At 46.2% G+C, this 144,179-nt stretch overlaps 1 protein-coding gene across 1 annotated transcript; it reads left to right on the top strand.

The window, feature by feature from the left end:
* The first annotated feature begins 50,542 nt into the window (after nt 1-50,542).
* Nucleotides 50,543-129,160, top strand: LOC142574735 (uncharacterized). Its single transcript, XM_075683758.1, has 6 exons — nt 50,543-50,755; nt 87,672-87,959; nt 96,081-96,218; nt 104,425-104,604; nt 126,149-126,302; nt 129,135-129,160. The coding sequence occupies exons 1-6, from the start codon at nt 50,543-50,545 to the stop codon at nt 129,158-129,160; spliced, it is 999 nt and encodes a 332-aa protein (XP_075539873.1).
* The last annotated feature ends 15,019 nt before the right edge of the window (nt 129,161-144,179 follow it).

Genomic DNA, 144,179 nt, shown 5'->3' with positions numbered 1-144,179 from the left:
ACAATCTAGTCAGAGAGCGAACAACAGCTGAGGCGCATCAATAAGCACCTAACTTCCACACGAATGTGACAGGTGGCTAAATCTACCACTGATTCTGCTGAGACATCCTCCCAGCCTGACGCGGAGACGGCGCTGCAACAATCAGATGCCCTTCGTAGAAGTAGTCGCGTCCGTAGAGCACTACACCGTTATTAATTGCCAGAAAGAACGCAGTTATAGTGCCTGCACACTTGAATTTGACTTCTTACCTTCTTTTGTGTTTGTATGTATAATTTCTCTTCGAAAAAAAAAAAGGAAGACGTAACTAGGTGCTTCATGATGCGCACACGCCTCTAGGTGGCACCTACTGCGCGCGTCCCGCTTTTCACATGCCCTTTATAAACAGGGCCGTATCTGACAGTAAACGTTCTTGCATACGCTGCTCACTAACCGACACAATACAGATCTTTTATAAAAATGCTATGACCGTAAGGCACCTCTCTCCTTCGCACATGCCCTGTACGGCGAGGCAAAAATGGTTCTACACTGCCAAAGTTGTTCTGAAAATGCTAATTAGCGAAACTTGATTAAGTAACTTTTTGTGTTGCTACCTTATGGCCAACTAGAAGAAAGGGGGTTAACCGAGGGGCCCGATTTCTATTAGTCATATCATAAGAAGCCGACAAACACTGACACCAAGGACAACATAGGGGAAATTACTTGTGCTTAATAAATGAAGTAATAAAACGATAAAAACGGCAAGTTGTTTTTTCATCCACTTTAATTTCAATTAATTTATTGTTTCAGTACTTCATTTATTAAGCACAAGTAATTTCCCCTTTGTTGTCCTTGGTGTCAGTGTTTGTTGGCTTCTTATGATATGACTAATAAAAATCGGGCCCCTCGGTTAACCCCCTTTCTTCTCGTTGATTACATAACGAGGGTCCCGAATCCGGCAACATTGATGCCTTTAGGTAGCATATGTGGGTTTATTGACCAGTTGCCTTCACCCAAAAAGATCACGTTCTCGTGACGCCTGCGGCATGAAGGACGTTCCACGTCCGCCGCCAAGGTCTGTGAGTGGCGGCGCTGGCTAACACTCCCAGGGTTCTACTAGGACACATAAATACCCAAGAAAATGGATGGGAAAACAGCGCCGCGGTAGCTCAATTGGTGGAGCATCGCACGCGAAATGCGAAGGTTGTGGGTTCGGCTCCCACCTGCCGCATGTTGTTTTTCCATCCACTTTAATTTCCATTAGTTTATCGTTTTATTACATCATTTATTAAGCATAAGTAATTTCCCCTATGTTGTCCTTGGTGTCAGTGTTTGTTGGCTTCTTATGATATACCTTATGGCCTTATGTTTTTTAGGTTACGTATTTCAAGGCAGTCGGATTCAATGCGCGGTAATTTTTTCAGAGATCTTGAAAATTGCACCCGATTCAATATACTTACAACCAAATTTAACGGTAAATCCACGTCATTTCGAAACCGGGCGCTGTGGGAGTGAAGCACAGGTGGCCCCGCTATCATATCAGAGCCAAACGCCGTGTGACGACTAGAGCGAGGAATACTCAAACTGAACGCCTCGGCCAGTTGCGACAGCTAAGTTTACGGCTCCCATTACCTGGCAAGCATCTGCCGCTGTGTGTCAAATTAGAGTTTGCCCTGGCATACTATTATTCAGGCATCGCGTATTTGGCTTTCATTTTCGATGATGAATATCTGAAATGACGTGCAGTATTAATAATTGCAAAAAATGGGCATGCCATAAGTGGTGGCGCCCTACCAATTTTCTGTGTAAATCGCCCTTAATTTATTGTTAAGAAAGAGAATACACAAATTTTCATTAATTATACTATTGAGACTAACATAGGCAGCGGCAAAGAGCTTCAGCGCAGAGCTTCTTTGCGAAGACGACAGCTGTGTCACAGTGAAATATTTTTTAATGAAACACCTACATTGTGCACAAAGAAGTGCCGTGCAGATATGAAGGAAATGGCTGTTCTTGCACGCCTATGCCCATGTTTGTGCCGGCTACATTCATGTTACTAACTTATACCTACTACATGGTAGGCAAGCTATGTGCACTTAAAATGTTCCCTGGAGAATAATTTGCCGCCACTGATCACGGCAAGGTAAAAAACAAAAGATGAAATGGAGCCAAAGAGAAAAAGAAAAGACCATGAGGATCTGCTCGTCACATTTGGTCAGACAAAAACCGCTTGTCGGTTTTATGGTGGGCTACGATGTAGTGTCATGGCACTTTTTTCATTGTCATAGCAATTTTGAACTCAGAAACGTTGCACGAACACTGCAATACGTCCCTAACAAATCTAACCACCGAAGGAGACGCCACTAATATTCGCTCCTTCGATTCGTGACATGCATTACAGCAGCGCAAAACTACAAATCCAAGCCGTGATTTCTCATCTGAGCTGTAAGAAATTATGAGCAGTGGTGAAAAGGAAAAGCGCACATGGTATTTATGATATTGAAATGAATGTTTATACAGCGGCTAAAAAGATTATCTGATAATTCTTCCACTGCTCTCTGAAATATTAAACACATATTTATTGTACGCGCCATTGCCTCTCCTCTCTGTACAAGTTTGTAACCATTGTCACACCAACTCGTCTCACTGTGCAGTCCATGGTGTGAGGGACAGAGCTCAGGGCTGTTGTCCTGAGGGAACGAGCTTCAAAACTAACAGTCTGAGCAGTTTAGGTGATTGATTACTCAAAGCTGCGTCGGTACTCCTCTGCAATAAACCTCGCTCACCCCAACTTAGTTCATTGGTTACATTCCACCGGATATGCGCCGCTCTTTAGCGACAGGAAAAGTTCGTGAAACTTCCTCTGGTTAGGTGTATAGTCCAACCAGCGTCAGGTACAGTTCCGTCATTTTTAAATTTTATTGAATCTTTAAAATGGCTGGTTGCAGATAACGCAATTCCAGTCCTTGAGCTGTAGTATTCCAAGAGGTGGACATTGCTGTCACGAGAAATGGAAACGCATATTGAAGTAACTTCTGAAAATTCCGAGTTATCTTCTGAACTAATAACTACGCAGAACATACTGCATCTTATGAAGTGTATACGATGAGTTTGCAAGGCGTATCCAATTGGAATAAATTTCCGGTATGGCGCCGCTTTCGAGATAATTGCCGCGAAACTTGCCGTAAAAATGCAATGTTTCTCCACTTACAGTTTCGTGAAAACGATCTTTTACGCCATAAGCGCCGACTACGGGGGTAGGCCGGGGTTTCCTGGTGCGAGCCCCTCCGGAATATTCCGGCATGGGCTCAGCTCCCCACAGCGATGTCACACCTGACCCCCCCCCTACCTAAGGTGTTAATGATGGAGCTTTGTCACCCGCATTATTTGAGGTTTCTTTTGACTTTCCTCAACTTTTTCTCTTAAAATTATGTGCTAAAAGCTTGCTGCAATACTGCTGGCGCAGAAATACACGGATTTTAATTCATTGTCCCGCTTTATTTCTGCAAATCCTGACAATAGGAGGACAAGCGCATAAGAACCACTAGCGGTGACTGCCTCCTCCGTATTTTCACACTTCACCATTGTTTTGGATTTCCACTGTAAACATATGCACATACCCAATACATTTAAATACATACACAGGAAAACAATTATATTTTTGAAAGAGAAGGAGGTAGCCGATTAACAATTATTTCTAAAGGCATGGTAGCCTGGTGTACAGAATGAATATATTGCTGTATGTTCACCTCACTTCAAGCTGCTTTGCGGGCTGTGTTTGTCATTGAACAATATCTGTAGACTTCAGTGACCCTTTTGGCACCGTCTTTTATGAACGACGTGTGAAATGCGCGTGAATAGTATGTGTCTCACTATTGTTTCTATTTCCAGTAAGCAATGCTAACGACCCATTAAAACCACATTTAATAATTTACAAGTCTTATTAGGGATGTAAACATCGTTACACACACACACAGGTATATAATTTCAGGACGTCCTAATGAACAATCATTCACCAAGATTTAAAAAAAAGTGTCAATGCTTTGCTCGAAGCATACCTAGTGCATATTGTTTCCAGCACAGTGGAGTAGCTGCCAGTAATCTTTCCTTTACTGAGATTTAAGAAGAAATTCTAATTTACTATCAAACTCTGGACGTATTATCCTAATTACCAATGTGCCAATCAGGCATTTGTAGACGCAGTCAAGGGGCTTTTCACTTTGGTAATTTTAGCGACGTACTAATTGCGTACTAATTTTTTCCAACTCATAAGTAAGCCCCGCAGAAATATGGAGAATACGATGTGACTGCGCTGCGACCCGCATCATAAGGTAGCACCCTGGAACAGTAACACATCACGGTTGGTGTTAGAAGCAAGCTCTGATAGCTGTTGTTTCAGAATAGGTAAAGTGCAGGGATGTTTCTTATTTGAAACGAAACCTATAATCGCAAGAATGAATTGAAAAAATCAGTGCAAATGTTGAAATGTGCATTTTGTTTCGTCTCAGTTGCCATGTCTTTCTCAAATGAACAGAAGGTAAACATGATTCGTGGTTTTGGAGCTGCAAATGACAAGAGGAACACCAGAAATATTTACCAGCCATGGAAGTGTGATAGTAGACCAAGCGCATCGACTTTTATCGGAAATTCAGAAAACCTAAGACAATCTAGTAACTTGCAGAAACAGCGGTGGAAGACTCCATCTTTGAGCACTAGCCTACGCGCGTATGTTCTAGCATTTATGGACTCAAACCCTCATGCTAGCGTGCGGGACGTGGCCGCCCAGGTATCAGTTTTCAAGTAATCAGTTTGGAGAATTCGAAATGACAGCCTTTCAACCAAGCCACCTTAACCAGCACCTACGCCTGGAAGATAGGGACTTGTAGAATCGTCTAGATTTCACAAATTGGGTCCTCACAGAAGCTGATGAGTCTCCGGACTTTTCGAACAGCATCATGTGCACAGATGCCGCCAATTTTCGCTAAAACGCCCAGAAAAATTTTCATAATGCACACATTGGATTGAATACAAGCGACACTGTATAAAGCGCACTCGGCACCAGTACCAGTAGTCGTTGGACGTGCGTTTCGGAATTTGCACTGGTGCTATAATCGGTCCCATCTTCGATGACACGCTGACTGGACAGCGTTACGTGGACGAAATCCTTGAAGGAGTGGTGGATGAGTTATACAGCGAAGTCCGGCTGCCACGTCTTCCACTTCTGTGGTCTTAGCAAGATGCCAACAGCGGCAGCCGAACACGAAACTGGCTGGATGCGACTTTTCATGCGCTATAGATTGGAAGGCACGGGCCGGTAAATTGGCCGGCTAAGTCACCTGACCTCTCTCTACTCGATTTATCTCACTGGGGTTATGTGGAAAATCGTGCTTACGGGATCGAGGTGGACGTCAGATGAGCTCAAGGAAAGAATAATGGATGTCTGATTTAGAATGCAAGCGTCGGTCTTCAAGAAAGCCACTGATGTGATAAAGCGGACCCAGTACTGCGTAGCTGCTGAAGGAGGCCTATTCGAACACGTCCTCAATTCAGCAGCGACACATATAACGGCGCTTACGAATTCATAGATAAGGGCATACTTAAATCTGATGTTCTTTTTTTTTTGTGTGTAGGCGTTCCGAGTGCCAATTCGGCTCATTTGGAACTGGTATATTTACTTCCTTGAACACAACGGTTTTGCGTTTTCTGTACACATGGGTCGCCTCCCGGCCTGTTTATTTCACTTTTATTTTTTGCACGAAGCTGTTCTTGCAGCACGTATACACTCTCATAAACAATAAGACTGTCCCTTTAGTTTGGCTTTGGTTCGAAGCAAGTTTCTGGCGCGAAATATAGCTGCGCATGCACTCTTTCGATGCGGTGCGAGCAAAGCCAAGATTCTGAAACATTATATGCCTATGAGAGAGAGAGGGCCCTTTATTAGAAAAACAGAGAATTTTGCCGGCGCGTATATAACCGCTGACATGCTACTCTGTATAGGGATGGAGAATGGGATTAAAAGATTCCAGATGAGAGTGAGAGAAAAAGAGAATAAAAATAAATATGAGATATTGAAGTGGACCTGATACTAATATTTACAGGTGACATGGCGGGTAAATTTAGCCTTTTGTATATGTAGTGTGCAAACTTTAAAGCTTTCCTGTTAGACAAATTTCTGACAGGTATTTGAACAATAAATACGAAACCCGCCGCTGATTTGAAGGGCTGGACATTGGACATAAGATGCTCGCTAATGTTAGCGGTTCGTGGCGGATCATGTTCATTTGTTGCTAAAGAAATTGTGTCTCGTCGCGGTACGCGGGTCATTCTAGTAATATGTGCTCTATTGTCTGAAAGTTGTGAGTGACAGTTATCACAGTATGGGTTAGTGGTCAGCCCTATGCGGTACAGATGATTGTTCGTGTATGCCACGTTCAGTCGAAGACGATGGTACAATGTCTCTAAGTGTCGAGGAAGTGGTAGTGAAATTTTCGGTCTCATTTCTAGGTCAATGTAACGCAGGAAGTAATCTTGATGAAGCGGCAGATTCCAGATGCGGTCTTTTTCTTGATGGGCATATTTTTTTGCCATGTTTGAAGCGTCTGCTTTTGTAAAAATGTTCTTTTGAATTTGCGGTATTGGAGTACTTTTCTGGCAGCTTCATCAGCTGTTTCATTTCCAGAAATGCCGGCATGGCAAGGTATCCACTGGAACTAGATGTAATGCCCAGAAATATTAGCCTTCTGGTGAAGATAAGCAATGTAAAATGCGGCAGGTTGATTATTGGAACGTATCTGCCTGTTCTACATACTTTGTAGGGCTGCTGTTGAATCCGTGAAAGTCACCCATGTCTTTCGCGGCTGCTGTCGAAGTACATACACAAGGGCCTCCTTAGTGCCGCATAGCTCGGCTGAAGTAGATGAGGTCGCTTGCTCTAGACGAAACGAGAATCACCGCCCTGTAGAGGGAACAAAGAGTCGACACGATGAGCGATGTGGAGTTGTAGAGCCATCTGTGAAATTGTGCGTTGCGGCTGCATATTCTTTGTGCATATATTCCAAAGCTATCTGATAAGTCGCTGCTTGAGACGTTTTCTTTTTCGCACTGGTTCCAGGAATATATGGCACATTTCCAGTGGGGACAGTGTCCATGGTGAAATGTTTCGTGGCATAGTTTGGGACGGGGCCTGAGCAGGAATCGAAATAGATATGCTTCCGACGGCCAGCCCAAAGCTAGATGTAGCACGGGTTCTAGAAACATAACTTAAAAAGTGAGTCTTCGTATGAATAACGTGGCGGAGTTGAATTCGAAGTGTCTCCTCAAAAGATAGCACTTCAAGAGGCAGACATCCAGCTTCTGCTACAGTTCCTGAGCGGAACGACCCCTTCGGCAGGCCAAGACATACGTGAATGCAGTTGTTCCGTGCTGTCTCAAGTTTTTTCTTGCTTGTGGGAGACATATTGTGCAGGATCGGGAGCTAATACCGTAGTGTTCCGTCGACGTAGGGCTTATGGATGAGCACCATTGATCGACAGTTGCTGATCCGGCTAAAAATCGGAATACGTGCGATGCCGAGAAAATCTTCTCACACAGTTACGACCACCCAACACTAGTGGTTATTTTTTCATACACCTCCGCGTGAAAGCCATGGCAACGCTTTTTCGGGAGGACAATTACAGACTCCTTGAATTTAGGTAGGCCGATATATTTGTTAGCGCTCGCTAGAGACGTTGTTGGGTGGTACTGCGGGAACGCGCCGCGCTCCAAATGCAGATGTCGTCCGCCTACAGTGTGATCTTGACGCCACGGGGCAGGTTTCTTCTCAGATGGATGAGGAATAAATTAAATAATACCGGGCTTAACACTGCCCCTTGTGGCACTCCCTTCTCGACGGCATAAAGCGCCGTGGGGTCCTTCGAGGTACACATGAAAAGTTGGCGTCCTTGAAGATACTCTTGAATCCGTGCATGAAGTCGTCCTACAAGACCAAGGGTTTCCAAAGCGTCAAGTATTGCTTTATGATAGACCAAATCATATGCTGCCTTAAGGTCCAAAAATAATGCAGTAGGTGTGTTTCCACAGACCAATTCCTCTTCAATTACTGAGACCTAGGCTATGACATTATCAATTGCAAATCTATTTTGCCAGAAGCCATTCATGTCCTCCGGGTAAACTTTTGTAGTTTCCAGGAACAAATTTAGTCGTTTGTAGATCATTTTTTCACATAGCTTCCCTACGCAGCTGAGCAGAGATATGGGTCTGAAAGAGGTGTAATTTGTTGGCTGCGTCCCTGCCTTGAATATAGGAATAACTTTCGCAACCTTCCATTCCGTAGAAGCCTTCCCAGTTATCCATCAGGCGTTGTAGTACTCCACAAGGCGTAGGCAAGTTGTGTGGCATAAATTTACGAGCGCTTCATAACTCACACCGTCATGGCCAGGTGATGATCGCTTGTGTACGTCGCCGATTGCTGCCGTGAGCTCTTCGATGGTGAATGGTAATTCTATGTCAGGAAGGGTAGCTCGGGATTGACTAGGCTTATGACTTGCAATTTGCCGAGAAAGTTGTGCCCCCTGTTGGAAAGGAGCCTGCAGTACTGCTCTGCCACCTCTTTCAGGGATGCGCGCTCATGTAATGAGATGGCGATAAGAGGATAAAACTGTTGCGGCTCTTTGCGAATGCCTCTGACGACTGGCCAGATTTTGCTCAGCCGTTGTCGTATGTCTAGTGACCCACAAAAATCCCTCCACCTTTTTCGTTTCAGTTTGCTGAGGTAACGTCGTATATGTCTTTGTGCCCGTCGACAAGTTCTCAGGTCTTCGATATTCTTAGTACGTAGAGCCTTCCTTTCGGCACGCCTTCGAATGGCACATAAACTTTCTAATTCCTCGTCGTTAGTTGCTACATTACAATGCTTAGCGGCAGAGCGGGTACTTTGTTTAAGGCAATGAGCTATTGTCGGTATTAATTCTGCATTCGTAGTCGAGGCTGTGATCCCTTTGTATACGGCAGCTGTGTAAGCTTCCCAGTCTACCAACTTCACTGTCACTTTTCTGGACGACGTCGGAAAATGAAGGGCAGAGACTAGGATCGGGTAGTGATCACTACCTCGAGTCTCGTAATCTGTACACCATCCGAACATAGGTGCCACTTGACTTGATACGAATGTGACGTCAATGCAGCTAACAGTCTTCGGATTTTCCAGGTATGTTATGCTTCCATCGTTCAAGGGCTCTATATTGTATTCTTCAAGAAGCTTCCCCAGCTTAGCACCCCGAGCCCATGTATGTGAACTGCCCCAGATCTCGTTAGGTGCGTTAAAATCGCCACAAATAATATGTGGAGATTGAATGTTTGTCAACATGTCTTCCAATCTTGTCACGTCACAAGGTGATCCTGGTTCCAAGTAGGCGCCAATCAGGGTAAATACTTTAGATGCAATCATTGTGGTTGCGCAAATATATTCATTCTTGTCATGTGGTGCAACGTGAATCGCAGAGGCAGGCATGTCGTTGCGAAATCCAACAAGCAGTCGCGTAACTCCGTTTTGTCGCATTCATTGATGAAAATAATAACCATTTATCCTAAACTGCTCGTCGACGCGTGACTCGGAAATGACCTTAAAAGGGAATCCGTACACTCGCGCAAGATGCTTAAAGTCTGCTGACTTCGAGCGCAAGCCGCGACCGTTCCACTGGAATATAGTATATGTACGGAAGTGTTTATTGGTGGACACTGCTTATGATACGATTGCTGGCGAAGCCATCGTTGCTACTGTGAAGAATCACGGCGTTGCGCCGTGAAAGAAGAAGACACCAGCGGTTCCAAAGCCAGTACGGCCTCTACCTCAGGGATGCTTTTAAACGATGGGCTGGCACGGAGAATAGCCTTGATTGTTGTGAGCATCATGGGAATCAGCATACTTGATATCTCATTTACAGTGCTACCATCTAACAGCTTTTCTTGGTTCATCCTGCTCTTCTGCTGCGACCATGGGGACACTTGTTGTTGTGGGCTTGCGGTTATATCACTTGAGGGCTTTTATTGACTATTTGTAGTTGAAGGCCTTTGCTGGTTTTATGTCACTACTGAGGCGAAGGACTTTTTCGAAGTCGTGTCGCGGCGCTCCACCGTGGCGTGTTGCTTTTGGTTTGTAGATCTAATATCACATCAAGATACGGTGGTGGTTCTCGCCGTTTCCACACTTTTCCTTGGATTTGCTCCATCGTCCGTGCAAGAATGGTTGATTTCTTTTTAGGACACCCTCCGTATGATGCAGCTTGCTCAGCTTGCACTCCGAGGCTGGGAACGTGACGTATACTCCTTATGCGTATGTGCACCAGCGCATAACTTGCAGCGGATGGGGCCTTCAAAATTTTCGCTATATGCCCATGTCTTGGACATCTCAAACATTGAGTACCAGACCACATGTATTCCGTCACAGGATATCTGCAGAATCCAAGCGACAATCGGTTTGGTAAAGGGGCGTCCTTAGAAAATTCCAGGATGACCGAGCGTCTTCAGGTTTTCGTTACTACGCCATCTTCGTTAGGGACGTGCAAAACTTGCCTTTTAGCATATATGACTCCTTGTTCGCTCAAATATTCCTTGAGGTCGTCATTCGAGTACTCAAAAGGAACGTCCTGTATCCTCCCGTACGTGGCAGAGTAGGAGTATGGAACTCGAGCTTCTACAGGAAGCCCCGATAGATCTGTCATTGTGAGGAGGCGATTGGCTGGAGGAAGTCGAGACACTGTCACAATGAGGCTGCCATCCTGGTTGAGACGGTGGCTGAGTGTCTTTTCTGGGGCTGTTGTCACGACTGCAGAAGCCAGAAGTTTGGGTTTACTTTACATAAGCTGCTGTCAGGCTGAGTTGGCTTGAATATAACAGGAACACCTGCGGCTCTTTTCTTTTTGTAAGAGACGATAGTGAAAGCTGTCTGGTCCATGTCTTCGTTATCTACTGTAGATTGCCGTGTGTCGATCTCATGTCCACGCAGCCTTTTCCTTGCTTGCTCATCTTCTCTGTGGTCTACAGAAGCAACACGCTGACCTGATTGCTGATTGCTTGCGACGGATGCCATCAGAGCATCACGAAAGGCGGCCGACGGCAGAGGCTCGCCGTGCTGCTTCGGTCCGCTGCGCTTCGGGAGCCGCTTGCTGTGCTTATCTCCCAGAACGGTGACCCCCAGATGGGCGTTCTGTGAGAGAGAGGGGCAGACAGAGTAAAAATGAACTCTGCACTTGCTAAAAAGGACTTAAAATTACAGACGGGTGCTCGGAAGCGAGCCTATCGCTCGTCGTCTTTTTCTTTGTCTCCTTATGTGCCTATTCCATTGCTTCTCACGTTCCGTGCGTCAGCAGAGCGGTACGTGGGCCGCGTTATCAAGGCGCTCTTATTATTATTGTAATCAGTTGGTCTTCAAAGAGAGATAATAAATGCGACGTAGAAATGAGACAGAGGAATAGCTGCGAAGCCTGTTATTGGTGCTCCTGCCGTACCATTATCAAGGGGATGCGTTCTGTCTTCGAGTTTGCCAGAGGCAATGCAGTTGCTTTCAGTGAGCTTATCTGAGGGAGCTGCTTTATGACGACGGTGGGAGAGCAGTCACGAGGTTTCCTTCATATTTCGTTACGTTTGTTTGCCAGGCGGAAGAAATTGTACCCAATTAGTACATCGTTGAAAACACCGCAGTTACATGTCATTTTGGGGTGCCTACAGATGCCTCATTAAAACTTTCAAATTAGGACAGTACTTCTCGAGTTAGATATTTCATTTCAATTACCGAATTAATTCTAAGTAACGAAAGAATTAATGGCGGCTACTCCACTTTACTGGAGACAATATGCACTAGGCTTCCTTCGAGTAACGCAACTGCTCTTTTCTCCAGTCTTTGTGTCTGATAATTGTGGAACCCTGTATAATTCACTCAGTGATCGAAATGAGGCCAACCCGGAGTCACTAGAAAACAGAATCAGCAGCAGTCATACACCACAGCGCTTATACTCAGACTCACAGAAAAAGAAAGAGCGCGAGACAGAGGCAGCAGTTTCTCCGGAAAGGCGAAGCAGTATTAGTGATAGCGAAGTATGCGATAATTACATGAAGGAAGAGTGCACCACTGAGAGAGGATAGATTCTTGATGGTGTGAGAAGGCTCAGGCTGTGAAATAGAATTCTTTCCTGCTATAAGGTCTTCTAAATTCTCAAATAAGGCCGTCGTTTCTGTGAACAATTCTTCGAGGTCACACCAAGCTTCTTCAGGTGCGAGAAAAAGAAATATAAATATATATATATATATATATATAGATATGTATATATATATATATATATATATATATATATAGATATGTATATATATATATATATATATATTTGTGTGTGTGTGTGTGTGTGTGTGTGTGTGTGTGTGTGTGTGTGTGTGTGTGTGTGTGTGTGTGAGGTTCGGAAAGCTGGTCGGGCTCCAGCTCCCCCCTCCTCGGAAAAATGAAAACTTTCCACCTATGTGTTACGCAATCAGTCACAAAAATACCTGGATCGCCCACGTATTTCATCAGACGAACTTCAGTTTGGCCTAGTTGGTGTTTACCGCGTGTCATATTGCGTGTCGATTGCTGTTCCAGCACGCAATAGCTGCCGAGCCGGTAGCTATCAGTGATGGTTATACTGTGATGGTGATACTAAATGGTTAAAGGGGCGATCACATGGTCAGTGTGCGCGGCAACGCAGACGATGACGACGCAAAACTGGAAAAGGAGGCTTAAAAAAAAGCAATCTCTTAAAAAATGAACTCTGCTAGCACATGATGGTGCCATTTGTTACGGTCATAACGCTGTTACAGATGGCATCAACGTTACAGGTAGGGAGCTAATCCAACTTTGCAAATTTTCAGGGAAGATCTATGCAGAATAAACAGGCTACTTGCGCAGACATTATGCAGCAAATCAAACTTTACAGCGCATTTATTAAAGTCATAGAATGCGCTTTCAGTTTCCAACTGCCCATGTGGAAACAAGAAAACATTTGTTTAAGTAAACTGAATAAATGTGACTACGTCGCAGGGTTAAAATGCTTGGAAGTTTAAGCATACGTTCCCCAAAACTACCTAGAATAAGTAAATTAAAATGTCTTTAAATATAAATCCTGATTTACATTGTCTGTGGGATCTTAGAATATGACAGGTAATTGTTTGTTTCTGTCATTTCATTCGTTCTTTGTTTCTTATCTTCTTCTGTTCGCATTTCTTTCTTTACACTTTAACAAGGAACAGGGTTCTATCTTTTACTACAATGCTAAGTTACGGAACTTCACAGCAAAATATTTTTGCTGCAATGTTAGAATTTCATGACTAAGCGGAGGATTTCGGAATCAGATATTTTATTTGTTTTCGCCATGCCGCAGAACCATACCCTGATGCACTCCCGGACCGACTTTTCCCTATGTGGATCAAGGCTCTCTCTCTCTGGTTCCACTACGTTTGGACCGACCAGACGTCATGGCTGTACGACGAGACGGACTTAGCTGCCTTCTATAATTACAACTTCAGTACTCTTGTCCTGTCGAGAGGCACGTTACTGCGACCCTTCTTCTATACGGAGAGACCACTCGGTCTGAATTATGGTGGCGTCGGAATGGTAAGCATGCAGATATGTTGTCAGGCTGTACAGAAACCGCACTTCTGGAAGATTTCTAACTTCTTTGTTGCTCTTAGAACCGCCAGTAAAAAATGAAAATAATTGTCATCAACATCATTTTCCTTCCAATATTTGTGCACGTTGCTCAACGAACCTCTCTCCTAGCGATCTCCATTACCCCTGCCTCGCGCTAGCTTATTTTATGGTGTCCCAGCGAACCTCCCGACTTCATCGCACCGTCTAATTTTCGGAAGTCGACGTATCCGCTTTCCTTCCATTCGCCCATATCATCTAGATCAGGAGCGTTATAACGTCAAGCTATTCGAAACTTTTCTATTCCAATTCTGGAATCAGCCCTCCGCAATGGGTCAAAAACATTTTGGACCGCCCCCACTCAGCCTGGCAGTCACCTGACGTCACGCAAACCGCGACAGCTCCCCACCTGATATGACGTCTACACACTTATTATGCATGAGTAGGCCGAACAGAAGAAAAATGGTTATTTCCAATTGGACGCCTTTTCGCCATTAGCCCTCGGTTATTGGTCAAAAGTTTTCGGGCTGAATCCACTTCACCTGGCTGTAACGCGACGTCATAAAACCGCGAAAATCAACGCGTCAAAGTGACATGTACTCGTTATAAATGCATTATTGCGCCGAAAAAAAACTGAATTTTTCTCTGAATATCCTTAGGCTGCCCTTTCCAAAAGGAATAAAAGATGGCTGCCACCAATCGTTCGGACACTGGCTACTCGCACCTGACGGAGAGAATGGGTTTATTTGCGTAGAATTAAACTTTTGCGCGGCTGTGTAGCGTTTTCGAGCACTTATGACACGTTTACGACCTTGCTCTGCCAACTGTTCTTTGCTGAGGATCCATTTAAGCGACATTCTTAATATTCCGTTGCATGCCGCCGCTTTTTCGGCCAGCCACCGCAATCAAAATAAGGGAAAGTGGACCAATCGCCGATGCCAGCAGCGCCCTCTCCATCCGGTTATCGATTTTCAGTGCACTTGCTCGGCCCCATCGAATCCCTCTCCACTTGAGCCTGCTGCTCGCCACTTGCCATTTTAGGTAAGACAAGCCACTCAGTGCAGGCATTGATATTCGTTTTTAATGCAAACAAAACTGACCTCCTAATAACGAGGAGAGCGTTTGAGTGGTCTGTTTAGACAACCCTGCGGGTCAGGCACTGCCTGATGCTTGCGTCGGCGGTTACGGAAATTTGACATCAGGGGATTGGAATAAAAATATATTGGAATAGTTTACATTAGAGGGTCCCAGGTGCATGGTAAAGAACCCCAGGTTGTCCAAATATCCGGAGTCCCCGAGTACGGCGTGCCTCTTAATCTGATATTGGTTTTGGCACGTAAAACCATATAATTTCATATTTTTTATTGTGTAGATCCAATTTAACATCGGTTCTCTGCCGTACGTATAACAAGGTCTAGAAAGCTGTATTCCGTTGTATTAATCTCAAGAAGAATATGACTACCCTTCTTTCCTGTCTAATTCACATCGCAAACTATTACCCCGCTGTGCGCCCGCGAAAACACCTGAAATTTCAAACCAAGCGCCGGACGCTCTTCTTTCTGAGGAAGCCCCCTCTCAGTAGCGGTGGGTCGACGTCAGACGCACAAGTGCGCCGGCGCAATTTGTATAGCTGAATCGTAATTCGCCGTGACGCGTGATATCGCGAATTGATATAGCTACCTGCAGTTACGTGTTTGACCCGTTGCTTCACTAGGCGATATAACGTTGCTGGATCACACACCATGTACTCGTGCGCGCAGAAAGCGAAACTACGTCTAAATGTGCTTCTACGGCCAGATTCATTTCAATATAGTGCACAAGCAGGCAAACATCAACGCAGGCCTTCTCGTGCACAGCGCGAAGCCAGACAAACGCAACAGCACGCGCACGAGACAGTGATCGGATGTGTTCTACCCACGAGTAACGCGAAAGGAAATAAACAATGCGGGACCCAAGATTCATACGTGACGCGTGATCCTCCTGCTTCAGTATGGGTTAGAGCAGGGAAGCAATTTCGCTTCGGAAGGGTAGAAAGAGCAAGTGTAGAGAGCGTATATGTTTGCGGTGAAGATTACCTCCTGACATCATGATTTCGTGTCACTTGAAGTATTTTAAAGCAAAAGCTTTACAAACCTCGTCGAGCCGAGATTCGCCACCGCCACGACGTCGACTTTGATTTGGCCGCCGCTGCGCCGTAGTCTTGGCTACGCATTACGTGACTCGCCGCGCCGAGCTCCGGCGCCGCCGCGTGCTTTAGCCGCCGCCTGACCACGTGAGTCCTCGCGCGCCTGACTAAGAGGAGCGCCGGGCTCGCCTAGTCAGTACGTGCTGGGCCGTGGATGACAGGGAGGCAGGGTCGTCTTCTCTGAGCGTTGTGCGGCAGCGGGAGGCTTTGAGCTGTCGTCGCCATGCGGTGTCTGAACACCCTGCGGATATCGCCCGGCGAGCTGCCTTAATGGAGAAGGTCCCGAATGCAGGAAGCGTCGCACCGTCAAGATAAACGTAGCGACCGCGTTCGCACCCTCTCCGCTCGTACTTCTACGCTGCGCATGTTCGCGGTGTCTCTTTGCATGTCTAGCACTTGCGCTTTCCGTGTGGCACAACAGGCTTCGCACTGTCGAATGATGCATGTCTACCCAAGCGTAATCACTGTCATGTCTAGCCACCAACCTAGGCACAGCCGTCACACCTGGCTTAACCATGATTGTATACCTAAGTATAATAATTACAGCTAAATGAAAGGTTAACCAAATGAAGCCAACACTAAAGTAGGCTAAACCAAGCTTTCGCTTCGCATATCCAGAGTTAGTTGAGCTAAGCCACAGCCAAATTTTTATATCTGTTAATAGCAACCAAAATATGTATCACTGTTGCGCACGAAAGGCGAAGCATCGATTGCGATATTAAATTATTACACAGTTGTACGAAGTAAGGATCGTAGTTTCATCGGCTGCGTAGTCTTGTACACATTCGCCTACTAAAGAAATTAACAAGCATGATGTCAAGCGCGCAAAGAAAATCAAACACACCTTACCCAATTACCGCGGAGACTCACTGTCAGAACGTTGCCGTGCGAATGAGCGGTAGCACATACTGGGGCGAACTGCACTTAATTTCGCCTCTGGTTTCAACGCGGAGTAAGTGGCGAGAACACAGAAATCTGTTCTGCTTGTTTACAGGCCCTATATGAAAGGTATAGAAAGTTTCTGTCGGGTCCTGAGGGAACCAATTGCCACAGCGGCAATTATATTTGGAGAAGAAGGTAGACTCGTTATGAGTTATGCCCATCGAACGTAGAAATCTCTCATATTACCTCGTGCTATTACAAGTGATTCCTATATACTGAATTTCTTGTAGTTCTTGAAACCAATATACCGGATGTCTCACTGAACACTTTCAAATGAAAAAAAAGTTGCATGTGGCCGCACTATTCTAGTCCAAGAGCTCGTCTAATCGAAGGGGCGTACATATCTTTCAGAAACAAGTGAAATACATGATCGTATAAGGAAAATAAATAATTATGCTTTTAACTAATCACCTTATGGCACATATTGCAATTTACAAATTCTAACCGAGGAGCTCGCGAGGCGGATCCACTTGGAACGAATTCTCAAAATGACACCAGTTTCAAGATAATAATTGCCCAACTTTGCAGAGAAATGCATTCGCGTCCCAGTTACTTTTGTGCTTCAATGTATAAAATGACATCTTGATAGAAAGTAAGTGGAGCTGCGTTAAACAGCGCATATTTCATAAATGGTGTCATATGCACAATTCATTTAAAGTGGATATGCCCTGCAGTCCCACCTGGTAGAACGTTAAATATTTGTTAATTAGCCGATCATGCATATCAGTTTTTGGTGCAAATATAATGTCCGCTTCTTCATTTAGGCTAGCTCATAGAATAGAATTGCGTTATCTGCTACATGCAATGCTTAATTTTTTTTTTAATTGCTCGCTGAAACACCGTGTATATGGCTTAAAAACAGAGTTAAAGATCCGCCTCTTAACAACAGCCTCTACAATAAAATGCTTATGCAAACGTGAGAGAGCTTGATACGAGTGTTATACCCAATACTTCCAGGTATGCTCAGAGAACGGCATGCACCATAGAGGTCACGTTTGTTAGACATTGTGAACATGTGTCAATATATAGCAAAGGCGCCATGGGTTAGAAGATTTGCAGAGGGTCACTTCATGCTCGTCCTGTGCACGTATTCGGACGACATCAGCAGGAGGTTTCCGTGGTGAACTAACCGTTCAATTTTGTATGTTATTTATGAACGAAAAGAAAAGGCGGAAGTGTGTGGGCTAGATACAACCTTCACACGTAATGCCTACTGAGGTTCATGAAAGCGTTATGAAGCATAGCCCTGAGAGAGATAAATTTCATTGCGATGTATCATCTTGTGGCAATTCGTATTAGATCACGAGCAATGTCCAGAGTGCCGGAGAAATGGTCAGCTAATAAGCAGCAATACAACCACGAAAATTACATTGGTGTTGCAGATCGTGCACGATGGGTCTTCGGCCTACTGCGTGGCCACAAGCGAGCTGGGACTTTTCAAGGTCGATAGACGAGATGCGCTGAGGCTAGGCCACATTATTGCAGCCAATGTTGAACCGAGGGCTTTTATTCACAGCGATGAATGGGTCGCCTACAACTGTATCCTAGATATAATGAATGATAACTGGGCGAGCCTCAATCTGCATTCGGAGACATTCAACCACAACGAGAACTTTGTGGACCCCATCATGGGCACACGCATGCGAGAGAATAGACGATTTAGAGAGTTTTAGAACTGAAGACCCAAGCGGCTCTGCGACCCAAAAAAGTTGCAGGCCCCAAGTGCGCTGGCTCAGAATCCAAGCCAGTCTTGGATTCTTGCGTTCGCGTTGACCCGAGACCCAAACATTTAAAACTAGCCTCGGTTCCCGAACACACTTGGCTCTTAAAGCAGGGTACTCAGTTCATGGTACTAACACAGTAATTATGTTTATTACACCTTATTGTTTGCCCGTTTTGTTTAAAAATTCATTGTGTTTGTTTTCACTAGTAAGAAAAGCTCTTTATTTTTGCTTCCAAGCATCTTTCTATTTTCGCCACTGTGGCGTCCTGAGCGCGCGACCCAAGGCTGTCTGAGTTTGAACCAATTCTCAAACTCTGCTGCTCCTCTAATCCCAAGAGCAGCCTACGCAACGCGGCTTAGGGACCCAGAGTCTTGGGTCCGCACTTCTAAAACTCTATTGTCAAAAAGTGAAGCGCCACCTTGTCAGCGGCGGGTACAGGGTAACTGCATCGCTACTGCAATCCCACATGACATGGATGTTGTGGCAGTCAATTCACGGCCACGTGTGCTGCAAAGTCTCTTTTCTGCGTTTGTTAGAAGCCATCACTCGCGCTACCCGGTATGAGGGTGCATCACAATGTTAACGAAAATAATGCGTAGTTTTGTGACCATTTGCTTGTATGAGTATTTTCAGGCATTCATTCATCCCTACTAGGTGAGCGCGCGGCAAACCCCTTCGGCGCTAGCCGAAGCTCACGTCCCCATCTCGCAGCCTTACTTAATTCTTAGCAATGCGCGATGTGTTGAAATCCCAGCACAAAAACCAGGCGCACACCAATCTGTGCTCGGCAATGCGAGCGAGGGCACGTTGCCAGCCGCGCAATCAATCCACAGGAAAGAAGACGTGGGGCGTTTCCTTGTGGTATAACGCGAAATGTAATAACTGAGAGATTAATCTAATACACGTTCAGAGTACATCTTGTAAACTTTAAAATGCTTAGAAATCACACTAAAGTGACTAATAATACTGTATTAAACGCATTTGTAGTATAACTTGCTTGATTACATGCACCGAGTGCATTACATGCACTCGGTGGAACGACAAATAAGTGAAAGAAGGCACCGACCATACATCGATGTATGATCACGTAGGCCCAAGTTTGTCGATGGCTCATAAGGCAATGCCTAAGGGATGATGGCCACCCGGACTGAATCTAGATAAACGAATGAAAGTTGAGGCGAGCCGAAGAATAAAGTTCGTCTTGTTACCATTAGTTCTTTAACCTCGGGCGGCGCCAGAACTCGTGAAGATCACGAGTTTCGTCAAACTCCGCGCATCCTTTGTGCAGCACCCACAGTTAGATGAAATACACGGCCATTATAAAATTTTTTAATAATGCCAAAGGCGTGTAACGATGCTTGTTCAATCCTGAGTGTTCCAGCATGAAACTAAAGTGCTTGTGTAGTATGTGTTGTTTGTTCCGCAGGGGAGTCAAAGGAGATGTGTTTTGAGTTTCCTCATGAAAATGCACAGATATGCGCGACATGGGCATACAACGTTTTCTCGAGAAGAGGAACTGCCACTATTGCATTTATTTCTCCTTTTGCTTTTAAAAAGTACCTTAGCACTAGAGCTAGTTTACATGTATGTATAACTGCCACTTTTCAGGGTGCGCAATCAGCCTCAGAAAAAAATTGAAGGACGCTACAGCTTCGCCTTCAAGAGTGGAACGCGATAGCGTTTATCGCACCACCTTCGCACCGCCCACTCATTCGCTCGGCATGCTCTTAAGTAACGCAAAGACGAAACGTGCGTCTGAGCAAGCATAACGAACCGAAGAACTCGGTGTGTCTGAGGCAGAAACGATCTACGCGAGCCATACGTCGTGATCGGCACGGTCAGCTGGGCCGCGACGCGCCATGAAGGCGGACGCGATCATGCGACTGGCGCCTCGGTGGGATCGTCCTCTATCTGGCTTGAGAGCACCACGCAGACGCATGACTCCTCGCCAGCAGCACGGAACACATCGCAGGGGACGCTTTCCCACCCGACGCGCTACGGCGCAGCGATCACGCCAGAGGCGCCCCACATCGGACGCTGCACCTAGGAATCGCGCTGTGAGCGGAAAGAGGAGGCGCGTCGCCTAAACACGAGGGTTCGAGTGACTCACGCTGGAAGTTGGAAGAGGAGAGAGCGAGAGAGAGAGAAATAACTTTTATTTATATAGCCGGCAGATTCGTGGGGGGGGGCCAACCCCGCCTAGATGGCGGCCAGAAGCCCTTGAGCTCTAGCGGCATCCTCGGCCTGCCGGACAGCCAAAAGTTGGTCTTCGGGGGCCGAGCTGAGCAACACGGTCTCCCACTGATTCCTATCCTGAATTTTTTGGCCCTGTCGGGGCGCCCGAGGGCAGGCCCAGATAATGTGATCCAGGTCCGCCCTTCCTTGACAGAGTTTACAATTGGCCGAATATTGGTCTGGGTAATAATGATTGTAAGTCACCGGATTCGGATATGTATTTGTTTGAAGGAGGCGCCATGCCACCGCCTGCTGCTTATTAAGTGATGGGTGTGCGGGAGGAAAACGCACCCTCCCCAATCTGTAATGATTAGTTATCTCCCTATAGCCAACTATCCGGTCCCCTGTCAGCCCCAACCGCGGCGCCCCGGTGGCTCGGTTTGTGAGTCCTCGAGCCACGGTGTCGGCCGCCTCATTGCCGGGGAGAGAGGAGTGCGCAGGCGCCCAGATGATATGGACAACCCGCTCACCGCGAAAGTTTTCCAGGATACGTCGTGATTCCGGCGAGATGCGTCCCTTTGCGTAATTTAAATGGCGGTTTTAGAATCACTGACTATTATCGTGGCCAGTGTGGAAGTCATTGCGAGAGCAATGGCCGATTCCTCAGCCACCTCGGCTCTGTTAGTTTTAATAGATCCGCTGACCTTACGCTCACCTTCCGAGTTCACTGCAACGATACACATATTCTGAGTAGTCGTGTACTCTGCCGCGTCGACGTGCACCACGTCCTGAGAGCGTTGGAATCTCCTCTGTATAGCCCTTGCCCTTTCCTCCCGCCTTTCCCTGTGGTGTTCGGGATGCATGTTTTTGGGTAGCGGTGGGATAATAAGCTGCTTCCTTATGTCGTGGGGAATGTCTACTTTAGTGCCATACTGTGATGCGTATGTTACTCTAAGCTTGTTAAGTATGTGTCTGCCAGTAGGTGTTTGTGAGAGTCTTTCATATTGCGCTATCGTATGGGCTTCTATGAGTTCTTCGAGCGTGTTGTGGACACCTAAGGCTAGGAGCCTGTCATTTGATGTGTTTATCGGCAAACCTATGGCTTGTTTCAATGATCGTCTAATGATGCCGTCGATTTTTGTCTTTTCTGCTATTCGGAGATTTAGGTAAGGGGTTACATATACTATGCGGCTGATGACAAAAGCCTGGACTAGTCGTACCAGATTGTTCTCTTTCATCCCATAATGGCGATTAGCTATTCTCTTAATTAGTCTCATTGTTTGTTGTGCGCTGTTTTCTAGTATTCTGATTGTTTCCCCGTTGTGACCGTTAGCTGATACGTGGAGTCCGAGGACTCTAATGCTGTCGACAATAGGTATTTGGTTGCCATTTACAAAAAGCGTGATGTTTGGTTTATCCGTAGAACTCTTACGGCCCCTCCGTGTCGGTCGGTATAGAAGTAATTCTGATTTTTGCGGCGAGCATCTCAATCCTTTATCCACAACACATTACTCAACTGTATGTACGGCTGTTTGGAGGATTTCCTCAATCTGCCCATCACTTCCACCTGTTACCCAAAGGGTGATATCATCGGCGTACAGGCTATGCTGTAATCCTTCTATATTTTCTAGTTCTGCTGGCAGGCCAATCATAGCTACATTGAAAAGAAAGGGAGATAAGACTGATCCTTGTGGTGTGCCCCGGCTTCCGAGTTTTATCTCTTTGGATTTCACTTCACCGATTGTGATTTGCGCAACACGGTCAGAGAGGAAGTCTTTAACATACGCGTGGGTTCGTTGGCCCACTCCTAGGCCTTGCAAGTTTTCTAAAATAGCCCTGTGGGTGATATTATCAAAGGTCTTCGTAAGATCAAGACCAAGGATAGCTTTTGTATCTAGTGTTTGAGGTCCCGCGTCTATTATTTGGTGTTTGATTTGCAACATAATGTCTTGTGTAGACAGTTTTGGTCTAAATCCAATCATGGTGTGCGGGAAAGGGCCGTTATCTTCCATGTAATTAGTTAGACGTGTGAGGATGACGTGCTCCATGAGCTTGCCAGCACACGACGTTAACGATATAGGCCTGAGATTCTCAAGTTGAAGTTTCTTTCCCGGCTTTGGAATCATTATAACCCGGGCGGTTTTCCATTGACGTGGAATATTACCCTGTTCCCAGCAGGTATTAATATACTTGGTGAGGGCCGAGATAGATTCACCATCGAGATTTCTCAGGATCTTGTTGGTGATTCCATCCGGGCCTGGCGTGGATTTCGTGTTGAGCCTGATGAGTTCCGCTTGAACTTCAGCCTCGGTTATGGGGCTGTCAAGATGCGGGTTTTCCTTACCAGTATACGGATGTTGGTGTTCTTTGGTTGTATTTCCTACGTAGAGACTTTGTAGTTCCTGTAAAAGTTCTTCTTCCATGCCTTTGTATCTGTGAATTATTTTGTACAGGCAGTGTCGTTGTGTGGACTTGCTGTTTTCCGGGTCTAAAAGATAACGCAGAAGATTCCAGGTTTTAGGTAGCCCTATCTGTCGCTCCATGGCGTTGCACGTGGCCTCCCAATTTTGACGGCTTAATCTATTCGCATAGTCCTCTATTTCCTTATTGAGCATGGCGATTTTCTTTCTCAGGTTTCTATTAAGTTTTTGCTGCTTCCAGCGTTTCTGCATACTGCTTTTTGCCTCCCACATATGTAGGAGTTTGCTGTCCGCCTCCTCTATCCCTGCTTTTTCCGGAATAGTCTTAGTGGCTCGTATCACACTTTGATGAAGTTTTTTAGTCCAAATATCGATGTCATGTATGACTTCATCAGCTTCCTCCTCCCGGATTTTGCGGAAGGAGTCCCATTCGACAATTGTTATTTTTCTGCCTTTCTTTCGTGATGGGCCTGCGTGTACAGTTGTTGCTACAATGAAGTGATCACTACCCAGATTTTCTTGCGTGTTTATCCATTTTGCATCAGGTGTGTTCTTTGTAAAAGTTAGGTCTGGTGTGGTGTCATTGCTGACACTGTTACCCATTCTAGTGGGCGCCTGTGGATCTGTTATGAGAGTGAGACCCTCCTGCTGAGCGTCTAGCCACAGATTACGACCCTTGACGCTCTCCAAACGGTATCCCCAAGCCGCGTGGGGTGCATTAATGTCCCCTACAATTACCATTGCATTTCTTTCTGCTAAATTTAAAGATTTACGAAAAAGTGGGCCGAATCTCATCTTGTGTCGAGGGCTACTGTATACATTTAAGATGAAAAGGCTTCCTTCTCCCTTGCGCATGGGAATGATTTCAATCAGGACGTGGTCTACACCGGTCACGCGAGTGGTGTGTTCTATGACCGTAAGGTTTACGAGAGTTGTAACAGACGCCTTCTCGTCGGAAGCACCGTATGCTTTGTAACCGGATAATTTAGCCAGTCCCCCCGTTTCTTGCAGGGCGATGACGTCTGGGGCCTCCTTGCTACTTAGGAACTGCTGCAGGTGTCCCCGTTTCCGGCGATACCCGCGACAGTTCCATTGCCATATTATGTATTTATTACGCGTAGCCATGTTTAATTGTTTGATTCTCCCCGGTGACTTTACTGGTTTCTGTCACTACGGGTCGATGATATGGTTTGGTGGTCGCTTTTACCGGTCCCACTCCCGCAGGCCTCAAGTCCTTTTGCGCGTTTTCAACAACTGTTAATCGGGTTTCAATGCCTTCTATTCTTTGTATAATTTCCGCGAACTGTGCTTGTAACCCGGCGAATTGTTGTTGTAGCGTCTTGGTTAACTCCACAAACATTCCCTCTACTTGCTTTTCTAACTGCGTTGAGACGCTGCTTTGCGCGTCTGGCGCGTCTTCGGCTTTTCTTTTGTGGGGCGGCGTTCCTGTCATTTGCGCGAGAGCGCGCGTTGACTCGCGGCTAGGCGTCTGTGCCGTACTGGCGGTAGGCGTGTGACTTGGCTCGTGTGTCCTATTCTGCTGAAGCCTAGCGTTTTCTTGCTTTAATTGTTGAATTTCCTCCCTCTGCTTAGCATTTTCACGAGTAATTTGCGCTAGTAATTTTCTAATTTGGATCATTTCCTGCTCCAGGGCGGACCCTTCTATTTTAGGTGTTATATTAGACGGAGAAACAGCGCCGGAGACCGTGTCTGCCCAGCTCACCTGCGTTTTGTTGCCGTCGTACCCGCCAGAGCCCTCCGGGGTTCCGCGTAGTGGGAATCCTCTCGATCTCGATTCAGACCTGGGCCGGGACCTGGACCGGGACTTGGAGTTGGAGTGGCCGCCACCGCCTCCACCGGGGAGTCTTGGGAAGGAGCTAGAGCGGCTCCTGTCGCGGTGTCTGCTGCCGTGGCTGTTGGTCCATGTCGATCCCTTGTGCGATTCGGTGCTGCCCGACCGCTCCCTGGACCGACTTGGGCGATTGTCCGCCATAGCTTTCTTCGGTGGATGTTCATTCCGTTGTTGTTGTTGTTGTTTCCACTGCCTTTTTATGAGAAGATATGGGATCTTGAACCGTTCACGGCACTTTTTGTCTCCTGTGAGGTGTCCCTTCCCACACATGAAGCATCTTGGCTCGCACTGATGATCTTCGGGTGGATTGAAAGTTCCGCACCCGCGACATTTCTTGCTGTTCGGTGTCGGGCAGACATGCGCTCGGTGGCCGAGGCGGCCACAGGTGGTACATGTTTCGTACTGCTTACGATATAGTAGGCATCGGTATTCAGCTCAACGGTAGTACACGTAGTGTGGTACGTACGTTCCTTCAAATAGTATCACAACCGAATCGGTGCGTCCCATGCGTCTTGCGTGTAGTATAGTCGGGTTTCTGCAGTTCAGCAGGCTTTTTTCAACGTCTTCAGGCGTGTCGTATTCTGGTATACCGTGTATGACTCCCTTGGAGGTGTTCTCCGGCGCAGTAATGTAAGCGGCCGTACTGTAGGTGTTCGATCCAAGTTGGATTTCCTGTATTTTGCTGTAGCGTTTCGCATTCTCCAGTTTCGGCGTGCTCATGATCGTGGTGTTTTGTCTTGGATTGATGCGTAGCGTATCTTCTCCGGCATTTTCTGGTGTCAATGCGGCTGCCAGCAGAACGCCATCCTTTATGTACGCAATGCGTTGTTGCGCCATGTCGAGCCCACCTCTCGGGCGGATCACGACCTTGTAGTCATCCTCCGGTAGCTGCGGTTGCCTCGGGGCCATTGGTCGCTGTAGAATTCGTGCGTTCGTGGTTTTCCACGCCGTTGAAACCGGCGAGTCTCCGATGTTCTTGGATCGTTCATCGAGGTCTGGGCGTCTCTTGGCGTTACTGCGGCGTTCGTGAGCCGCAATCCAGCCCTGGTCGTCATATTCTTCCGGGGAAATTGTCTCCCCTTCCACTTCCACGACGTCCATCCTCGCGTCTCGTGGCGAAGCGGGGGCCCGACCGCACCCGAGACAGGCGGCGTTCCCGCCGAAGTGGTGGGAACAGTGGCGTCGTAGACCCAGCTAGTTAGGGTTAGCCAGGCCGCCGGCGTGGCAGTGTATTAAAACTGCCTTTGTGGCTCAAAAAATCGCCCACCTGGGATAATCCCGATGTCTTCGTAGTCCGTCGACCTTCCTGTGTGAGATGTGGTAGTTCTAGACTCGAGAACTGCCTTTCTCCGCCACAATCAGGGAAAGTTTTCGGAGCCCATGTGTATCCCGTCTTGTCGGCTCGGCCCCCTAGCGGCGTCCCGAGAGAGCGAGAAAACTTATTAAACGCAAGGGTATTGGGGCATCCGCGTACCGGTAGCCGCCATCGTCCCCTCGGTCTTCTGCGAATGGCCGGTGTTAACCATTGTATATCTTCCGCGCTTTCTTATCAACGCAGGTGCGCCGCTCGTAGCTTCGTAGCACGCTGCACGGAACTTCTATGTAGGCCTCTTCTGCGTGACGTAGCTCAAGGGGAGAGGGTCAGCCCGAAGGCCTTAAGTTCTCTAGAGGGTGTTGTCACGCTTTGAACCATCAAACTCATGACTAAGTGGTAGCCTCTTCGTGTCACACTGTGGAGACCCTGGTTGGATTCCCACCCAGCCTATCTTGCAAGTTGTTTTTATTTATGAATTGCCTTCCGGGATTTTTTGCTCACGGCCAACGCCGCCGACACCGGCTTTTCTGCGACACACGCTCCTTAACGCTATTGCGTTAACACTGTGCAGAGTCCCAGTGCCCAAAATATTAGGCATTGTGCTTCGCACGAGAAACCTATTCTACTCGAATACTACCTCCCAGTTTTCACTTGTGCAGTTCGAAAAAAGCATCTTTGCAGGTCCTAAAATAATTTGATTCTAAACACTTTCTGCGGCTCCTGTTGTTCAGCAGGAGATTCAACGTCTAGTTGAAGTCTCCGAAAGACTGCCTTCCCGGGTGAATCGTGGGTGACAATAGGGTTTATGAACTGTTTAGTTTATTTAGCCAGCCGCACTTAGGGACAACGTTTGTTCAGCTTGAAATGGAGGTTAAATCGCTGTCGAAGTTTTGACGTAAGTTGGTCATAATCATCTCCATCATTATACTAGTTGTAATTATTTTGATCATCATCTTCATCACGTACCCAGTGGCCCCAGCGGCACATACTAAGTGGCACACATTCACTAACCCCACGCATACATAATGGTGGGACATATACAGTGGCCCTAGTGGCTATATCACAGTGGTGGAAACGCCGTGGCAGTGGCGGCACTTGTATTTAGACTGCCCTATTTCCGCGAAAACAACGTACTTGATACAGAATAGTTCATCGTAACTTGATAAAACATTAGACAGATTTAGTACTGCATACTTTGTGTATACAACGACGTTGGCTAAGTGAGAGCGCGGCGTTCTGCTTAGTGCGCATGCGCAGAATGCAACAGGAAACGTACGTGGTGCGTACACGTTTGCCACCTACGCCTGAACCCGCTACTCGAGCGCGTACGTGGGGCACCGCGCGTGCCCGAGGCAGCGTCAGAAACTTCATTTTCTTAAAGTGGTGGTGTCAAAGGCGACAGACGGAAGGCGCCGTCTTTCGATGGCCATAAATTTGCTTTGCTGCGTGAAGCCAACGCGAAAAACCCATATTAAGATCCTTCGCGGTGTCAAGTGATTGCCCAATGCAGAATTCCGGTCAGGTGCTTCTGAAAGTGCACGTTCGAAATCTGGGTACATGCTGTAACCTGGCTAGGAATCCCGCTAACATGTTCGGATTGGTTTAGCTTGGCTACAGTCAGCAAACGCCTTCATTTTGGATCTTCCGGTTGGCGCAACAAACATACGTTTCCGTAAGTGGTTACTCCTATGTACTAAAAGCCCTATCGGGTAACGTGCTACCACGCTCCACAAAGCTATTTCGCGCGGCGTACTTATCGTCATGACACAATACTGACTCTTTATTGGTTCCAAAAAAGATGTGCGGAGGCGAACCGGTATGTTTATATCACACGTGCCCCACGCACTGTGGAAATCAAGGTAAACAAAGCTTCGCTTGCTGTTGGCGTTACTGAGGACAATTGGCGGTGATGTGTTCTGCAAATGTTTAGGTTAGGCAGGGGTTAGTGCACTACTATAATTTTCAGTTGATCTTACTTGCCTTACTTGTGTGTACCACTTGCTTTTACTCCGTAGTACATAGAAGATAAAGCGAAACATGTTTGTTTGAGGCGTTCTTGTGCGCGGTTCTACTGTCATTATCTAAGGTGGCGCAACGCCTGGAAAAATTGCTAAACTTTAATGAGGTAATATCGACTTGCATGTCATGTTCACAATTCTATTCTCAGGCATGCGACAGCCGGGGACTCTGTTTTGTTCTTACCATCTGGGATTCTTTATTGTACACCTAAATCAGAGTGTACGAGCGATTTTGCATTATGGCCCCATCGGAATGTGGCTTCCGCGTTTGGGATCGAATCTGCGACCTTGGGCAATGCCATAGCCACAATTCTAGAGGAGTTCTCATTTATTGAACAGCCACCTGTGTAGTATCGCCTAGACGCTGCGCTTCGGCATTGCGGCTTTGAGTCTGCACGTCCTGGGTCTATTGCGCATTTGACCAATTTGTACAGTGTTTTTTTAGAAGAAATAGAAATGTGCCCCAGCGTTCATTCGGTCAAATCTATCCAGTTTGTCCGCACAAGCTGCACCGTGCTTAGTATAACTTCTCCTTGCCTTCATACGTCACGTTGTCCTTCTCTTGCCCTCCCCAATATATGTGAACTGCGTGCAAACAATGGAAAAAATTTTATTCACTCGTTTCATGACTATGTCGGTTTTACTCATTCTCTGTCTCCTTTCTTAAGAACCTCTCTACAATTATATCTATCGCCCCTCTGGACGGTTGCGCGTTAGTACAAAAGTAGGCGCTGCAGCTCCTGCTATACTTTCGCGAGGTTTCACGCATAACCAGGAGTCGATAGAGCTTTGTGACGACTTGACGGAAAGATCCAGACGAGGTTCTCGCGTTACCTTTCCTTTCTGCTACGTAACTCTGAACCACGTGCGGACGCGGAATGCAAGATAGCAGCAGCAGCAGCAGTCGCAGCTCAAAAGCCGGTGCAAAAGTGAAGGAAGTGCCGCTTTAAAAAAGTATTATTAGGCAAAGTCTCTTCCTGAACTGCCCAGTTTGCTTCTTGAATGCGTGCACTTATTTGTGCTAATCCATACAAATTTTTCCTGCTTGCAGATTATGGGTCACGAGCTGATGCACGCATTCGACGTAACAGGGATCAAGCTCGACGAAGCGTACAAAACGTGGGACTCGAGCGCTATTATAAAGGAATATACTCAAAGGGCGCTGTGCCTGAGGCGGTCGCACAGATCCGTGGTGAGTACATGGAGTGGCGTACTTTACCAAAAAAAAAATTTAATTATAGAGTTTTGCGTGCCAAGACCACAATCTGATTACGTGGCAACCGTCTGTGGCGAGTCCACCATGATTCGACCACCTGGAGTTTTTTAACGTGCACCCAAGGCACAGTACACGGACATCTAAATGCGGCTCTGCAGCCACCATTTAATCCCGTGAATTCGTGCTCAGCAGCGCATCCTCCAAGGCACTAAGCAACTACGGCGTGCACTTTACCATAGAGGGTCTGTAAAATTAGGATAACGGTAACTCTACTACAAATATATGCTGACAAGGCAAATTCAACTTTCATATGCGGTTTAGGCCATCGTGCTGAAGCAATGTCACCAAAAAACTACAGTTCGCAAATGCGTTGCCAAGGAAAACCTTTAACTAGCTTTATGTTTTTACTATAATATTTGATACTGACGCTTTAAAGATTAAGGCAACTGCATATGAAGACACTTTCAGCTTGTTATATCCTACTTGAGCGCTTGTGTTGCGAGGTATTCATCAACGTTGATATTGGGACAACGAATTTCGCATTCACCTACATGAATCGCGACAGCACGTCAAGCTGGATAACGAATCTGCATTGCGCTAGAAGAGAAGAAAGAAAAAAACGGCATTGTAGCTTCTTCTCACCAGTAGACAGCTAGAGCGCAGCTAATAACAGCTTCCCTAAAGTTCCAAACCATGTGCCACACGGGGTCACCCGCGTTATGAAGGGGGCTTGGGGTAGCAACTTGCACGCACCTCATGCGGACGTGGTGTCAAAATTATAGGATATTTCGCAGCCTGCCAGATTTCCCTGGGACATGTCTTGCAACGTCATTGTCACTTCACCGCAAGTTACAGAACGAGCCTGTGTATCGTGTTCATCGCTATTTCTAATGAAGGTTACATGACTACACTGGCAACTGTATACATGGCAATTTAGAATCCTTCTGTTCCTTTTACAATAACACCGAAATTGCTAATGACATTACCTTGTTTATCCTCCACTGGATACATCTTTCCCTGTCCTATCTCAACTTTTCTTTTCACCTTTTTCATGCTGCAGCCGTTTTCCGTTGCTCCCTCGATATTTCCGATGTTATAGTTTGAAATAGTGGTTATTATTTTTCACCTTTGTACCAGCTGCTAACTGTAAAGCCAGGGTCTTTTAATGCTTATTCAGGTCACCAAACTCCGCCCAACGTCTCCTGTAGGGACAGCGCTTGCCGCTAGTGGCGCAGCTGTTGAAGAGAGGGCATGAAACGGCCCGGGCTCAAGCCCTTTTCACAGGGGCTGTTTTCCTGCCAACAGGCTGACATTCTCGCATTGTAGGATTCTGGTTCACCGAATTCTATCTAATTTCTTCAGTTAGACACTTTCAAGCGGTGTTTTTTTTACGAGCTTTGTAATTTGGGCGACCTTTCCTGCTGCTTTTCTTGGTGCGTTAACTCACATTTCAACTGCTTCTTAAATCAGCCTTGTTATGGTTTCATTCCTTACCTCTATATTATTTTCTTTTTCTTCTAAAATTGCATATTGGCTTGCGAGCACAAGACAGATTAATTTTTCTTTTACCCTTACTGCATCTAGGGTGGCCTGCTCCTTGTATAATTTTGCACTTTATCACTTGAAATTGAGAGCAGCGCTAGACCTAATTAAACTGTGATCACTGCTCCCCCCTTTACCCTACAGAACACTTTAACATCCTGCACTTTGTTGGGATTCAGCAGAATATGTTTTCACGTCGTGGTGACGGCTAGCTACAGAGTAGGAGAATCTGTGAATCGGCAACATACCTCTTTATTGGGTGACGATTTAGTATGGAGAGAGGTAACGGCTAGGCGACAGGGCAATCGCGCAGGCCGCTGGTATCCCCATTGAGTTGCGGCGATGCATTCGGTAGTGTCACACATGCGATCATTCGCCTAGCCGTGTGTCGCGGCGCATTATTAGTGACGCCATTCAGTGTCATCTAGCGATACGGGCATCAGACATAGAGCTGGTTGGCTTAACCACCGTGATAGAGCGTGCGAGGGTCCACTGCATGCCATACATCTGTCTTCCTTGGCAAGACGCGCTGGGCGAAAGGCTGGCGTGCTGGCGGTAGCGGTAGATGACAGATTTACAACATTACGATCCCTGGCGGCGAGCGATGTAGGCGTACGTCATTAGTTCCAGTTAGGGCTGCGACGATTCCAGCAGCACATGAGAAACTCCTACTGATCATTGAACTTCTTAAAAAAATGGCTGTGGCTTAGCTAAGGTTAAGCCCAGGATGCGAAGCATACTAGCCTTTATTTTAGTTGTTGAACCACTGTTTAGCCTGGTGAACTGCTGTTGCTTTGCTATATTTGGTTCGGCTAGACGAAGAAACAACTCATCCGTTACTCTGCTCCGCCTTCAAGAGTGGAACGCGACAGCGTTCCCGTCGACCCGCTAAGGGGTGTAAGACAATGGGCTACGGCGCAGCGACTACGCGCCCCGCATTGGACGCGGTGAGCGTCGAGCAACGCAGCGTTCGGCGCGGCAACGAAATGTGCGCCTGAGCAAGCGACGCACGCCCGAGCCTTAGAAACAGCTCGTTTCTAAGGCAACACCGCATTCACTAGAGGCGCTTTTGTACCGCTTTGAAGCATCGTACTCGTGGCTCAGTGGTAGCGTCTCCGTCTCACACTCCGGAGACCCTGGTTCGATTCCCACCAAGCCCATCTTGCAAGAGTTGAGCCAAAGCCACTAGAAACAAGCGCAGCTGCTTATATACCGCCGCGACGCCGCGAGCGACGGCGCGAGTTGGAGCCCCGTTTCTCCTCTGTCGTGACGTCATGGTGTCACGTGGTATTGAAGGCGACACCGCCGCGCCTGAGGAGCTGGGTTGAGCTCTAGTAATATGCTTCGCATAAAATGTCAGAGATTGAGGCCGCTTGTGGCTGTGATCTTCGAAAGAGCTTCTGTAGTTCGTCTCCATCGACCACTCTGAGGGTCTCGCGCAGCTCGTCGGTACCGAGCGCATTAACATCGGTGCAGTTTGGCGTGAGTGCTCGGTGGTTCTATTTCGCTGTGCGCATATCGAGCGTTTTTTTCTATGGTAGGGTGTGAAACCGGGCAAGTTGGTGTTCCATGCTGAAGTGACTAGCGCAAGAGTGGACGCGGTACATAAAAAGGCGACAAGGACAAGCGCTATGGTTGTGGCCTCGAAAACGAATTCAGCAATAGGTCTTGGGTGGGTTGCGTATTAATGCCACGAGGAGTTCTCGCTTCTCATCCCGCATCAGGAAGCGAACATTTTTTTTCTATTGATATGTCGGGTCGGCGGGTGTGAACGTGTGAGCCAGCTATTCGGCGAAAATCGCGATGTTCTCGTTGGGTAGTTGCACTTGGGTTTCTAGCAGTGATTCGGCCTTTTCTTTCCGCACGAGGTTCGCGAAAATTTGGGAGAAGGTGCTGCGAAAGTTGTCTATCTGATCAGTGTTGATTCAGAAACCATGTTCGAGCAGCGTCGCCCCCAAAAAAAGTAGACATGGCCCGACTTGTCATCGTAGTTCAAGTTGTTGAACTGTTGAATGAAGTGACCGTTCCGTACGTTTACAGAGAACTTTCCGTGTCATCGAATGACAATTTGTGGAAGGTCGGTGGCTCCCTGGCCTGATGTAACGCGAATTGGGAAGGTGGCACAGGAGCTGTCATAGTGGCTCCTGTCGTAGCCGTGTTCCTCCTGGTCTTCTCGGGAAGAAATCCGTATTCAGAGGGCAGGTATTGAAATCTGAGACTAATGGCCCGGGACGACGTTGGTATTGTCTTCGCGTTTCGGGCTTGGTACACGTTAACTTGATCTTGGATTGTAGCGCGAAGTGACACGGAGACAGTCTAGAAGCAGACAGGACGAGCTCTAACTCTCAACTAAAGTTTTATGGAAACGAACAACATATATATATGTGATTTCAAATACCGCAGCATATGAACATGGCAAGGTCTAAAGACATCAGTTAAACACATCAAGAGGTCGGGAAGCCAAAAAAAGAAGAAAGCGCAGTCCTGTCTGCTTCTAGTCTGTGTCCGTGTCACTTTGCGCTGCAACCCAAGATCATGTTACCGTACCAACTCGCCCAACTTTCTATCCTTTTGGTAGACGTTCTTGCTGGGGCGTACGGTATGAATGCGAAACACCTACACCATATGTCACCGTGAAGGGACGGTGAGCAACACAAGAGGGAAATGTGTGAGCCACGAAGCTAACAATATATTGGGTGAAGTTGTGCCTAGAGAACCACTTAACTAGTGAAATAAATTGTGCGGTTTTACGTGCCAAACCCACGATTTTATTATGCGCCACGCCGTACTCGGCAACTCTGGATTAATTGAGACCACCTAGGGATCTTTATCGTGCTCCAGCGCCCGGGACACGGACGCTCATGCATTTCGCCTCCACGGAGATGCGGCCCCCGCCGCCGGTATTTTGGTTCGCAACCTCGCGCTTAGAGGCGCAACACAATAGCCTCTAAGCCGACGCGGCTGTTAACAAGTAACCTTCAAACATAACGATTGTGGCGAGCACAGTCGCCGATCATCAAAATATAAGGACAGTTCCACTCAGTGAAAGCTGTCAAAACAGCGATGCTGGTGGTCGTCTTTTCAACCTTGAACTCGTGTTAGAACGATTTTCATCAAAATATCTTGTCTCTTCCTCGTTTTGCTAGACTCGAGATTCAGTTCCGGATTAAGCACACTCTTCAGTTACGTCACGGTTTGATCAATCAAACCACAGTCTATCACACAACTTGCAGCTGTGGCCGCAGTCACGGTCGAGGAATTCTCTCTTGAACTGTACATCGCCACCCTCTGCGGGGGGAATCTCTCTCCATCGACGTCTCTGCTCGGCCTCCTACTCTCGACGTTGGGGGTGAGCTTTCATCTGCTGGCATCTGGCTTGGGTTGCCTTCTCTTGAAAGCGAGGGCTAGCTTGCCTCCACCAGTGCCTGGCTTGCGCTTCCCGTTTTCGATCCTCGGCGATAGCTGCTTCCCTCCGCTGGCGCTTCGCTTACGCTTCTTGCTATAGGAGCTCCGGATTCGCGCGACGTTGGCGCTGCCGCTCGAGCCTAGCGGAATCCATGGTGCAAAAAGGTGCGAGCCGGCGAAACAACTGCTCCTATACCCCTTTTATCCTCCTCTTCTGGCGCGGTCTAATTGGTCTGCCCTTGCCACCCCCTCTCCCCCCCGGCGCGCCCTCTGCTTGGTCCGCTCCCATTCCACCGGGGCCCTCGGCGCACCCTCTTGCGGCGAGCTTTGGAAACTCCCCCTGCGTGACACCGGATGGCGAAGGCTCGAATTAGTACAGCTCCACTGTTAAAATCTGGTATGCTGGCCAGGCATGTGGCCTATTTATACATATCTCAATGAACCTTCACGCGATATTGATGGTGCTCGTGTAAGTTCTAGATTACACGCCAGAATTTGCGTGGCTCACAGAATTTCATTACGCAAGGGTCGCCGAGAACACAAACAACAAATAAAACAACAAATACAACAATCGATAACATTCGCAATACTTCAGATACAGAAAGGCGCGCCTTGCGCTTAGCGATAACCTTGTATCGCTCAGCCCGTGAAATGAGGTTACCGAATAAACAAGTAGGCATGTTATTATTAAATCGATTTCCTTTTGTCTTTCTCCAATAGGGCTCTTCTAAGTCCACTTCCTGTTACGGCGCTTCCTGAAGAAGGTGTTCCTTATTCGGATTCTGTCACTTTCCGGTTATTCTACCTACTTCACTCCTCTACTATTTTTAGAATCGACGTCGCGGTGGCCTCTTGCCTATTCTCCAGGCTGTTTTCCTTCTACTTTTGCAGTGAAATCACCTATAAATACCGTATGCAGAGTTTGCAGCTTTCTCATTATTAATGTAACATCCTTCACCATCTTGACTGGAGGCTGAAGTGTAGGCTTGTGCTAGCTGCATTCTGTATGTCCTCGTCCTTTAGCTTTATTAGGACCACCCTCCTACTATACCTGTAGAATTCATGAATATTGCCCGCTATCACCTTATTCATTAGAAATAATGCGTAATATTCCCTCTTACCAGGAAAACCTAGCATGTGACGTGGCTATAAGGTGAAAATTTATAGACCGCAGCAGTTTTTCTGACTATACTAAGACCAGTAGCATTCCAGGCTATACATTATCATGCGTCGAGGAGCCCTGCTATGTTAGCCTCACGAGAGAGCGTTCGCGTTATAAACAATACCAGGAAGATGGAGCTACAGTCGATTAATTCAAAAGCGGAAAATATACTTGAGAAGCTTGTGGCCCTTTACTCGCAATGCCTAATGGCGTAAAGTTTACCAGAGACCTGTCAGAAGGGCACGAATATGTCAATATATAAGACCGGCATTAGAGAATTGAACCATTTGAGACCCATTACATTACTTTCAGCGTTCCATAAAAATATATATGTCTGTGTGTGCTTCATACTTAGATATAAATTGAAGCGAAGTGCGCTGCTGTTAGAGCTCGGTGAGGATGCGTTCTCGGTAAAATTATTTTTCAGCTCCTGTAGCACTCTCTTTGTGTAGGTGCAGCAGTAGTTCAAATGAAAGATCGCGTGACAAGGCGATACCGACCCACAATTGATTATGGGGTAGACATGCCGCTTCCCAAACGTCAAATATTCTCGAAACCACCGTGGTGGCGTAGTTGCCATGGTGTTGCGATGCTGAGACCCAGTCCACGGGATCAGACCTAGCCTTGCCAGCCGTCTTTCGATGGCAACGAAAAACAAAAATGCACAGATCGTTGAATTTGAGCCTAAGTCCGCCTCTACGGCCACCTCAATATCATATTGCGGTTTTCGCGAGTAAACAGACAGAATTTTGTATTATAAAATGAATGCTCTGAAGTGCTGAAAAAGAGAAATCGTTTTTTCTTTAATGTTGTGCTCTACGTTTCATTTTCTAACTAAAACACGGCGCGTCGGTTTTATTATCAGTTCGCCTATTCGTGGGACCGCACGTGAAAAAGCTGTACAACACAATTACAACACTGGAAACTGCATTCAAAGAGAGTTTGGTTAAGCTATAACGTTGACTAAATACTAAAGAAAAATTTTCTTTATTAAGAGAACCGGACTGATGCGATAGCAACAACGTGGCAGGACTTCTGTAGCGATCGTATGTGCTGTAAACGCGATCAGCAAAAGAAAATAGCTGCGCGTGACGTTGCTGGTGCGCGGCTGTCATTACACCATCATAGGCGCCATTCAAAGCTACTTTGCCTTTCCTAGACGCAATTTGTTTCGTAAGTTGGCATGGGATCGGATGAGAACAAACAAGAAATTATTTGTTATTGGGGGCGGGTGCCAAGTCGGCTTGTCGTCTGGCTATAGGTGGGAAAGTGCGCTGATTAAACGCTTCCTATTTTGGAAGTCTACTCCTGAGCTCCCCGACCTGCCCACTATAGTTAAAATAGCCTACAAGGAAGCGCTAGCGTTGATAGCAAATTTTTCAGGATCATCTGTTTGTAACGTCCCTAAGCAGTGAAGTCCCGAGGCCAATCTAAGAGTTGCCGACGACTTAATGTGAAGGTTCGCGGGCCCAGGAACTCAGAGCACCGTGATGGAAGCATGGACATGGAGAAAGGACGTTTATCAGAGACAATGTTTGAGGTCATAGTAAAATATTTAGCGCACACAATTGACAAGGACACAGTGAAGGGGGAGACACGAGCACTTACACACAACTATTTTATTTTCGAAAAGATACAGAACATATATACCCCAGCTATCAGCGCTGAGCATGTGCAACAAGAGTCGTCAGTAGAACAGAAGCAGATTAAAAACAGATTGAGGAGGTTCAACCAGTATTTAAAAAAGCAAATTCATTTTCAGAGATTGCAACCGATGGTTGGCTTATGCATTTTCAGAGCACTTTTCGATATCAAACGCTTCTGATTTTACGTGTTAGTTATTTTTTATCTGAAAACAAAATGTCAGGGTCAGAAAATTCCGGATCACAATGACATAGATTACAGTGATTCGACAAGTGCGAATAGTTTTGTTTACCAAGAGAACGTTCATGTTCTTTTAGACGGGTGTTTATATACCGACCAGTTTGTGCTATGTACATTTTGCCACAGGTTAATGGAAGCCGGTACACAACTCCTATTCTGCATTTTGTGAATTTGTATCTTCTTTTACATCGCAGCTGCATTTTTTTGCTCTATTGTCAAACTTATTGGAAATCGCTTGGCACCGTTTTTGCACCTTGTTAGGAGCGCTGAAAACCACTTCAACGCCATACCGGCTGGCAATATTCTTTAGCCCATGGGAAAAATAATGGACGTAAGGTATAAACGCAAGGCGCTTTTTGTTCGTGCAAAGCCTGTTCCTTGGATTTGTGGCAACATGTACATAGGACAAACAGGTCGGTGCATAAACATCCGTCTAAAAGAACATGAACGTTCTCTCGTAAAGAAAACTATTTGGACTTGTCGAACCACTGTAATCTATGTCATTGTGACTCGGTATTTTCTGACACTGACATTTTGTTTTCAGATAAAAACAAACACGTGGAGTCACAGAAGCGTTTCTTATCAAAATACGCTCGTAAAAAATGCATAAGCCAACCATCGGTTGCAATCACTGAAAATGAATTTGCTTTTTTAACTACGGGTTGAACCTTCTTTATCTATTTTGAATCTGCTTCCGTTCTACTGACGACTCTTGTTGCACATGCTTGGCGCTGATAGCTGGGGTATATATGTTCTGTGTCTTTCCAAAAATAAAATAGTTGTAAGCGCTCGTGTGTTCCCCTTCACTGTGTCCCTCTCAATTGTGCGCGCTAAATATTTTACTATAAATTCGTAACAACTCGCCCAACTATCAGTTCTGCTGCAATGTTTAGGGTGCCACAACACACTTACCAATACATAGCGAACCGTTTACGATTGGCAGGAAACTGGTTATTGCATCCGGAGCACCACGGGGTAGTTCACTACCATGAGCGTCTCTCCACTTCACAGCTCTATACGAAGCCTCGTGGCGGCTGTCGAGTAGATCAAACATGGTTGTAGTGGTTGTTGTGGCAACAGGAGTGAGCAGTGCCTTGACGCCGCAACAGAAGGGCAGGACTGTGACGTCGTCACAGTTATGGCCCGCTAGTAATTCGACAGGCGGGCATGTCGTGGAACCGCCCGCTATTTTCGGCAGCCTCGAAATGAGGGTTTGGCTCAACAAGTGCACAGACCGCGGAGTCGCACAAGCTCAGCCATGAGATCTTACCTGCACTCTAAGAAAAGGTAACTCGACGGACCAAGCAGCCGCCTACCCTCGCGCATGGCACCGGGCTGATGCTGCACAAACACAAGGTGGCCGAGCAGGCCGGCAGCTGCTTGCGCACACTAGCAGTTATGGCCAAAAGCTGCAGAATACGTGCGCCAGAGCGGACAGATAGCCGCTTGCGATTGCCTGCGTGACTTAGCTGATGTGACGCTGCTACCAGCAGCCCTCGTGGAATCTATCTAGTCCAAATCGAAAGGTAGCTTTCGCGCTCACTTCATGCGCCACTCTGCTCCCACGCATGCACTTTTTCTTTTTTGATTTCTGTGTCATGGCGCAAAGGAAACAAATAAAATAGAAGAGGCCCCGACGTCACATTTTTGAAGCCTAATCATCAGCCATGGTGGTGTACTATCTTCCTTGCACCTCCAATCAACTCACTGGAGCAGATAGGGGCGAGGTTTGAATTTGCATTCCTACGAGACGCAGGAAGTGTGTGCTGCCGAAGGGCGTCAGAACAGAGCCTGCAGAAATTTAACATCTTTATAGAAGCATACGTGCTTTTGTGCTTTTCCGTAGCATGATGAAGAAGACGCCAAAGTTCCGCGTCATGATTACTTCAGTCCTTCTTTTCTTGGCTGACACTCACACTCGTAGACCCCAGACACAATTTTCAAGCTCACACATCTTACTCCAAAGTCCGCTTGGCTCACGAACAGAATGGGCTGTGACAAAGACACAGGCCGAAAAAGAAAACGTGTCATTTTTCATAGGCCGAGAACAGCAGCAGGAACTTCTGCAGCGCGGCTGATATGGCAACGTTGGTGTATAGCACAGCCGTCCCAGTGTTACTTTGCGAAAAACACCACGTGACTGCCACCACACTCTTCAACTGATGCGGGCTAGCCGCGACCTGTCCTGATATTCCCTTGCTCCGTGTGTGATAGTAACGTAGCTGCGGCGTGGCTGTACCTATTCTAAACATTACCCGCTCCCCCTCCACCCTCCCACTATCAGCGTTTTAGAAAGTAAGGTGCATTTTGGATGATCTTCTTCAAGTGGTCCACACAACGAGCCACTTTACAAAGAAGCGTACTGATACTTGAAGACGGGATAGTCGAGTATGCTTTTATTCGGTATAAGTTGGGCTAGCCGTCCATTTAAATGTGGCAAATTAGAAGGCAGAATTATGGTCCACAGGCGCAGAAAAACGCAGCACATACTAAGAACGATGACCAAAGCTGAAACGTTGGTAGAAATGTTTTACACAAGAAAGAATATGCCACTGACAACGATGCAGCAGGCTTTTCAGAACACAACAACAAGCACGATAACGTATAAGCATGATTGAAACTGTCGCGCAAATTGTGTAATCATAAACAGGTCCACAAGCAAGCTTTCTTTCATGTCCTGGTGTTTACCTCTGATGAAAACAGGGGAACACACAAACGAAGAAATGGCAGAAACAACTGAATAAAACGAGTTCTACTCGGTGCGTAGTCACGAAGACGTCGTCAAAGATTAAACAAGGTGGTCCAAATATAGCGCTTCACAACAGAGGTGGCCACGTAGTCGTGAAGGCATACGATCACCATGTGAGACTAGTTACGAAGCGGTCACTAAATATTAGCCCATTGACGCTTTACTGTTCACCAGTGTTCCCAGTAGACTCGGTGCGAGACTGATGAAAATAGCCGTTCGTTCCATGCAACGACCAGCCTTGGGTGTCACAGCACCACCTCAGTGGCGGCGTCACACCTTGTGTCACCATTACGACAAAGTAGCCTGAGTCAGGCACTCGGCCGCCACTTGAAAACTTCGCATGGGGCTATTGAACGAAAAGAAACGCTCGCCATAGTCAACTGCAATTCAAGGACCGGACGGTGTTATTAAAGTTACTGCTAGCCCCGTAAAATGTAGTGATTATGTATTTAAATGTATGATGCGCCACTGGAAACATCGCGGCTTATAAATATCATTCTTTGCGTAGCCGTACTTGAATCGCTGTATTCTGACCTCCGCACCCCCGTCCCTGAATCGTCACGATAAAAAAAGCAAATTTTGCCGCCCATTAAGAACATCCTCTTTGCGCTCTGCCGCCACCTTTTTACAGATGCAATGCGCGCAGGGGTGTGGTTCTACGCCTATCGTAAGGACATGCCCAGAAATGGAACACGCCTTCCAGAGAACAACGTCTAGAGTCACCACCAATTATTCTCTTCTCAAGCAATTGAATCACCTAGTTAATGATAACCTATTAGTGTCTCGTTGGAACAGTAATTTTGGAAGTGGCGCGGCAAGGACAACCTTCGCACCGTCGATAGCCGTGTAAAGTTACGCCGACGCCTTGGTGTTCCGTCTGTGCAGTTTTGTTTGTTTGTTTGTTTTTCCTAAAGCTAGGAGAATAACGTTAGATACTACCTTCTGTGGAGTGAGAGAATTTTTCATGTTCACTATATACAGCGTGTGCATATGAGAGTAGTGTCAGAACTGCAGAGCTATGTATCATTTGCAGCTGTCCATGTTGTCGAAGCTGTTACTAGTTTTCCGCAACGCTACGTAGTGACGTCTTTATTGCCAGTCTAAGAGCTTCAAGACAGAGCATATGGCTGCCCTAACCTAGTTGAACTGCACACGTATATTTTTTACGTTATCTCAAGGCACACATAAAGAAATGCATTGGCCACTTATCATCATTTTCATCATCAGCCTGGCTACGCCCACTGCAGGGCAAAGGCCTCTCCAATACTTCTCCAACTACCCCGTTCATGTGCTAACTGTGGCCATGTTGTCCCTGCAAACTTCTTAATCTCTTCCGTCCACGGTAACTTTCTGCTGCCCTCTGCTACGCTTCCCTTCTATGGAATCCAGTCCGTAACCCTTAATGACCACCGGTTATCTTCCCTCCTCATTACATGACCTGCCTATTTCTTTTTCTTGATTTCAACTAAGATGTCATTAGCTCGCGTTTGCTCCCTCACCCAATCTGCTCTCTTCTTATCCCTTAACGTTACACCCATCATTCATTCGTAAGTCTCCAGGTTTTGCCCCGTAGGTGAGTACTGGTAAGACACAGCTGTTATACACTCTTCTCTTGAGGAATAATGGCAACCTGCTGAGAAGGCCTGCTAAACGCAGCCCAGGTCCTTCTTATTCTTCTGATTATTTCAGGCTCATGATCTAAATCCGCGGTCACTACCTGCCCTAAGTAGATGTATTCCCTTACCACTTCCACTGCCTCACTACCTATCGTAAACTGCTCTTCTCTTCCGAAACTATTAAACATTACTTTGCTTTTCTGCAGATTAATTTTTAGACCCACCCTTCTGCTTTGTCTGTCCAGGTCAGTGCGCATGCATTGTAATTGGTCCCAGGAGTTACTAAGCAAGGCAATATCATCAGCGATTCACGCGTTGCTAAGGTATTCTCTATTAACTCCTATCCGCAATTCTTTCCAGTCCAGGTCTCTGAATACGTCCTGTAAACAAGCTGTGAATAGCGCTGGAGAGAGCGTATATCCCTGCCTGACGCCCTTCTTTATTGGCATTTTCTAGCCCGCACAGTGGCTTCATTCACGTCAACAGTTTCCTCCGAAATGTAATCCCAACCGTGACCGCCATTCGCAGCAACCAATCAGGGCCCGCCAGGAGGTGTTGAATGACACGGCGGACTCGGAGAACCTGGCCGACTTGGTGGGCACAATGACTGCGTACACGGCGTTCGCTTCGTTGTCCCCATCAGAGAGAGACGTCACGCTCGCCCGGCTCGACATGTCGGCGGAGCGCTTGTTCTTCGTCAACCACTGTGTGAAATGGTGCCATCAGTCCAGCAAGTTAACACCGCGCTATGCCCCATTCCGATCCCGCTGTATAGTGCCCCTTATGAACATGCCCGAGTTCTCGAGTGCCTATGGCTGCGGCGCAGGTGAACCCATGAATCCACGAAAGAAGTGCACCTTCTGGAAGTAAACTGTTCGCAGCCGCTCATCCTGTTTGCATCACTATTGCTGTAGCAATAGCTACAGCTACAGCATGTAGCAAGCTCGATGAAAGCTGAAATAAAAGCGAATTGGGAATTCTGCGTAGGAATATTTATTTCTAGGGGCGGAGTCTTAGACGGAAGAGCCAGTGACAATGATATTTCCTAAATTAGTTGTTAGCAAACGGGCGAAGCAGTGGTATGTTTCGGGTTCATAAATCTTATTTACTAGCTATGAAAGCGGCCAACCGTGTTTGATGATGATGTAACGTAAAAGTCAAGATGCTTTGCAGAATGCTTATGTGGTATCAAAACTACCATAAACAAACTAAACCATGTCGCCAAGGATGATTATCCTAAGCCAACATGTGATACGTGCACTGTTAAGGTGTCATCCCGGGGCATCCCTTCTTCATGATCTCTCACGCTGCAATTAAAAAAAATTTTTCTGAACGCCTGCACTCACCTTTTTATCATCTGTCCTTCTGGGTTCTCTGGTATAACCACCACCACAGCCACAGCATCTACAGTTCACTTCACTGCAGCTGCGTGATCTGCTAGTGGCGGTGTTCACCCCATGTTTCCATAGTGTCTGAGTAAGTATTAATAAAGTGCGCGTGAGTGCAAATGATTAGCGAATCTCCGTACAATTTCACGCACATTTTTTTAGCAGTTTTCATACGTCACAATTTCTTGCGTTTTATCTGCCATGGTAAAGACGCAGGAGATTCTTCTAGTATTACGGTGTCTTAAAAAATACACTGGGCAATCTCAGCGAAAGGTAAGAGCCGAGACGCATTCAGAGCGCACGTGCAACAATGAGTTAAATAAATGAATACGATTATATTCCATCAGATACATTCGCATATAACCGACAGAAAAAAATCAAGATTGTCAGCATTGCGGTGACTTTAGACAACTACGACCAATTCGAAAGAAGGAAAACTATCAAAATATAGTAGTAATGGGGGAGGGGGGCAAGATCGCGCTCTTAAACCACAGATGTCTAGTGTTCGACAGGTAGTACGCCCCATTTTTTTTGGCAGGAACTCCTCACACTTATGATTGCGGTTCCCAGACTGTATGCATAATGTCACGACTCTTCACTTTGCAAAATTTGGCTAATATGTATGTGGGCACTCCTGCGCAATAACAGCGGCAACACTGTGGATTTTGCAACTTCCAGGAAGGGCACCAACTCACGGTATAGACGTTACCAAAATTGATTCAATGATATTTGATTGTTTCCGATACTGTGATTACCTACTTCTAAGGGACAAAATGCATATCGGACAGAATTTCTATACTCCGTGTTTAAACCTTTGTTACTTGCAACGATTCAAACAGCAGGGGCCTAGGACACTAGGCAGAATAAGTGTGGTTTAAAGAGCATATTGTATTGGGTGTACCGGATATCCCATCAAATTAAGACTAATGTAATCTACACTATACGTCTATCACTTAAACCATCTTGTTCCTTTTTCTTGGGAGGCAAAGATTAATTCATCAGGATTTTGAAAAGAAAGTTTCAACAAAGGCTGAAGTTAAACTATTTTACAGTCGGGATAAGGTGCCCTCATTGATACATGATACATTGGATAAAAAGAAATGGATTAACTGTAGTGAAGAGTCGCAGCCTTCTATATACACGCGACTTAAGCTACTAATCTTGGAGTTGGGTGACTTACCCAAATCTCTTGAGCATACTGCACCGCTGTATCAGCCAGAAATCCTTGCCATGACCGCTGCATAAAAAATTGGCTGAAGGCTTAGCTTGTTTAAGCCTGGAAGATTGCGAAAGCAATACCCTTGGCTGCGCCTTGGTTCGGCTGATGGCGTGGACATGGTTGCCCTTTGCTAATAATATGGCTATTGGCGGCGAGGAGTTACGGAGTCGCCATCTATAGGAAGCGCCTGGCTGGCGTAGTATGAGGGATCAGGTAGCGCGCTCCTCATAGGTTTTGCTGTCAGCGCTCACTGAAAACACCACGCACGAGCTCTCCCGGACATTTCTGTAAGTACTTTCGAAACGAGAGAAGTTTGTTACTGTCTAAATAATAATCATGGGCAAACTGAAACCACATAATCGTTTACAGACGCTATCTCTTTACCGAATACGTACAGTGAACGCCACTGCGCGCGGTCGCCGCGATGGAGTCTCCCGAACCGGCTTCTTGCGTGAAGGGTAGCCGAACGCTCAGAGTAAACTATGTGAAATATGTTCTTATAGTGTTTGTATGACTGAATGGAGCGTAGAGAATGAAGCCTTAATGCAGCGATCGCACAGATTCGCAGCGACCGACTGCGCGTCTGCATGCTTGTCCGCGCACTGTTTCGGTTTCACCGCGTGCGCGTTTTCGCACCGTGCCATGAGCTTTAGGCCGCACAATATGAGCATTTGACAGTATACAAGCAACCATTTTTGCGTGGGCGCTATCAGAGTTGTTCAAAAATTATTTCATTGTAGAGACTTCGACGGGGATTGTGATGTGCCGTCGCGATGATTCAATCTTTTTGTCCTCTTCTAAACTCTTGGACGTTTCAATATTATTTCTCGAGTTGCGTCGCACTGTATGTTTATCGGTCTTCTCAGCGTGCGATTTCCCGCTGCTCCTTTTTTGTAATCCAGTGCATTAATTCATAACACAAACATGACCATATGCTATTATTTCTTTAATGTTCTTCTTACCGCTCCCTTTCCACTCCAGTGAACTTGCCAGCATCTATAGTATGGACAAGTTTATAGACCAAACCGTCATGACATCAGACGGGCAGCGGACTCGGGCGAGCGTCTCAGTGCGCGTTTTCCGAACATCACAGACCCGGCCCCGTAGCAGAAATCTTCCTCGCGTCTGTGCTCGCTGCATACCCGAGTTGTAGCCGATGGCTGTTTGCCGGTTTTATGTTTCGCGAGCCAAGCTTCACGCAGCTTCTTGTCCTGCGGCTACGTGTGAATAAGGCTGGCACCGGGCTCCGTTGCGTACGTCCAGCACTGCGGCACCGACCAGTAGCCTACCATGTTGCGCGCCTTCAAAGGCAGCCACTACCTATTGTAGTGCTTTCAAGCGTTGTAAAGGAGACACTCGAAGCGTGAAAATCTCGCCACTAAATGAGGACCGCAGCGTACGACGGAATTTGAACTCTCGTTTTCAGCTCGCTCCAGCGCTCCCGAAGCAGCCGACGCGGCCGCTATGTCCACGTGATCCGTAATAGCACGTCACGCCGACGGTGGCGCCAGCTTTTCCAGTGGTGCAGCTCGAGGTCAATACATCACCCGACATAGCGCAAGGCATCGCGCCGACCACTGCGAGGAGCCGAGCTGTAGCCCCATTTATCCTCCTAGCGTGACGTCACACCAGCGAGCGCTCTCTCTCGGTAGCGCCGCAGCTGCGGTGCGCAAGGCTTCGCTTCCACGATCGATGCCGCGAGCTGGGGCCCCGTCTCTCGGTCTGGCGTGACGTCACACGGTCACGTGACACGCAGCTGTGTAAGGAGGCGCCACGACCACCGATGGGCCGAAAGTGCAAGCCGTATTGCTTTCGCAATAAAAAAAGAGAAGTTTCTTTTTTCATCCAGTAGCCGTGCAGGTTACTATCGCTGTCAATGTCTAGCTCTTTTAGGCAGAGCTTCGAAACTTATTCAAAGCAGCCATTATGTGCCTAGGTACCCGGGTACTGGAATGAATCTCCGCATAGCTTCCGTGGCTTTCCTAATGCAGACGCTCCACCGACGCGAGCGCCTTCATTTACGGCCCTAGCGGGCGGGTGGTACTCTAGGAAAATGGCGGCGCACATGGTTGCTATCGCCGTCATGGCAACAGGAAGTGCAGCTGCGTTGCACCTCCTCGCCTTATCGTTTTTTTTATTTATTATAATGCCGACCCCTTCCTCTTGTTCTCGCCTTTCTCCTCGCCATGCCTCGCGCAGCTTTTCTTCCTTCTTTTTAATATGTGCGGCTTTTGTATGTTTGTGTGTGTGTAACTGCGCCTGTGCGCTACGCTGCACATTACAGCATTGTTGTACTCACGTGTCGTGCGCCGGGCGGTATAGGTCTGTTTCCATGTAGTCACGTCCATTCTTGCAATCATGCCAGAAGGTTAAAAAAATCAATTCCACTTATGAAACGATGCAAAGGTGCTATAAAGAAATATTATTCAAAAAATTTCTATATTCCAATTCTGGAATCAGCCCTCCACAATTGGTCAAAAAAATTTTCGGGCCGCTCCCAATTCGCCTGCCTGTTACGCGGAATCGAAAATACCGTGCTAGGTCCACATTTGATATCACATGTATACACAGATTATGTATGAGTAGTCCGGACAGAAGAAAAATTATTTATAATTGGACGCCTTTTTACCATTCTCCCTCGGCTATTGGTCAAAAGTTCTAGGGATGCACCCTCTTCGCCTGTCTGGATGGCGACATCACAAACGGCGTAAACTCACCGCGTCAGGGTGACTTGTGCGCGTTAAAGGTGTATTAATATGCCTAAGAAAACTTTTTTCCTGAATATACGGAGGCTGCCCAGTTCAGAAAGCAACACATGACGGTGGCCCACGGATAGCTCAGGCACTGGCTACTCGCAGCTCGAGAGCGTGGACTACTTACGTATGAAAAATGGTTCTGCGTGGCAGCGCAATGTTATGAAGCCCTGATAACTTGGCCAACTATTACTTGTTAATAATCCGTTTTATTGGCATTATTAACCTTCCGTTACACGTCGTCGCAATTTTCAACAAGCCGCCGCAAGCTAAGTAAGGAAAGCGGACCAATCGTAGACGCTGGCCTCTCCGTGATTCATCCGGTAATCTATTTTCAGTGCGCTGGCACTGAAATCCTCTCCAGTTCAGCGTCCTCCTTTCTTCTTGTCAGCCAACTAATTTGATAAGAAAAACCTCTTAATGCAGGCATTGTTATTCGTCTGAGAGCGAACAAAAGTGACCTCCCATAAACAAGGAGAGCGTTTGTTTGGGCTGGCTAAACGACTCTGCGGTTACCGCCCGATGCTTGCATTGGCGATTGCGTAAATTTTACGTCAGGAGCTTGGAATAAAATCAGAATGGCATAGTTCAACGTTATACAGGCCAAACTGCGGCATCGGTTCATAGACTTTGTTTCGGAAAACGAAGTTTTTCACATTAGGGTATGATACACGCTCACAAAATGAACAGAAGTGAGGGATGCAATACATGTTTATAAATACTAAAAAACAAGATTTAACATAAAATTTAGAAGTCAGAGCGCTGTAGCGAGAAATAACTCAGTAGCATGCGAAGGCGGTTGTGTTATTTTTTATTTTTACATAATGGTCTAAACAACCAAATTGCATAACAGCTTGTGATATGTGCACTCAGACATTGCGCAAAAGTGGACGACGTGTATGACAGACGTAACAGCTACCTAAAGCAAAAATTTACTGGCAATAGAAAAAATATAGAAGACATGCAACCTTCCCCCCTCCCCCTCCAAAGAAAAGGGAGAAAGAGTAATAAAGTAAACGTCGCTTTATTGATAACCATACTAAAATTAATTAATTTTTATTTTCACTACTTTCATTTTCTTTCGCAGTAATTAACATGTCATGCATTCCATATATATTTGCGCAATATCTGAGCATGTGTTTAAGAAAATAATTGCTCATATACTTATTGAGACATTGCAGAAACGAAGGACAAGCACGACACGTATACAAATTTGTGCATACGTGTCAACTGCATGTCAAAATTAGCTACTCGCATACTTGCTCAGATATCCACAAAGGCATAAGACGTGCGCTACATTTATGCAGTTTTGTGAAGTAGCTAACCAAGTATATGAGCAAATTAGCTACTGAAATACTTACTGAGACATTGGAAAAAGGTATATGATACGCATTAGTTGGTCATCTGTACCAAACAAAATGAAAAAAGAAACACAGACCGGCAAGAAAAAAATACCATTGCACTAAACACGGACAGACATTTTTTTGCACTTAGGCGCAATTTGAGTAATGCTGAGGGGGTCCAGAACGTAGTCACTTGTAGCAGTAGCACCCGTAAACTATCGCATGGTGAAATAAACCAAGAACCCAGCTTTTCTTTCACCGCAAATGAAAGTTTAGCAGTAAACTTATGTGACTGAAGTCACTATTTCATCGCTTTATACAAGGCGCTCCTCGTAAAAAAACACGAGCTTAATTAATCTTCATATAGGACATCTGGAATCGTCCAGCTGTCCAGAAAAAAACCGTCTCGTGGCCATCAGCTCCGGCTTTCAAGAATGCTCGAAAAACGCTTCCACCCGGTAGAAATAAGTGACAACCTTAATTTTATACGAGGTAAAAAGCATAGTCGTATGATGCAAAAGTGAGATCGTGTCATGTCTCGCCACAGTACAATTTGTGATACCTCTATCTTTCGTCTCAGAAAGCCGTTTTTATTAAAGATGACAAGAGATTAGCGGGAGAAAAATGCGAATCCCACAATCAGGCAAGCGGTTACATGACATACGGGAATGTGATGCTCAAGCGCTTATGTTCGCTGCTTGTTAGGATAACGATAATGCTACAGCCTCCTCCTCTCCTCGAATAAGCCTTATTTTTCTGATAATGACTGTTACCTCCGTGCAGAACACCTCAGCATGGTTGCACAAATGAAATATAGGAATATACTGCCCGCTGACCTCTTGTATAGGGACCCTGAAAAATCTGGCAGGATTGGTTTTAGAAGTATTTGTGCTCCATAGCACGATGCTCGAATGGTGCGAGTCGTGAGACATCGCGGCGAACGCAACACGCAGCACACGCCGAGCCAGGACCACAGAAATGTCCATGCAGGCCAAAGGTAACTTGCCGACAATGGCAGCAACCGAAACTTCTGGGAGGGAACTAAATGGATGCCGAGGTGGGGGCGGGTGGGCGTGCAGGGGCTTGCGGTAAGACGCTTTTCTGCAGCGCTTTTAGGGAGCTCTGTTAAATACCTGTTCGCGAAAGGTAATGGTGGTGGCGGGAAACAGATGAATAGGGGGTGGCGAAGGGAGAGATTACTGTCCCCGGTCTGGGGAGGAGTCGTCAACAGCTGTTCGTTCAGCATGATTATCCCCAAGGAAGGTGAGGACTGCCTTCAAGACTTGTTTGTGACGGCGAGATGGGAAGAGAAGGCCTTTTTCGGAGGCCGTTGTTAGTTCTATGCCGCGTGGTTGAGTGACCATGGTGCTTCGTTGTGTGTTGAGCGCGGCGAAACAGCACAGCAGGTGATCTAGTCTTTCATCTGCCCTGCAATTGCTGCACGCTGGCGAGTACGTTGTGCCCAGACAGAAGCTCCGGAGGCTGTCCAACTGCAGCCGATTCGTAGGAGGAAAAGAATGGACCGTTTCCTTCTTGTCAACCCACGGTCCGCCAGCAATGCCGGTGCCTTCCACTTGGCGGTGTCTGCATCGGCATGGCAGCTCAGCAGCTGCTGCCACGCCGATGCCTTTCGAAATGTCCGATGCGACGACTGCATGGCTGATTTGGTATCCGTGCAATGCGCCTATTTTTAAAGAAAATCGGTCTGTTTATTGCCCGGGATTCCCACGTGGGCGAGGATCCGGAGTAACAAGACGTCGATGCCGCAGGCTCGGAAGGCGTGGAGGACCAGAGGCTGACCAGGGAGAGGGCGTAGAGCAGCCTTTTGAGGGTACAGCTGCTGTGTGTAGACGCAATGCCCAGGATGGGGAGCATCCACAGCCCCAGAGAAGCATGCTTCTCACGGGTCTCTGGACCCTCCTGACCTGTGCCACAATCGCCTTCACAGCAAGTCGTTCATCTGCAGGCCGAGGTAGGTGACCATACTACGCCATGGTAGCATCCTGCCACCTACGACTAGACGTGCCACCCACACTGATGGCTGCCTTGGGATGCGCCAGAAAGGCCTCGGTCTTGGCTGGGGAACCCGAGGCGCCGACGGATGCAAGGCAGCGGCGCCCAGAGCCTCCTGGAGACAGGCCCGAACTTCAGTTGGGGCGGTGGGGCCGTGGTGTCGCACTATATGCGGAGACGTCAGGAGAAGGCGTAAGGTCACGAACGCGGTGTCGCATGCAGGAGACCAGGAGTATAGGTCGTTGGCGCCACTTAAGAGTTGTGTCAGAGGTGATATAATTGAGTCAAAATTGTGAACAAAGCGTCTGAAGTAGAAACAGATGCCGATGAAGGCGCGGAATTCTTTGAGTGTCTTAGGTTTTGGAAACTCTGCCACAGCGCGAAGTTTTGATGGGTTGGGGGAAATGCCGTCGTGTGATACGACGTGACCTAGAATGATGAGCTTGCGCGCGGCGAACTGTCACTTTTTCAGGTTCAGTTGCAGGACTGCGTTGATCAAGGACGTCAACACTTGCCTAAGGCGAAGAAGAAGCGTGTTGAAATCAAGGGCGAACAAAACGATGTCTTCGAGGTAGCATAAACACGTGCTCCATTTTAGACCGCGCAAGATATTGTCCATCATTCGTTCAAATGTAGCAGGCGCATTGCATAGGCCAAATAGCATCACATTAAATTTGTATGAACCATCTGGAGTAATGAATGCAGTTTTAGGGCGATCAACTGCTGACATCGGGACTTGCCAGAAGCCCGAGCGTAAATCGAACGAAGGAAAAAATTCAGCGCCTTGCAAGCTGTCCAGAGCGTCGTCAATGCGCGGTAGAGGGTAGACGTCTTTTCGCGTTATCTTATTAGGACTGCGATAATCGACGCAGAACCGAATAGAACCTTTTTTTTTGACGAGAACCACCGATGATGCCCAGGGGATATTGGAAGATCGAATGACGCCGCGCTGAATCATGTCGGCCACGTGCTCACTGATCACCTGACGCTCCTTCGCGGAGACGCGGTACGGGCACTGCCGCAATGGCGCGTTGGTGCCAATGTCGATGTGGTGGCTGACGGTTGACTTGCGACCCAGAGTAGGCTTAGCGGCATCAAAAGAAGAACGGAACTGGACAAGTAGGTGAAGAAGCTGGGAGCGCTGCTCAGAAGTGAGGTTCATCGGCAATGAAAAGTGTGAATAAGTCAGGTGATGGCGGAGCAGAAGTGGAAAGTGCACAGGAGTCAGTGAGCTCTGCATACAAAGCATCCGGCACGTCGACACTATAGGAAATTTCTACAAAGACAGATGGCCTAGCGGTCATCCCACCACCACGGGCTTCCTCATCCGCCACAATTCACTTCTACTGGGCCACCTCCTATACGGTCTACCTCCAGCTCCGGTCGAAACCACTGCGCCCTCCCGGCCAGGCTGCTGTGATGCTGCTGGGACGACCCTCTACCTTTCTCACTCCTACCCTCTCTTTCTTTTAATCCCATCTCCCCCACCCTGCTGGCGCTGAGCTGTGGGTTGCAGAAGATAGTGCCAGCATTTCCTCCTTTCCCACAAGAACCACTTCTCTCTCCGGCACGTTGGTGATGAACATGTCATCAAGAGGTTGAACACGGCCAAGTGCTTCGCCGCAAAGAGCCTTCAGGGCTGTAGGAAGCGGATTGCAGACAGCGAAGGAACTGAAACCGGCTGAAATGTCAAGCGTGGCGAAAGGGAGGGGAACGTCTTGGCGGGTTATGGAGAGTTCCGAAGGGGTGAAGAGGACAGCGCCTTCAGAGATAGCGCCACAGAAGAAGGGAACAAGGGCAGACGAGTACGGCGGTATGACCATGTCTTCCGGAAGGACAAGATTAGCGGGAAGAGAAGTGGCGCCTACGAGAGGCGCGTCACACAGGGGCGATAATTCGACTTCAGCACGTGCACAATTGATGACGGTGTTATTTCGCGAAGGAAAGTCTCACTCAAGTATTACGTCGTGAGAGCAGGACTGCAGAACCACGAACTCCACAATATAGAGGACGCCTTGAATAACGACTCTAGCTGCGCATGCTGCTGAAGGATGAACTGGCTGGGCGCTTACTGTGCGAAGAGAAAACCCAGAAAGTGGCGTCGTAACTTCTCGTAAAGCGCGAGAGAGGCGTTCGTTTAGAACAGACACGGCTGCTCCAGTATCAATCAGCGCAACGGTTGGGACGCCGTCAACAGTAAGGTCGACAACGTTCGAAGGCGACAATGGAGGACTTGTACAGATCGATGGCGACGCAGTTGCTGCCTCATGAACTGCGGCGCGTAGTTTTCCTCTTGCGTGGGTGAAGGGCCCCGGCGCATGGGGGACAGCGAGCGGCGACGTGGGGGAGGTGAACGACGTGTAAGGACCTGGCGCTCGGCTGGTGGCCTGTTCGACTGCCGACTAAAATAAGTCTCGTGGAAAGGTTGTACGTCGGCGTAGAGAGGCGACTGCACAAACCCATCAGAGTACAGCATGCGGCGGCGTCAGCGTCGTGCAACATGTCCAGGAATATCGCCGGCATAACATATGGGCCTGTTGTCTTGCGTGCGCCAAGGATTAGCGAAGGCAGGAGCAGGCCGATGAGCGGTATGATGAACGGGTGGTAGCGGCCGAGGATGTAGCGCAACGAGTGGTTGACGAGGAGGCTGCGCGACGACGGATGCGTAAGTGGCGCGGCGACAGGGTACTGCTGATGCTGCGTTGGTAGAGCCTCAGCAACTTGGTAGTCAATAACCCGCCGGAGCGTAGGGGCGAGCTGTGTAGGAGGCTGTTGCGGCAGCGGCTGCTGTTGGGGTAGCTCAGCGAAGGGTAGTAGAGAAAGCTGACATGCAACTTCCGCACGAAAGCTTGAATTTGTTTAAGCAAGGGGGAACGATCAGAGAAGACTGTCATGGAAGAGAGGGCCTCGTCAGCCACAGAGGGGCGCCTGGTCAACTCGCGCTGCCTTCTCAACTTGTCGTAGCGTTGGCGCAAGTTTATGAGCTCTGCTACTGTGCGAGGACTCTTGGCGATCAAGATTTGGAAAATTTCATCGGCGATGCCTTTCAAAATGTGCTTCGATGTGTTATTTTCGGGCATAGAAGCATCCACACGTTTGCATAGGTCGATGACCTCTTCGATATAACTGGCGAATGTTTCACCGGGTTGTTGCGCTCGCTCTCGTAACCGCTGCTCGGCGCGCAACTTGTGGACGGCGGGGTGAGTGAAAACCGCAGCGAAGCTGTTCTTGAACGCGGACCGGGATTGAAAGTCGGCTTCGTGATTTTTAAACCACAGGTGAGCCACTCCCGCAAGGTAGAAGATGACGGCATATAACTTGGTGGTATCTTCCTATCGATTGTGCAAGCTCACCCGTTCGTAGGTAGGCAACCAGTCATTGACGACCTGCTCATCCGTACCGCTCAAAACCGCTGGATGGCATTGCGGGACAGCGCCAGAGCTGGCAACGGATGGTGGCGGCGATGTCGGCTGGGGAGGGTCAGGCATGACGGGAGGCAGAGTCCGAGACCGGAGTTCCAGTGTGTAGATGTTCTTGAATACTGCACACCTCCATCAATTGTAATGGGGTGTATTGAACAGTAAGATGGTAGTGCCTGATCGTGAACGACAAGGTAGGTGACGCAGAGCAGAAACAGCTGGTTGCCCGAACGGCTCACACTCGTGCTAAGTTCTGGCTATGCGTCTGGCCCACTGGTTGCACTGCAGGCAAGGAAAAGACGATCTGGCTGGCCTTGTTCTTGTGCTCTTCTTCTTTATTACAAAGCCTTCATAAGCTACTTTTTTACTGTAATTCTCTGCAGGAAAAAGGTGTCCGTATGAAGACCATATGATATACTTAATACCCGTTTTTTGGTAAATGATAAGGGAAAAACTTCACACTGAAATGCATTGAGCTTGAGTGAGTTCTATGTTTGAAGCTGTTGATCCTTTTTCCCTTTGCGATCTTTGACCCACCTGGTTAGCTAAGTAGACAGAAAAGCTGCAGGAGAAAGGTGGGGGTGCCAAATTAGACTAGTGCCCCAGGGCACCTTTTCAGTCACTGGAGGAACTGCCTGTGGCCTCGTCATCTTCCTTGAGGGCCATGGCCATGTCTAAGAAACTTTGTCTCTACAGGCTGCATAAAGGAGGATAATTTTCTGAGCTAAGTCTTTTTCTTAACCTATTTACGTTGTATTCATGGCTTTGCACCACAAAATTGCCACGAGACTGGCCACTCAAGACACTTTACGTGTATTCAGAGGCTTCTTTCTTTGAAAAAACATTTTATGTAGCACACAATGAGTAACAGGAAATTGTATCGGGAGGCTTTGATATTGTTCTGCAACTTTTCATTGACACTTTTCATTTAATTATTTGAGATATTTATTAACCAATTAAGAAATACGTAATTAGGCAGAATGTAAAAAATAATCCGAGTATCTCCAAACGACGGCAAACAACATTACCTTCGTTTTGTCTAGTTACATCGCATTTACATACTTCAAAGTCTTGGTGCACGATAATTAGGACACCCTGTAGATCAAAAAACAATATTGCAATTTTCATAATCATCTCTTGCGTGTTATTGGTGGCTATGGCTGCTTCAAGTGATTCTTTAAGTAAGGTACAAACAGTTTTAAAGTAAAATAGTTTTGCATCAAGGGCGTGTAATCTAGATAATCAAGCAAAAGGTCAAGTTGTGTTCACCATTAAGATGCTTAACTAAGAAGCTACAGGAAAAGAAAACGGGACACACCTAATAAACAATTCAAAATTTGAAGATCTGAACTGAACAAGAAACCAGTTTTTGAAAATGCAGAAAAAAGCCACGAGCTTACGTCGAGTACACCCTTGCTATGTACTCCAAGTGAAGTTGTTACCACAATGCTTGGGCATCATATCATATCAACAACTTTGAGCAGAATATTAACACCACTAAATGAACTGACCTTTGAAAATTCTCGATCTGAAATCCTCAACGACTTGCTCTGGCGTTTAATCCGTCGAGCTCAGTCTGCATTCTCAAAAGCTGGCTCTCGGCCATAATTTCTCTAAACGCAACATCAGCTTAAGTCTCAAGATAGGGTTGACCTGTAGATAAAGTGGATAATGCATGGCAAACATCATTAACACTCTTACATATTAACCAGAGGGTTCACTCATGTAGCCACGAAATTATGTGACGTAGACACATAATATATTGAAGCTGGTTTCGTGAAGTGTTTCATGCTTCCAAGACTTCTTCTCCAGTTATGAAAGCTGTCTCCACTAACTAAATAAGCGAGGAGAATAAAAAAAAAACTTAAATATGCTAAAAATGCATTGGCCATTTGCAAGTAACCAGCAGTCCTTTTGGGCTCCTAGGTTGCCTGGTGCCAATCTACTATGCCGCAGTGTTTGCGTTGCCCACTACAGCCACTTTAAAATGCAATGTGTTCAGAGGCCTTTCCCTCTGTTTTTATGCTTCGGAAACAGTTTACTATATGTTCAGTTGGCGTCGAGAAAGGGGACAGAAAACACTGCGCACCACTGATTTCTAATGTGTTTTGCTGGATGCAGCACGCCGCACCGGCTGCAGGTGAAGCCAATGGAAATACGGTGTCGTGCTGTCGCTTGTCCTGGAAGCAGGGCGTATGGTGGACTAACTAGTACGTGCAATCAGACAATATTGCTGCCGTAAAAATTTTTCTTTGTGGTTTGTCACATTTTAAGAGGTGTTGGCTATACATGTCTGGTAAGCGTTTTTATGACAATCTGGACCCGCATACGCGTGTTCTCTGACATCGTTTTTTCTCATTTACCAGTGCTTCCATTGTACGGCACTTATGTTAGCGACACTGTGGACACTGCAATGGTAAAATTCTGGACACATCGCAACACTGATCTGGCCTGCTTGAGTAGTTTATGGAACATCAGGCAGGCATTTTAGGGGGATAAACGCCACACACCCATGCAGACGAAGTGTTGCTGCAAAGTTGTGAAGCGCGAACTTCCGGGACAAGGTTGGCTTCAGTCGAGGGCGCTTGATGTGCTGTCCTCCCTTGTACTAGAGATCAGTGGTGCGGACCCTTTTATACTGGCCTTCCTCTCTGGTCTGAACCTTGGCAACAGCTTCTACTTTACTTTTTTGAACCTGAAACATGTGCAGACAAAATTACATCACTGTGCGTTAATTGTATGGCTTTATTTTTCTACACACTCTATCAAATCATTAAAAAAATACAGTTCGCACATTTTTACTACTGTATATAGGCAGTCTAGCTGCTAGACATGTGAAACGTGACCATCCCTTTGACATAATGCAACAATAGAAGCATACACTGGAAAGCTACACTAAAATTTAAATTTATGTGACACCGTATGAGCATACAGCATGCTTACTGCATGCTCTAGCCCTCTGTCAAGTAAAAGTTAATTGTCAATCGTTTATGGTATATTTCTACTTATTTTGAGTCGCCAAAATGTACAATAAATGTCCCAAGTTTACACATTGTTTGCGTTTGATTGCCTATGTGATCCATGTAGTGCATTAGTTTGCCTTCTTTACCCTTGTACAGTGCTGAATGTGGTTTTTTGGATTCTGTCGCATGAGTGCGATCTTGTGATCGGATGTTGGTGGTTCCTGCACATGGTGCTCAATGCGCATCTTCTTCTAGATTCCGCTGTCTATAAAGTGATGTCAGTTGAGAATAGCGCCTTGTCCTGGTCGTCTTTGTTGTGTCCGTTGTTTTCCGCTGAACAAAGCAATTATGTATTCCTTGTGTGTGTTTGAAGACATCTCCACACGCAGTAGCGATTCCAGTATTGCTGCCCAGTGGTTTAGTTCGCGGCAGTTTGAAGTGCCACAAAATATAAGGAGAGAAAACTGCATTATAGTCTTTTTGCAAACAAGAATATCACGTGAAGGGCATTCCGATGCCACAAACTATAGAAAAAGAATCTTGCATTATATTCATGCAAATTGGTAAGCTCCATGACACGTAAAACACGATAAATTTTCATGACGCATCACTGTGCAGGGTTTTGTAGACAAAGTCAAATATATTTATTGCAAATATCACACTATGATAGTACACAATGATGGTAATCTGTGATAATATAAAAGGTGTGGCCTTAATGTTACAACAAAAGTTGACATTACCTAATATTAGCCCTGTAAATTTTAGCATGCAGGGACACCACTTGGTTAAACAACAGTGATGTAATGTCTATGTGTACACGTATTACCCATGCATTTCTGCCATTGTCCAAATTGCAAAATGAATGGGTAATACTTGTATACATAGATATTACATTACTATTCTTTAACCATGTGGTTAAACTATGCCTGCCTCATACAAGATTAGAACTAAAGCATAAATTATATATAGTCTCGATAACAGTAACACCTCATTTGAACTTCACAGTAAGTAAACGTCTGTTGATGCCAGTCTCCCCGAATGCTGAACCATGCTGCATGCTTTACAGAGAAATTATGGTGGTATCATCTAGCTCTGAAGCTATTCAGGACTGCAGCATTGTAGAAGACATCTACAAATGTCCCGTTTCATGTATACCAGCCTGACTAGCTTGCACATCTTACCAAGTGCAAATTAAGATTACTTCTCCTTGTTTAGCATTTTTCCCTTCTAGACCACAATCCAATGACATCAATATATTAACATATCAACTCAGAGAACCTAATTTGGCTTATATATCAACACCTTCGCATACTGCCACAGCTGCACTCTGTCATATGTGTTGCAACAATGATGGAGTGCTTATCCACCAGCACTCCAATGTCACTAACAGTGATCACCTACACAGCTAAGTAGATGGTCATGATTCAGGTAGCAAATAGCTAAGAGAAAAAAATACACTCACTTTGAGAGCTACAATACTTCGATAACTTGAGACAGATGGACCCATTGCAGGTAGCAGACCTCTTCTCAGCTCCAGCAGAACAACAGTAACTTGCCTTTCAGTAAAAGAAAATGATTAATTACCAGGCAATTACCAGGCAATAAATCTGCCGGACTGGACGGAATTTACCCACGCATACTTAAGGAAAACACTGATATCTTGGTACCCCCCATCTTATGCAAACTTCTTAATCATTAATTAAAATGTGCAAAGTACCCCTCTGCACTAAAGATTGCCAAAGTTGTCCTGGTATACAAAGATGGAGACCGATCCAACCCGTGAAGCTAAGGACCCATTTCTGTCCTAAGTGTTAATAATAGTATTTACGAAAAGATTCTACCCAATAATATTAGCAAATTCTTAGAAAAATATAACTTACTTTGTCAACAGCAACATGGATTTCGAAAACATCATTAGACATTATTTATTTCATCATAAATTTGTACATCAACATAAGCAAACAACTGTTGGGTTATCTAACGGCATCTGCAGTCCTAAGCCTGACTCAATTAGTTAATATAGCATTACATGAAAACAAACTGGCCGCCGTTGTATTCGTTGATTTAAAGAAAGCGTTTGATACCGTGGATCACGCTATTACGCTCAACAAATTAAACCACTATGGATTTCGCGCTGAAGTCGACAGCTTACTTTCAAGTTACATCGAAAACCACCAACAAGCTGTAGTTATCAATAACATCATATCATCACTTCAATATTTACAGACCGGGGTTCCTCAACGATCCGTTTTAAGGCCCATGTTATTTTCGTTATACTTGAATGATTTGCCGAAGGTCCTAAGTTGCTCTGGTATTTTAATGTATGCTGATGACACTGGGATCATAGTAACATCTGACAACCATGATGATCTAGAAGCAAAGACAAACGCTGAATTGAAAAAAATTACAAGCTGGTTTTTCACCAAAAAGCTAACGAATAATTCAAGCAAAACCAAATATATGGTATTTAGCTCACGAGCAAAAGTGATTGATAGCTTCCAAATTAACATTTTCATTAACGACCACTTACTCGAACGAACACACTCATTTGGGTATCTTGGCGTCATCCTAGATGAACATCTTCACTGGAAAAATCAGATAAGCGCCGTCTGTTCGAAGTTGGCTTCGGGCTGTTATGCCTTATTATAGGCCCGTGATTGTTTTAACACACATACAATGCGTGTCCTTTATTTTGCCCTTATTAACAGTCATTTACCATACTTTGTAGAATCATGGGATTTAACATACAACACTTACCTTGATCCTATCCGGCGATTACAAAAACGGGCTATCCGAATTATAACACAAAGCAAGTATACTGAACCAAGTAAACCAATTTTCCAGTTATTAAATATCCTTCCTTTTGAACTTTTGCGGTCTTTAAAGATAGCGGTGTGTGTAAACATCATAGTAAAATATAACCAACCTTTCAATGCCTCCCTGTTCCGCTCACCTTCTCGACTCACGAGAAACCTCACATATAGTAACTTTAATCTGCCACCGAATAATAACATTTACAGTGAAAATTAGTACAGTTTTCAGTAGCCAAGGTTTGAAATGCTTTGCCCCCAGAAATAAAACTGCCCCGCGAAACAGATAAAGCATTAAGAACATACTTTATGAGCCTTATTTGATCTATGTGACAGTCGTTCGCGGTATGGGTTTGTTGTACCATGTTGTTCATTACAGATCTTTATTCATTGGGCTGTAAAATGCATATTATTTTATTTTCTCCTCATTGTATGCTGTACTTTGGTCTTTCGCCGTCATTTTGGGCTTTCCGTTTTACACAAGTGCTGTGTCATTGCCATAGCCTATTTTTGTTTCTGAACCCCACACTAGCCTCTGGCTATGGGTTCAGTCAGTGTTTTGATGATTTGTATGGCAAGAGTAGCAATAAACTGAAAATGAAAATTGAAAAAAAATGATAAGTTACTTTGTTCCAGCTGAGTATCAATACAATCTGACTTTCATGCATATCAGCTCTCCGCTTTAGTAATACAACTGAATTATTCGTAAAATAGAGTCTATGATGATACCATTCGCTTCTCTTGTATGTCCAAATTTTTTCGGCTATTGGTCAAAAGTATACGGGCTGCACCCACTTCACCTGCCTCTCACGCGACGTTACAAAACCGCAAGAACTCACCGTGTCAAAGTGACGTGTACGCGTTAAACGTGCATTAATATGCCGAGCCGAACTCAATTTTCTTCTGAATATCCGCAGGCTGCCCCGTTCCGAAAACAATAAAACATGGCTGCCGCCGACCGCTTAGGCACTGGCTCTCGCACCTGCCGAAGAATATGGGTTTATCTGCGTGTAATAAAACCTTTTTCGCGGCCGTGTAACGTTGTCGAGTACTTTCGGCACTTTTACGACCCGGTTCTGCCAACTCTTCTCGGCTGATGATCCGTTTTAGCGTCATTCTTAAGCTTCCGTTGCATGCCGTCGCGATTGTCGACGGGCCACCGCAAGGTAAGTGAGGGAAAGCGGACCAATCGCAGACTGCGGCACCACCTTCTTCATCGGGTTATCGATTTTCAGTGCAGTGACTCGGCCCCATCGAGTCCCTCTCCACTTGTGCGCGCTCCTCGCCTCCTGTGGGCCAATTAGATAAGACAAGCGGCTCAGTGTAGGCAACGTTATTCGCTATTGAAGCAAACAAAAGTGACCTCCTATGAACGAGGAGAGCGTTTGATTTGTCTGTTCAGACAGCCCTGCGGGTGACCGCCCGATGCTTGCGTCGGTGGTTACGCAAATTTGACGTCAGGACAGTGGAATAAAAACATATTGGAATAGTTTTGCGTTACAGGGCCCGTTCTCCAGTTATGGGTGCAGAACAAACAGCGTCATGCACAGTTCCATCGTTTTTAATGTTTATTGAATTTTTCAATAGCCTATCGCAGACAACGCAATTCAAGTCCTTGAGCTGGATTATTCAGAGAAGCGGACATTGCTTTCACAAGAAATTGAAACACATATGCAAGTAATTACTAAAACTCCTGGATTCTATTTTGAACTAATTACTTGGGGGTCACATACTGCAACCTATGGATTGTATACGATGATTTTGCAAGGCGCATGCAATTGTAATGAATTACCGGAGTGTGCTAGATTGGAGGTAACCCCCGTAAAACTTGTCGTAAAAATGCAATGTTGCTCCACTTACATTTTTGAGAAAAGGATCGTTTACGCATTAAAGCACAAAAGTACCTGGAATGCCTATGTATTTCATTCCACACTATAAGTAACATTATCTGGAAACTGGTGTCATCTTCAAAATTAAGTACAATTGTATACGTCATGCAAGCTCACCCGCTACAATCCGTAAATTGCAATATGTGCCGCATAAATTAAATAATTAAGAAGTTAAGTAGTGCAAATTTGTTTTTTAGTTTAATATGTGCCCAGGTATGTATTGCTACTAATGTCCGCCTCTTCGAATAAATGAGCTCGAAGACAAGAATTATGCTATCTGCAATAGGCGATTTCTAGAAAAATTCTATATACCTTAAAAGCGATCACGCTGGGTATTCATATACCAGGCACATGGGGGCTTCGTAATGGCGGCTCTAGATGGCATCGCGAGTACAGTGCGAAGCGCGACAGGGGAGCCCTGCTGCAGACGCACCAGATACGCTTCGCTTCACGCAGCTTTGCGATACAATGCTAAAATACTAGTAGCTATACCATAGGCATCACTCGAGAGGTTGGTTCTACCGAAATTTTACCTTCATGCATTTTTTCTTCGTGCGAACTGTCATTTGTCGGCGATCAGAAGTTGAAGCGGTGGCGTGTAATCCTACGCCATGATCACATAGCATATCCGGTAGCTTTTGAAGTGCAGCTTTGAGCACCCCCCCCCCCCTCTCCGCTTTCGCTACTTCAGGCGGTTTCCGAACATGGTGAACGAAGGTAACCTGATCACCGGTGAGATTTTGGTTTCTACAGTAAGGACGTGTCGCTGACGTCACAGTTTTTGGTTCCTTTGCTACCGAACTGGTCGCGTATCTCACTTCTTCCGTTGCCTGTGTCCGTCCCGTCATGACGCTCATTTTTAGTTCAAGCACTAATCCCACTATTTTTGCCGTTACCAGCCACGTACCATCGGCCTGCCGAGGAACGTATACCTGTCAAAGCCGTGCTCTGCGTTGCCAGGCCATATTCAAAGTTTTACGCCCCAACAATTGATCACCCAGCTTGTTATGATCAAGTAAAATTGCGGGCGTTCCTTGAAACCATCCTGTAAGAATAACGATTTTGGGGCGAAAAAAAATTCCTCACTGACAATTTCTGTGGAGCGCGGCGAGATGCCTGTCATTGGTGTTACGAGAAAGGAAGAATTTTCTCGAATGGTGTCAGCTTTCTAGAGCTAAACCGAGATCCCAGTTGTAGCGTCTGTGTCAACTGACGTATGGATCAGTGAGAATGGCACCTTGATTATTAGAGATGACATGTTTTACTACATTGAAGTAACTTTGCTTCAATAACGCTGTGTTCACGCGCGGCGATCCGTTTGCGTTGCAGTAATGTTGCACGGATCTGCAGCGTCTCAGCCGCATCAGAACAACAAGCGACCTTGACGTGCTAACGTTTGCGTACCTCGAACTCTGGCGAGCTCAGGCACAGCCCTTCAAATCGTAGGGCTGCTGTGCTCGAGGACATTGTCTAATGTAGATTGGAATCCGCCTGCCAATAGAGAAAATTTCGCCAAGCTTTTATCCAATAAAGGGCGCCGTGAAAGACGTTAGACCCATATTTTTATCCAGCGCTATTCTGCATTCACCTGAAGAAACGGTCAGGCACATGACAAGAGCAGTTGCCCCTTGCGGTACAATGCCGGTGTCCTTTTCCGGGATGTCTAGAGTGATTAGATCAAGCGATGGTGTTCGCACATTCTTTTCCCTGCACTTTGGTTGGTGTCTTCTCCATTGGCTTAAAGTTTTAGATGGAACTGCATTAGAGTTGGGACTAATGGCCGATTGAAATGGGCCGCGCAGTTTCGGGCAATGCGGTCCATAAGAAGCTGCCTTCGGCAAAAGCAACGAGGGTTATGGGAGTAGCGCTTGAAGCGTAAAAAGGCGGGGAGGCAAGAGAGGTTGCTAAAAAACGCGTTTAATTGGAGAACAATAGACACATTTGTTTCCTTCAACGCAAATAAAAGTTAGAATAAATTATGTATATGAGCGACGAAGAAAGGCAAGAACCCGTAAAGTTAATCTGCTATTATAGGCCCCCTCTCATGCCTTTATTTTAGTTTTTTTAGTTGTGATTGCGTGCGTGAATTCTAGTGGAATTGTTTTTGAAGGCGTGTTTCATCTTAGCTCAAACTATTCAGTCAAAATAGTGTGTTTTGAGCACCAGATAATTTCTCACTTACTGTCTTTGTGTGATTGTGCCCAGCGTGAGTCTTGGCGGCCTATGAAGCGACCAGCATCGCTTTCCTTTCGTGAGTCCTTGGCGACGCGGCTTTTTGCCATGAAGGAAGTGGGACATTTAGACGGCCAGGGCTATTAGCGAGCTGGAGATCGGGAGCGAGAATACCTAGCCCGCCGACAGCTATCGCTTAAACATTTAACCTATGCACTGGTAATTGAAGGGCGAATTTTTTTTTTCATATTTGCTCCATCTTTATCATCGGTATTTGTAATATCTTGTCAGGGCAAGAATACCTCTCATCAGAGTAACATGCCATATTTTCAGATTGCTGAAACTGAGGCCACTGACAAATGGCACCTCTGTAAAGGGGTTTATATTCGGGACGCAGAGCAGCAGCGACAAACGCAGCACCAGCAGCTGGGGCTCAGCCAGAGAGCGAACTAAGTACGGGCCATGCGATGGCAACGGGGATTTTCAGCGTGCAGATCTTCGTCACACTATTAACACTTCGCGTAACTAGAAGAACTGATCGGTCCTAGACAGTGCTTCTATAAAATATATGTAGATTAAGTTACCCATTAGTCCACGTCTATAAAGCACAAGTATGCATCCTTTCAGTCAGTGAATATATTCAGATAAACCTTCTGAGCTTTTAGAAATGGTTTATAAGCCTGATATCTCTTCAAAGTTTGCAAAGTGAAGCAGATCCCTCGCACATTGGAAATTGGTGTTACGAAGTATTTTGATGGCAACTAGGTACCCTCTTTCGTTGTTGTTACCCAAAACGTTGCAAGGTGCACAAATGTCTTTGTGTCAGACGACCAGCTATATATCCGTCGTGAGCGTGTGTGTGACCACAACAAGAAAACGACGGTCACGACGATCACGTTAGGCCGACGGCATGATTTCTACCTTGGCTGTGTGACGCCAGCCTACGACATGCTTAATGCTGGCTTACACATAGGTACTAGACGAGACCTAAGCAAAATATCGGATCGCGATGTTGTCAGAACCTACGTGTGGTGCGGTGTATCTTATAACGACGAAGGCATTTGCACTCCGCAGACAAAACTTTGAAACCTGTTCGACTTCAGCCGATCATGAACCTTGTACAGCATCGAACAAACTGTAACTAGTGTTAGCGGCTACGAGAAAAGTTATAGGAAATTTAGGCCGATCCCGGGAACGACACAGTCTAGCACAACGTCTCAAAGCGCGTGCAGTAAAGAAGATAGAACACCAGAAACTGGCACATGACGCGCCCGCCTAAAAGTGTCAAATACCTAGTTGGCTTTGGTCCAAAAGGAGCATGCGTGCGGTCGTGGCCTAGTGGTTAGAACATTAGGGTGCAGGGCTGAAAGTCAGATATTAGATTCCACTGTCGGTAAAGTATTTCCTTTCATTTCAGAGGCCGCCCCCTAAGTGGAGCGCGGCAGAACATGCTTACCTTCCGCGAAGTACCTCGAATGAGTCAAAGGACGTTTCGGTTTCAAATGGCAGGCCGACAAAGTTGTTGCAGCACATGTAATGAGACAAATGGCGAGTCATGTGAAATGAATAGTCTATTCAAAGCAGATGGCTATTGATTCGCAGTCAATAACAACCGAAACAGAAAAAAAGGAGGAAAGACGTGTAGTCTTCATGCCATTTCGTGGCGCGAGAACAAATTACGCTAAACAGAACAACTGCATTGCGACAGGCCATGTTAATACAACGTGTTTATTGGAAAATGGATATTGCCCCCCGCTGGCATAGGACAAGATCACGCCACGCGAAATACGGTTAATTTATGAGGTGGAACGTGTTCAGAATATTCTCTGCGCACGTAAACGAATATAGGATTTCAGAAGCTAGAGACACGCACTGCCTAACGGAACGATGAGCTGAAACACCACCTCCCACATGTTTTACCAATCTAGCATTCCTGTTTTAATGCAGACATCATGAATACCAGGCGACATAAACCGGCACGTAGTCTGCGCCGGGTGTCCAGCAAGAGAAAGTGGAGCTTAGAACTGCGACCATAGAGAATGGCTCTAATCATGTGGCGCGCTTCTGCGAGGAGAACTCGCAGTGGTTTATTTTCTTCGCCTCCGCGGAGCGCAACGTTTTTGTCGACTACAGCGTTGATTTCCTGCCGTCTCCCAGCTGTCAAACTGTTTCTGTGGGCTGCCAAGCTGAATATTCGTGGTAGTGAAGATTCCATGGAATCACATACGTTCCAGGCATGTCACTGTGGGGCACGCAGACATGTGAGTTCTGCGGAACGTGTTTTGACACTAGGGTATAAAAATGATGTAACCATATAAAGACGTGTCATTTATTCGCGCATTAAAAGGCTATTTGACTGATGTTACAGCCAGTGACGCGGTTACGGTCTGCTTTGTCAGTTATTGTCAAAAAAGTGCGCATAATCAAAGCGCGCGCCGCGTATCCCCGAAGCCAGCAAAGGAGCATGTCGGCCCTCGACGGCTTTGGCAAGAGAGGGCGCATGCACCACAGACAACCAACGTGATCAACGACGACTAGAAACTTCTACAAGGTGCTCCAAGATGCTTCTACAGACTTTACACGAAATTTCTACAAGATGTTTGTTTCTGGCCTTTCTTTCTTTCCGTTTTTACTTTTTGCAGATTTCTTTCCCTACACCTTAGCAGCTAAAGGGAATCTATGTTTTGGTATAATCCCAAGCTATGGAATTTCACAGCAGAATATTCTTGCTGCAATGTTTTAATTTCATCAGTAAGTGGACGAGTTTGGCATCGAATACTTTTTTGCTTTTCGCATGCTGTAGAACCATACCCGGATGCGCTCCCGGACCAACTCTTCCCCACATGGATCAAGGCTCTCTCTCTCGTCCCACTATACGTGGCCCAACACAAAGTCATGGCTCTACGACGAGGCGGACATGGATGCCTTCTATAATTACAACTACAAGACTCTTGCGGTAGCGAGGAGCTTACTTCTGCGACCCTTCTTTCATCTGCACGGACCACTTGGCCTGAATTATGGCGGTCTCGGAGTGGTAAGCATATGTATTCTGTTGTTAGGCTGTACACAAGCTGCGCTTCCGGAAGATTAGTAACTTTATTGTTGCTCTTTTGGACCTTCCCGTCGAGTACGTGAGTTGGCCGACGTTGAGGGGGACTTGGAGAAATGAAGGTTTATTTACGTTATGTACAGCATTAGAAACCGGTAAGATATCAGTAAAATTTTATTGAGGGTCGGCAGCAAATCGTACGTTGCGGCCCATGGCAAGAAGAACGTCTCTGCCTTGCTGATGATCCGCTGGCTTGTAATGCCCTTTAGTCCGTCGGGGGGACGTGATTTTCAGGCACTCGTCGAGCCCGTGCAGCGGTCTCATTTCCATCCAATTGGCGAAACCGTACAGGTGTCGTCATTTTCATCCAATTGTTGGGCCCGTGCATGCGACGTCATGTTCGTCCAACGGGGACACTTCCTGGGCTCTATCCTGCGATGGCCGCATGCGACCGGCGTTGCCTCCTTGCCTGCTAGTCCTTCAACGAAGGACGTTCTAGTGCTGCAAAGCAGCTTAAGGCGGGACGAAGGTCAACCACCTCGCACCATTCCGGCCTCCAGGTACTCTTTCGGGAGGAATAGCCTGTCTGTCGGGCGGCATGGTTAGTATGGTATATGCGAATGGGCGCACCTTAATTGTATTGCGATGGCGAGTGATTACTCTCAGAGAACTTGACCGATGTTAATTGGTAGTCTGCATCTAACATTCTTAGTAGAACCATTAAAAAGCGAAAATAATTATCATCATCATCATCATTTTCCTTTTCATTTTTTGCAAGTTGCCCGACGAACGTCTCTCCTAGCGATCGCCATTAAATCGCCTTGCGCAAGCTGATTTCAAGATATGCCAGCAAACTTCCCGATTTCATCGCACCATCTAGCTTTGGCAGTCCTCGAATGCGCTTTCCTTCCTCTGGCACCTATTCTTGAGCTCTAAGATATAATAGGTTGTCTGGCCTACATATTCTGTGGTCTACAAAGCTGCATTTCTTGCCTTTACTTTAAAGTAAAATATGGCTGGCCCTATTTTCTCTCTAATACACATCGCTTTATTCACGCTCCTAATGTAAGGCTTAAGTGCTTTTATTTGGTCGCTCATTTGATCGCCCCTCACCAGACTTGGCGATTTTAAACAGGCAAGCGCAGTGCTAACGATGCCTGGTGATAATCGTGATTGGAAATTATTAACCCGCGGTGCGCCTTGGGGAACAGCTGAAATTTCAAACCAAACGCCACGCGCCCTTCATGAGGAAGCCCGGTCTCAGTCTCGGTCACTCGATGTCAGACGCACAACTGCGCCTGCGTAATTCTCATTGCTGAAACATCACTTACCATGACGCGTGACTTCGAAAAATGTCATAGGCTGCCGCAGTTATGTGTTTGACGCGTTCCTTCACTGGGCGATATAAAGTTGCTTGTTCTCACGTCGTGCATTCGTGCGTGCAGAAAGCGAAACTGTCTTCAAATGGGCTTGCACTGCGACATTCTTCTTAATATAGTGCAGAATCAGGCAGGCAGCAACGCAGGCCTACTCGTGCACAGCGCGAAGCCATGTAGACACAACAGCGGGCGCACGATACAGTCATCGTAAGAGCGGAGCGGAGCAGAAACATAAGAAAGAAAAAAAAGAACAAGTCAGGATTCGTGTCTTATACGTGGCGCGTGATCCTCCGACTCCAGTATGAGTTGGAGCAGGAAAGCAAGTTCTGTTTCGAAGGCTAGAAAGAGCAAGGGGAGAGCGCGTATATGTTGGCGGGGAAGCTCACCTCCTGAAATCATTAGTTCGTGATATTTCACGCATTTTATCTTATTAACAAAGGAAAAAATTTGACGCAGTTTGGCAAGCAAGCACTTGGCCTCCCGTATTGCACCAGCACTGAACTGTTCAACAAACTGGGAGTTCACAACAACATTTCCGAACTCATTGCAGCCCATCAACGCTCTAAGCTTGAACGGTTCACCCTTACTGAAACGGGACGCTTTATTCTATCCACGCTTGGCTTCACCTACCATCAGCAAGAGGGCCCCAAACAACCAATCCTGACCGACATCCGTAGCTGGATCTACATAGACCCTATCCCTAGAAACATGCACCCTGAATATAACAGGGCCTGGCGCTAAGGTTGGGCCGGAGCTATCATAAAAGCCCTTGCTCACGTACCTGGCGTCATATTTGTTGATGCAGCCCAATATTCCCATTGGACACGATTTGTGGCCGTTGTCACACGCGATGGAGTCCTACACCACGCCTCCAGCGTCACTACGCCCATGCCGAGACGGCTGAAGAAGTGGCCATCGCCCTGACCACTCTAGATCCCACCTGTCACACCATCGTGTGCGACTCTCGCTCAGCCGTCACTAACCTCAGCAAAGGCCGTATTTCTCCGCAAGCTCTTCGCATCATCTGCCAGGCACCACACTCTAAAGACAACATAATCTCCCTAACATGGATCCCGGCCCATGCGGGCCCTGTCCACCCACACCTCCCCAATCTCAACGAGGTCACCCACTCCATTGCGCGAGCCCTAGTCAACCGCGCCGGCGTCAATGGAGATGAGTTAGACACGAGGGACAATCTGACAACTTATAACGACCTCGTTAAGGCCTTTTACCTCAGTCGCCGAACCTTCCCCCCGCCTCACCCCAAGTTCAGCCGGGCGCAGGCTACCACCCTGCGTCTGCTACAAACAAACACGTACCCTTCACCCGCCCGCCTCCACATGATATTTTCAGACGTCTACACTAACCCCAACTGCCGGTGCCGTGGCATTCACCCGGCTACGCTTCCGCATATGCTGTGGGAGTGCCCAGCACAGTACACACAGACTAACACCACGACTCCCTCGTCGAGGTTGCATGAGGCTCTGCGGAGCTCCGCCCTCGACGACCAAATCTGGGCGACCCAGCACACCCGTGAGGCGGCGGCGGGGCAAGCCCTCGGCGTCCCTTCATGGGAGGCCTAGGCCCGGCCATCATAAAGTGCTGGTTGTAAAATAAAAGTTTATTCCTCCTCCTCATTTGGCCCGAATAAAGAAGAATTGATGGCGATATCAAATTCTTGCACAGCTGTAAGAAGTAAGAATCGCACTTCTAGCGACCGTATAATCTTGTACACATTCGCCTACTAACTAAATTAACAAGCAGGATGTCACGCGCGCAAAGTAAAACAAACGCATATTACAAAATAACCGCGGACACTCGCTGCAACGCTAGCGCGCGCAAGAGCGACAGCAGGATCTGGCGAATTGCACTTCGTGCTGTCTATGGTTTGAACTCGGAGTAAGCGGTGAAAACACAGAAATATATTCTGCTTGTTTACAGGTCCTGTATGGAGAGCGTAGAAAGTTTCTGTAGGGTCCTGAGAGAACCGATTGCCACAGCGGCAATTACATTACCCTCTCCACTTGAGCGCGCTGCTCGCCTCTTGTCAGCCAATTAGATAAGACAAGCCGCTCAGTGTAGGCAATGTTATTTGTTTTTCAAGCAAACAAAAGGGACCTCCTGTGAACGCGGAGAGCGTTTGATTGGTCTGTTCAGACAACCCTGCAGGTTATCGCCAGATTCTTGCGTCGGCGGTTACGCAAATTTGACTTCAGGAGATTGGAATAAAGACATATCCGAATAGTTTTACGCTATTTTTGCCATGTTTGCTTTTTCCTCGTAAATCCAAGATTTCCAAAATCTAGGACACCTTGTACCGCTATCTTTGAAGGGTACCAGTAAACAGACCATCCACGACGCCGACACAGGTCTTGAAATTGGTGAAAACCAAGAGCTTGGGAAGTGTTGCGGCGATCGTCACAGAAAGAAGTGTCGTTTCTTTTTTGTTATTATTTCGGTTCATGTCTTCGGAGCTTAACTAGCCCTAAAAAGAAAGAGACCACACACAGGTGAAAATGTCGGTTGTTTGCGTGCTTTAGCTGAATTTGCATAATTGCAGAATATTACTTATCGAGGTAATTAGACATTGGGGCTCTGAAAGGCCATTTTAAATCAATAGATTCGATGGAAATCCCGAAGGTAGACACGCTATGATCGTCAGTTTTACTAACTTGTACACAGCAGCCTCGCCTTTCTGTTAGAAACACAGCGACAATTGTTTGTTGGAGACGATTTTGTGAGCCATTGTTCATAGCTTTTTGGATGGCTAGCACTGCTATTGCCTAGGGCGGGGCAGCGCCTGAAAGAAGTGTTATAGCTGAATAAGATAATAGGGCTCTACATGCCAAGTTCCCAATTTGATTATCAGGCACGCGGCAGGTGGAGACTTTGTTTTATTTTGAGCACCTGGGATTCTTTACTGTGTACTTGAATCTGACTATGCCAGCATTTTTACATGTCACCCTCATCGAAAGGCACCTTCTGCGTATGGAATCGAATTCGCAACCTTGAACAAGGCCATAGCTACGAAGCTACCCCGGCCGGTGCAGGACTGTTGATTTGTTGTAGTGTCACCTAGACGGTTCGGTGCTGTATTGCGTCTTTGAGTCTGCACGTCCTGCGTTAGTTGTGCACTTGACAAATTTGCGCAGTGTTTTTCAGAAAAAAAAATAGAAACGTATCCTTGCGTATATTCAGTTAAATCTATCCAGTTTGTCCGCAACTACTGCGCCGTGCCCAGTATGACATGTCCTTGCCTTCTTACGTCACCTTTCCTTCCCCCGCCCTCCTCCATATACGCGAACTGCGAGCAAACAATGGAAATTCTGTTATTTACTCGTTTCGTGGCCAGGTAGGTTTTACCCATTCTCTGCCTCCTTTCGTAAGTACCTCTCTGTCATTATATCTATCTCCCCTCTTGACTGTTGCGCATTAAAACAAAGCTAAGCACTGCATTTTCTGCAATATATTTGCTGGCTTTCCTGCATAATCAGGAGTCGAGAGGTCATTGTGACGTCGCGATGGAAAGGCCCAACGATCTTCTCACGTTGCCTTTCTTCTCTGCTACGCACCTTACAACCACCTGCCGACGCGAAATGCAAGAAAATAGCAGCAGCCGCAACTGAGAAGTCAGAGGAAGAGTGAAATGAAGCGTCGCTTTAAATAGTCTTCATACATGAAGTCCGTTCCACAACTGACGACATTGCTACGTAGATGCATGCATTAATTTTTGATTATCTCTACGAAATTTTTCTCATTGCAGATTATGGCTCACGAGATGATGCACGCATTTGACGTAGTAGGGATAAAACACGACGAAGCGTACAAACCCTGCAACTCGACCGATATTATAGGGGAATACATTCAAAGGGCCCTGTGCCTGCGGCGGTCGCACAGATCGGTTGTGAGTAAATGCAGCTGTGTATTTTACCAAAATAATTTATTTCTGGAGTTTTGCGTGCCAAAAGCAGTATCTGATTACGAGACAAACGCCTTGAGCGAGCGTGGTTTAATTAGACCACCTGAGGCTCTTTAACGAGCACCCAATGCACAGTACACAGACCTCGAAATGCGGCCGCTGCGCCTGACATTTCATCCCGTGACCTCGTGCTTAGCAGCGCATCCTGAACGGCACTCCACAACCACGGCGTACACATTACCATAGAGGGTCATTAAATTAAGCTAACGCTAACTTTAAATACACAGTGATGACAAGGCAGAACTTGCTTTCTCAGGCGCTTTAGGCGCTTGTGAATGTTACCGAACACTTACACTAAGCAAATGCATAGTCAACCCAAGCCATTAATTACCGTCTTGCATAAAGGATAACATATTAAACTGGCACTTTAAACATTAAGAGAATCGCAATGCAAGAGTACCTTAGTTTTTTTTTTTATTTAACTTGAGCGCTTCTGTCGCAAGATATTCTTCAACATTGATATAGCGAAAGTAAATTTCGCATTCAAGGACATGTATTTCTAAAGTACCTCAAGCTTGAGGACGATGCTGCAGCGCGCTCGAAAGGAAGAAAAAACAGTTTATTGCTGCTTCTTTTCACCAGACGACGGTTAGAGCACAACTATTAACAGCTTTGCTCAAGCTCCGAACAATGTGCCACACGCAGTAATCTTCGTTCCAAAGACGGCGTGACGTTCTACAAAGATGCGCGCATCTGCACGCGAAAATACCAGGCGTGGTGTCAAATTTATGACGGATATCTCGCAGCCTACCGAATGACCGAATGACTATATCATGATAGGCGAAATTAAAAGCCACTTTGCCTATACTATACGCAACATATTTCGAAGTTTTGCATGAGACTAGTTGAGAAGAAACACGAAATTATTCGTTATTGAGGCCGGGTGCGAACTCGGCTTGTTGTCTGCCTTTAGCTCGAAAAGTGCGCTGATTGAACGCTTCCTGTTCGGGAAGTCTATCGCTGAGCTACCCAACACAGCCCACAATACATAAAATAATCTGCAATGAAGCACGAGCCTTGATAGGAAACTCTTGAGGATCATCTGCTTATAGCGTCCTTAGCAGCGCACCGCTGTGAAGTCCCGAGGCCATCGAAGAGTTGCCGACGACCTAATGTGAAAGTTCGAGGGCCCAGAAACTCAGAACACAGCGATGTGAGCTTGGACATGGAGAAACGACATTGGATCTTAGCAGGAGGTCTTAAGAGAAAAGAAAATGTTGATTTTTATTCTTGTTTCACCGGAGAACAGAAAAGGGGAATTCAACTACAATATCCTTAGCATACTTAAAACTCTGTCTGCTTCAAAGTGATTCACTTGTGTTCCTTTGTTGCACGCTGATATACTGACTAGAGGCAGGAAGAGGAAACAATAAACAAAAGAAAAGAAGACAGGAATAATGAAGGTATAGCAAGAGGGGACATACTCTAAAATGAATGAAATCGCTAGCAGTCGCAAGCGTTCGTATACAGTGTGCAGTCGTTTTGGAAAAGCGCAGTTGGACTTTGCGGTCTTCCGCCTCTACTAGTACTGAGGATAAGTTCTCAGGACATTTTCCTTCGAGCGCAGTCTGCCATCCAAGTACCTAATGATAAGCTTCCGGAGCAAAGCCTCGAGCATCCTGGTCTCCATAGGTCTAACGAGTCGCGTTGGCCTAGAAACGCGAGTATTCTTGCTAATCCGTTGTGTTGTCTTTCATATGTTTGTCAAGAGACCCAAGATAACAGGCTGTCTTCTGAGTTCTATTATGTTGAGGTTGCAATACAGAAAACTCAGTCCTGGAGGAACGCGTACCGTAGCATGCTACAGAGTTGCTTGCGTTTAACGTATGTAAAGCGAGAAAAGGTGTTCCAAAGTGTGTGTTTAGAATATCGTTTCGATGAACCCATCTTTCAAGTATTCCCACAATTGCAAGAGTCAAGCCTATTACTCGTTCTCTAAGTTGTAATTTGTTGTCGCGATGGTGGACTTGTAATGCACAGCGAGTGGAGAAAATAGCGCCTCTTCATTTCTGTAATCACCTTCCGTCTCACCTGGAGTCTCCCATCGCAAGACGATGTTGCTATGATGCGTATGGCTGGGCGTCGTATATTATATTAGCAATGGCCAACAGCGTGACGTGCAATTGGGTGACAAGACCGTAGAGCACTTTCTGTGCATTTCTACACTTAATGGTATGTTCCGCTGCGAGACTGAGTGGACAGCCTGTCTCAGTTCCGGGGACGTAGACCGACCGATTCAACTAGTGGACGGGGCGGCGAAGGCCAAGCAGGCCCAAGGCCTTAGTTGCGCCCCACCGCTCAGCCACGTCCCACTTTACCCTTCCCCCTTTCAATAAAGTTTACCACCACCACCACCACCACCACCGTGAGCTACTATTAGCCGTTTCGACGGTAGACCACTCTCGAAGCAAAATATCCTGGAAAATTGGTATGACACTATCATAAGCACAAGGTTGTAAAAAGATTGACTGTGCTTCCATAAAGCGACTGTACTAACAGTTAAAAGTTCAAATTCAATGGAACAGCGAGCGTGCGCTGCCGATAGCTCGGTTGGTCACAGAAAGCTTACAGGTTTCAATGATGGCGCAGATTTGGCGCGTCGTTGCCCTCAAGACATTGCGCTTCCACCGATGGAAGCAAGATAACAAAGGCGAGCCACTTAACAGTCTCTCAAGGGACCGGGCCAACCATAGGGGACCATACTGACGTCACAGGCGTTTTCTTATATTTTTGTCGGTTTAACTTTCAGAAAAAGGGAATGCTGCCTATGCAGTGTCATTCCCTCTTGCCTCGTGGATTTAAAATGGGTTTAAATGATCTCCACGTTGCATTTGTTTCGAAGAGTAGGTGTAAGCAAGAAAATGTTCGCTCATACCCACAAACACGCACTCACAAACAGCAACATGCACTCTTTCTGCCTCGGCCGAACAACCGCACACAAGCAGTCGTACGCATGTAAACGCAAATACGGAGGCACACGCACGCGCACACATACACGCGTGCACGCGTGAATACAACCATACAGAGGCACGCCGAAGGCGGGCACACGCATGATCACTCTACTGCCTAGACTGCCTCTCAACAACATGCGCGAGCAAACAACTGCATAAAACTCCTCTTGCAATTACCATTAAGGCCAGCTGCAATATATCGATTTACTGTTTAAACTTAGCGCTTCTTCAATTCAATGTGCTCTCTGTCGGGAGGGTGAAAAAGTATTTGCTCCTGTCGTGTGATTTTCACCCCCCATCCCTAACCAAAGAACTGCATCAACGCACCACCAGTATTCCGAATATAAGTGCCATAAATGCATTGTTGTTAGAAGGGAATATGCTGTCATTGTAGTCAGTTGAAACTTTTTATCCTCGACCGATAATCTGAAATGTATCTGAAAACCAAAGATCTAAGCTTGGGCATTGCCGGGAAATTCCAAAGGAGAATGCCCAGAATCCCTGTACATGGTAGTCTAGTATGCTATCACGAGTGTCTCTCCACTTCTCCGCTCTATGCGAAGCCTTTTGGAGGTTTTCAAGTAGATCACCCATGGTTCTATTGTTTGTAGTAGTGACGACCGGAGGGAGCAGTGCCTTAATGCCACAACAGAAAGGCGGCACTTTTACGTCGTCACCGCTACTGCCAGATAGTAATTCCACAGGAGGGAATGTCGTGGAAGCGCTCGCTCTTGTCAGCCGCGTCGCAATGAGGTTTTGGCGCAAGAAGTGCAAGGACCGCGCAGTCGCAGGAGCTCCGTGATAGATCCCACGTGGACTTCAGCGAAAGGCGGCTGGACGGACGAAGTAGACGCCCACGCTCGCCCGAGGGTCCCGGCTGTGTCTGCACTCACAAAAAGTGGCCGAGGGGAGTGCTAGCCGCCCTGCCTAAGATCCCAGTCTAAGATAAGGTCATGCGAGCATGAGGAAATGATGAATTCAACGTCACATAGAACGACCGCAATAACAACACGAGCGGCGCACACCGCTGTCAGGTGAATACGCATGGCGCTAGCTGTACAGATGGACCGTTTAGACAGTGCCGTGGTCACTTTTCGAAGCAAACTGCTAAGTTGCGCGGTCGTAACTTGTACGGCTGCTCCAGTGTCCTCAAGCGCAGATTTGTGAACACCGTCCACAAAGACGTCAATCACATTCGATGGGCTTCATTCGGGGCTTCCAGATTTCTACAGCGTGGCAGCTCGTGCCTCGTTGATGACGAGGGCTCTCCAGCACTCTCTACCAAATGTTAAGGCATTTATGTGATCGGACAAGGAGCAGCGCAGCGGCGACAGTCTAGGCAGAGGATGGACTCCGAGTGCGGGCGGCATTCACGAGCGAGGACGCTGATGAGGACGACCCACTAAAAAGTGCTGGAGAAGACGGCCCACTCTATCGTTCCAATCTTTCTCCACAGTTGTTGTATTTTATTAATAATTTATTTGTATTAACTTGTATTCGTCTGAGAATAGCAAGAACGAGTGAATTAACCATCAAGCTTCGCTCGATCATCATCGGGCTAATGCGAATAGAAAATTTTTAGAACCTACCACATTGGGATCACCTGCACGAGGATTCGGTACAGTGCTCGAACTACTAAGTTCTACAGGCACATTCGGAGCTTGGCAATTCAGCCCTATGTTTTTGAGCAATGACCTTGAAGCGTTCAGTCATATTTAGTGTCTCAGCGTTATATCTTTCAAAGACCTAGGTGATTGAACTAGGTTATTGAGCAAAGTTATTGGACTACTGAAGTAGCTAAGCATAAGCACACTTTTCCTGCTTTTTTTAGGCTTCAACTCTTCGTTTCGTCATAAATATGCGTAGATTTTAGCTGCTTAATCTCTCCATCTACACACACACACACACACACACACACACACACACACATATATATATATATATATATATATATATATATATATATATATATATATATATATATATATATATAGTGATTGGATATTCGAATAGCTCAAGGGTATTGAGAAAGATCGGTATCGCAGCTTTATACACACACACACACATACATACATACATACATACATACATACATACATACATACATACATACATACATACATACATTTCATTTGTTTGGCGGTCAGGTCTACTATACATTTATTTTTCTGGCTCCGCGTTCTTACATGCATCTCACTGCATCCCTAATAATCTCGCAATCGTATACTACAATTTTATATGCTCATTTTTAACGTACTTTAAACATGTCATTCTCGTTTTCTAATGCCATCGGTTTCCTAGCCTATTACCTACAGAGGGTATGCGCCAGAGACTACAATCATTATCATCAATATCATCGCGATTAGTGTCGCTCGTGGGGTATAGGAACGTTCCATATTTAGGATACGCTTCGTACGCGTTGATGCTGGCTGATCTCAGACAAGCGAACCAATTCGCTTTTCGCCGCACAAGGTCATCGCCTCTGTTTCGGAGCCTCCGCGCGCACTCTGGTGAACCATGGTGATGTGACTCTTCGTTATTGACTAATTTAAGGAACTAGCTTCCAGTGCAGCGCACTTGCTACATAAGATGCCGCAAAGATTGCTATCGAAAATTTTGCGATTCTAGTGAGCATTCAGAACTAGCATGAGTTATGTAATGACAGTTCCGACCACATTGCTCGACCTTTGAATTCTGACTGTTCAAGTTCTTAAATAGGTCATATCGTGGATCCACATTCCCCTAAACACTATAACGGTGGGTTGACCATTTGCTCACCAAGCTGTTAGACTGGCCACGATGTGATATTGAGGTGTTATTACGACTTAACTAATGTTGGGTAACTACCTACCTAGTAACGATGTTCTGCAGGATCACATCAATGTGAAGTAAGTCCGCGACATCAACTGAGCAGTTATCGGGAATAATCTTCGGCAAATTCTTTCGCAGATACGTTCAACTTCGCGAGATTTCAGGAAGCTTGCGCCGTACGCATCCGCGTCTAGGAGCGACAGCGTTCTTGCCGAGCTAACATAGCACAGTTGATTCAGTGCCCGAACGACGTGGCCTGTAGACGCCGACCGCATAATCAAGCGCTAGTGTATGAAAATCTCGCGTAAGTGAAAGTATTTTATACATTCTGCTATTTTCTTCGAGGTTGCACGTGGGCGCAACGCGTACCAAATGGCGTTCATGGCTCTGCTTAGGTTTAGTGACGTAACGCAGCAAGCTGAACGTTTCGCGCAAGAAAATGAAATGGAGGCTCTGAACCTACCGTTCTCGAGAAGCAATGCAGTTTTCCTCAGTAGAAATAAAGAGCCCACGCTCAATGATTGCAGTATTTATGCTTGCAGTTCTCTTACCCACGTGAAATACATGATGTCATATACTTTCATATATCTTATTTAATATGGTGGGGTGGCTGTACGTGTATAGCACTCATAGTAACGAAACATGACCTCAACCAGCTACGCACTAATCAAGCTCAGGCCATTTTATCCTCAAGGGCACTCAGTCATGTAAACGCACTGGTGCATCCACCTAGGCCATTCGTGTGAGGCGAAACTGAACGCGCGTCCCGAACAACGATCACTGGTCGCGCCCCTGGTTCGTTTTTATTTCGTAAAACGGGTTCGGTGAAGTGAGATTTTTCGCTCTGTTTGCCATATTGCTGGCACATATTGACAAAATAAACAGAACCCGCGGAGACTCACACCCTAAATATACCGTTAACTTCGGGCTCATTTTAAATCAGTTTAACGATAAGCAAACTCTCTAACTGCGACTCGCTAAAAGTGTACTGATACGGGGTCACCCAGAGTACGGCTCACAGTTCTGTTTGAGTGAATTAAGCCATGAATTGCACAGCTTATGAGGACTGTATAAGATCTCACATTGTCACGCACTTCTACCGTAAAATTTCACTATGTCGCTATTAGTTACAACGAAATGCAGGCGTGTAAACACGAACACGAGGAACTAAAACAACAACACAAACACGACCTTGTTACTTCTGGTCGTGCAGTCGTGCATCAACGCCTGCCTTTCGTGACACAAGCTTTTGCAACTCGTACGACTTTCAGTCATTTGAAATTCTCCGTGTGCTTCAAATCCAGCGTACGGGTCTAAGGAGTACCCTAATATGGTTAGCAATTTTGGAACCGGCTGTTTACTTGTAACACTTTTAACGCAGGAATCAAAGGGACAATGGCTGCGCAGGCAACGCTTCCTCAATTACCACAATGAGGAGGCGCTCGGTCCCGTTTGGATACTCCTTCCCCTCGTGTGGTTGTCCGTTGTGGTGCTAGTTGTCTTGTGCGTTATATTCCAGATCATATCTATGCTCTCCATACAGTCATCAGACGAAGCCATCATCACGGTGAGCACCGAAAATCGCTGAATGTTAACATTTTTTTATAACAACTGACACTCAATGTGACATTGCCCGGGCAGAAAGCTTGCTTCATTTCAAGCGCTGTTCGGTAATTCTGTAAGGCCGGAGCTTAAAAGTTCTGGCTGCTCCACATAGACACTGCCAATATATGGTGGTGATGTATCTCCACTCCATGGAAATGAGGGACTAGGGCGACAAACCTACCATCCTCACGTGAGGTTCAAGGAAATTTCGACGGCTGTCTAGCGGCAGGTCCACGGCTTATCAGTCGCGGTCCGTGAGGGGTGAGACGAGAAGTGACACGATAAAAGCTAAGGAGATAATTAAAAACAGATTATGCGGCACAACATTAGGAAGAAATTAACACAAACGCAAACACATTGACATAGGTAAGAGGTTAAGAAATAATAGAAAACACTCCAGGGACGCATACAAGAGACCTCAACACGTGGCATTTCATATTGATTTGATACAAAATAAAAATAGAAACAGAAACATACGCGAGCAAGTAAAAGAACATGAGTACCATAAATGCGACGAACACGGCATAAAAAATATTTACCAACAGGAATAAGCGTTGATCAGCGTAATTGAGCGCTTACACAAAATATAAAGTCCAACGGAAAGTTCGAGGGCAGTTGAAACAGTTACTATAACTGCCGCGTGCACATCGAATATCTGATGCGAAAAATTGCGGCAGAATGCCTCTGGCAGTGTCTGCGACAGTAATTCGTTTGTATTGAATGAATATAGCGCCAGGATGACTTGTCACCATCGGAACGAGTTATGTATGATGCGTATACTGCAGCCGCTCTTCTCTGAGAAAACTGGGCGGTATCTTGCGTCGCCGCCGCGAAGCCTGCGCGTATACTCCGAAATGCGTGGCGCGTTGTTGCCTGAAGATACTGAGGAACTTGCCATACGGCACCAGAAGACTTCAAGCACACCTGGACGAGACAAGTCAGATGCCGGCGACCATGTATGGATTCCGCCAGCACCTGAGCACCCAAGACGTCCTGATCCAATTACACGAACTAGTGTTTAAAAGAGCAACGAGGCACGCGCCCCGGGGTATACTGGCTTTGGACCTCAAAGGGGCCTTCGACAATGTGTCCCACGGCAGCGTGCTCGAGAACCTGCGCAAGACGGGGTGTTGCCGCAAGACCTACGGCTATATTAAAGATTTCCTAACCAATAGAACAGCAACTATCCGGATAGGAAATGAACGGTCAGAGCCTGTGGAGCTCGGAGACAGGGGTACCCCACAGGGGTCTGTCCTGTCGCCTCTGCTTTTCAACCTAGCACTCCTGCCCCTGCCCGAACTACTCAATCAGATCGAGGGCGTGGACCACGCGTTCTGTGCCGACGATATAACGGTGTGGACGAACCGCGCGGGATCCGATGCCTGGGCGGAGGAAGCCCTGCAGAGAGCGGCAACGACCGTCCACGAGTATGCCAGGACCTGCGGCCTGAGCTGCGCTCCACAGAAATCGGAGCTGCTCTTGGTACAGCCCGGAAGACCAAAGAAAGAGCCGCCGCCGAACATAATCATCACCATCGACGGCACAGAGATCAAACCAACGCAGCAGATCCGTATACTGGGCCTGCTGTTGCGCAGCGACGGCAAGGCGCACAAACTCGCCAAAAGCAGTCAAACTCGCCATGGGCATCCCAGTCTACTCGTCAACGCAGAAGCTGCTGGAAATGGGTGCCCACAACACGGTGGAAGAGCTGGTGGAAGCTCACCTATCCCAGCAGAGAGTAAGGCTGAGCCGGACAGAGCACGGTCGGGCCGTCCTACGCAAGATAGGATGGCAAATTGAACAGCTACCGACAACGGAGCCGCTCCCCACAACTTGGAGAGACATTATTAAAACCAAGCCCCTCCCCCGGAACATGCAGCCGGGGAGGAACAACGAGAGACGCTCTGCGCGGGCCAAGGCACTGGCTCGACAGCTGGAAGAGTACCCCGAGGTCCTCTACGCGGACGCCTCGCTTCCCAAGCACGGAACCAGAGCAACGGCGGTCGTCACCACCATTGATAAACTGGTCACAGGCGCGTCGATACGGACGACGAATACAGCCGAAGCAGAAGAAGTGGCCGTGGCCCTCGCACTCGCACAACCGGGAGTGAGGACCGTGGTCACAGACTCCCAGACCGCCTACGCAAGCTACCGCAAGGGGAACATCTCTCCCGCGGCACTAGCGATCCTCACCAAATGCAAATCACCGGGACGGGCCGTTGAGCTCGTGTGGGTCCCGGCTCACTCGCACGTGGAAGGCAACGCACTCGCCGACCCGAGGAACTTTCAATCCGGGCCGAGGACGAGCCAGAGCTACCGCACCCCGTGACAAGCTACAAAGAAATCACGCAAATGTACAGAAGCGGCAGATGTAGGCTTCCCCGTCCGCATCCGCAACTCAACCGAATGCAGCAAACGATCGTGCGACGCACGCAAGCGGGGTCGCTAGCGCATCCCGTGCTCTTGCACAAGATGTTCCCAACAGAGCATGACACTTCATGCCCTTTTTGCAGACGGTCAAAAGGCACTCTAGCACACATCCTTGCAGAGTGCACTAAGCTCAAGAACCCCCCACCATCCCTACCCCCCACCCTCCCCAGTCCCAACCCCCCCGAGCGATGGGAGACCTTGTTGTCCAGCCCCGACCTACCGACCCAGCTCGCGCTGGCGGCTAGGGGCCAGGAACTGCTGGACGCATATGGGACCTGAGAAGAAGCTTCCACCCCATCTGGTGCCAGCGCGCACGAACCGTCACTAAGGGCTCAGCACAAAAGTTGATTCTCTCTCTCTCTTTCTGCGCTTCATCTTGGACACGATGCGGCATCTAGTGACACAGCCAGGAAGTCCGTGCATGGCATCTGAGGCAAGGAGCGTGGCACACCGCTGCCTGCGAACGCTCACAATTCTTTCCTCACTTGCCGCGCACTCAGTAGCGCATCCTAACCGACTCAATATGGCGAGAGGTTCATTGAAGAGCGGCCGATATCCAATGCCTTCATGGCCTAGCTTGCTAATGCGTTGGCTTGAAACGCGTCGACTGTAAGGCGGCACGTACAAAGTGCATTTGTTGCGCAGCCTGTTAAAGCGTGGGGTTCGCCTTGAGGAGATAAAGTGACGTGCCTTCGATTCCGCTTAGCAACGAACAAATTCAAGGGATCTATTTGTTTATTCTGTAGTGGCGCATTCCCTATAGGACACGCCTGTTTACCGAAGTTAGAGTCAGATACGTTTATTGGAGAGCGGGGCAGAGCTACTCGAACGTGCAGCTTGACGAAGTTGGCATCAAAGAGGTTCAATGAAGACCAATACTGACGAAACCGTACTTAACCAGTTCTCGAAATCAGTGTCATAGAATAGTCATGGATACCCAGTCCCGCTTCCACAATGACCAATGTCGGAGTGAAACAGGTTCGCTGAAGAACAAGTTGCACGAGTTGCAACATACTCACTCATCCAAGTTGGTGTCACGGTTGGCTTGGAAATACATTACGTCACCACAGAAGCGGGGTGCACTACCTTTTCGACCACGATCAGCCCGGTGACCACGTTTGCGGGAAAACGGTTATAGTTACGAAAAAGCATAGATAGCCCCAGAAAGGTGCGTTGAATGGCCAAAGAATGCCAAAGGAATAAAAAGCGCATTCTGTTCGTGTTTCGTTACCCTTATAACTGCCTAAGACTCGGCCCAGGTGTCGGTCTTGTTCCCAAGGACCCGGTTTTCGGACATTGGCCTGCCGGGTACTACTTATGTAAATTCGCGGTGCAGGTCAGCCGCCGATACTACTAAACTGACTTTCTCCCTTCCAACACTTTCTCGAAACTCGTCTTTGTTGTTCCGCAGGGCTTCGTACCTTATGATCCTTCGCACCATGGACAATGTTATCGCGTCGGCCGCCGTTTGCTTTGCTCGGACACTGCGCCGACTGCGGCAGCATTCATGGTGGCTTCAGTTATGGAAGACAGGAAAATAATGCGTCGCCAGATCCACAGTTTTCCAAAGCCATAAAAAGCCAGCAATGCCTCGTGTGGGTGGCTATCGAAGTGTCGGCCTTTCGTTTCCGCCGCCGACCTTTCTCTTCGAAAAAGCGTTGACTTCTATGGCTCCTTTTCTAGGGCCATTGCCACGCGTAACTGGATTATTGTGTGTGTGTTTGGAGTATTTCACCATAATACTAAGACGGAGACGTTCACTCCGGCTACAGGAGCTGAAATTTTGACCCTTCCTGCTGTATTCCGTCATTATCAGCCACGGTTCACCGCGTTTCCTCATTACTGATGGCGCACGGCAGGTCGTAGTAGGTTCTGAACAACTACTACATCATTGTGGGTCTGATTATTGGCACTGTGCAGCTTGCCATCCGCGCACAAACGGCCTCACTGAGCGCACGAATCGAACGCTCACGAACATGCGTGCCATGTATGTGCACAGATCACAAGACATTGCATTCTGTTTCCCAATTGGTTTTTAGGCATACAACACGGCCAAGCCGAAAGGTAGAGGCTATGCACCTTTCTTCGTGCTCCGCAATCGGCAACCGCAAAGCTTTATCGACACCAATAATTCTTTATGCCCTCATGAAGACTCGTTGGCTGGTACGCTTCAGGACTCTTTTCTCACAAAATCCAGCCACGGAGCGCAATGACGCTCCACATGTGCCCATCACATTCGCTCCTGGAAATATTGTTTGGCTTTTTACGCCATCACGGCAAAAGGGGCTGTACAGAAAATTTCTAACAAGATAGAAATATACCCATATATCGTATTGATATGTTTGAGTGACGTGAGATACGCCATCGCTAGACGGACTTCTCACAACCGGTAATACGTAAAACGCAAATCTTGTGCGGTGCCAGATAGAAATTTTTCCGCCATCGTGCTTTGTCTTTCGGTCGGAGTGCTGCGTCGGTGCACAGGGATGCCACATTCCATGGCGTATCAGAATGTACAGTATGCAGAAATGGTGGGCAAATACCAGGCCGCTGTCTATTGGCCTTCTCTGATCTTCCGGTTCCTTACACTTCGATAACTATCGATTATCTTGTAAGTAAAATCATGTAATCTATTATAGTTTTGTTACAGGTGTGCGATCTGCGTCCTCGTCATGGCGCTCCGCAGCGGTCACTACATCAAACTGGCACAATGCCTGTCGTTGAAAAGGCCCTGCAAATCGCCTTACTACTCCAATAGTCACCCTTGCCCACTTGCTCGATGCTGTTGTGTTTTACGACGTCGACGAAGCTGGCGTCGTTCAATGCATCAAGCTTTTTGAATACGTCGCCGCTAAGATCAGGCGAGACGCAACTATTGTGCTCGCGAGTGTCACACCTTAGCTTAACGTCACTCCATGCGTGTGGTGCCGAACTCACGAATACGAGTGAAGGAGCTGGTATAATGGGAGCTTGGGCGAGTTGGTCGAGGACGTAAGAAAACGACGAAGAGTGTGCTGTGTCCTTTCTTCTGTCCTTATTTTTTGCGCTTGAAGTTATGTCGATAATAACCAGCTGGCACAATTCCAAAGGTAGTGACCCCTGCTTGGTGACCCCCTGGGGGGTAAGTTTTCCTCAAAAAAGGCGTTTTAAATCCATACTGACACACATACAGAGCCGTGTATTTAGTAAATCCAAGACGTCTTCGTGCTTAGCCACAATGCTGACCAGACGATTACTTAAACAGACAAAATCGCTAGCATACTAAAAGAAGTCAGAGACGAAGCATCCAATGTGCTTGTTTTCGGCCTCTTATGAATTTTAGATGTCATCGTAAAAAACTGCTCTCATTTGGCACAAGCTAAGAGCTATAGTATTAGTCATGACATCTCGCGCCTGTCCAATACCGCTGCGACGTCTACGTTTGATGACGACATTCATTAACCAACCAGCTGTGCCAGCCTAAACCGTATTCTCCTCTGTGAAGTCGAGGCGCTCCGTTGCCCATCCTTCTTTGTAGTGCCTACCTATCCATCACTATCCACGTTTCCGATGATTCATGGAATTTTGAGACAAGACTTTGAGAACTGGTCTCAACGTGATGAGTTAGTCGATGCAGCCCACTGTCCAACACTTCTCTCGCGGCCCATCTCGTACTCGGCAGCTCTCTCCCTCAACTTCACGCAGCCCGTCTGAATGACGGACCTTGTACGACAGGCATATCTGATTAAACTACTGATGCCTTGACCACCTCGCTCATCTCTGCCGCAACTGATGGCCACCACCTACAACGACGCACACCGGTATTTAAATCTGTTCATATGGACCAGCTCCGCCCTGTGCAACTCGTAATGAGTGTGCTGTCGCTAACCACACAGCTGCGAACCTTCGCTGCGCCCAACCGGCTTCACATCAACGCCATTGATCATGTTCGCCAAACGTTCGCCGTCACCGCTACTCGCTCATGTTCGTCGTACATCCCCGTACGCACCTAAGCGGAAAACTAGGCACTGCAGCTTGGGGAGGTAAAATGTGCATTGTCTACATGGCCCTCAAATTCTCCCTTGACGTTGCCGGCCAACCAAAGCCTCCTTCACGTTGATGTTGACTGCTTTCATGTCACTGTGCTGATCGATAGAGGAGCTCATGCCTCCATTATCAGCGCTGCCTTTGGACGACGACGTGGTAAATTCCTCCCTGCAGCCTTGACCTTACATCTCCGCGCTGCGGCTGGTTGTTCTGTTTCTCTCGCCGGAATGCATACAACCTGTGTCAGCATCGTCGGGGTCTAAACCTTTGTACTCTGTACAGTTGTTGGACAAGACTCACAAGAGCACAATCTCGACGTCGATGTTTTTTCCGTGGATTTGCCTCGCATTTACTACCCAGCCGGGTTACTTCGCCTTGATTTCGCTGTTCTTACGGAACTTACTACTGCAACCTCAAACTGCATACACCTCACTGAATTGATTCGCCTACCACAAAAGTAATCAGCCTATATTAAACTTACTTCTTCCCCAGCTTTACCTGGTGGAAATAACATCATCACCCCTCTTGCAACATTCCAGAGCAGTTACAATGCTTTGCTATTTTGGCTTACAGAATTTGCATCCCGAGTGTTAGTTTTGTCTCAGAAAAGCAAATCCTATCTTAAGGGGTTTGACTTGCCACACTTCATCCTCTAGGTGGCGGTCACGCGGCGGCTTTGTCAACCGTCGCTTCCTACGAGCCTAGCAGGCCGCTGAAGCCACGCACTGAGACACATTCCAATATGCTGAAAATGACTCTGTCGAACATTTCACCTGAGCAGGCTGAATGCATTCGCCGTATTTTGTCGCCTTGTTGGAAAATTTCCTGCTTTTATGATCGCCCTGTAAAGGGAAAGGCCTTTCCTGAAGGAAAGGCTGGTTTCGTGGTCACGTACGGACATGCCTTCCAACAGACGCACAATGCGCCAGCCAGTGTCTAGACTTTTTTTGGGCCTCATGCAAATGCACGGTAGACTCCGTAGCATTCGCGCTCCTGAGTTCCTTTCCATGATTCACATGGATGCCATGATTCACAAGTATGCAGCCCCCGCATAGCAGAATGCTATCGCCATCAGTTTCTGTACACAATTTGTATCTTTAAGATTTTTTCTACGCGTACACGCATTCAATTCAATCTATTTCTTGTTCAATATTCCTAATGTACGAGGAAACGCTTCTTGAGCACGATGAAAAAAATGAATTGGGCGAAGGAAACCGGCTTTAAATATGCGATTTGCGCTCTCGCTAAAGCAGATATTTATTGCATGCTAGAAATTGAACCATTTAAGGAGCGTACAAAAATACAATATCCATATTCCATGAAATAGGCAATAGGTTGTCTCTGGAATACTGAAAACAACAGACACAACGCTGATGATGAAGTGATCAAAACTCTGTGTTAAAACTGCACGTTGCCTCACTCCAACAAAACATTTCGACCACGTGAAGCTCCTGAAGTCGGAAATTCCGCTTTTCTCAGGAGATGTCTAGGGGACGGGCTGTTTAGCTTTGTTCAAGTATTTCTCAGTGCACATGTGTACTCTTGTGTAAAACTGGTCCCACACGTTTAAGAAATTAGGCAACGACTGCTGATTATACCTGTCTGTGCCCTGCCCTGACCGCCAGGTGGACACATTGGCGCCGTTCTACGTTGAGACAAAAAACACGCCTGACATAAAGCGCCCACCAGAAGAGCATGAACTGTGGTCATCACCTGCTCTAGTGAACAGATCACTCACACCTGCACGTATTGTACCGACCCCTCCAACATCACGCGGCGGAGTCTGCACAACGTTTGACTGCCGCTACGCAGCGCAGTGGTTGCGCTCCAAACTCGACTACAGCGTCGACCCGTGCAAAGATTTCTATAAATTCGTCTGTGGCTCCTTCCGGGGATTCGACGAGTTCGTCCACGTGAGTGTCATCGCCTGCGGTTGGCTCTTTGCACAGTGTACTTCTGTTGCGATAACGTGCTTGTTATTGTGCTTAACGGTACATTAAGTCAAATAGTAAGTTAAGTTAAAGTGATTATTAGTGCTCGAGGATCTCTAAGACGTCAATAATATCGCGAACAGAGCCTTAATATTCGGAAAATTGAGGTAAATACAGGGACACGTTTAGAGGTTCCCCCGGGACGTTCAAGTACTTGCCCGATAGGAAATACATTCCTGATTTAGGTTCGGCCACTAGTACTCAAGGACCGGTTATACAATCATCATTGCAGTGCATTCTGACAATATGTTCCCGGTACAGTCATATTTAATTTTATAGAAAAGGAAATCATTGGCATTACATTTGACAACGTAACAGCTAGTCAAAAGATTTGGTTCTCACTCAACTATGGACGCTCGCGCTTGCGCGTTTCTCTAATTTACTTATTGCGCAAACCTAGTCTGGTTTGGCTGACTCGTGAAACTCGCAGAAACTGAAGGTAGCACAGATTCCTACTTGCACGAGATGTCACGGGCTGCCAGAACGGTGCACGCCATTTGACCAGCAGCAGCTGCAGTGGCGAATCTACCGCTCGGTCTTAGCCCCCGTTGGGCCATGGCCACGCGTTTTCGTTTGGTGCAAAAAGCCGTACCGCCGTCTGCGGGCACCGTTTTACTCACAGAGAGGCAGAAAAAGGCTGCAAATGCACATGCGACGTGACCACTTTCTGGTTGTGGAACTGGGGAATTGAATTGCGATAAAGGCGTTCGAATCCTTTGGGTGAATTTTTTTTCGTAAACTAAGAATTCTCTTGGGACGAGAGAAGGGTTGCCTAGTTTCTGGAATGGTACTTAGGCAGTCCACATCAACTTAGCATTTGCCTTTAGTGTCCCATTAAAGGGACACTAAAGGCAAATATTATGTCAAGCTAAATTGACAGATTAGTACTCGAGAATAACTCAGGCGTCATTATTATCGCGAACAGAGCCTTCATAATGCAGCAATTGAGGTAAATGCAGGGCATCAATCGAGGCTTCCCTGGAACATTCAAGTACTTCCCCGATGACGAAAGCACCCCATCATTTAAATTATGTCGCTAGTACTCAACCACTCATTGTAAAAAAAAATATCATTGCAGTCTATTATTAGACGAAATAAAGTGCCGCTTCTCCACTCTATTTCTTTTTTTATGAAAAGCAACTCATTGAAATTACCCTTGACAAAGACGCGGGCGGTTGAAAGATTTTGTTTCCAGTCGACTCTGCACTGCCCACGCTTTCGCGTTTCCACAGTTATGTTACCGCGAATTGCTGTGCCGGTTTTACTGGCTCGCGGAACTATCAAAAACTGGAAGTAGCAGAGAATTAATTTTCCACGTGACGCCACGGGATTTCTGAACGGTGTACACTCTTAGGTGACGTTACACCCTTTGGGGCATATCTATTCCACAGCGATAATCGTCATCTGTCTTGCTTGCGTTTCCTTTTTTTTTAAAAAACACCGCACCCGCTACTTTCCTGTCGGGAGTGCTACGTCATTTAACCAAGAATTAAGCAGCTGCAGCAGCGAATCCACCGCTCTGCCTGGGCTCGGTACCACCGTTTGTCGGACGTCCCTTAACTCACCGATGGCCGCAAACAGTGGTGATTCCGTTTACAATGTCACCACTCCCTCAGTTGGGTGGCGGAAGGCTGGAATTCCAAAAAGAAATATTCGGACCATTCAGATGCAATTTTCTCTAAAACTAAGCATGTTCTTGGCAGGAAACAGGCATTGAGAGGTTTCTGGAATGGTATTTAAACAGTTCACGTCGACTATTTCCCTTTAATGTCCCTTTAAGAAATGTAGAAAGCTTAAATTTAGTGATATTAGCCGATGTCTTTTTTTTTTAGCTGTAAGGACAATAATGAGCAAAAAACGACGTTGTACGTCAGTAACATACGCGGCAAAATGTAAATAAACAAACTTGCCTTTAAAAAAAGCCCCGTCTAGGACTAGAAACATTGGGGTCGGCATGAGCGGAGAAAGTGATATTTTTACCTTTCCGTTACGGGCTCCTTGTGGGAATTACCTGTATCAGAAAACATCTACTAGACCAATGAACATCGCTTTGAAGACACACTGCACCGTGCAGAATTCTTTTTTGTAATGGGCGCTTGCAACGCAGCATGCTATTCACACGCTCTTAGACTGTGTCGAGCAAGTTGGAAACTCCCAGAAGTAATGTTCTGGAGGGGAGTGGAACCAGTATACATAAAAAGCGCGCACCGAACAACTACATTTAGTGCTTCGATATAGATATATATATATATATATATATATATATATATATATATATATATATATATGTATATATTGTGGGTTCGCTTCCCACCTGCGGCAAGTTGTTTTTTCATCCACTTTAGTTTCCATTGATTTATTGTTTCTTTACTTCATTTGTTCAGCACAAGTAATTTCCCCTATGTTGTCCTTGGTGTAGTGTTTGTTGGTTTCTTAGGATAGGACTATATATATATATATATAATGTTAAGGCGTTCGTTTGATCGGGCTAGGAGCAGTGCAACGGCGACAGTCTAGGCAGAGGCAGAGCACGGACTCCGAGCACCAGCGGCTGTCACGAGGAAAAGCGCTGAAGAGGACGACCCACTATATCCAATCCCTCAGTACACCCGGCGACCTAACAGGTTATCCCTATCGTTTAGTCATGGTAGGTCTTGAGGAATTCGACATTGACAATATCTCGTCCACGACAACGCGTGTCCGAAGACGGTCAAACGGGCTCCATCACGTAGTTGACCAGAGATGTGCGTTCAATGATGCGGTAGGGGCCTTCATGCCTAGGCAATAGTTTCGTCGCAAGACTGGGTGCAGTAGAAGGAACCGAGAGCCACACAAGTGCTTCGGGGAGGAACGTGGGCGCCGAAGTGATGTCACCACCAAAGCCGTTCTTGCGATCTTCTTCATTTAATGTAAAGGCCCACGCGAGATTGCGACGCTCTTCGGCATCTCTGGCTGTCGCAGAAATAGGCGTACACTCAGATGCATCCGGCTTATACGGAAGGATTGTTTTGATTGTCTGTTACGTGTGCCGGCCTGTGCAATAAGAAAAAGGGTGAAAAACCAGTGGCGTTCTGAGTGGCGGTATTGTAGGCGTAGGTTGATACGGGCAGAATGGCATCCCAATTTATGTGGTCTGAGGCTGCGTACATTGCGACTATGTCATCAAGCGTACGGTTAAAGCGTCCTGCGGGGCTATTGGTGCGCGCATGGTAAGCAGTAGTTGTGTGGTGCACTAGGTGGCACTCTTTCATGATGGATTCGACGACTTCCGACAAGAAGACACATCCGCAATCGCTAAGCAACTCCTGTGGTGAACCATGACGCAGTATGAATCGGCGAAGCGGGAAGGTGACAAAATCGCGCGCTGTAGCTGCCAGTAGAGCGGGAGTTTCGGCGTATTACGTGAGGTGCTCAACGGCCACGATGGCCCATCGGTTACGAGCAGATGTCAGGGGAAGTGACACGTACAGGTCAATGCTGACGCGCCCGAACGGCCAGGTAACGGCAAGGTAATGGCGAGAGGCGCTTTGAAGATTTCCGATGCTGACAATTCTGGCACGAGAGAACAAATTTCTGAACGTAGCTGTACATCCCGCGGCAGTACATCCGCTGTCGAATGCGCAGATAAGTTTTGAATACTGCCAAGTGTAAACACTGTAGATCAGAGTGGAATGACGCGCATATTTCAGAGCGCAGACTACGGGATACTACTAGCCACCACTGGCGGGCATCGGCGGTGTAATTGCGTCGATGGTGTAGGTCGTTGCGAATGGGGAAAATGGTGTGCTCGACGATGTAACGCGTGAGCCGATAGATCATTGTGCCGATAGACCAGAGAGCAAGTCTATCGGTGACGTGATGCAGTGGTCCTCGCGCTGTTCGGAAGCGATGGTGCGAAGGTCGTTGGAAGAAACGGGAAGCTGGGATACGGAGCAGCGACCGTTGTCGTCAGGCAAGGTGCAGCGCGAGAGTGCGTCAGCATCATAGTGGTGGCGGCTGCTACGGTGGAGCACGCCCAACGGGCAAGTAGGCCTTGAGGGGTCCATCAGTGACGACAACCAATAAAACTGTGTGGTGGTTCGTGAGGACATCAAATGGGTGGCCTCACATATATGACCGGAACTTAGTAAGAGCCGAAATGATCGCCGAACACCCTTTTTCCTTGACGGTGCAGTTACTCTCAGGTTTCGTAAGCGTGTGACTTGCATAAGCCACAACCTATTAGAAAACACGCGTTGGCGCTGCGCAAGGAATGCGTCAAGGCCAACACTGCTGGCATCACTATACACCTCTGTAGGGGCCGTCGGGTTATAGCAACGGAAAATTGGAGGAGACGGAGGCAAACGGCTCAGGATCGCAAATGCCTCGTCGCACTCTGACGACCACGAAGTGAGGCGCCCGCTGCTGCCAAGGAGCTTTGTCAAGGACGACATGATGGTGGCAAAGTTTCGGTTGAAGCACATAATTAGGAACACAGACGTACAAAACGGTGCAGCTTTTTGACAGATGTAGACTAAGGGACGTCGGTAACGGCTCAATGTTCGGCAAGGTTGAAGGACGTCGAAAGATGCACGAAATTCTTCCAACGGGCACATACGCTGGGAACGTTGGGACGGCGTAAGGTTGGAGGAACCCAATACACCACAGAGTGTATTTGGTTCCACAGAGCAGACGTAGAAATAGCACTGAGCGTACTGTAAGTGCTGCAGTGCTTTTCATAGTGCACGTCCATAACTTGCGCTGTTTCAATGGCTTCCATACTGACATTCCCCTCGCAGTAGCATCACAGTGCATGGGGACAGACTGCTAACAAAGTTAGCGCTTAGTCCCCCAATTACTTCTATAGTCGCAAAAGGCAGCAGCAGACCTTTCCGGGTGCAAACGTGGTCGGATAAACAGTGTCGGAGAGGCTACTGCAATAGAGGGACACAACCATTGACGAGTTTGAGGAGACTGTGGTGTCGTCTTTGAGGAGTATCTTGTGCGAAGTCGAAGTACTGTCTGCCAGCGTCAAGTGTAACAGCAAGAATTCTATTTCGGCGCGTGCGCACTAAATCACAGCATTGTGGTAGGAGAGAAAATCCCCGCCTGAGTTGAGGTCATGCGAGCATGAGAGAATGATGTATTAGACGGCGCATAGAACGCCCGCAATAACAACACGAGTGGTACACGCCTCTGTGGGGTGAGTGCACTTGGCACTAACTTCGCGGAGGGATCGTCAAGGAAGTGGCGTCGTCACTTTTAGAAGCGAATGGCTAAGTTGCGCGGTCATAACGGACACGGCTATGCCAGTGTCCACAAGTACAGATGCATGAACACCGTCCACAAACACGTCAATCACATTCGATGGGCTTCGTTGAGGGCTTTTAGATTCCAATAGCATGACAGCCCTTGCTTCGTATGTTATTGACCTCTTGCAGTCACTGAAAGCGATTCGTCCATCTTTCACCGTCGCACTCGACACCATAACTTTCAGAGGGCACACCGGTTGCTCCCGCAGTCTTTCATTCTTGGAGAGACGCAAATTTTTCCTTAGAACACCGCGAGCAGCTCCCTTCTCTAATATAACAGTTCCGCTGTTCCTTCGAATGCACCGCAGTGACCTTGGGTCAGACAGATACTCTCATGCGAAACGTCGAAACTGGATCGCACGCCCAATTCCATGATCGTCTGTGGTTGTATTAGTACCGGAAAAGGTGACAATATTCGATAATATGTGGACTACCAATGTTTAAAAAAGCTTAAAACGGGGTCAAAGGAGGAGTAACCACAATGGAAAGTGACCAGAAAGGCATGCGGATTGTTCACTAGCATTGTTGCGGCACATGCGGTTACTTTAAGAAACGCAATAGAAGGGTTAGAGGTTTGCGCTGAAGAAAAAGTGATGAGCCTGTGAGCTGTATAAGTGCGTTTGATACCACTGGGAAATGCTAAGCGATAAGCGTCGTATTGCCGTATGCGAGTTGGTATCAGTGGCAACAACAATATTAAGTGGGATGGGAGCGGCATCCTGAAACAGTGTTGCAGAGTTCAGACAGCACGATTTCAGTGGAGGCGCCATCAATGACAGTGCCATGACCCGATAAAAAGTCTAATCGAAGAGCCACATCCTCAAAGTTGCCGTTACAAAAACAGTCTATCACGTAAAAAATCTTCTTACTAAACCATTTACCGGTTTACACAGAAGATTTATGATGGCTGGGTGCTAGTGCTGGGAAGTACAGTACAATGCCACAAAAAGACATTGTAGCCTTCATGAGTTCCAACAAAGAGCCTCATTTATCACACAAAACTACTGCGCCAAACTCGACAAGTGGAAATGTAGCACCTCCTTCGACCTGTGCTTCAATAGTACTTCGTGGTGACAGCGGAGCCTTTTGGCGTTTCGATACGCTAACTGCAGAGACGATAGAGAGCAGAAACGCTCTGGTGGCGAACGATGGTTGCTCTGGCAAGCGTCCAGAAGTTAAGCGACGGGTTCGGCTCAACACCCTGGTAGCTTTCAGTAGCAGACGGATTGGCAACGATGGCGCAGCACGCGACGCACGAAAACTCCGGCCAACAATATTGCCAGATCGTCCTTCGTGCGCCAAGGACCTTGTGGCCAGAAGTACGGTGAGAGCGTCTGAAGCACCTTGCGTAGGGTTAAGCCGTGGAGTGCTGTATAGAGGCCTAATCAGTCTAGCTGGCTGGTGGCTGGCCAACATTCTGAAGGATCAGAGCTGCGTGGCTGAGTACAACATCTTTACGGCGTTCAGGTAAGCATCAAGAGCTGGCGGACCACGAATGAAAGCCTTTATTTGAGGTAGCAAAGGAATCGTTATCACACTGTCTTGGTATCAGTCCGCCCATACGGTGTGTTATTCTATCCTCATCAGGAACTATAAAGTGGTATTTGTATGCATAAGAACGATTGGTCTTTTCAGTTTTTCTCACCACTTTGCAATTCTTAAGATTAGGATGGCTACAGCAAGCAACGATGCTATCCAGATTACATTAAAGTTCTAGATAGTCAGTAGGGCTAGTTCTTTGTGTTTATATGACGCACTCGTCAGGGACAAATTCCATTTGATGCGCTTGTTTGTCAGGAAACCAGATGTTAATGGGCTGCGATGGAATATAAGAGTGTAAACGCGTTTTAGTGAAGTGGACGAAATGGAGTACGGATGCAGTTGAACTACGTCTGTGCCGTGCTTCCTTTCATATATGTCGGTTAGGCGTGTTTAGACACTTTCAACGCTCAACCAAATCACTCAACTGGCCTTAGTAATGGATGTTGTGGTCATTATCAGTTACTTGGTTGGGCAGTTGTCGAGAAACCATCCATTTTACCACATTATGTGCAACAGTATGATTACCAAATCTCAATTATTATTGTAGCCGTAGATGATGCAGGCATGTCGCGGCACTGTCTGGTTTCCCGCTTTGCGCGGATTCTCTAGGCATTAGTTCCAATTCTGTTAGAGCGCATTATCACCTCAACTATAACCACCTATTAGGCGCATGGCTGAATTTCGCTGCCACCCATTCGCGACAACTTGAAGGCGCTGGCCTCTGCGGCAAATTAATCATAGTATCTGCGATGTCCTGCACCGCAAGCACTTGTTGCTGAAACAGCCCTCGCAGAGGATATTTATCAGTTAGCGCAGTCTCCGATTAAATCGCAGCAGGTCATGTCTTATCGTCTTCAGATCGAGCTGATAACTTTCTTCACTTGTCATTGTAACAGGGAGTGTTGTGAGTGGATGACTGAGAGAATGTTGTTTCCCTGCCAACGAATATGTGGTTACTTCAACCCGACGAAGACATGTGTATGTCACCTAAGCGCATCTATTTGTTCCTATTCAGTAGCTCTTCCAAATCAGGTGGAATGATTGCAAGTTTCATGTAACAACAGTGAAAGCTAGCAGTCGCAATGCGAGCACCAAGGATTAGGTCGCACGCTTTAACGAATATGAACGCTCACCCAATGAACGACGTTTTTAGTCTGCGTATGAACCATAAGCCGACAAAGAGGTCGTTCGTTTTCTTGTGTGCTTTCAGGTTGCACGAGGCATTGAAGTCACCACCAAAGCGTTCCTCGGCAATTTAAGGGTACCATCTTCCAATCAAAACTCCCAGCAGAAAGCAGCCGGAATGTACCAGGCTTGCGTTGCCTTTGCATGGTCAGGCAGGAAGGAGGTAAACATAATTCTTATTTCAATAGCAAAGGGGGAAGCGTATTTTTAGACGTGATCATAATAGACGGTGTCTGATTGAAGGATGATTTGACTGAACTGATATTGCAGCTACTACGTCGTCTAAACTAAACTACATAGTACAACAGATTCGTCTGCATCTTAGAGCATACTGTCATGGCTCTACATTAGCGAATGAAAAGATCTATCATTGAAAATCAAGTTGCATTCATTGTTTAAGTCGATGTGCCACATTCACTGCCTCGGATGTCAGCGGTGTTGCCTATCACAGCCAGGGCTAAGCGTAAAGTCAAGCAACCAAGGAAATGGACAAAGTAACCTCGCCGTAGCATAATAATATATAAAACAGCACACTCGTAATGCCCAACACTTGCATTTGGTCTTCACCTGCGCCAAGTTATTCTTTCATGCGCTTTCATTTATCTGGGCCTTAATATCTCTTCATTTCAATGAAGCATAACAATACCTCTCATTGGACGTCCTATGACATGTTGCAGCACTTAATCTGAACACCAAATATTTTAAGCATCTGTAAGTAGTCATGGTGTTGAATAAATGCTACAGAACTAACAAAGATGTGTACATTTGAGTTTAGTTTCATCATATGCCACGTGTAATGTGGTGCAATCGTAATTTCTACATGTCATGAATTGCAGTGCCACAGCCCCATTCTGGCGGATTAGCCAAAATTGGGACATGCAAACAGTATAGGTCACGAAAATTCAGTATATCAGAGAAGCTGCTCAATATATGCCGCAATTCTGTTAACAGAATGCGTATATATAGAAATGCGTATGAGGTGACACAGTCAGATTATTTTTTATAAAAGAATTAAATAGTGAACCTGACAAGTTTAATTCCCCGTAGTAGATAGCCAATTCTTAGCACAGAAAATACGACCTTACTCGCACTACCTGGCTGGGGGTTTATGTAGCGATCATATAAGCCTGTGTGCTTGCACATGTACTCGGATCACGTGAAGTTTTGTATAAATAACCGCAAACATACTCACTTACAAAGCGATGACGAAAGCGAATCGCATCGGATGAGCAACATAAAAACTTTACTTTTGGAATGAATGCCGCTAAGTCTTGATAATAAGAAAGGACTGATGCAAGTCACGCACACTTGCCTTCCATGCGACACTTTCATAAAGTCGGAGATAATTTGTTCGCAACTGTGTAGCACTTACCAACCTGAACTAGTAAAGTGCGCCGTTAAAGTTTAGAAATTAATTAGCTTTTACAGTTAGCTTGTTCGGGTATATTTCTGAGAGAGCTGCCTACTAAACAACTCTCCCATTTGGCAGGTAGATGTACTCTTTGTTCGTGTATGATTGGCCCTAGATTTAATCAAACATTCGTGCACATAAAACTAATAAATGATAAAAATTGAATTAAACGAGTTAACCGAATGGTGCGGTCACTGAGTGTCATAGGAACATTGGTAGCACATATATTCGTTTTCGCGTGCCTCCTTGTGGGTTGCCGTTGATCTGGAGCGTGTATTCGCAATTGCTGTACTTCGAGTGGGGCGGTAACAATAATGTCAATTGCTTCCCCGCGGGAAGTGTACAAACGATGTCTGATTTATCACAGACGCGTATTGCTGCAGCTTAATAGGGGCGTCGTATAAGCGCTGTCCAAGCCTATGGTAAGGCCGCTTTCAAGGTCGCCTGTTTTACTCGCGGCTGTGAACCACAATGTTCTTTTGGCCCGTTCCGCAACTCTTAGGAGCTGATCGCGAGCGAAAGTTTTCCTATATATTTCAGCATATGTATGTGCCAATCCACCCTTCTCACACACGATGACTTCACCTTCGGAGGCACAGGGTTCCGACTCCTTATCTCATTATCATGTTAACCCGACTATACGGATAATTGAAGCATGTTTTAGGCTGGTAGGATCTTCTGAGCTGGACATCTCAGCCATAAGGGGGCCGCTCAGTCTGCAGGGTTACCTGACTGAGCTATCTTGGAAGCTTGGTTACCTTAGTCAAAATTTTCAAATCCTCGTTTTTTTTAAATTGGCCTCCCTCGTACACTATTCAATTACCCCCTGCAAGATGATTCATTCGATGAGCCAATGACCCTCAGTCCCCAGCAGCTGCGGAGCATCTGGCCAAGGGCGTCAGATCTATAACGAAGCAGAGGGTGCTAAGAATCTCTGGACCCGGACAGGCCGCGAATGTAACCTGATCGTGGCAACCGTTAACACCCGAACTCTCTCGATCGAAGCTAGTTAAGCAGGACTTTTTGAACTATCAAGCATTTCTTGGTTTATCATGGGCCTTATTGAGGTTAGACAGACTGGTGAGGCTTATACTGTGCTGACCAGCAGCCATGTCCTCGGCTATATGGACTTCCAGATAAGAAACAGTGCGGAGTAGGATTTTCGTCCATAAGGACAAAGCGGGCTACTTTGACGAATTCTACAGGATTAATCAGAGGGCTTTGGAAGCCGCAATAAAATTTACTAACAAGTATAAATTAAAGGTAGGACAAGGCTATGATCTAACCTCCAGTCATCACGATAAGGAAATAGAACAGTCTTATGAAGATGTTAAGTTAGCGATGAGAAAAGCGCAAACTCATTATACTGTAGTAATGAGACACTTCAATGCAAAGGTGGGGAAGAACAAGCTGGTAAAAAAGCGATTGGCAACTACCGCATGGATTCTAGGAACACTAGAGGAGAGATGTTGGTTGATTCACGGAAAGGAATAAACTCTGTAGAATGAATACGTTCTTCAGGAAATGTAGCAACAGAAAGTGGACCTACAAAAGCCCCAATGGAGAACAAGAAATGAAGTAGATTTCAAACTTCGTGCCGATCTCAGCGTAGTGCAGGTTGTAGAAGTGTTAGGTAGGGTGAAGTGCAGTGATCATATGCAGTGAGGTTTACGCGCTACCTCAATATGGAGAGAGGAAGAGTAAAACCAGACAAAAAGAAACAGAGCAGCCTAGCCGCAGCAGGGATAAAAGCAGACCAATTCAGGCTGGTACTTGCAAATGACTATGCACTCTTAGAACCACGAGATGAAGATCACATAGAAGTAATGAATGAAACCTAACTGTACGGACTTCAGAAGCAGCAACTGAAATGGGAGGTAACGCACCAAGGCAACCAATAAGTAAGTTCTGCCAAGTAACGAAGGACCTAATAATGAAATGACAAAACATGAGTGTCCAACTGAAGAGATCAGGTAGACGCAGAATTGCAAGAACTAATGAAGTAGAAAATAAGGGATATTCGAAATGATAACGTAAGAAAGACTGAGTAAGCAATAAAAATTGGATGAAACATGAAATCAGGGAGACGAATACTTAGCCTAGGACATGCCAAGATATATGCAGTGGAAGACAAGCAGGGTACTGTCATCAGGGTTTAAAAGATATAGCAAAAGAAGCGGCATAATTCTATAATGACCTGTACAGTACTCAGAGCAGCCACAATACTTTCGTTCGAAGTACTAATGAACAGGGTACAGACGTTCCTTCTGTAACTAGCGATGAAGCTACAAGGGCCTGGCAAGACATGAAACGGCGAACAGCGGCAAGAGAAGATGGAAAAGCAGTCTATTTATTCCTAGATGAAGGAGACACCAGGCTTGAAAATCTGGCGGTCCTCTGTACGAATTGCTACATAACTTCACGGTCGCCTGAAAACTAAAAGAATGCCAACATTACACTAATCCACAAAAAGTGAGAACCTCAAGAATGGAACAATTAGAGACCCATTAGCCCACTTCATGTATTGTATAAATTATTCACCAAGATAATTTCCAATAGAAACAGGGCAGCCCTGGGATTCAGCCAACCAAGAAAAAAGGCTGGCTTCAGGACGGTATATTCTACAGTGGTTCGCATCCATGTGATCGATCAGATAACCGAGAAATATGCAGAGTACAATGAGACTCTATATATTTCATATACTACGAAAATACATTTCATTCAGTAGAGATTACGTTATCAAGGAATACAGGAGACTTACGTAAAAATCTTTGAAAATATCTGCAGAGATTCTACAGATACCTTAATTCAACAAAAAACAGTAGAAAGACAACTATAAAGAAATAGGTCAGACAAGGAAATACAATCTCTCCAATGCTATTTACGGCGTGCCTGGAAGGAGTATTTAAGCTTGTAAACTGGGAAGGCTTAGGAGTAAGGAATAACGGTTAATACCTCTTCAACTTTCGGTTTGCAGATGACATTGTCCGGTTCAGCAACACTGGGGATCAGTTACAACAAATGACTGAGGGCCTTAACACCGAGAGTATGAAAGCGGGGTTCAAGATCAGTATGCAGAAAACAAAGATAATTATCAATAGCAACAAGAATTCAGGATAGCCATTCAGCCTCTAGAGTAGCTGAAGGAGTACGCTTGCCTATGTTAATTATTCACAGGGGATGTTTATTATGAGAAGCAAATTTACAGAACAATAAAAATGGGTTGGAGCGCATGCGAAAGACATGGTGGGATCCAGACTGGAAGCCTACCATTAAAATTATAAGAAAGGCGTAAAATTAGTGCATTTTGCCGGTGCTAACATATGGGGCAGAAGCTCGGAGACTGACGAAGGAGCCCGAGAACAAGGACCGCGTAAAGAGCAGTGATACGAACAATGTTAGGCGTAACGTTAAGAGACATGAAGAGAGTGCTGTGCATTAGAGAGCAAACGGACATAGCCGATATTTTAATTGGCATTAGGAAAAAAAATGTGGCTGGGCAGCTCATGTAATGCGTAGGTTAGACAGCCGGTGGAGCAGAAGGATTACAGAATGGGTGCCAGGAGAGAGGAAGCGCAGTCGTGGGCGGCGAATGACTGGGCGGGGTGATGAAATTAAGAATTTTTCAGGTGCTAGTTGGAATCCGTTGGCGCAGTGCAGGAGTAATTGGAGGTCGCAGGGAGAGGCCATCGTCCTGCAGTGGACATAAAATAGGCTGATGATGATGACGATGACATTGAAAAGTATATCGTGAGAAGCCAACGACACCAAGAACCACATAGGAGACATTACTTGTACTTACTAATTGGATTAAACAAATTATAAGTTAATGGCAATGAAAGCAGATGATAAACCAACTTACCGCAGGTGGGGAACTGCCCCACGTCTTCACATTACGCATGCAATGCGAACCGAAGCAGAAGGCAAGTTGTTCTTTCGTCCGATTTCATTTTTGAATAACTTATAAATACTGTGATTTAATTATTATAGGTAGAGGTGATTTGCCCTGTGTTGTCCCTGGCGTTTTTGTTTCCCGGCTTCTCGTGATATAATTAATAAAATGGGGCTTTTCGGTTAATCCGCTGCCTTCTCGCTGATTGCAATGGAAAGTTTCATAACTACGCCAGACGAGCACATTACCACACAATAGACAACAAAGCGCAATATATATATATATATATATATATATATATATATATATATATATATATATCAGAAAAGAAGTCTAAGGCTATGAGCGCTGCTCATAAAGAAGGCTCGAGAATCGAATTACGCTACATGGTCAATAGGCCATAGATAGACGAGTCCTGAGGTATTTAACAAACAAATCTGACACATCCGATAGCTGTTTCACGAAGTAAAAATGCTTATTATTGTTCTTTGCTGCCAGAAGCACAGTCAGCATAAGCTAATGGCACGTGCTGCATCTATTGTGAAGCCGTGTACACCCGACGCACAGTGGTAGTCGGTCTAATGCTGAATTCCAATGGCAGATCCAGCGCGCTCTGTAAGCTCTACCTTACGAGCCCCGTATTCCGATGGAGTTCGCTTGCAGCCTGAATCATCAGTGCAACAGAGTGCTCAAAGAGAGGGACTGCCCAATAGTGCACATTGAAAAGTGTTGAACCTTCAGGATCTCCATACATTTAGACTCGTTTGGGCATTTCCTCTCGTTAGACATCTCGTCTCGATAGGGCGAACCCTAGGCACAAGGCCCATGTCCAGTCGTCATAGGGTGATTCTGCTCGAGCCTTTCTCCCAAGATTTCCGACCATCCCGGCACAGCGGATCTTCATTCTAGGCTGTTGTCTGCACCTTCATGATGAGCGAACTCAACCAAGGCCATATTGAGTGTTGGACAGCGCTGAAGTTATCACATTTGATCGCATTTAAAAATAATATTCCAGGTTGGGCTTTATCTCGATCGCACCACGGTTGGATTGGTATTCTAGAACGACCGAAAGCCAAAACGATTCCAACTGGTGCTGCCCGTCTTTGCAATACAACTCGCGGAGTCAGAAGTTCAAACATCACGGTTCGCTTTCTATTGACAAGCGGGCTACCTAACCATGAGCTCACGCTAAAATGCTCAACTGCGGGCAACTTTCTACTACAAGGGTTTCATCTATCAAAACGCGATTATAAATAGAGAGAGCGCGCTCTCAATGATACACGAGTAAGTAAAGTTGGCGTTGCACGCGCAAATCAGGCGGTGCTCCCAGAGTCGATCAAGGCCGGCGAAAGAACTTCATCAACATTATTGTTGTCACGAGCAAACTATCGTGAAATAGCTACAAGGCGAAGTAACACTGATACATGCGAGAAGTAAATAGCAGGCAGGTGGAAAAACAGCCAGTTTGACATTCGGATTCTGCGCAGGGCTATTGCCTACTGGCGCCGGCGCTGTTTTTCCTGCCATTTACGTGGGAATACATAAAGCTTCACAGGTGGTTGTAGGCTCGGGTTCTTCTTGTGGTTGATGTGGCGCTTCATCACACAACACTACCACCCTCCTTGACTATCCGGCGTGGGCGAGTCCGCTACAAGCAACGTGAAACAAAAGTGAGGCCAGGAAGACGGTTGCACTTATTTCAATGCGAGCGCCTGACGGCGCCGGCTCCGTGCTCGCCCAATAGAGATGAGGCTCTCAGATGGGGCAAAGCGCGGCTGTGATATGGCGACAGGCATGATGTTGAGAGCCCTGTATTTGGCATTCGGCCACCACTATCGCACCGCGCGACTAGCTTGAACAAGATCACGTGCCCTAAGTGGAGAGAATGCGAGTATGCTAAAACAGACGAACCAGCAGACGTCATCTGTTCCCCTCTGTTAAATGGTAGTAATAACGAAAGAAATAGATTTGCCTTATTTGCAAAAAGATGCCTTTGTAGGCCGCAGTTTGTTGCAGTGGTATATTTTGGTAGCGTGTTTTGTTCGGCTACCGGATTGCGTATATAACAGAAAAGAGAAGAAGTGTTTCTACAGATGCAGGCATAGGAAAGATCTAGCGCTATACAGACGACTAATATGCATAAGCCAACGCAGTACGTGTATGAATTATTTGGGCCCGCTGTATACTTTATGTGTTTCCTGCATTGAGTCAAGTCATGTTACGTGACAGGTTCAGTAAAAAAAAAGTAATAAAAATGGCTCCGGCGGTTACCAAAAGAGAGATGTGGAAATGTTGCCTAACGCGGGCTTAATTGCGCGGCGCTTTATTGTAACCAAGCAACTAAACAATCTTTTTTTTTTCGGATTTAGATTTCCTTTCTGATTGGTTGCTTACACCTAAAAGGGGAGACCGAGCTTCACGCGAGATTTTTGACGCGTTTTCCGGGACGTGTAAAGATGGCGAATGTGTCAGGACTTCTTCGATCGCTCTTATACTTACAACGAGCTTAGGTATCTCCGACAGTAATATGACAGTGCATTTTAGTTTTATCTTTCCGAGTTAACTTCATAATCACTTGACACTCATATGCCTATGGAAGTGCATAACAATTCTTACTCCCCAAATGCCCCCCTTTAAAGACATAGTCAGCGCTCGTCCTGCGTTCCTCCATTGTACATGTTCATATCGCGCTGTTTTTTCCAGCATGGTACCTTCATTACGTCTTCACATATCTGCTGAAAAGAAGCGCTCGTAACAGTAAGCGAGTTCTGATGCAACAGGGTATTTTATTTGATGATGTTTTGACTTATGTCCATTACCCGCCGTGGTTGCTCAGTGGCTATGGTGTTAGGCTGCTGAGCACGAGGTAGCGGGATCGAATCCCGGCCATGGCGGTCGCATTTCGATGGAGGCGAAATGCGAAAGCACCCGTGTACTTAGACTTAGGTGCACGTTAAAGATCCCCAGGTGGTCGAAATTTCCGGAGTCCTCCGCTACGGCGTCCCTCATAATCAGAAAGTGGTTTTGGCACGTAAAAACCCAATAATTTTTTTATGTCCATTGCAGACTACAAGTCTCGTCGAATGGATGATATCCTTGAACCTGGACCTGATGAACAAGACCAGATTGGCTGCAGTGAACCCTGTTGAAATGATGGTGCGCGCTTCTCTTGACCTAGGTGTCAAGGCTGTAATCGCCATTGTTCTTAGGAACCAGGACTTCCTAGCCGGCAAGAGAGTGATACAGGTCTGGTAATCAATCATTCTTATATATGAAGGTTGCATAACGATGTGAGATCCACGTGCGCCTGCTGTAGCAATGCTGCTGATGAATGTGGAATGAAGTTTGTACAACATGCACTTTCGATGACGAAGCTCCATCGCAACTTGCTCTAGAGAGGTAGTAGCAGGGGCGTAGCCAGGGGAGGGAGGGGGGCGGCTTATGGGGCTTCAGCTCTTCCCGAAATTTTTTTATGCTGTGCATGCACCGTCGACCAAAGCGACTCCCTGCGCCGGAAATGATTCTGGATTTCCTGCGACTCCCTGCGCCGGATGATTCCGATTCCGCGACAAGGTCGCGGAATCGAATCCCGGCCACGGCGGCCGCCTTTCGATGGGGGCGAAATGCAAAAGCACCCGTTGCTACTTAGATTTAGGTGCACGTTAAAGAACGCCAGGAGGTCGAAATTTCCGGAGTCCTACACTACGGCGTGCCTCATAATCAGAAAGTGGTTTTGGCACGTAAAGCCACATATAATAATTTTAATTTTCCACGACAATGCCCATCCCCAGGTCGCTGATGTGGTTAATACAGAAGTGGAAAAGTTCAAGTGGGAAACGCTGCAACATCCGCCATACAGCTGAGACCTGTCTCCTTGCGACTTCCACATTTTGGGGCAAATGAAAAAAACAGCTCAAGGGAAACAGATTCGCATCGGACGATGACGTGATAAAGTCAGTTGCAGATTTTTTGAAGCAGCAATCCAATGAGTTTTATGAGACCAGAATCTCCCGACTCCTTAGTCAATGGCACAAATGTCTGAATGCTCATAGAGACTACTTTTAAATAAAATACCCCGTTTGTCATATATTCGCATTGACTGACTCTCATTAGACTCGACCTCGTATATTTTTTAGAATGGTTTTATATAAGTGCTCTTTGTTGGGACAATAATTTCGGTGCAATTAGAAAAGATACACGAGCGGTAACAGGTGCTTCTGCATAATACATTGAAATAAACGACAGCGTCATTGAGATTTTTCAGTAGGCGTTGCATATATATCAAAATGTAAACAAGGTTCTTGAATGACAAAGTTTCATTAACATATTTGCCCTCAACTTGTTCATTTCATGGCCTTTACATTTTTCATATCACTGTCATGCACGGGCTTACTGGTTTCAAAGTGAATTATAGAAACATGGAAGCATTACTATCAGTAATTTTGGGCACAATTTTTGGCACATACGGGAGGAGGAGGAGGAGGAATAAACTTTATTTGTGCACAGCAGATTTGAGACCTAGGCCTCTACCTAAATGACGGCCTCGAGCCCTTGGGCCCTGGCGGCATCTTCGGCCTGCTGGATTGCCTTGAGTTGGTCTTCCGGTGCACTGCTGAGCAACGCGGTCTCCCACTGCTCTCTGGTCTTAATTATTTTATTCTGTATGGGTGTACGAGGACAAGCCCAAACAATATGTTGTAGGTCCGCCCTTTCTTCACAGAATCTACATCTATCCGTGTAAAGGTCCGGGTAGTAGCGGTGGTAGGCCACCGGGTTCGGATATGTATCTGTTTGTAAGAGGCGCCATGCCGTCGCTTGCCGTCTATTTAACGAGGAGTGTGCCGGGGGGAAATGGGCCCTTCCCAATTTATAGTGTTTGGTGATCTCGTTAAAGCTAGTCATCCGGTCTCTCTCCGTTCCCAGTATTTGTTGCGTGTCACCTGCTCGGCCTGTCAGTTCTCGAGCCAGGTTGTGCGCTATTTCGTTCCCGGGAAGGGAGGAGTGTGCGGGTGCCCAAATAATGTGGATGTCGCGATCTCCACGAAAGTTGTTTAAAATTCTCAGTGCTTCCGGCGAGATTCTTCCCTTTGCATAGTTCTTTACGGCTGTCTTGCAGTCGCTTACTACGATGTTAGCTTCCGTGGAGGCTATTGCCAGTGCTAAGGCAGCTTCCTCCGCCACCTCTGCCTTCCATGTTTTTACCGTCCCACTAACTCTGCAGTCACCCTCTAGACTCGTAGCAGCTATGGACATACTATGTCCATTTGCGTACTCCGCCGCGTCCACATAGACAACGTCCCTGGCACTACGGAATCTTTTGTGGAGAGCTCTCGCTCGTGCGTTTCTTCGATCTTGGTGAAACTCCGGGTGCATGTTTCTGGGGAGTGGGGGTATTGATAGATGTTCCCCTATTTTCCTTGGGATGTCTCTCCGCACTCCGTGCTGTGCTTCGTAGGTTATTCCGATGTCATCTAAGATGTGTCTCCCCGTCAAACTCTGTGTAAGCCTTTCATACTGCGCTACTCTCTGGGCCTCAATAAGTTCGTCTAATGTGTTGTGCACGCCGAGCGCCAAGAATTTCTCGTTTGACGTATTTGCCGGAAGTCCCAAGGCTTGCTTATACGCCCTTCTAATAATGCAATCTATCTTGGTTTTCTCCGCAGCGTAGAGCTTGAGGTAAGGAACCACATATACAATGCGACTGATTACGAATGTTTCTATTAATCGGATGAGATTGTGCTCTTTCATGCCATAGTGCCTGTTGGATATCCGCTTTATTAGTCTGATTGTTTGTTGAACACTATTGTCAAGTAGTCTAATCGTTTCTCCGTTATGGCCGTTTTCGGATATGCGGAGTCCCAGTATTCTCAGGCTCTCCACTATCGGTATCCTGGTGCCTTCTACTGTGACCACAATGCCCGGCCTTTCGCTAATGCTTTTTCGACCCCGGCATGTGGGCCTATAGAGCAGAAGTTCTGATTTTTGTGAGGAGCATCTCAGTCCCTTGTCTTTGATGTAGTCTTCCACCGTGTTTACTGCTGTTTGAAGGATCTCTTCCACATGCCCATCGCTTCCACCCGCCACCCAAAGGGTGATGTCGTCCGCGTAGAGGCTGTGTCCGAGTCCTTCTATCTTGTCAAGTCTCGCAGGAAGACCGATCATTGCCACGTTGAATAGAAAGGGAGATAGGACTGAACCCTGCGGGGTACCCCTATTACCTAGCTTGAGCGCGTCCGATTTGGATTCTCCAATTGAAATCTTTGCGGTACGATCTGTCAAGAAGTCTTTGATGTACGCGTATGTTTTACGTCCTACATCCAGCTTTTGGAGATTTTGTAGTATGGCCTTGTGCGTGACGGTGTCAAAGGCCTTAGTTAGATCGAGACCTAGTATTGCCTTAGTGTCTAGACTTTTCTCACCCGCATCTATGATCTGATGTTTTAGTTTGAGCATAACATCCTGCGTCGATAACTTTGGTCGAAATCCAACCATGGTATGTGGGTAAAGTCCTCCATCATCCATGTATCTCGTGAGACGTGTGAGAACCACATGTTCCATGAGTTTACCGACGCAGGATGTCAGTGATATCGGCCTTAAGTTCGTCAGTTGTGGTTTTTTTCCAGGCTTTGGTATAAAAATGATTTGGGCTGATTTCCATTGACTTGGAATGCTGCCTTGCTCCCAGCAGTTATTCATGTAGTCCGTGAGAGCTCGGATGGATACATCGTCTAGGTTCCTGAGTGTTTTGTTGCTTATCCCATCAGGTCCTGGTGCAGATTTCGAGTTGAGCCTCGTGAGTTCATATCTGACTTCTGCCTCCGTAATAGGGGTATCAAGATCAGGATTCTCGTTACCTAGGTAATCCGGAAGTAGTTCTCTCTCCGCATCTCCAACGTACATCTTTTGGAGCTCTCGAAAGAGCTCTTCTTCTGTACCGTTGTAGCTGTGCATAACCTTCTGTAGATTGTGTCTTTGTATGGTTTTTGTACTTCCGGGGTCCAAGAGACATCGGAGAATGTTCCAGGTCTTGGACATTCCTATCTGCCTTTCCATCAAGTCGCACGTGGCTTCCCACTTCTGTTGGGTTAACCTATTTGCATATATCTCGATTTCCTTGTTTAATTCCACAATTCTCTTCCTTAATTTCCGATTATGTTTTTGCTTTTTCCATCTTTTCAGCATGCTACCTTTCGCTTCCCACATGTGCAATAATCTGCTATCCATCTCCTCTATACCTGCCTCCTCTGGAACAGTTTTGGTAGCTCGTTTAATGTTTTCTTGCAGTTTCTCTGCCCATTTCTCAATGTCCGTTATAGTGTCTTTCGCATCATCTTGTCGGATTTTGCGGAAAGAGTCCCATTCTACTAGCTTGAGTTCTCTCCCCCTCTTTTTCCTTGGGCCTGCTTGTACCGTTGTGACGACGATGTAGTGGTCACTACCTAAGCTTTCCTACATGTTTGTCCACTGAGAAACTGCTAGATTCTTCGTAAATGTTAGATCTGGTGTCGTGTCGTTGGTTACGCTGTTTCCTATTCTGGTTGGTGTCTGAGGGTCAGTTATGAGCGTTAGTCCTTCGTGCTGAGCGTCTGCCCATAGGCTTCGGCCCTTAATGTTCTCTATCCTGTATCCCCAAGCCGCGTGTGGCGCGTTAAAATCGCCGACCACGACTAGTGCCTGCTTCTGCGCTACGCTCAACACTTTGCGGAAGGGTGGGCCGAATTTGGGCTTGTGCCGGGGTGGACTATATATGTTCAGAATAAATAGACTTCCCTCTTCTTTACGGGAGGGGATTATTTCAATCAGGACGTGGTCTATGCCGCGCACACCGGTATCGTGCTCGACAGCCGAGAGGTTTCTGTGTATCAGCGTCGTGACGGTTGCCTTCTGGCCGGAAGCACTGTACGATTTATACCCCGATAATTTTGCGATCCCCCCGGTTTCCTGCAGGGCAATGACATCTGGCGCCTCCTTACTTGTTACGAACTGCTGCAGGTTTCCTCGCTTGCGACGATACCCGCGGCAGTTCCATTGCCAAATCGCGTATTGGTTACGCGGCGCCATGTTGATTTATCTGTTCTTCCCCGGTGGCCTTGCTATTTTCTACCGCATTCGGCCTGCTATACAGTTTGCTTTTAACCGGTCCTGCGCCTGCCGGCCTAATATCCTTTGGTGTGCTTTCTAGTGCCGCTACTCTATTCTCTAATCCATCGAATCGTTGTTTAATCTCTACATACATGTTTGTGATTTGTTGCTGTAACCCATCGAACATTCCTTTAAACGTTCCCATAACCTCGCAGATTGCAAATACACTCTTTTCTTCAGCCGTTTCTTGCGCCCTCCTTTTGTGTGGTGGTGCTTCTCCGTTCGCTTGCGTGGGAACGGGCGTTGGAGCCCGACTACGCGTCGACGTCGTACTGGCGGAGGGTGCGTTGACATTCTTTTGTTGCTGAAGCTTCGCGTTTTCTGCCCTAAGCTGCTTGATCTCATCTTTAAGCGTTGCATTCTCTCGGGTAATCTGTTCTAACATGTTTCTAATCTGTGTCATTTCCTGTTCTAGGGCGGACCCTTTAACTTTAGGCGATTGAGTAGCAGTGCCGGAGACCGCGCTTGCCCAGCTCACCTGTGCTTTGCTCCCGTCTCCCCCTCGATTAGTTCTCGAACCGGACCTCGACCTTGATCTCGTCCACGATCTGGTCCTGGACCTGGACCTGGAGCGTTCGCGACCGGCTTCCCCTGGCAGTCTCGGGAAGGAACCAGAGCGGTGTATTCCATAGTTTTTCCTGCTTGTTTCTTCTTTGTCGGTTGAGGGCTGCTTGCTCGCTACAGTCTTATGATTATTGTTGTTGCTCCCTCTGGTTTTTTTGTAGTTGTGGTAGGAGTACTCTTCCTCTTCGGCCTCTTCTTCTTCCCTCCTCCGTCGCTCCCAGCGGCGTCTCCTGACCAGGTACGGTATCTTGTATCTTGCTTGGCACTTCTTGTCTCCCGTGAGGTGGTCTTTGCCGCACAGTTGGCACTCCGCGTCGCAGTTGTGATCCTGCTGAGGATTCTTGCACCCACACCCCCGGCAAATCTTGTCTTCAGGGTTGGGGCACACGTCAGCCCTGTGCCCTGTTCTTCCGCATCCATAGCATATGTCGATGTGTTTTTTTTATACAAGGAGCATTGGATAAGCATCGCTCCATACCTCACATATCTGGGGACGTGAAAACCTTCAAATAAAATGATCACGTTGTCTGTGTTACCCATTCTCTTGGCGTGCAAGACTCCAGGATTGCGTGGCGTGACCAGACTGGCCACTATGTCCTCCCGACTCTCCTCCTGGGATATTCCTCTGATGAGACCCTTGGATGTATTATCAGGAGCTGCTCTATAAGCACTTGCTTCAAATTCTTGTTCTCCAAGGCGTAGCTTATTGATAGCCCCATATTTCCTGGCCCGCTCCTCGGAAGGTGTGCTGAGGACCACTATATTTTGTTTGCTGTTTATGCATATGCTGTCTTCCTCCGCTGTCTCTCGGCCGACCCCGGCAGCGTTGCGCAGACAGTAGTAAATGCGATCCAGCTTGTAGTCTGATACCTTAAGTCCGCCACGTGGACGCACGATGACCCTGTAGTCTTCTTTTGGCAGGTTAGGCAGCCTACTTGCTTTGATGATTTGTCGCACCTTGCGTTCGTTCTTCCATTTGTTTCTATTTTTTGCTTCCCCGACGAAGGTTCGTCCCTGCTGCTCGTGTCCCGCCAATCCGGCCCCACCGCTGCATCGCTTCTTTGTGCCTCTTCTAACTTCGCACCAACCTGATTCTTTTCCGAACTCCTCCGGTTGCATTTCTTCGCCTTCCACGCTCACGACTTCCATAATGGAGCAGGGCCTGGGTATCTCCGTCGGTAGGCCGAGCTCTCTCAGCCACCGCTGCGGCGGTGCCGTTCGAGGTGTCGAGGCGTTCTAGTTAGGTGTAGATCTCCCGCCACGCGTAGCGAGAGGAAGGAACGATTGACGGCCGAAAAACGGGCCCACCTGGTAGAGAATGGTGTCCTTGGACTCATTGGCACCTGTTCTTGTGAAGATCAATGGATTTCTCCACAAAATGCGATTTTCCGCCGACAATCATAAGAAAATGCGGAGCTGACGCGATGTGCATCCGCACTCCACGGCTTCTTCTTCTTCCTCCTCCGCACATACGGGCACATCTTTTTATTAAAAATACATATATTACTTCTTTTGACAGTGCGTAGCATACAGGAATTCGTTTGCAGCATCTTTCGCAATGGCAATGGTGTTATTATTCATGCAGTTGATTCCTCGAGAAATTGTTTAAGAGGAAGCTTTAGCTCGGGCCCAACTCCGACGCGGCCTATTCAAATAAATGTAAAAGGCAGAAACGCTTTTCTGAGATAACCCCTGGATAGTTTTTAACAAAATTTGCTGCATGTGAGAGAGAAAGTTAAATTCTAGTATCTTTTGGAAGCGGAATTCCGATTTAGGGCCTGAATATTGTTTAAAATATTTTGAAAAATTTGAAATTGCGAAAAAGAAACAAGCACGACGTTTACGAACTAATAATGGCTCTGCATCAAGAACAAACATCCTGGTTCTTCAAACGGCATCTATTATAACAGTCAAAGCGGACACATTTGCTATGTCAATTTGTATCTTACGTGAATAAGATACGTGGGGCACAAGGGTTCTGCAAAAGCCGTATTTCGATAATACAACATTTTTTAGACCCATTCTTAACATATCAATTTTGTCCGCTGTAGATGTACTATTAGATGTGATTAACAAAATTGTGATAATATTTTTCATTGTGAAGCTACAGAGCTTTAAACGTGATGTTTCGTTTTCTGAAATTTTGCGATTTTTGCTCATTTTTAATAAAGAATTGACAAGCTAAATGAACAAGTCGATACCATAAGTAAGTACAATCTAATTATTTTATGCAAGAATCCTCGTCAAATTTCATGCAGTGGTTGCGGAGAAAAACTAATTCACCTTCTACATGTACTTAGATAGGGGCACCCGAGCTAGAGCTTCCTCTAAAGGAGGAGGCCAAGCTGCAACGTGAACCCCCCCCCCCCCAACCTCCCCGAATGAAATTACTGGCTACGCCACTGGGTACTAGTGATAAAGAACAATAAGGCATGTTCACAAAATATAGCTCATCTAACGGAGCTCCAACATAGTGTGTGGGCTGCTGGTCTTGCACACCGAATTAGGCTTCTGCGCCGTGCTGTTCGTGTGACCAGGATGCATAGTAGTGTGTGCGTTTTAGATAGGCTGAAGGAATACGAACGTTGGAAGCGAAATTAGGTTAGTGGAAGGCGAGCGGTTGTTAGTGGTAGATATCAATCGATGTAAGTATTAAAGCGAAAAATAATACACGTGGATCTGTTCCATGCGGCGTGGCCTCACGTCGATCACGTGTGCTTGTATTTAAGCCACTCCTCGTACTAAGCGGAATATTTGCAATTATTTGACTTAATGCACTGACGTTCAACGGTATAGCTTCATTAATGTTCCAGGTGGTCAGTCATGTGTATAATTCATTCTGTAGATATACTACAAAGATGCAACACATAGCGACGAAATAATTTCTATAAAAGAGCTGACTGACCATAAGTCTTATTCGAGCACAACTATATAACGTATAACTGCACGCTATGAAATGAGGGCCCTTTACACATGCGCAAGCAAAAGAACGAGTTACGAGTTAGAACGAGCACAAAGAGCTGTTAGGCTTGCGAGGTATTTATGTGTGAAGCGATACGTGAGCCTTAATAATGCACTAGGGATTTATTAATGCACTAGGGAGTGATGTTGCGACTTTAGCTGTTTACCTTGAACTCTCATATCTTTGTTTAAGCAATACAAAATTGCGCGGGAATATTGAGGAGCACTTTTAAGAATGGTAATGCGTAGACATATGCGCATAATTGTGGTATTTACGGGAGGCCACAAAAGAACGTTCGCTTAGCCTAACATCAATGCCTCGGTCTGTCTATCATATGTACACTGTGGAAAGACCAACACAGTTTCCAAAAAAAAATACTTAGTTTTATTTTCGACCTTCCAAAATACCGCGGAAAATAAATGCTTTCGCCGTGCTTGCCTTTGTACAGCCTGGCAACTCGCACCTAGTAGGCCAAAGCAGGAAAGGCCACATAAGCCTCATAAGAACTAGCGACATCTTTAGTCTACGTGTGAGTTTAGGTGCGTTACGTTTGGTGTCTAAGTTTACTTCTGACATTTTTGAACATGTTCACTTTGTTTTCTGAAAGTTTTCGGCCGATTCACCAACATCTCATAGCTTTTAGAAACCACGTTAGATATTCTTTGGGGCTGCAACTAACTCAGAAATACTTTTCCCGCGTTTTAAAAGAGCAAAGGTTTTTAAGCTACTCGTGTCTTGCTCCGTGAAGACTCATCAGACTGAGCATTGGGCAATAGTTTCTGAAAAAAAGCGCATGGCGGCATGAAGTTTCAGCCTGCTTTCAAACTCTCCAGTCGTCCTCACTGAACACAGGTGTCACCTTTGCAATACCTTATGCTGCGCGCTTAACAAAATTTTCATCGTAATATACAGGAAACAGTATCGCGCAGCAACGACGTCAAATATGTCTGTTTTACTACTACTTACCATACCGGTAGTTATTTGACAATGTTGCATCATGCACCACTGCACATGCTGATGAGCTGACAAGGTGGCGTATATCCAGAGAGCTCTGGTACATCTACTATGTGTAAGTTGGTTCCTCTTCTGGGGACCAACGCTCTGGAATGCGTAGATAAAGTCCCGAGGGGGTCCTAAACTGCCATTTATAGAAGTCGAGAAATACATTTTTTTTTGTCAAAACAGACTATTTCCAAAATGCTTTGCCGCAGAAAGTAATTCAATGCGTTCAACAGAAAAAGCATTACTGACTGTCCACGATCGTTGATTCCCTTCGTTGTGCTCTCCGTCCTTTTCAGTTGCTTCCACTGCAATTGGTACGGCGGAACGAGTAGTGTCAACAAGTATCCGCTTACTTAACGTAACCAGAGAATGGGCTGGGGTGCGTTTGGCAGGCATTCTCAGATCATGAACAGCAGGTTGCCATTATCCCTAAAGAGAAAAGTGTATAATAGCTGTGTCTTACCAGTACTCACCTACGGGCAGAAACCTGGAGGCTTACGAAAAGGGTTCTACTCAAATTGAGGACGAGGCAACGAGCTATGGAAAGAAGAATGATAGGTGTAACGTTAAGGGATAAGAAAATAGCAGATTGGGTGCGGGAACAAACGCGAGTTAATGATATCTTAGTTGAAATCAAGAAAAAGAAATGGGGGGGGGGGCATGGGCAGTACATGTGATGAGGAGGGAAGATAACCGATGGTCATTAAGGGTTACGGACTGGATTCCAAGGGAAGGGAAGCGTAGCAGGGGGCGGCAGAAAGTTAGGTGGGTGGATGAGATTAAGAAGTTTGCAGGGACGACATGGCCACAATTAGTACATGACCGGGGTTGTTGGAGAAGTATGGGAGATGCCTTTGCCCTGCAGTGGGCGTAACCAGGCTGCTGCTGCTGCTGCTGCTGCTGCTGATGATGATGATGACAAAGACGCCAGTACTTCTGACTTGGTGCCTAGGACACGCCAAACACAGACGCTATCCATCCGCTTGCGGTTGAGTTCACCGTGTCTCATTCCTTCGCTCTGCTACTAGATAGCTACGCGCGACTGTTATCACGTCGTGTGACATGATCAGAACATTCCTGTTCCAACTTATCTTCATAAAAATTCTACACTAGCCGAGGGTCAGGAAAACTTCACGTTTTCCTAGAGAACATGAACTTCTAGCATGAAAACGTGAAATTAGGAATTCCTACCGCATTGGCTCCGTGTCCTAACGTAATGGGCTCTGACCATGATAGCATCGTACCTCGACCGTGTCCAACTCGTGAAGCAGACGACCTGTTCGTCAGATGCTGGCGTTCACACCTTCAATTACGTCACCGACAGATACCGATCAGAGCGCGCTGCTGTTCCCAACTAGCCGCAAGAATACTGCGAGCGCGCTTCTCGCAACAGCCCACCGCAGCCGCTGTATGTATGCTACGCTAAAAACGCAGTTTAATGCAAATTGGTGGATAGATATGTGCATGACAGGGCTAGCCCACGTGTTCGCACTCATGTGCTCCGATGTGACAGCTTATGTCATGCGGACCAGCTTTTACCTGCACCAGCTTGACCAACGGATAGTAGCGGCCTGCAAATTGCGCGTTTTGAAACGCCATCAACAGCTCAATAAGAAATGAAGTCTACAAAGGCGGTCTAGCCAGGTGTGGTCAAGAGTGAGCGTGTTTTGGGAAGCGTACGTCTGGCGTGACCTGAAATAACGGACGTTTCGAGGCTTCTTGAGTGTTCAAAACTAACATAAGTTATCGAGACCCAACCGCTATGAAACTAATAAGCAGTGTTGCGAAAGATGCAGTCTTTACCGGCTCGGCATTGCCAAGGGTTATATAACGACACTCGGCAAAAGCAGGATAATGGTACTAAGGGAAGTAAATAATTCTCATCAAAACTCAAAATGCCGAATTTCGCTTACATTAGCCTGGTTCTAAGCTGCGTCAATGAGTACACACAGTAACAGTAGGTAGAACGCCCTGAATAAGACACCGTTCTCGATTGATGAAGGCTAACAGCAGCCAATATGGAAGCTAGACAACGGTGAGGAGAATTTTTTTTCAACGGGTGTGTTTCAGAAGAACACAACTTCATGCTCCGCTTTCCAGCCCCGCGTGGCGCGCACGAATGCAATATTTGGCGCAGGTTTGCACAGCAGCTCAAGCCATCCGCTGTATGTGCTTTCTTTGCGAAGCCTGATGAGTGGTTCGGCGCCTCTTTAAAACATAATCTCGGGGATGTAGGTCAGTGTTCATGCATGCCAAAAATTTTATTGTGTTCATTTGCAACACGAGCGCTCTTGTGTGGTGGTGCGTATAGTGAAGGTTGTGTAGTGAAGAAGCCTGCTTGGAGCTCAGCTTCCACTTAGCGAAGGGCCAGGAACTGCAGGAGTGCTGTGATGCAAAGCTAGTCCAAACGTTTCTATGCCATTTCTGCTTTGAGTGGTCAGTGATTCGTCGAACATTTTGCGGAATACCCTCTCTTCAACATAACTGCGAGTCGGCCTAGTTGGAACAGATTCATTATCTAAATACTTTTTGTGCGCAAATAGACAAGGACAAAAAAGAGGGGCAACACAAGGGCGAGCGCTTTCTAACAACTGGTTTTATTTTCGAAGAAGTTCCTGCTTCGTCTGTCGTCCATTATTTAAAAACAAAACGTTTTTAAATAATGGACCCTCTCTTCGTCTGCCTGTCATGTGACGTCACGAAAACAGCGAGAACTACCCATCTGCTATGACGTGCACGCACAGATAGTACACAATTAGGCTGAGCAAAATGACGATTATTTCGTGTTCCTACGCCTTTTTAGTCAACAGCTCTCCTCTGTTGGCCAAAAGTTTACGGGCACTTCGATTGTCAGACACGTGACGTCTGAAATCCGCGAGAACTCACGACGTGCAAGTGGCGTGTAATCCTAAAAAATGCATTAATATACTGAACAAAGCATTTTTCGGACTTGCTGAAAACTGCCCCATTCCGATAAGAAGATGGCTGCCCGCCGAATGCTGTGCCACTGGCTACTCTGAGCTACTGGAGGGATTGGATTTATTTGTGCATGATATATAATGTTTGGCGGGGCATTACAACGTTGTTGAGTCCTCCTACCTATATTCGACACGGCAATGATGGGTATCTTGACCAATCGCAGCCGCCTGCACAACCTTCCTAATACGGTTATGTACATTCACTACGATAGCTTGGCCTCACCGATACCCTTTAGCGTTTTGCATGTTAGTTACCTCTTGTCAGTCAATTAGGTAGCTGAAGTGTCAAGGTAAAGAATCTTGTTTGCTTTGAAATGCTTTGTAAGAACACATAATGGATCTCCTATAAACTAGGATAGCGTTTGACTGGGCTTTTCAAACAACGCAGCGAGTCACCGCCCGAAGCTTGCGTGCGCGATTGCGTAACTTGGCTCTGAAGCGAGGAATTTTTGCGATTTGTCGAAGAGGCTTCTGTTGCAAAAGACCAATTATATTTCGGGTATATTTGGTTGTAGCAGTGCAGACTAGGTTGCAGTAATTGAGATACGATGAGAATTGCACGCAATCCACTTGAAGTTTTACCTTCGAAGTAAATAAGTGTTGCCATCGTGATGACTCTGCAGTAGTGGATGAAAGTTTTATTGTACGGCTCTTGTACAAGTGAATTGCAACTTAGGTGTGCGGAAAACGTAACGCCGAGTGTCTTGCACTAGCGCGCTGAAGCGATGTTCCGACTTTCATATAAAATAGCGTTTATCACTTGAGGTGGTTCATTTTTGACTAAGAACATATACTATTGTTTTAGAGGAATAATAGCGATATTGAAGCCTGATCCTGTAGCGAGATTTGGAAGTGCGTTGATACATTTATATAAGAAATCATTCACATAAGCTTAACAAAATAGTGTGGTGCTGTTGTCGTCATATATATAAAAATTTTGCTGTTTTGTGAATATTTTTGAGATTCTTCATCTATACATTCTATAGAAGGGGACCAAAAATCCAAAAATCGAATGTCCACACACATTTCCACGTGGTTTAGTGTGTGCACATGCAGCAGCCGCTTATTATTGACAATATTGTATGGGAAGGGTACAACGGAATGACAGGGCCAAAGAAACGTGTGGGTGCGGGCATGCTGATTAGGCGAAGTCTGAAGTGGCAAAGGGACATAGAGACATGTAAGGAGTATTTATGGATTAGCAGCTCATGACAAAGGAAGAAGACGTGGCTGGGAGTAGCTTACCTCTGCACAGGTAGTGATAGCAGACAGAAAAATGAGGAATTGATTGATTGCATTAGAATCAGTATTAATGAGTTAAAAAAATCGGACCAGGTTATATCACTGGGAAATATGAACGCGTACATGAGTGATTGAGACGGACATACTGATTACAACGGCTCTCTAGTTCTGGATCTGCGCGATTAACAGAACCTTACAATAGTTCAAAGTGAGATTACGTGTCATGGACAGGTAAGATGGCGGTGCGGAAACAGGCAGTCAAGTATCGATTACGCCGCAGTCTCAGAAACTGCCTACGAACGATTAGACCGAGTGATGATACATGAACACGCAAAAGATAGCCTATGTAGCCATTATAGAGGTTTAAGTTTGAAATTTAGGAGACGTAGTGACGCAAAACACGAACAAGTATCATGATAATTTCTAGAACTGAATCAAAAGCAAATAACAGAGATTGCAAGAAACACGGAGAAAAAAGTGTAGGCGTTTCCTGCAGTATTCTGGCAATATAACGAACTGGTAGACGCTATACAGAAGGAGATAAGACAGTAAAAGAAAACAAAAACTGTTGGATTGAAAAGAGGGAACGACGCAAGTGGTGAAACAAGTAAATAATGTAGGATATAAAAGGGCGTAAGCAGGCGTCTATAGATCAACGAGAAGTCAAAAAGTTCGGAGTAAAAGAAGAAGAAGTGCTCCTCAGATGGAACAAATCCTCATAAAAGAAAGGCATAGGGAGTGAGCCTGCGTAAGGTAAGAATAAGTACACTATTCAGCATTGGATGCATGACATTTGCGAAGGAGGAAAAGGCGCACAAGAAGGATTCTGTAACCACTTTGTAACCACGTGAGAGCCCTCAAAGCCACAACTAAAACTTCGCAGACGATTATAAGGATTGAAGACGGTAACATCGTAACCGTCTCACCAGACGTTGCGCTTCGGTATGTCACAGACACTGTTAGGGCTAACTTTGGCACAAACGAAAGCATAGTTCGGACGCAAATAAATCTATCATCAACATCGAAGCCTGAGAGATCGATATTTCCCATAGAAATTTTAGCTGAAAAAAGGCAGGCGGAAATATCCTTAATACGACCGCTGCAACACCCGATGACGAAGTCCAAATACAACTAATCAAAAACCTCAGTGCAGAAAGCGAGGCAGTGCTGACTAATGTCATTGAACATGTGATTAAAACGAAGAAAATACCAGTTGGATGGCGTGAAATCAAGATGAACCTCCTCTACAAAGGCAAAGGCGAGAGGGATTGCTCGACCTTGTGCAGGTCATTTACAGTAACGTCGGTGCTATATAGACTGACAATGCAAACCATACAATTAGTAATGTCGAAATGGGCGGGAAAAAATGATGGAGTGCGGCAACTACGGATTGAGCCCAGACCAGGCAGACGCTTCGCAAATTTTGTACTAACTCAGGGCGTAGAGATTTCAGTAGCTCAGAATATACTTCTATGGGTAGCCTTTCTACATAAGGACGGAGCCTACGACAACGTAGACAATGACTTGTTGCGGGGTATTCTCAAGCAAAACGGCATATATGACGATTTTGTGGAGTTGCTTAGGAAGATACGTATATAGAGACAACCGATCAGAAATTGTATGGGAAGGCCGAAGTTGTAATCAAGTTGCATGAATTCATAAAGAAATAAAGCAAGGAAGCCCTCGGTCTCCATGTTCTTCTTGCTTCATGTTAAGGGCATAGAGAGACAACTAAAAAAGAATCACTTCAGATTTGATTCATAATACACCCGCCATGGTTGCTCAGTGGCTATGGTGTTGGGCTGCTGAGCACGAGGTCGGGGAATCGAATCCCGGCCACGGCGTCCGCTTTTTGATGGGGATGAAAACAACTGTGTACTTAGATTTAGGTGCACGTTAAAGAACCTCAGGTGGTCCAAATTTCCAGAGTACCCCACTACGTCGTGCCTCATTATCAGGTCGTGTTTTGGTCCATAAAACCCCATAATAAAATTTTTTTATTCATCATAGGCGCGCAATGAACAAATGGTGAAGCAGAAGGTGCCCGCATTGATATATGCGAACGACATAGTGCTATTAGTGGGGAATGCAAGATATTTACGTGCACTGGTCAATATGTGTGGCAATGCAATGACAAATTTAGGCCTTAAACTTAGGACAGGGAAGTAGGGAATTATTATCGTAATTGAAGAGACAAGTAACAACGCGGTGTCGATTCAAGAGCAAGCAATATAAACACCTTGGTGTTTATATAAACGAAGCAAATACTTATTCAAGCAACTACCAAGATAATCTGTAATTAAAAGGGAAGTGGAATGCAAAACTAATTAAGCATAGGGCGATTCGGGGTAACAATAAAAAATTGGAGGACGCTTAAGGTTCGTCTTCAAGAGTGGAACGCGAGAGCGTTCCCGTCGACCCGCCAAGGGGTGTAAGACAATGGGCTACGGCGCAGCGACTACGCGCCCCGCATCGGAAGCGGTGAGCGTCGAGCAACGCAGCGTTAGGCGCGACAACGCAATGTGCGCCTGAGCAAGCGACGCACGCCTGAGCCTTAGAAACAGCTCGTTTCTAAGGCAACACCGCGTTCACTAGAGGCGCTTTTGTACCGCTTTGAAGCATCGAACTCGTGGCTCAGTGATCGGTAAGAGAAAACTTCATTGAAAGCATTGCCTATATCCGAGATGTGTACCAGTCCCAGGACGAACAGCCAACATGGTATCCTGTACTTAATAACCTAGTGTCATTAAAACATTTTTAGCAATGTCGCGTCAACAAGCTACTGGTTGGCGCGTTTAACTTTTTTGTGTTGGTTTCTCTATTTTGTGTTGTCACATTGGAAATAAAGAAAAAAAAAACTCGTGGCTCAGTGGTAACGTCTCCGTCTCACACTCCGGAGACCCTGGTTCGATTCCCACCCAGCCCATCTTGGAAGTTGCTTTTTATTTATGAAGTGCGTGCCGTGATTTATCGCTCACGGCCAACGCCGCGGACGCCGACACCGACGCCGACGACACCGGCTTTTCTGCGACACGAGCTCCATAACGCTATCGCGTTAATATGAGGTGGTGCACCGAATCTGAAAAGAAGTCATGGGGCCAGCGCTCACATTCGCAAATGCCATTCTGTGTCTAAAATGGTATATATTGCCGGGTTTTACCGAGCATAGGTGGGCCAGTTGGTTTTGGGAGCTCAGGACAAGACCACAACTGATGCATTGCAAGGGGACTTGGATTTCATCTTGTTTTAAGCCAGAAAAGCGCAGAGAAAATTTGTTTTGAAGAAAGGCTCACGAAGACCGATATAAAATGGGCGGCTAAAGTGGACAATATCTATACGTACAAGCGTGGGCACAGAACGAACGATAAGAACAAGAAAGTTTGCAACTATGTACCGCGGAATCAAAAGTGAAGATAGAAAACTAGGAGTAATGAGAAAGAACGTGAGAGAAACAGAGACAGCGAATTGGATGCACAAAATGCAAACGAAAAATAATGTGAAGATTCACAAGAATGAGAAAAAATAAATTATAAGAGAAAATCTGTATGATAACACGAAAGGAAATGCCTTGCTAATAGTGGCTCGTTTTGGTTGTCTAAGGACAAAAACATGCAGGAGAAAATATTCGCAATCAGGTGAGGCACACTCTAATGGAATTCGAAGGGATATACCCAGAACGACCAGTACGTGACGTACTGCTTGCACAAGTGCTTGTGTTTAATTTAGACGGAAGTATCAGCCGGTCAGCACTCTAGAAAAGCAAGAAACGTTTATAGTATTGGAATAAAGAAAGCAGGGGAGAGACTTATACGACTAATTTAATTGCAAGCATAGACAACGGTACAAGGTAGATAGAGAATATTAGAGATGTATACAAGGATGCTAGAAGGACACGCATTGATAGCATACCAGCGTGCCTTAACCAGGCGCAGTGACCATTTGTCCGTGCCTCTGGTCAAAGCGATGCCAATAAATCATCATCAGAAGCAGCCAAGCACAGAGCGCGTTTCAAAGAGACCATAAACGCTGACTCACGAACACTTCACTTGTGCTAAGTACGACATTCGAATTAGTCAGCCTTATCCTCCTTGGCTTTCCCTAGCGTTTCAAAACGTTTGGCTCGAGATTTCAATTGGGTTATAATGTTTGTTTTAGTGAAATTTCTTGCGGGCACACAATGGCAAGATTGGACGTATGAAATCGTGCCAATTCGGAAAACAGTGCCAATGACTTGTTCAGCCTCGCGCTTCTTGACACCTTTAATTTAAAAATACCGTTTATCGAGTACTGATCTAGATTTGTGACCCGTTTATCAAATTCAATAGCATGCTTTCCAAGAGTTTCACATTCTGTTTGGAGTCGTCATTTTCGCTTTTCGGCTATAGCATATTGTCTTGCCCCTTCTGTTCGAAGACATTTAATTCAACGATTGTATAGCACTTTGTGAGAATTCAAGGTTTTCAGTCGCAATTCTTTGGTATTTACAGAGCACATGGATTTTACCTGTCAAGTCTCTCTCCAATCATTTTCGTGGTAGCTTTACTTTTAACTTCGAAACGTCCGTTCTTTTTTGACTCTCACAGTGTTATCACAACAAGTTCAAAAGTTTAAACTGAGCATTCTTACAAAAACAAAAAGAATGTACTGTGGCTCTGCCAACAGTGCAGACGTGTAACAATATAAGTGGCGGTTTTGTCCGCAAGGCGAAGCATTTATTGTGATTGAAAATTAGTAGACTTCGGTACGAAGTGAGGGCAGTAATTTTATCGGCCGTATAAACTCGGAAATATTAGCTTAATAACTATATTAACAAGCATGGTGTTAGCGTGCACAAGTAAACAAGAACAAATCAGACTCGTTCACTGTGGAAACTCCTTGTCAAAACGCTGAAGTAAGGAAGCGCGGCAGCAGCAGAAAGCGAAAGTTCGTGCTCTCTATCGCTTCAACGCAGACTGAGCGGCAAGAACACCAGACGCATGAGCCGTTGGCACACCTCTGCACTCAGCATATCGGAAATGCTGTACACTGTTGTTGCCAGGGGCCCTATAACGTAAAACTATTCCAATATGTTTCTATTCCAATCTCCTGACGTCAAATTTGCGTAACCACAAACGCAAGCACCTCGCGATCACCCGCAGGATTGTCTGAACAGACCAATCAAACGCTCTCCTCGTTCATAGGAGCTCACTTTTGTTTGCTTGAAAAACGAATAACATTGCCTACACTGAGCGGCTTGTCGTATCTAATTGGCTGACAAGAGGCGAGCAGAAGGCTCAAGTGGAGAGGGATTCGATGGGGCCGAGCCACTGCACTGAAAGTCGATAACCGGATGAAGAGGGTGGTGCCGGCGGCTACGATTGGTCGGCTTTCCCTTACTTAGCTTGCGGTGGCTGGTCGAAAATCGCGGCGGCATGCAACGGAAGCTCAAGAATGACGCTAAAACGGACCCTCAGCAAAGAAGAGTTGGCAGAATGAGGGGGTAAACGTGCCGAAAGTGCTCGAAAACGTTACACGGCCACGCACGAAGCTTTATTATACGCAAATACACCCATGCTCTCCGGCAGGTGCGAGTAGCCAGCGTCTGAGGGATCGGCGGCAGCCATATTCTATTCCTTTCGGAACGGGGCAGCATGCGGCTATTCCGAAGCAGACTCAGTTTTGTTCGGCATAATAATGCATCTTTATCGCGTACACGTCACTTTGACGCGGTGAGTTTTTGCGGTTTTGTAACGTCGCGTGACAGGCAGGTGAAGTGGGTGCAGCCCGAAAACTTTTTACCAATAGCCGAGAGCTAATGGCGAAAAGGGGTCGAATAAGAAACATCTGTTTTTCTTTTTTCTGTCAAATCATGCATAATCAGTCTGCACACATAACATCAGATGGGGACGTATCGCGGTTTTCGTGACGTCGCGTGACAGACAGGTGAAGTGGGGGTGGTCGAAAAAAGTTTTTGACCAATCGTGGATGGCTGATAGCAGAATTGGAATAGAAAAGTTTGGAATAGTTTTACGTTATAGCGGCCCAGAGTACAATGCGGCTGCCTCATCCCCCCCCCCCTCCCGCTGCCTCCTCGATTTACTCATTTGCGCACGCGAGGTAGTCTTGGTAGAAAGAAAGCAGGGGAGAGACTGATACGACCGAACCCATTACAGACATAGGCAGCGGTACAAGGTAGATAAAGAAAATTAGAGGTGTATACAATAGTGCTAAAAGGAATGAATTTGCTCGCTGCTGCTGCCGTGCTACCTCACTTCTTCTCTTTTTATATAACTCTCCTCTGGAATCTGTTAATCCCATTCCCCGTCCCTATACAGAGTAGCATGCCAGCGGTTGTATACGCGCCGGCGAAATAATCTTTTTCTAATAAATAGTGTCTCTCTTTCTATCTTGGGCCGCGAGTTTCTGCTGTCATTGAGCGACATGTGCTGAAGTTTACTTGTGCACGCATGACACCCCGCTTGTTGATTTAGTTAGTAAGTGAAAGTTTCCAAGTTTATACGGCCGAAAAACACTACTACCCTTGCGTCGTATAGCTGGCTAGGAATTTTCTATCGCAATCGATGCTGCACCTTCCAGGAGAAACTACGACTTCTTTTATTTGAATTTCATAGTATATATATATATATTTGTGACACGGCTACGTTCCACTGGTCAGTGATTGTTAATTGCTATATCGACTTTTATGCAATGACCAAGCTCCTCTGTACTAAAGCTGTCATAGCTAAGAGAAAATCTAGCAAATAATTTTTTTACATCGTTCTACAAACTTATCGTTACGCTTGACATAAAACCCCTCAACCGTCTTTTCAACTGAGTGCATGAATTTAATAATTTATGGCCAGTAGACAACTTGACTTTTACACCGTACCTACCGACTACTTTACGCACTCCTCCGCGGCTTCCTGTGCGCTAGTTTGTAAGCATGATTTTCTTGCATGTTGAAACGTGCATTGTTTCTTTTAACGCAATGTATAGTCACGGCTCTCATCTTGTTACTTTCCATGCTTTGTCCTGCCGCGTGAGAACTCAATACCGCGCTATAGGTTTGGCGGCTTAGAGTTAGTGTGCTGACTCAAGTGAAAAATCTGAGGAAAACAAGCATCAACTGCGAAGGCGCCCGCACTACTTTATATTTTCTTTAGGCTTAAAACATCCAAAATATGCCGGAACAAAGGGCCTTTGCAGGTAGCACGTAAGTTAGGAGAAAGCGCAGAGTTCATTGTGTACATTTTATTTACAGACCCGATGACCATTTATAGGATTAGGACTCAAAATTTACGGTGCTAGAAATGGTGTGTATGCAAGCGCCTCAACTAGATGACGCCACTATACTGACGGAGGCTCCATATCGCGTTCGTGGCGCTGCTCGTCTGAATCGCCTTTAGTATTCTGCGTATGCGTGCCTGCGCATAAAGTAGCAACATGCGGATGCCCTTACTGTTGCCGATTTCAATGCACGGACGCTATCGTCAGTTTCTCCTCTAGAGTTATATTAACTCTCATATGTTGAGGAGTTCCGGAACAGCCTTATTTAATCCCTGGTGCGTGCAGAGTGCTATCGTCTCGGAAGTCCTTACTATTGGTGCAACTTTCATTTTGCCAGAAAAATAAAAGCTCATAACGTTTACGAGCGTTCTTCTCACTTGTTGCGCACAGTCCCTTTCCAAAACGGTGATAAACGCTGCACGACAACTATAGCCTCGAGAGGCACGGGATCTCAACGGATCATGAAGAGCTAGAAACGAGTGCCAAATTATTTTGTTGTTTGCCTAGGGCTTCGCTTCCAGCGGCTGACATATACGTTGCTGCAAGGTGTTGCGTTAACTTGGCGCGTGTTTCCTCGCCGTGGCAGTGAAATTTGGAACTATTAGAGACATCTTCCTTTCGCTTTCATCCACAGATCGAGTACAGCAAAGAACAAGAGGAATGGATGATTCAGCGGCCCAGCGAAAGTGATAACTTTGACTACTACGTACGTCATCTCCAGCGGTATGGTGTCAACGCACCTGAAGACACGCAGCTGGCCTTGAAAATAATTGGATACGAAAGAGAACGTGAGACGTATTCGCGTGCTTTTTTTTTTCAGGGTGTGTACAGTAGCGTGGATAGCGCAAGCGCTGCTTCGAGCAACCTCTTACGTGTCATTCTCTCAGAGCGAGCATCGTTAGCATGTAGTGACATAAGCCTTTATATTATTTTTCTTGCCTAATCTTCCTATGATATTCCTAACAAGACCTTCCTAACAATTAGATACCTTGATCATTTTCATATAGGCAGATATTCCAAATAAAAGATAAGACCTTCGGCGGTAAAGTACTGAACATTGTAAATAAAATCCCGTGAAGGTGTGTTTCCTCGACGAAAGTGTGTTTTCACATTCTAAGTGTAAACGCGGCAATTCTCTGTCCTGAGGACCTGTTAGCATCGTATTTACCTTTTTTGAAGTTTGGATCTTTTTAAATCTGCACCGTGTGCTTAGGCGGCGACGCTGTCTTGTTAGAGTTCCCGGTTTTCAGAAAGAGTGCTTCCTGTACTTTTCCTACCATTGGCTATTTAGCGTTTGATAGGGGCAGTCGTAACAGGAACAATCTCTAGCTTAATTAAAGCCCTCTGCACATGCCAATTTCCAAGCCAATGCTTCGGTCCCCCACCCCATTTCTTTATGAATGTAACAAGAACCGGGTGAAAATGTTTTGTTTAGATTGGATCAAAGTTTAAGCATAAATCGCAGTATTTATATCCGCATTACTGCGTAACTCAGATTCGTGTTATTTTGCATCACTTCAGCAATTTTTTTGCGTTCACTACACGTACAAATTTATCAGATGATCAGAAGCCAAAAAAGAAAGACAGCAAGGACAGCATACGGGAAATTACATGTAGTCATTAAGTGACTTAAAGAAATGATAAAAAAATTACGCGTGTGATGCGGCGCCAATTTTCATCCACTTTCTGGGGTATTTATGTTTGCCTACTGGAACTAAACCTCGGAGCGTTTAGTGAGCCGTTTAGTGGCTTCTTGTGGCATGACTATTAAACATCGGGCCGTCGGCTTCCATTGTTCTCCTTCGTTACATAGCGGGGCCCCGAATCCGGCAGCACTGACGCCTTCAGGCGTATATTTGAGGTTGCTTGCCAGTTGCCTTCACCTAAAGAAAACAAAATCGCGTATACGTGACGCCTGCGACCAAAAAACGGTGTTCCACATCCACCGTTAATGCTGTGAGGTGTGGTGCTGGCTGACACTCCCAGGTTTAGTTGTAGTAGACAAACATTAATACCCCAGAAAGTGGATGGGAAAACGGAGCCGCGGTAGCTTCATCGTTAAGGGCACCGCACGCGTACACTCGAAGAAAAGTTTACACCCTTTGAGTGGTACCTTGCCACACAACAATAAATGCCATCTGTCTGGTCCGCATTTCCTTTCCTTAAAGCTGCGAGCCCGGTACTTCCCAGTAACGGACGGCATGCGCGTTATCAGTATGACATAGCATTGTCGAAAGGAAAGTAGCGGACGCGGCGTTTTCAAGAAATGAAAGAAAGCAAGGCAGATGACGATTATTGTCGTGCGGCAGATATACACCCCAAAGGGTGTAAGCTTTCTTTAGAGTGTAATGCGAAGACGCGGGTTCGTGCCCCACCTACGGCCAATTGTTCTTTCATGCACTTTCGTTCTCATTAATGTAGCGTTTCTATAATTCAATTGGTAAGTACAGGCAAGTATTCCCTATGCTGTTCTTATTGCCGTTGTTTGTTGGCTTATTATGATATGACTCATAAAAGCGGACCCTTAGTTTCTTTTATTCTTGTTCTAGCACAAAGTTGTGTTTGCACATTAGTCGTAGTATTCCTATATCCCCCTAAAAAGCTCCACCATGTACAAACAAATATTCGTAAAACAAGAACAAAGTGGTGTAGGCTGAACTGATCTGCTTATTCGAAGGGTAGTTAAGCACTACAATTTTACAGAATTCACATCCGCAACATCAGGTTATCTTTGCGGAGTCCATGTGGCACAGTATATAATACAGGTATCACACTGCGCACTTTTGATCGTGATCAAGCCCGTTCTGGATCGAATTTCTCGATTGTGATTGGCGCCTTTGCGCAAGCTGAGCGATGGAGCCAATCGCAGTTGAGTATTTCAAAGCGGATTGGGCTTGATCGGAATCTAAACAGGTCATGCGGCACAGGTATGCCACTAGTGCAATTAGGTCAGTGAGAAAGTCGAAAGCAACAACCTCACTTCTGAAACAATGAGATATGATGCTATTTCTGTCCAAGAATTACGGCAATTTGCGTTGTTTTGTTTTCCGTAAGAACTCACAAAAGCAGGGTGGTCTTCTGTTGCATAAGATTGACGCGGCAATGCAAAAGCTTCTATTTGTGTCACACAATAATAATGTCCATGTAAAAAAAATATGACTGGCCTCCTATTTACTGTAGCCATTCGCTTCCAGGCAGGTGTTTTTAGCGGGAGACGGGAGAGGTTGCCATCCGAAATGTGCTTCGGCCACCGCTAGTACCTCGCACTTTCCTGAAGGCAAATTTTTATCCCAGTTCTTCTGACACGGAATCTCTATAAGTCTAAACAAAATTTATTCAGGGGATTGTAGTGCTGACATGCCAAATTACGATATTTCTATAGCTATTAGCTGAGTAATACGAAACGAACAATGTCTGCGAAATTTTGCGTTGTTCATGAATTGATGTGCAATATTCATTTAGGATTTTGTATTCTACTACCACAGCTCTCAAGCACTCACTTATTGTACGTACGTTAACACCTGACCCCCGGTAAGGTGTATTTAAGTGCTTGTTATATTTTGTTTTGTTTTTCTCCTTGTGCACTGTATCGTCTACTTTGCTGTCTCTGTGCAATGCAGAAGTCAGACATTTTCTCGAACTTTAGCCGTGTCTGCCTGGACAATGAGGTTCTGGCCTTTTCTAAAATTGAGGAAATAAAACATACCTACATAGATAAATAAATAAATAAATAAATAAATAAATAAATGAGTCCACAATGAACGAAACTCTGCACAGCACTGAACACCAGCCTGCGCAGTGCGCGCTTGTCTTTAGTGCATAAATCTGTTTGTTCATTAATTTCAAGGCTGCCGAGCGTGCGCGAATAGGAGAGTGTTGGATATTGTTGGTGGGATGCATTGTTATTGCAGGAAAAATTCATTTAAACATTCTTCATTTCCACCTGCAGTCAGGCATCTCCCAAGCACCAGGAAATGTCCAACTTTGGCGCCTCTCGATTTAGGTGGAGAAACCATGCTTGTTTTTTTTATGCAGCTTCTAGACATTCAGTGTCCTGACAGACAACGCAATCGCAGCATGACACGGCTGCTCCTCTGCAGTATTTTGAACACATGCTGTGTGCACTCGAACATAGGTAGATGCAGTCGATTTCGTTCCCTTTTGTTTTTGCACCCACCGCCATGTCTCCTATGCGTACGTGCCATGGTTTTATGTCACAAATGTGGTTGTTTATTATACAACAACGCCTTTTTTTTCAAAGATGCGCCTTTCGATTTGGATCTGTTGCCCACTTTTTTTAATGTCTCAAAGATAGCTCAAATGAACCAATTTACGAACAAAGAAGGAAAGGAATTATTAGTAAGTTGAAAAAAGTAAATGGCTGGGGCAGCGAATGAAGGGCTGCCACAACAGTGTGCTAAATACCAGTGACCATATTATTGGCACAACAGCGAAAAGCCGATCACAAGCTGTTCATTGAAGGGTTCATGTGGAATTAATGTGACTTATGTCGTCACTCTGGTTGTTCGAGAGAAGACCCTCAGCAAGAAGCGAATGTTATGGACAGCCAGGTAGACGTAGTATAAAGCCTTTTCATTACCATTTTGCAGCCGCTTTCATTGTGAGCTGCTTCGTGAGATTGAGGATGGCGGTGCACTGTTGTGGGCAATAATTTCTTTGTCTGCGTGAGAAATACGAACGATGTTACGCACAGTTTGGATAGCTAATGAAAGTTCTTCTTGATCAGAGGTCTAGGAATTTTCCATCGAGCACAGCGCGTCTGTGAACTCTCGATTCATGCGTGATCCCTGCTCTTGCTTTTCTATTTTCTGAGGCTATCTGTCTGTATGACCGCGTCTAACATGTCACACGCCAAATGGGTCACCGTTTATTTCTGGCGCTTGGAGAGCCTCGTAATCATATACCTCCTCACTGCAGCTGGAATATAACAAAATGACGAGCTTATGTTTCATCATATTTATTGTTTTTGAATCTTCTGTCTTCTTCATTTTCCAGTTCGACATGTTGCGATTAGCAAGAAGAGATTCCTTAAGTATATAGAAATTCGTTTCCTCGGCAACTACACAAAGCCATACGTTACGTCAGGTACGTGGAACTGCTTCACTAGTTTCCCTACATGCCTGAAAAAGAATTGCTCCGCAAATTTTGGGACATTGCTTACCGCAAGCTAGTGATGGTTCATTACACTGCACACTTCAGTAAAACCATAGGTGCTTTGATGTCAAACGCACCAGTCAAAAAAGGCGACCCGCTGCAAATAATCTTCAAAACCTTCAAGGCATTTATAGTCTAAAAATGAATTTCAAAGACAGGTTGTGCGAAAACAGGTTTATCTGCCTTAGCGGCATTCGAATTGTAAACTGAGAGCAACCAATGATACTGAGAAAATATTAAATTAGCCCAAATTGACTGAGAGCGAAGATTTTCTCACAGCACCTTAGGGCGGACTGTGCGTTACAATGCATAATACTTTGTACGCCTCGACTTTATTTGTTGAGATATAGCAATTATCCTACAAAAAAGGCAATTTGGGGAATTTTTCGAAATCTTTTGTTAAGGGTGTACACGTATCCTTAGTTACTGGGTTGAATATTTTCATGAGTATTGTGTCATAGAACTTGGCTAAACAGTTTTGTCACAAGACAACAACAATATATTAGAAGAGCACCCCCGAGTAGAGAAAATTGCACTTCGGCCATGTGTTCAGGTGTAATTGCCTCATTAAGGTTTTTAACCTAAACACTGGAGAGGCTGCGTGTTTCACAGAACCCATAACACGTAGCTTCCGAAAGCTATACATAGTAATTTTCGTCTTAGGCGACGAAAGTTTATGAAATTTGGGCCATACATACGGAGGCGTTGGCCGGCAGTGAGTGCATCATCGCTGGAATACACGAATTAGGGTGAAGGCAAACTGTATCTACTGACAATGTCTTTTTCGAAACGGTGTTCCAAATGTGCTTCAGGCTGCCCCGGCCTTATTTAAGCCCCCTTCATCTCAAGTGTCGAGTAACTGGAATTGTTAAGCTAGAATAATCATTTAGCAATTAGGAATTTAGAATCTTATATACGAGCAAGCATTTTTCGTTCTTTCTTTGTTTTTGTCGAGCGAATGAAAAAAGAATCGGCCATTTTCGTGATGTATTATGCAGAAAATAACTGTTCAGTAGACAGGGTCGTCCCTTGTCTTTACCTTAGGTGGACGGACAGGCCACAATCGATGTAACACTCGCGTAGTTCGCTGTGAACGAATGCTGGGAATAAATCTTTGTTAAATAGTTTGTCATCGTTAGAGACTGCCTAGACTGCATCCCAGAATATGTACCAGGGTTTAAGCTTAATTTATTATGATCTTGAAAAACAATTTTTAGAAAGTTTGAAGATTGTACATTGTCTTTAAAAAATTTTTAACGTTCTGCCACAAACATTAATACGGCATGTTTGTGCCATGAAATTTTAGCGCAAGGAGCACTCGCTGAGAATTTCACCCAGATCGCAGTCTGTCTGTCCGTCCGTCCGTCCGTTTGTCCGTCTGTCTGTCTGTCCGTCCGTCCGTCCGTCCGTCCGTCCGCGTCCAACCTCTTTTAAGGCCCCTTGGTCGCGGTGTGATTTATGGTCGCATTGGTAGTATATCAGGTTGCAGTGTCGAGGGATCATTGTTTGAAACCTGGGGCCCTATAACGTAAAACTATTCGAAAATGTTTATATTCCAATGTCCTGACGTCAAAATTGCGTTACCGCCGAGGCAAGCATCGGGCGGTCACCCGCAGGGTTGTCTGACCAGACCAATTAAACTCTCTGCTTGTTCATAGGAGGTCACTTCTGCTTGCTTCAAAAACGAATAACATTGCCTACGCTGAGCGACGTGTTTTATTTAATTGGCTGACATGAGTCGAGGGGCAGGCTCAAGAGGAGAGGGATTTGATGGGACCGAGCCACTTCACTGACAATCGATAACCGGACGAAGTGGGAGGTGCCGGCGTCTGCGATTGGTCCGCTTTCCCTTAATTAACTAGCGATGGTTCATTGAAAATCGCGGCGGCATGCAACAGAAGCTTAATGATGACGCTAAAATGGATCCTCAGCAAAAAAAGAGTTGGCAGAACGAGGTCTTAAACGTGCCGAAAGTTACACGGCCACGCTACGTTCCACGGCCACGCATAAAGTTTTATTATACGCAAATAAACCCATGCTTTCCGGTAGGTGCGAGTAGCCAGTGCCTGGGTGATCGGCGGCAGCCATCTTTTAGTTTTCGGAACGGGGCAGCCTGCGGCTATTCAGAAAGAAACTCAGTTTTGTTGGGCATAATAAGGCATCTTTAACGCGTACACGTCACTTTGACGCGGTGAGTTTTTGTGGTTCTGTGACGTTGCGTAAGAGGCAGGTGAATTGGATGCAGCCCGAAAGCCTTTGACCAATAGCCGAATGCTAACGGCGAAAAGACGTCGAATCGGAAACAACTATTTTGCTTTTCTTCGCTCAAATCATGCATAATTAGTGTGCACACGTCATATTAGATGGGGAGCTATGGCGGTTTTTGTGACGTCCCGTGACTGCTCGGCGAAGTGGGGGCGGTCCAAGAAAGTTTTTGACCAATAGCGTAGGGCTGATTGCAGAATTTGAATGGACAAGTTGGGAATAGTTTTACGTTATAGCGCTGCTGCCGCTGAACCAGCTTGAGTCATTTGGTATGTCACACTGGGCATATGCGACTATTCAATTGAAAAAAAAAAAACTACTTTACCATATCTGCCCTGCAGGGCATCATCATACGAGCGTCACAGATATCCAACAGTCTTCTCGGTATTTATATTCAAATGTCCGCCACACGCGAACTTTGTGTTGCTGCCGCCGTGAGGCACGACTTGTCCACAAGAATGTGCGGGCAGGGCTTGGCTGCATTACACAGCTCATACATATGTTATTTCTGAAGTGTCAATACGGGGTGTTTCTTGATTCAAGATTCATCGCATTAATCTAGACACTCATCCTCAGCTGCTTTCTGCCGTAATTCCTTACGACATCACGCAACAAAATTTTTAGCACTGTTGATGGCAGAACTGTCAAGTGTTTAGCGGTTAGAGCAATCATTCTAAGACCATAGCATGTCCATTACTATGTTTAAAATTTCTGAAAGAGAAAGTTAAACAATTCGTGGCCTTGTACCTTCTGCAAAACTTAGCAAAAGAAGGAAATTACTGCACAACCCACCTCACGACGGCTTTCGACGGCAATACGCTAGTATGCAATCGATATAATGACACAACGTATTTCCACTATGGAAGCGAGCTATGTAAGAAGCGCGCATTTCGGCGAAATTCCTCTTTTAGGCTTCCTTTAGAACTATCGGTGGCATCTAGCGCGGCCGCCTCAAAGCCTACTGCGTGGCATCAGAAATCCAAAGCTCGCGGGTGCGTGTGAATGCAAAGAAGTGTGTCATGCGGCAACTGAGCTGCTTTCACACGCTTCCTTCTCGACCCGCTGGGCCATCAGCGGCACTTTCGAGACGTCCGTGCGCGGCCTCTGAGTCTAAAAGCGTGGCGCACCTGCGCGCGCGAACGCAGCGAATTGTTCTTTTGCTAGCGGCGCACTCAGTGGCGCGTTATGCGTGACCCAAGTTGGCGAGTGGTTCGCCGAAGAGTTCCACATGTCCAGTTGTTTGGGGGCGCATTTCGCTATAGCGTTGGTGTGAAGGACATTCATCTTGTCACTGAAAAGTGGCCTGTACCCAGTAAATTTTTGGTTCAGCTTGCGAAAGTGTTGGGCTGCCGTCCTTGAGCAGACCTTGTGACGACGGTTCGATTCCTCTCAGCGTCGGACAAATTTAAAGGATCTTTTGCATCATTATAGAGGTGAAAAATCCAAATTCAGCGTATCTAGTTACATAAGTTGACGTCAAAAACGTTCATTTAAGAGCGGCACATACCTTACATGCCTATTGGCAAAATTCTTGGGCCGGCATGTCCTTGTGGTCGTGTTGTAGTAAGGGTCATTCCGTCGTGTTTTCTTTATCAGCTTGGCCATCTGACTCTCGTCATCCGTCATCGTCACGCTTCTACGCTGACCCAATGCCTCATTTCATATGATAGCTAAGACCTTTACGTATGCGCTCATGGTGTTAATGCAGTGATTGTCGTAGCATCGCCTTCATTCCAAGTTTCATCATGCTGCCGTCGTCGGTTCATCCTCGTTATACAATCACCATGGATAATTGCCCTACTTTCGTCATCGTCCTTTTGCGGTTTTTCAATTGGCATCTCTCCCAACTCGACATCCGGTTTTCGTCATGCCGTCGGTACCACAGGATCGTTGGCATATAGTAGTCATACCCTCATAATCACCTAAATATCCTCACGCTCTTGTCGTTATATCATCATTGAGTCGTAGTCATTGCTCGTCATGCATTCTCTGTCATACATGTTTGCGATGCCATCGCGATCCTTCCGTCCTTTTATATTCGTCATCCCACTCTCGCCATGCTGTCGTCGTCACATAGTCGCCGGTACACCAATATCCTTATTCCATCATCGTCATGATGTTTCCTCGCTATCGTCATCACTTTACAAATGGATTCTCACTGTCATCATGCTGTCCTATTCACACCGCCTTCACTGTTCCATCGACGTTACTTCATTCTCCTAATTCTATTCTAATCGAGCTCTCGTCTTTCGATCGTGATTATGCGGCCATTCTTAGCCATCGTCGTCATTGCGTCGTGTTCAGACAGTTTTCCTCGGGTATTGTCCTGCCGTCATCATCATGCTATCCTGGTCGTTCCAGCTTAGTCATCCCCAGTCTTCGTCATCACGTCATCGCCGTCATATGGTGTTTGCGATGCAGCGTCCATCACGCCATCATCGTTGTACACTCTTCGTCGTCGGCATATTGTCATCATGACTTCGTCATAAAGATGTCGCCGTCACACTGTCCTCATCATGTCGCTATTGTGATGTAAATGTAATCTTGTCATCGTCCCCCTACCACCTACGTCGGTCAATTGAGATAATTCCTTGGCTACTCCATCGTCATCCGTGCGTCGTAGTATTCTTCGTCATGCCGTCATGCTCATATGAGACATTGGTACTTATACCGTCGTCATATATATATATATATATATATATATATATATATATATATATATATATATATATATATATATATATATATATATATATATATAATGCTGTCGTGGTCGTTCCATTGTAGCTACTGCAACGTTGTCATCGGACTGTCATGATGCCGTTGTTGTTACACCATCGTAGTCATTATGCCGTAAGTCTGGTGGCCTTCGTTGCACAATGGTGAATATTTCACAATTGTCCTCTCTATTTCATCATGCTTTCTTCGTCATTTCATTTTCTTCACTCCATCGATGGGATTTCTTTGTCATTGCGCTTTCGTCATGCTGTCAGCGTGACGCTGTCATGCTCGTCGGCTTTCTTGGCATGAGTATGTCATAGAAAATGGGGCCGATAGGAGAATTATAGTACTTGGTATATAGTCGAAGCAACCGAAGTTTCAATATGGCCACTGCACAATCTGGATAAATTTCGCTTTAATAATATGTTTCGCCGCTGCATGGCTTGAATGCTAATTTATTATCGTGAACAGTCCCTTTGAGAGGGGTTGTCCTGCAATTATTTTGAATTGAACTTGAGTTTATTCCGCAACAAGAAAATGTTACGAGGAGGACAGGTAAAAGCTGTAAAAACAGATTGAGAAACCCTGACCCTCTATCACACGGGGAAGCATAAAAGTGTGCGGCTAAGGGAGTACAGTATTTACCTCACACAAGATGAAATTACCTGGAATGAATTTTCATAGACAAATTAGGAGGTGTCAATCTATGACGCACAGAATCTTTGATGTTTCTAGGTGAAATACCGCAATGCGACTGTTCCAGTTAAAACGTGACTGAAAATAATGTTTACTACCTTAGTATAGAATTTCTTCAATAAGTTGTGATTTTTGAATGCATGATATGGCGGTTTTTTATTTGTAGACAGAGCATCTTGTAGTAGCTAAACCGGAAAATAGGGCATAAATCAACTTTTTTTAATATAAGGACACCTCCAGTTGGGCGCCGTGGAAGGCGAACTCGGGCCAGTAGTGACTACACTGATAACGACGACAAGGCGCGGTGTTCGAGTAGCTCTTGAGTACAGACATCACCCATGAAATATGTAGTGTTCATTATTTCCGGCTTCGCGCGAGCATTGAAAATTACATCCTTATAACAAGGGTAAAAATGTAGATTTGTTACCTTTCGTAACAGCTTGGTGTTCAAAAGTCGCTCTGTGCATCATAAGGCCTTAACAAAGTATGCAAATGCGGGAGTAGTGAACCATAGAGGTAGAAAATTGGTCGGAAAAGCCACAGCACATTATATTTCTTGACAAGCGACCACCCCTGACGCGTGAGTTACTCCACAATAACGGCTCGGATAATCAATTCTCGGTTTATTCAGGCATTTTGTTTCGAATATTGAAGGACAGTCGGAAATACAGAGAAACGTGTAGAATAAAGCAAATAAATCAGATTCTTCGGCTGGGGAACAGCGCGGAAACGTTGACAACAAGGGGGGAACAGGTCAGGGCTGACTGACGACTGAAGTCTTTAATAACGCGATGACGTTATGTGCCCCTTGTCGCAGAAAATCTGGCGTCGGCATCCCTCGCAAACGACCGGCGGCGAACGTCGTCATGGCAAAAAAAAAAAAATTACCGACGATTACGTTACTTCCTAATGCGAAATTTGAGCGCAGCAAATGAGCTGTTTCACCTTTTCGATAGATTGAGGCAAAGAAATCGAGCAACACATGTATGCGCTATCACAGAATTTTTTTTTTATTTTCCCACGTATTCCTTTAACAAAGACTCCACTAGGTAAGCTTCTGCTTCGGCGGCACGCACCTCTGGATTCTGACGGCGACGGCGCTGGGCTTCTGCTCTGGCAGCTCGTTTAGCAGCAGCAGCAGCAGCAGCAGCAGCAGACGGAGGACTTCCATCGGTCGTCTCGCTCATGGCTCAGAAAGAACTGGCAGATAATTTCGCAGTGGCGAACGGCAGCGGCAATTTCGGCTCGGGCGGTGCACATATACAGATCCGCCGCCACCGATCTGGCTCTCTGATTGCCACCGCACAGGGCGAACGGCAGCGGCAATTTCGGCTCGGGCGGTGCACATATACAGATCCGCCGCCACCGATCTGGCTCTCTGATTGCCACCGCACAGGGGTTGCATTGGAGGAGGAGCGAAGAAAGGAATTAAGTTCGAGCCGGCGCTTTGACAACCGGAGACTCGCAGGAAGAGGGGGGAGGGGGGCGGCGTGTACACCCAGCGGCAAACGATGGGGGCAGAAGCGCGCGCAGCAAGCGGACAACACGATAAAGGGAGGAGGGAAGAGATAGCAGCGACTGACTGATGCCGCTGACGCCGATAGTGAGTCAACGCCAGCTGCGGAGTTGGTTTCAGGGACAACGCCGCCGATGCCGACACAAACAATATGATACCCTCGCTTCCGCAGCGCTAAGAACCAGGTCTAGCCGTGGGAAGGTGGTCACGTATTCGTCGACGTGCCGGGGCCTACGTGAAATAACCGGCGCGTCGGCAACTGAAGAGCACCCTATCCGCCACGCAAGAACAGGGGGGGGGACCCTTTCCTCCTCTTTCTGCATGGCGGCGACGGTGTTCTATGCAGTCACGTTATCTTGACTCTCTAGCGGCGTCAGCGGCATCCAGCGGTATCAGTCGGTCGCTGCTAGCGCTGGGGGGATGAAAGGGGGGCGGAGCTGGTTACGAGGCCGACGACAACGCCGACGACGACGCGAAACCCAGGAACAGACGCCAAAGAGCTGCGCTCTAATAATCGAACCGCGCATACTCAGGCGCTCCAGGGGGTGCAAGGAAGTTGCCGAACTAACCGAATTTCTAAAGCTGAAATACGTAGAAAAATCGTAAAGTACGCCTTCCCCACAACCTACAGACATTACAGCATCGTATTGTAATTTCTCTATACCAGAAAACGTAATTCTGTTACGAGAAAACTCAGAGAAACCTCTATTCCAGCGCTTTTACGATTTATAGACCGGGCACCGCGTCCGCCATTTGCGGGCGCCGGCGCGCGATCATCTTGGAGCTCACGAAGCGGTGCGCCCGGTTCCGAGCAATAGATGGCGCTCGCCTCCGTCATATCGCTCTTATTGCGGCCTACGCGAAAGGCCGCCTTTGTACCAGAAAGCCCGTCTTCGTGCATAGTCTACTAGTCTTCGCGGCCACGGTTTCCTAATAAACTTTACAGTTACACAGGCTCCAGTTGGCGGGAAGCCTTAGAATCAGTCAGCGAGCTTTGAATGCTATCGCATTCCACTTTTAAAGAGGAAGCTTGAGCGTCCTGCGAAGTTTTAAGAAAGGAAAACAAACATATACCTAAAAAGCATAGGTATATATATAGCATAGGTAAAAAGCACAGCGCATGACCAAGGTGAACTAGTCACGGATTTCATTCTTTAGAATTGACCTGGTTGTTAAGATAAATTAGTTGTGCTTCAGTCAAGGCCATGGAAGGAGTGTTGACGCGAGATGCACCATTCGCTGCGATATTAGAAGCGTCACAGATTTCCTCACAATAATTTTGGGGAAATCTCATCGGTGTCTCATTCTTCTTGGTCATGCGCAGTGATGTACCTGTGTTCTGTTTGGGTATATATTTCTGCTCCTTTCTTAATAAAGGATTCGCTCGTCAGCGAGCGCTGGTGTGTGTTGCCCTTCCTTGTCCTTTGTCTTTTGGCGCTGTTCCCCTGCCCAGTATGTACCGACTAGCTCAAGCCTTCACGGTGTTGCAAAAGATAATCTTGCTCATGGGGTTTACACAGACAAGCATTTTTCTTCGCTGCGACTTTTCGATCAAGGGTTACCAAACCAGTGCATGCATTGTACTTGGGTGAATAGTATAGCAGTGAAGCTAATCACATTAGTACACACTGACTAGTTGTTCAACGTATCGCAACATGTGAGCGCTCTTTCACACATATCCCAATTAGCTACGTACAATTTAAGCTGTCGAGTCTTTTTGTTGCCTGATGATACGAAAAAAGGTGCTTGCTTGACGAATATATAATAAAGGAAGTTACTCATTATAAAATATGAAGACGCCAAATAAACAGACACACACAAGAGAAGAAAACGGGACAGGGCGCCTCCCGTTTTGTCGTTTTCTTCTCTTGTGTGTGTCTGTTTATTTGGCGTCTTCATATTTTATATTGAATAGCTACCAACTAGCCCAACAAGAAGTGCTTTTAAAAAGGAAGTTACGTAGAAGGGACTTCGCAGAATAGGCGCCAATAACTAATATGATGGTGTGATACCGCGGCGGTCATCTATGAAGCGAACAGATAATACAGCCAACCAAAGTACAAGTGAACGTGCTTGTAGGTTGTAATGGAATTACACGAAAAGAAAACAACACGACTTGCAATGCGTGGTGACCGAACCCTCAGTCTTGGTACTTATGTTCACAAGATAACAACAACCTGGCAGTTTTGGCTAAAGCCACTCAACATTATGGCGGCGAATGTGTTAACAGCTTTAAACTTAGCAGATACTGGCCGCTAGTGTTAAAAAATGGCAGGAAGCTTTTTTGGTCTGCTTTCATTCATCTTTATCTTATCACTTCTAGACTTCAATTAAACACTGCAAATAACTCCCTCTATGCTTGCCTTGCTTTATTATTCTTGGCTTCGTATGGTTGTACATAAATATCCAGGCCCCTTAGTTGGTCTTGTTCTCGTTTCTACACTAACGATAAGCTCTTGCTGTTTTCTTATCCTTTTATACTATCCAGATGAATGGAACGCCTTTATTTCTACGTACACCAACGGCACTTATAATGTTTTGGACTATATTAAACATGATCCACTGGCGACCGATATTCTTGTGAAGCTGTTCGAGAACGAGGCTGTGGGTGAAAACGGACTGAGATACCTGGTTGCCTGGAGCATCTACCGGCAGCTGGTGACGTATACAGTGCCAGAGCTGCTTTTTGGAAGACGTCGTGTCACCAACTCGCGCGTGAAGTCAACTTGTTACGAGCTTGTTGGAAAAGTGATGCATCTGGCGGTGAACAGACCCTTCTTTGAGTCACGTACGTCTCATACTTTCCAAACTTCTCAGGGTCTTAAGCAGTGAACGAATTTTTTGTAAAGACATGCGGAAAACACTATTGGGGGCGAGAAATTACGGAATCGCCATCTGTCGGAAGCACCCCCCTTGCGTAGTATGAGGGATCACGCGGCGTGCTCCTCATAGGTTTCGCTTGCGGCGCTCAATAAAAACACCACGCGGTAGTCCTCCTGGACATTTATGTAGGTACTGTAAAAACGAGGGAAGTTTTTGATTGTAGATATAATAATCTTGGGCAAACTGCAAGCACAGAATTGTTTAGAGACGCTATCTCTTTACCGAATACGTACACTGAGCGCCACTGCGCGCGGTGGCTGCGATGGAGTCTCCCGAACCGGCTTCTTGCGTGAAAGGTAGGCAGACGCTGAGAGTAAACTATGTGAAATATATTCTTATAGTGGTCTATGGGTATAACCAAATGGGGCATAACAGTATAAAGCCTTAGTGCAGCGATCGCACGGGTTCGCAACGACCGACTGCGCGTCTGCATGCATGTCCGCGCAGAAAGTTTTGCTTTCGCTGTGAACGCGTTTTCGCACCGTGCCGTGACCATTAGGCCGCAGCATATAAGCATATGACAGCACACAACAACCATTATTGCCCGGACGCTATCAGAACTGTTCAAAACTAATTTCGTTATAGACTTCGACGCGTATACGGCGACTGTGATGTGGCGTCGCGAGGATTCGACCTTTTTTTGTCTTCTAAATTCTCGGACATTTCAATATTATTTCTAAAGTTGCGTCGCGCTGTATGTTTATCGGTCTTCACAGCGTGCGATTTCCCTCTGCTTCTTTTTCGTAATCCAGTGCAATAATTCATAACACAAACGTGATCATATGCCATGGCTTTTTTTAATGTGCGTCTTACCGCTCTCTTTACGTTCCATTGAGCTTACCAGTATCTAGAATGAACATGTTCATGGAGCAAGCCGCAATGACAGCCGGGCAGCGGACGCCGGCGAGTGTCTCTCTCAGTGCGCGTTTTCTGCTACACACCGAACATCGCGCAGTCCCGGCGCCGTAGCAGAAATGTTACTCGCGTCTGTGCTTACTGCATACCCGAGTTGTATATGCCGATGGATGCCTACCGGTTCTAAGTTTCGCGAGCCAAGCTTCACGCAGCTCCTTGCCCTGCGGTTACGTGTGAACAAGGCTGACACCGGGATCCGTTGCGTACGTCCGGCTCTGCGGCACCGAGCAGTAGCCTGTCATGCTGCACGCCTCCACAAGCAGCCACTACATATTATAGTACTTTCAAGGGTTGTCAAGCAGACACCCAAGATGGTAAAGCCTCACCACTTATTCAGAACCGCGGCGCAGGTGGGACTTTAAACTTTCGTTTTCAGCTTGCTTCGGAGCTTCCGAAGCAGCCGACGCGGCCGCTGTGTCCACACCATCTTTCATGCCACGTCACGGCGACGGTGGCGCCTACCTTTGTAGTGGTGGAGCTCGCCCCGAATGCTGTCCCAAAAGAACACCGTATTCGCACGACTCTACCGCGCCCCCGAATGTAACGCACAGTTATATTACCCCCAAACATCCAAAACAATTCATTGGTGCCGATTCTAGCGTGCACATAAAGTAAAGAAATTTGACTGGACGCTCACGTATTAAACCAACTTTATTGACGGAAATTCACACACAACCGAATCTTCGCGGTTAGTCGCTATTGGAGTCCGACGACACCTCCTTTTCGCTCTCTACCGACCTCAGAAAATCATCATCAGGTCCATGTAATGCGTTATAAATGGCGCCCGCAGAGCAAACTGGAAAATTGAGACTCCAAACAAAGGCAGAAAAAAGAAGACGTCCGTTTGATGGCACTGTGCTTAGCCACCTTGCACTGAGCTTTTTATTTTAGTAAGAATTGGTTTCGTTTTTTTTAGCTGAATTAGCTGCGATTGTAACGCGCATGGAAATTTGAACGCACATCTTTATCAAGAAATGTACGCACTAAGATCCGGCAAATACGCTAATAGGATCCTGAATAAGGCAGTTATGCTAATCGTGGATTTAAAGGCACCAGCTATAGAACAGCTTCCAAATATAGCTCCCGCATATTTCTAAGGGAGGTCTACTTGGCAAATTCTGACCTACCGACCGGCTGTAGCTGACTCCAGCTTCGCGCAGACGATAGAGATTTGGCATGGGGCAGTTCACTCTATGCATAAATTACTAGTGCGCTCAAGTTTGCCCAAGTGTGCATAGCCCTTTTACCCTTGCAAAGGAGGAAGCTGTTGCATTTCATGGGTTCTCTGATCTCGTTACTGCTAGTCCATCCATTCTGGGCGGTTACGTAACGCCGTTAGAAGCTACTCTTACAATGGTATGATAAGTATGTCAGTCGAAGAAAATGAAGTATTTGTTAGGCAGAATCTGGCAGAGGTCGCCCTCGCTAAGCGACACGAATAATTTAAGGCGGAACAAACTAAACATTTCATTCTTCATATTTCTGTCGATGTAAGTGCATAATTATCTTCCTTGAAAAGCAGTGCTTCGTTCGTACGTGTTGCTGAGGTTTCAAGAAAAAAGTGTTTCATGATCCTTGACTTCGCACCCAGTGGTCTGGACGTCCAGATCCCACCTCATTTATCGGCAACATCCATCTTTTACTCTGCTGCCAATGTTTATTTGGGCGGACTACCCTTAACGTGTTTAAGTATACCTTCAGAAGTTTGCAATAGTAATTACAATTATGGATATACCTGCTGCCGAAATGACTGTGCTCTCGAAAGCGTGTGCATGGTGTTTATCAGATATTGAAATTCGACGTTCTCACTGTGGACGTGTGGGGCAGTGACGTGGCGACAAAATCTCAATATCAGGGCTAAAAATATTCGCTTACTCTTTGAGCAGGCTTTAATTTTTTACTAATAAAAATAAAAAGGACTTAATTTTTTTACTATATAAGAACGACACAAAAATAACTGATGTTGATAAATACAAATACTTAGGCGTCACACTCACTAACAGATTCTCCCGGTCAGACCATATTTCCGTTACATGTTCAGCAGCTTTGCGCAAATTATGGTTCTTGAAAAGGAAACTTATGAAGGCACCGGTAAACACAAAAATTTTAGCATATAACACATTCGTGCAATTGAAACGAATACGCGGAGGTTGTATGGAATCCTCATACCAAAAAGTACATCATGAATTCGGAACGTGTACCAAGGAAGGCCGTTAGGTTTATCTTTTTAAAATATAAAAGAGAGGAATCCCCGTCCTTACTAATGCTTAGCAATAATATCAGTTCACTAGAACACAGACGTAAAGCTTGTCGTCTCCAGTTTCTACATAGCATCCTAAATGGAAAAATCGGGCTTCAAATGCCTCATTATGTAACGCCTCCTATTGCACAAAAAACAAAACATAGACACAACTTTTCTCTTACGTCATTATTTGCTAAAACAAAATCTCACATGAATAGTTTTGTCCGCGTACTATAAACGAATAAAATTCCC

This window comes from Dermacentor variabilis, chromosome 3 (genome assembly GCF_050947875.1).
Source record: "Dermacentor variabilis isolate Ectoservices chromosome 3, ASM5094787v1, whole genome shotgun sequence".
Classification (NCBI taxonomy): Eukaryota; Metazoa; Arthropoda; class Arachnida; order Ixodida; family Ixodidae; genus Dermacentor; species Dermacentor variabilis.
The sequence above is the reverse complement of the archived record's forward strand: the minus strand, read 5'-3'. Positions and strand labels throughout refer to the sequence as shown.

What these genes read in the sequence shown, in the direction of transcription:
- LOC142574735 (XM_075683758.1), top strand. Translation starts at nt 50,543, where the DNA reads ATGGTAGCATCCTGCCACCTACGACTAGACGTGCCACCCACACTGATG. An exon ending in GATTCGACGAGTTCGTCCAC is followed by an intron (nt 87,960 to 96,080) that starts GTGAGTGTCATC and finishes GTGTGCTTTCAG; the next exon opens with GTTGCACGAGGCATTGAAGT. An exon ending in CATGGTCAGGCAGGAAGGAG is followed by an intron (nt 96,219 to 104,424) that starts GTAAACATAATT and finishes TGTCCATTGCAG; the next exon opens with ACTACAAGTCTCGTCGAATG.